The sequence below is a fragment of the Gopherus evgoodei genome, chromosome 17 (genome assembly GCF_007399415.2).
Source record: "Gopherus evgoodei ecotype Sinaloan lineage chromosome 17, rGopEvg1_v1.p, whole genome shotgun sequence".
Lineage (NCBI taxonomy): Eukaryota > Metazoa > Chordata > Testudines > Testudinidae > Gopherus > Gopherus evgoodei.
This window is the reverse complement of record NC_044338.1, coordinates 23,744,794-23,868,760: the sequence shown is the minus strand read 5'-3', so window position 1 is coordinate 23,868,760 and position 123,967 is coordinate 23,744,794. Positions and strand designations below refer to the sequence as shown.

Here is a 123,967-nt window from a genome sequence, read left to right as displayed (position 1 = left end):
TTTTGGACCTGAACACTCAGTCAAAAAGGGACCCTGTTGGCTCCAGGGTTAAAAGTCTGGTCGGTGGTGCTGCAGCGCTCAGGCAGGCTAGTCCCTGTTAGAAACCTTATTCCTTTACTCTCCCACTTCCCCGGTCCTTCTCGCACAAACAGAGAGCAACAATACCCGAAATCCGAAATGGGCAAACAATTCCATGTTCATTGGGGTGAACTTCCAGCAAGCTTCAGTCCAAGTTCCTTTTTCCTTATTGTCGAATCCCAATTTACTTCCTGTTTGCCCCTAATTTATATAGTAATAGTCTCAGCTATACCTTAACCAATCATTCTACTGAAATTTAACTAACCAGTCCTAACATTGTAACATAATTTTCTAAACAATTATATCCCACTACCCTAATTAACTTACACCTAGCAACATTAATTATACAGCAGACAGAAACAATTCGAGACTCAAACAGATTAACAATAGAAAAGTGGGGGCCATAAAGATAAAACATAGAGAAATGAGGGTTTCACAACCACAGCCATTGAGAAGTGATTTCTTGCCAGACAGGATGCTCTCAAACTAAGTTTTCTTTATCCATCTTAAGATCTGTTTGTTTCTCTGCTGGTGATGGGCACTATCAGGACAGGATTGTCTTCCTAACAGCCCAATAGCACCTTATTTCGGTGTGACTGGTTTGGGAAGTGAGGATGTGATCATACGCTTCCCAGTTTATGGCTGCCCCTGCTGCTTAGCCAAAGGCCTTAGCTTAAGAACAGGGCCTCAGATTGTCACAGGGAAAGAGGCCCTGACACAGATTCTTTCTTTTATACCCCTATAACTAGCTAACTGATAAGCAGACACCTACATTCTTACAGCAGAGGCCTTTACCGGCAGGCCTGCCTAGCTATACCCTAACCGTCCCGGCACTGTGCTGCGCCCTGGAACTGGCCAGCTGGTACAGCTCCAAGGTTGGGGAGGCCATGGGGCTCCATGTGCTGCTCCCGCCCCGAGCAACAGCTCCACACCCCCACTGGCCGGCAGCCACAGCCAGTGGGAGCTGCAGGGGCAGTGCCTGCGGGTGAGAGTAGCATGCAGAGGCTCCTGGTCCCCCTGCTGACCAGGAGCCACCTGAGGTAAGGCCATGCCCCAACCTCAAGAGCCAACCCTCTGCCCCAGCCCGGAGCCCCCCCAATCCGGAACCCCCTCCTGCACCCAAACCCTCTGCCCCAGCCCTGAGCCCCACCCAACCTGGAACCCCCTCCTGCACCCAAACCCTCTGCCCCAGCCCAGAGTCCCCTCCCCAACTGTGAACCCTTCTGCCAGCCTAGAGCCCCCTCCTGCACCCAAACCTCTCATTCCCAGCACCACCCCAGAGCCTGCATCCCCAGATGGAGTCCTCATCTCCCCTGCATCCGAACTCCCTGCCCCAGCCCAGAGCCCCTTCCCACAGCCTGGAGCCTCCTCCTGCACCCAAACCCCTCATCCCCAGCCTCACCCCAGATCCTGCACCCCCAGACGGAGCCCCAACACTCCCCTGAATCCCAACCCTCTGCCAAAGCCTAGAGCCCCCTCCTGCACCCCAAACCCTTCATCCCCAGCCACAGCCCAGAGCCTACACCCCCAGTCAGTGGCCTCATCCCCTCCCACACTCCAATCCCCTGCTGCAGCTCAGAGCCCTCTCCCACACCCTGACCCCTCATTTCTGGCCCCAGCTTGGAGCTCGCACCCCCAGTTAGAGCTCTAACCCCCCCTCCCCGCACCTCAAGACCCTGTCCCAGCCCAGTGAAATTGAGTGAAGGTGGGGGAGAGTGGATCACTGAGGGAGGGGGAATGTAGTGAGTGGGGGTGGGCAGAGCCTCGGGGAAGGGATGGGGCTAGGGTTTTCTGTTTTGTGAGATTAGAAAATTGGCAACCTACCTGCCCAGCCAGTCCAGTGACAGGAGAGGGAGCTGGTTTCCACCCAATTAGCCCTGCCCTGTGGGACAGTGACTGGATAAAGAGCTGGATTCTATCCCCATTAGCCCTGACCAATGATGGGAGAGGGAGCTGGATTTCCTTCCCATTAGCCCTGACCAACGATGGGAGAGAGAACTGGATTCTATCCCATTAGCCCTGCCTGGTCAGCCCAGCCCAGGAACAGGAGAGGGAACTGGATCTTACACATATGAGCCCCCGCCAACTGGCCCAGTGACAAGAGAGGGACTTGGGTCTTACATCCATGAGTTCTGCCCAGCCGGCCCAGTGACAGGAGAGGGGGCTGGATTCTTCCCCAGTAGCCCTCTCTGGCCAGCCCAGTGATGGGAGAGGGAACTGGATTCCACCCCCATTAGCCACACTTGGCTGGCCCAGTGACAAAGAGGTATGCAGGCTCTGTTCCTTCTTGTGTGTCATAAGAGAATTGCTTCCCGAACTCCAGTCAGTGAGAGTCCTGTGGAGGCAGAAGGGTGTGCACCATTGTTCCTGAGGGCACACTCTGCCTGCAGCACCTTTGTTACTGGGGCGCTAGCCAGCTCAGTGCTGTGAGCCCTGGGGAGTTGTGTGGCTGGCCATTGAAAAGCTCCCAGGATGCTGATGAAGGGAACAGGTCAGAGCCAGAGATGGCACATGGCACTCTCCTGAGTAGCACTGGGCTAGGGTCACCTGCCAAGAGCTCCTCCTAGTCACTCGCCCAGTCATTGTTTTCCCATACAGCAGTACAAGGGCCCTTGGCTTGGTCAGCAGGAATTGACCCAAGCCCCTCAAAGAGCAGCTGCTCGGAGACTCCGTTACTAAAGAATGAAAGGAGGGTGATGTAATTAATACCAACCAACATGGTTTTATGGAAAATCGCTCCTGTCATACTAACTTGATTTCTGTTTTGGATGAGATTGCAAGTATGGTTGGTAGAGACTAAGACGTCCATCGGCATTTGACTTGGCACCAGACGACATTTTGACTAAAAAACTAGCAAGATATAAAATTAATATGGTGCAAACTAAATGGATTAAAATCCTCACTGCTAAAGTTTGCAGATGACACAACTCTTGAGGGATGGTAAATAACGAGGAGGACAGGGCACTGATTCAGAGCAATCTGGATCACATGGGCACTAGCAAACAATTGGTTTTCATAGGACTAAACAAAGCCTGCAGGCCACCCTTACCGCCTGGGGGGCTCTAGCCTGGGAAGCAGGGACTCTGAAAAAGACTTGGGGGTCATGGTGGATACTCAGCTGACCATGAGCTTCCAATGCGATGTTGTGGCCAAAAGAGCTAATGGGATCCTGGGATGCATAGACAGGGGAATCTTGAGTAAGAGCAGAGAGATTATGTTACTTCTGTATTAGGCACTGTTACAACCAATGCTCAGATACCGTGTCCAGTTTGGTGCCCACAATTCAAGAAAGACATTGATAAATTGCAGAGGGTTCAGAGAAGAGCCAGAGAATGACTGAAGGATTAGAAAACCTGCCTTCTAGTGGGAGAATTAATGAGCTCAACCTTGTTTAGTTTAACAGAGAAGGTTAAGGGTTGACTTGATTATAATCTATAAACGTTTTCATGGGGAACAAATACTTAGCAGTGGGCTCTTCAGTCTAGCAGAGAAAGGTCTAACACAATCCAATGGCTAGGAGGTGGAACTAGACCAATGGTTCTCAAACTGTGGGTTGGGAGTCCATTTTAATGGGGTCACCAGGGCTGGTGTTAGACTTGCTGGAGCCCAGGGCCGAAGCCTGAGCTCCACCCCCACCACCTGGGGCCAAAGCCAAAGCCCAAGGGCTTCAGCCCTGAGTGGTGGGGCCCAGGTTACTGGCCCCTCCCATCTTGGGCTGAAGCCTTTGGGCGTTGGCTCCCCCGAGGGCTGGGCTTCGGCAGGGTCAAGCTTTGGTCTTCCCTCCTTGGGTCACATAGTAATTGTTGTTCTCAGAAGGGGGCCATGGTGCAATGACGTTTGAGACCCCCAGAACTAGACAGACTCAGACTGGAAATGAGATGTACGTTTTTACCAGTTAAGAGTAATTGACCATTGGAACAATTCACCAAGGACTGGGGTGGATTCTCCATCCCTAGCAATTTTCCACTCAAGATGGGCTGGTTTTCTAAAAGACCTGCTCTAGGGGTAGGGCTCTGGCCTGCACTGTACAGGAGGTCACACCAGGAGATCACCGTGGTCCCTTCTGGTTTTGGGATCGATGACTCCACCTGTGCTACTCAGACCTCAGTGGCTCAGGAGCCAAATTAGCACTCGGCATTACCCAGAAGAGCCACAGTCATGTGACTCCATTGGCTCAGTTACTATTATTTTCTATCTATTATTCTCACAGCAAAATGACGGCCTGTGAGGCAGTAGGAACTGTCGGTGTGGGGGGTGGGAGAGCAGGCTGACTTTAGGTGAGGGACAGGACCTGAGCCTGTAACCTGAGCCAGGCAGGGGGTGAGGGGAGTGGGAAGCTGGACAAAGGGAGAGGGGGAGAGAAGAAGGGAGAGAGATCCTGCTGGAGGGGTTTTTAGTTTCAGTTTGGGGCTGGCTGGGAAGAGGCTGGGAACCGAGTCTGGGGTCTAAGCTCCTTGCCCCCCTGAGGGACCTGGCTGGGGGATCCTGGTTGTACCTACAGGCCCTGCTTGGGACTGTGATCCTGTTGTCTAATAAACCTTCTGTGTTACTGGCTGGCTGAGAGTCCCGGTGAATCGCAGGAAGTGGGGGGTGCAGGGCCCGGACTCCCCCACACTCCGTGACACTGACCAAACGTTACTTATCAACTGCAATTGGTTAATTATGTAGGAAACACATCCCAACTGGTTACTACCTTAGACTGGTTACTAATGAAATCACCCAGCATTTTCAAGTCACGTGCTGCAAGGAGCATTGACCAGCTGTTTGCAGCCCGTGAGCCTCAGTCGGAGTCTCGCTGCTCTAGGGTCTGGCCAGGTTCTCCTGCGCTGGGGCCCCAGCACTATGCACGCCAGCTATGGGTCGGGCTTGCAGAAATCCTACCACCCTTGCCTGGTCCCTGCCCCTTCCCTTTCCTGAGGCCCCACTCTCCGCTCACTCTATCCCCCATCCCTCCTTGCTCGCTCTCCCCCCCCTCGCTCATTTTCACCAGGCTGGCCCCATGTGGAATGGGCACATTACATGGCAGGTACCGGCAGCAGGAGGCAGCAGGGGCTCAGCTGCTGCAGGCAGGCAGCGAAGCTGAAGAAATGGGATGCGTCCCAGGCAGGTGCAGTGAGGAACTGGGTGGGGCAGATCCCCAGGTGGGCAGAGAGGCAGTGAGGAACTCCGGGGGGTGGGAGGCCGTAAGGATCCTGGGAAGGCAGGGCAGAACCAGTGGGGGGGGGAGCTGGATTCCTGTGGGGGGCAGATCGCTGGGTTGGAGCCCCACCTCTGGGTCTGGAGAAGCAGTGTGGAAGGAGCAGGAGGCCGCAGTCGTTTAGAAGTCATTGTTTATTAGTCGTTTGGAAGCAGTTACTTTCCCTCTTTATAACATGTCCCACCCGAGCTATACCAAGTGAGTAACATGGAGAGGTGCAATTCCTTCTGGCCCACGGCTCTCAGGAACACACGGGCATCCAGGGCAAGAGGAAGGGCAGGTCCCAGCGGGGCCTCGGAGACACGGCAGGGCTGGGCTGGTGCCGGCTGCCCGTACAGTACTGCTGAGTGAGGGCGGGCGCATGGCTAATCCCATCAGTGTTAGTGACTTGGCTCTGCTGATAGTGCCAGCCCCTCCCCACGCACCGGGAGGGTCGTGTCCTCCAGCGCGAGGACAGGTCAGCCAATCAGATGGCCCTGTCGCAAAGAACTCGGGGGTGAATTTAACCCACTCACGAGCCCCTACTGGCCCCACTGGCATAAGTGTCTGAGCAGGAGGCATTCCCCTGCCCGCCTGCATGGAGCCCACGAACCCCATCCCGTGGCACCCTGCCCTGGGGCGGGCAGGCCCGGATGGGGCTGACAGACACAAAGGTGGGGGATCAAGGCTGGCTAGCTGCTAAGCAGTCCCTGGCACATGGCACCAATGCCAGCTGGACAGAGTCTTGGGAGCAGCTGGGATGTGCTGGAGCCAGGCGCTGCTGATGGGCCATTCGCCCATGTGCTGGCGGCAGGTGGAGCCCAGCCCCTCGCTGGTCTCTTGGAAACCAGCCCCCATCTCCTCCCCGCCAGGGCCCCTGGGGAGGGGCCCTGCCCAGAGAAGCCCCACCCTACGGAGGCCTGCCTGGCTCTCTCTGCAGGGAGCTTTAGCACCAGTGGGATCATTGTTTCCCGCAGTTTGTTCTGTGCTTCCCGCTGGAGAGAGGGCGGGGACCCCCAGGCTGGAGTGAAGGGGGCGGCCGTGGAGTTCCCTCCGGGGGGCCAGCGGGGGGAGCGGGGGAGGGGGGCGGGATCACTGCTTTACTCAGGGTTTACATTCTAGACCATGCAGTAGCACCAAAGTTCATGAGGTTAATGGTAGCAGCCTGGCTGGGTTACTTCCGCTTCCTGCCACAGTACTTCCCTTGCGCACAGCCCACGCCACCTGGCAGGGGACAAAGGAGGTGTCAGTCCCAGCACTCCGAGCCCCTGGGCTCCCCCCCAGACAGGGGCATGGCATGTGCTGCGCGAGGCTGCCACCAGTAGGCCCCCTGCTGCCAGCTGGGGCGCGCGGTGGGATGTGCCCCAGGCCAGGCACAATGCTGCGGGGGGCCCAGGCTGACGCATGTGCTGCTGTGTGAGGCAGCGAACATGAGGCCGGGGCAGGCAGCAACATGCCATGAATGAAGGGCTTGTCGCTGGGCCAATGCCGCCCTGTGGGCACAGCTGCAATGTGGGGAGACAAAGGCTGCTCCCAATGTGGGAGTGGCCTGGGGGCGCCCCTGGCAGTGGGGCAGGCTGAACCAAGCACCAAGGCTAGTGCCTGGTGGGCACAGCAGCCGAGCCTGAGCATGGGCAGCATGGGCACCTCGGCTGGCACCTGGAGCGGCCAGCGCAGCAGAACCAGGCTGCATGAAGGGACGAGGCTGGGGGAACCCCAGGAAGAGGAGTCACGAGGCTTCTTCCTTCCAAGCGCAAACGGGCAGTGGGGCTTTCCCATCCTGCTCCCCCGGTGTATGCCTTGCCCGTCTGGCACAGTCCCTGTGCAGGGCACCTACCTATGTATCCCAGGGCTCCCAGGGCCCCACCATAGGTCTTGAGAGGTTTTCCTGTGGAGAGGCAGAGAAAACAACCCATCAGCACAGGCCCAAGGAGTGCGCAGCCCGTCCGTGGGCAGCAGGGAGCATGGGCCACCAGTTCCCCGCTCTCCGAGCCAGTCACAGTCCCTGGGAGTCTGAGGAGGGGCGGTGGGCCTCATGGACCCCCTCTCCCCAGCACCTCTCACAAGGGGCACTTTGTGGGTGCAGCAGGGGCTGTTGGCAGCTCATCCAGGATGCCAGTTCCCAAAGGCAGCAGAGAGCGGCTCCCAGCCCCGAAGCCACCGACCCCTATCGACCAGCAGAGCAGTGACACGGCTCAGCAAAGCGATCGACTCCCTTTGCCCCAGGGCCTGGTTGCAGCTGCAATGCACAGAGAGGTGCCCGCCCCTGCTGTGTGCAGCAGGCTGGGTGCAGGGCCCGCCTCGCAGGCAAGCTAAGGCAGGGTTCCTAGCTGCAGAGGGCACCCTTGCTCAGGTGGGAGAAGGCGGTGGGTAGGGGTAGGGGTAGGGGAGCCCAGCACTGGAGCCTGGCTTGCCCACTGGAAGTGCTGTGTGCTAGTGATGGGCCCACTGCCTCCACAAAGCAGGGGAGTCTGGGCCTGCCGGAGCCACCCCACCTGACTGCTGTGGGGGTGCTGTTGAGGAGGGCGGATTTGGGAGCTAAGGCACTGCATGGGCACTCAGGAGATGAGGACTCTCTTCCCTGGCACTGTCACCCAGGGCAATTCACTCTGGGCCTGGGTTTCCAATGGGTGCACGCGGCCTGTGGGGAATCTGGCCCCACGGCTGCGGAGCGCTGGGGAATCCAGGCTTTGGGAAGGGGCTGCAGAGTCCCCATGTATAACGCGAGCAGAGGCCCAGCCTGTGTCTGCTGGTTTGGGCCGCATGCGCCTGGGGAAGGGCCAGGCTGATGCGGGTCCTGTCTCGGGTCCATGTCCCAGGGCCCAGGTACCGTACCTAAGGAATCGGGAATGGGCTGCTCTTACCCCATCCCTCGTTACCCTGGGGCAGCCCCGGAGAAGGTGAGACCTGAGCAGAAACCACTGTGCTACAATGAGCCCTCGGGGAGAGCGAATGGCTCTGCGCTCACAGGCCGTACGCCCATCCCAAGCACGGTGCCCACCCCCTCACACTGGCGGCTGCCTGGTATCGTCCTCAGGAGCTGGGAGAACTGCCCCAACTAAGGGCTGGAGATAGCAGGCTCTGGGTCCCCCCCAGCCACACTGGGCTTCCCCAGGGAGAAGGGCTGGTTCTCCGGGCATCAGTGAGTCCTGCCTAGCCCAGCCCTGGCTGGCACGGGCACCCACTCACCACCGTATCCCAGCTGGCCAGCGAGTCCACCTGGAAGAAAGCAGAGTCCTCAGTGCCAGCCCTGTCGGTCCCTCACCCCCTCCTTCAGACACCGCTGTGCTGAACTGGGGCCTCTCGCAGGGGACCTCGCACCATCCCCGAGGGTTGCCCCGGCCCCACGGGCTCAATAAGTCTCCCAGACAGACCGAATGTATATGGCATGGACCAGGGCCCAGCCAGCGGGCACAGCCCCCTGGGCATAGGCCCCAGTCCTAGGATCATCCCCCTGGGCACAGGCCCCCCTCCTGGGCCCCAGCCATTCGACACAGCACCCTGGGCACGGGACCTGCCCGGCGATGTTGGCCTGGCTGCAGCACAATGTGGTGGAGCTATGCTGGGACCCCAGGTGTGGCCAAGAGGCCCATGCAGGGGGATGGGGCCCTAGCCCGGGCTCAGGCCCGACTGCTAGGAGACAGGAACTGAGCTGACAAATATACCTGGGTAAATGGGAGACAAACCGAAGCCAGGAACTCCAGCCCCTAGAACAAAATGAGAGCGTGTGAAGCTGGGGCGAGCCACTGGCCTGGCTTGCGGAGGGTCGTGCCATGCACCCCACAGCATACTCTGGGCCTGCAGGTCACAGTAACACCCTTCCCCTGCTGGGGGCTGCCTGGCAGTGCCACAGGCTATGCCAGAGGAGACCCAGAGCATGGACTGGCACCACCTTGGGCCGCAGCTCTCCTGGCCCCACCCTGGGCAGGAAGATGAGCCCCCAGGCTCCAGTCCTTGTCTGATCACAGCAATGGCTGTGAATGCCTGGCCCCATCCCCCCAGGGCACCCAGGGCCAGGACATCTGGCTGCATGGGGCCCCGCTGGCTCCTGTGCTCTAGAAAGCCCTCCCAGGCCATGGCTGGCTACAGAGCAGTTTGGTTCCCTGGTGCCCAGGGCACATCGCCCATAGGTCCTGGCAGCTTGTCCGGGGCACTAGCCTGCCTGGTGTCACGGAGTCACTGGGCGATGCTCTGGAACTACTCCATAGGAAGCCAGCCAGGACTCTGGGGAGCCTCCTCTCTCTGAGCGCACTGTCTCCAGGGCAGGCAGCTTAAGCAGCTTCCACCTTCCTAGGTCTGACCTCAGAGCATTCAGCATCCCGTTCCACACTGCACTTCCCACAGCAAGTCCGCACAGGCGGGGCTCCTGGGGAAGCCAGTGGGCCTTGCGCCCCAACTCCGCAGTCAGACGTGACTCTCAGCCAGCCAGTAAACAGAAGGTTTATTAGATGACAGGAACACGGATTAAAACAGAGCTTGTAGGTACAGAGAACCGGACCCCTCAGTCAGGTCCATCTTGGGGCCAGGGAGGCCAGAGCCCCATCTGGCCCCCCTCCATTTCCCCAGCCAGCTCCAAACTGAAACTCTCCAGCCCCTCCTCTGGCCTTTGTCTCTTTCCCGGGTCAGGAGGCCACCTGTTCTCTTTGTTCTCCAACACCTTCAGCTGGCACCTTTGCAGGGGAGGGCCCAGGCCATCAGTTGCCAGGAGACAGGGTGTTGGCCATTCTCTGTGCAGATACCATCACGCTGGCCCTCTAAGGCTCTGCAACAATCACACGCCCTTATCCCACCACCTAGATACTTAAGAACTGCATAGGGGAAACTGAGGCACCCACACAATATGCAGAGAAAACATTACGGATATTCCCACTTCGTCACACCTGGGTTCACTCCTCCTGCCAGAGCAGCACAGTCCAGCTTCTCCAGCACCCTGCCTGGGGAGCAGCTAAAGAGCAGGGCCATGCCGAAGGCAGCACTGGCACCAGCATCCCAGCCCAGGGAGGCTAAGGCATTTCCTAGGCAATGCCCGGCATAGCCGCAGGCGGGCACAGCATGAGATCCCCCCAGCCCCATTCACTCACCTGGCTGCAGGCCCCCAACACCGAACCCTACAACAGCAAACACAGTCAGTCACTAACTGACAGCAGAGCCAGTGTCACAACATCCCTGCCACCTCCCCCCACAGCACCCCTGCTGGGAGCGGCTGGACTGACATAGCCAGGAGCCCCCTCCCCCCCAGCCAGCACTCTTGCCCCACTCCCCGCAGCACCTGTGCTGGGAAAGGCTGGGCTGGGGTAGCGGGGAGACCCCACCCCAGCCAGCGCTCCTGCCCCACTCCCCGTAGCACCCTGTGCTGGGAGAGGCTGGGCTGGGGTAGCGGGGAGACCCCCCCACAGCCAGCGCTCCTGCCCCACTCCCCGTAGCACCCTGTGCTGGGAGAGGCTGGGTTGGGGTAGCGGGGAGACCCCACCCCAGCCAGCGCTCCTGCCCCACTCCCCGTAGCACCCTGTGCTGGGAGAGGCTGGGTTGGGGTAGCGGGGAGACCCCACCCCAGCCAGCGCTCCTGCCCCACTCCCCGTAGCACCCTGTGCTGGGAGAGGCTGGGTTGGGGTAGCGGGGAGGCCCCCCCCAGCCAGTGCTCCTGCCCCACTCCCCGTAGCACCCTGTGCTGGGAGAGGCTGGGTTGGGGTAGCGGGGAGACCCCACCCCAGCCAGCGCTCCTGCCCCACTCCCCGTACCACCCTGTGCTGGGAGAGGCTGGGTTGGGGTAGCGGGGAGGCCCCCCCCAGCCAGTGCTCCTGCCCTGTTTCCTACACTGACGCCTGATGGGAGGCCCTAAGTCTAGAGATGCTGCTCCTGGTGTCCCCCCCGCTGCAAGCGGCAAGGCACAGCTGGCTGATCAGCTGAGGCCGAGGGCTTTGGGGACTGGGCACTGGTGATTGCTGCCAGTGTCATCTGGTGCCGCTCCAGTGAGGTTCATCTCACAGGCCCACATCCCTCTCCCCAGCACCCTCCCTCCCCAGGGCTGCTCTGCACCAAGAGATGCCAGCATCTGGAAACAGGCTCCTCACAGGACTGCACCACATTGAGATGGGGGGGAGGGGGTCAGCCTAAGCAGCCGGGGGCTCCCTGCAGTCCAGCCCCAGCTGGGCACAGAGAGAACAGTTTCCCTCATCTAATTACAGCTCCCCTGTGCTGGGCTGCCCCTCCTGTGTCCACGCTTCACAACCAGCTGCACAGGGGAGGGCGTGTGCTGGGGAGGCTCATACCTGGCTGCACCAGCCAGGCCACCATGCCCTGGTACTGAGGGGGTGAGCAGGGAGAGGTGGCTGCTCGGGGCACATGCCATCACCCTGCAGCCTCTGACAGGGAAAGCTGCCTGGACCAGCCAGGTGGGCAACCAGGGACTGGGACCCCCAGATCCATGGACAGAGCCAGAATACAAAGCAGCATGACAAGGCAGGGCTGGGTGAGGCAGGGCTGGGCTCACAGCCCCCAGACTGACATGGGGCCCAGTGACAATTCCCTGGGACCAGTCACAGCTCAGAGGGCCTTAAGCGCAGGCAGCCCAGATCAAGCTGCTCCCCATAGCCTGGTGAGAGGCGCTGGCCTGGTGTGAGCTGACAGCTGGGCCAGGGAGAACCCGGGTCCTGGTTTATTGCCGTGGCTGCAGACGTGGCATAGGCTGCCTACCTTTGTTGGATGGTAGTAAGGGGAAAGCACATGGGAAATACAGGACAAGGCTGTATTTCATGGGCCATTTTAACAGGGCCGTCCTTAGGCATAGGCAACATAGGCAGCTGCGTAGGGCACCTGAAAATTTGGGGCACCACTGGGTCTTAGTGTCCACCGCTTCTTTTCCTATCCCTGTTCTGACCCTTCCTGCAGGCTCCCACAGATGGCTGCTCTAGCCTGGTGAGTCTTCCTTGGGAGGGAATCTAGTAGTTAAAAGTGAAAAAACCTCCAGCCCGCCAGACCTATTAGCACAACATTGAAACTGTTAAAGAGACATTCAAGGGGTAATAAAGCCATTTAACAGGCATTTGCCAACCCCAAGGTATATACTGACAGGTTTCAGAGTGGTAGTCCTGTTAGTCTGTATCAGCAAAAACAAGGACGAGTCCTTGTGTCACCTCAAAGACTAACAAATTATTTGGGCATAAGCTTTTGTGGACTAGAACCCATTTCATCAGATGTCCACGAAAGCTTATGCCCAAATAAATTTTTATACTGTCAGTTTCTGACTTTACTGACAAAAACAGTTGTGCATTAATGTAATATTTACACTGAACATGTCTACAGGACCTTAGTTTAAAATTTGCTTTAAAATATTTCATTAATGAGCTGGTGAAGATTATAAAATCACATTTCTAAAAAATGCTTGCATAGAGTTTTAGATGCACAATCATCTTTAGCCTTAAGTGTGTGGATCTTCAGACATAGTTTTTTAAATAAATCCTTCAAAAGACCTCCCTTATCTAAAATACACATTTTAATTACTATAGTTAAAAAAAAGTGCTTCCAAGTCTTCCTGTCCTTTCTGTCCATCCCTTCACCACCTCTCCCCCCACTCCCCACTGAAGAGAGCCCTTAAAGGGACAACAGTCCTTCCCTTCCAGATAGCTGGACAAAGAGTTCCCTTTCTTTATTTCTGACTATCCGACAAACTAGTTTTAAAAGAACCCTCCAGAAAAATCAATACCTTAGTAAGACAAAATCCTTGTTATACCTAAAATCTTTGGAAACATATTTTTTTAAAGTTGGTGAAATTTCATAACCATGTCTCTTGTTATGGAGATCACACAAAGTAAATTACTGTTCCCTTTTTCTAAAAGCAATGAACATTGTTATGAACACACTAAACCTCTCTGATTAATTTAAAAGAATGTCTTTGTTTCAGTGAGTTAAATATGTAGTAATCTGGAATGCTGGTTTAAGATTTAAGTACATTTAAAATATAAATTCAACTTAGAAATACTGATGAAGAAAATGTAAAACAGAGAAGAGCTGCATCATGTATTCCATTATATGTAATGTTGTATTCAGCAGGAGAGCTGACTCACCCTTACTATGAAGTTTTTGCAAATAAATCTCTGACAAACTTCAGGGCATATCAAAAAACCTGTGACTGACATTTTTTATTCCCAAATTTTAGTGCTTTTAATTAGGTACTTTCTTCATGTCCATTCTGCATGAGGGAGAGTGCATGGAAGTCTCTGCGGGGAACTGTGACTCTCCGCCCCCATGAGGCAGGCTGGGCATCTCATTATCCTTTGCTGTCAAGTCCCCCCTCCCCCTCCCCCACCAGGCTGTGAGCTTGGGCTGCCATCCGGCATAGGGGCACCAGTTTAATAATACTGCCTAGGGCCCCAGAAATCCTAAGGACGGCCCTGCATTTTAGGGACACACCATTTTTCTGAGCACCACCTGGATTTCTCTCTCAAGTGAACATTTCTACTGCCCTGCCCTCAGGTGTCCAGTGGGATGGCCCTCAAACTACGGGACAGGTGCCTGGCCCATAGCCTGCAGGGCAAAGGCTCCCCGAGTAACTCCCTGGAGACACTAGCACTGCACTCTCCCCAGTGAGCCTGCCCCTGCAGCACCCCCTGCTCGGAGCCAGGCGCTCCCTACAGCCAGCGCTCCTGCCCTGCTCCCTGCAGTGTCCCCTGCTGGGAGAGGCTGGACCCAGTGGGGCAGGGCCAGTTACATGGCTTGAGAGGTTTGCCACTAGCCTCTGGATACAGAAACACTGTGGCACAGAACAGGTGGGAAATTCACACTCTCAGCATTCAGCAAACCTTAGCATCCCCCAGCTGGGTGATGGGAGTGGGGGAGGCCCCAAGTGGGCACAAGCCTTTGGCTCATGGCTCCATGACAGTGTGGGGGGGCCAAGGTGCTGAGAGCTCGATGGATGGGGACCCTCAGGGCAGCAGTGGAGTCTCCTGGCTCTGAGATGCTAAGAAAGGAACATCCCTTCATTGCCACGATTTGGGGGCTGCTTTGGATAGGACTGAGGGGCAGCGGGGCGGGGCCCCCTTCCCTTGGGACCAAGGCAGGCAACATTCCCCAAGACTGGCATCCTGCTCCGGCATTCCGTAGCCATGCACCCTGCCATCTGGGGGAGGCTATCCCTCACCACCCCCCATGCCTAGCAGGGGCCACCCAGTCCTGAGGCCAGGAGCTCTAGGAACTGGCCCAGCAACCTCCTCCCCACAGGGCCAGGCATGGAGCAGAACAGGTGCTCTGGGTAGTGCGCATGAGAAGGCCCTGGGACATTAATGTGAACCTGTGCACCATGCAGACACACACGTACGCATGCACCCCCCCAGGTATACACGCACATGTGTACAGTATGCACACGCTCAGCACACATGTGCGTGCAGGGCTGTCCATGTAACCGAAGCACTGCATCTGGCCCTGGAGAGATGTGTGCAGGTCTGGCTGCTCTGGGGGGAACATGGGCACACACTGCCATGTGGGAAGGAACCAGGCCCTACGAGCCTCTAGTGCTGGCTGACCCTCGGCAGCCCAGCTCCAGTACTGTGGCCTGCCAAGCAAAGGCTCCATCAGCCACCGGCCAGTCCAGATGCTTTGAATAGATGACAGGAGATGGATCACTCAGTAAATTGCCCTGTTCTGTTCACTCCCTTTGAAGCACCTGGCATTGGCTGCTGTCAGAAGACAGAATATTCAGCTAGATGGATCTTTAGTCTGACCCAGTATGGCCGTTCTTATGTTATGTCTGCCCTGTTCCCCTCAGTAGAAGAGGGGTGTGGAACAGCGCAGGAGCAGCGGCTATGGGGAAGCTGCCTTTGCTGGATCCAGCCTAGGCTCAGGAGGCCCTAGCTCCCTAGAGGGGCAGTGCAGGGCAGGAGAGGGGCAGAGTTTCCCAGCCAAGGCCGGTGGGTGGAGACAGGGTCCCCAGGATGGACGCTGGCGGCTCCGGCTGGAAGTTGCTGTCAGTCTGGAGAGACAGGTGGCTGGCTCTGGGTGTCTGCGCTGAGCGACAGGACAGCTCCTCAGCCCTCCCCCCAGAGGGCAGAGGGGAAGAGTGGGCAGGATGGGCCACAGTCAATGGAGGGCAGAGAAGAGCCACTGGCTGGGCCAAGGTGAGGAGGTGCCTACCGTACTTTGGAGGCTTGGCGCCTGGCTGCACGCCCAGCTGGGGAATCCCTGCAGGGTGAGAAGAGCATTGCAGTTAGAGTCAGGAGCCACATGGCGCCCCGGTGCCCGCCCATCGCCAACCCGCCTTACTTGGCTTCAGGGGACAGATGGCGCATGGGTGATTGTTCTGCCCTTCACATGCAGAGCCACCTGCTACTGCTCACAGCAGGGCCCAACCCTCCTCGTGCTTCGATGCCAGAGCTGCCCCAGTGCCCAGGAGATACCCTCCGAGGGGCATCCCATTGTGCTGTGGGAGGAGTCCGTGGGAACCAGCACCACCGAGTGACAGGATATGCACTTACCTGCTCCAGGTATAATGCCCGTGCCTGGCACTCTTCCTGCACCGGGCACAAAGACTGGCACTCCCCCAGTGCCCGGCGTTACAACTGGCAGCCTACCAGCCCCCGGCGTTGCGACTGGCAGCCTGCCGACCCCAGGCACTAAGCCTGGCACCCCGCCGACTCCAGGTGCGAGGCCAGCACCTGTGGAGAGGGACGGGGGTAAAGGCCAGAAGCGCAGGCTGCGGTGGAAGGGGACACGAGGTGCCCGTGTGGGCTCAGTGTGAGCATTTCTGGGCATAGTCCTTTGCACTCTTCGCACTCACTCCGCATGGGGGTGGGGGGTGGTGATGGGCAGCCAGGTGGAGGGCTGGAGGGAAGGGGGGAGGGTCAGGGCTGGAGGGGAAAGGCTGGAGGGAAGGGGGGAGGGTCAGGGCTGGAAGGGGAGGGCTGGAGAGAAGGGGGAGGGTCGGGGCTGGAGGGGGAGGGTTGGAGGGAAGTGAGGGCGGTCGGGGCTGGAGGGAGAGGGTTGGAGGGAAGTGAGGGCGGTCGGGGCTGGAGGGGGAGGGTTGGAGGGAAGTGGGGAGAGTCGGTGCTGGAAGGAGGGGGAGGGTTGGGGCTGGAAGGGGGAGGGTCGGGCTGGAGGGGGAGGGCTGAAGGAAAGGGGGCAGTGTCGGGGCTGGAGGGGGAGGGCTGGAGGGAACGGGAGGGTCGGGGCTGGAGGGGGAGGGTTGGAGGGAAGTGAGGGCGGTCGGGGCTGGAGGGGGAGGGTGGGAGGGAAGTCAGGATGGTCGGGGCTGGAGGGGGAGGGTTGGAGGGAACTGGGGAGAGTCGGTGCTGGAAGGAGGGGGAGGGTTGGGGCTGGAAGGGGGAGGGTCGGGGCTGGAGGGGGAGGGCTGAAGGAAAGGGGGCAGTGTCAGGGCTGGAGGGAACGGGAGGGTCGGGGCTGGAGGGGGAGGGTTGGAGGGAAGTGAGGATGGTCGGGGCTGGAGGGGGAGGGTTGGAGGGAAGTGGGGAGAGTCGGTGCTGGAAGGAGGGGGAGGGTTGGGGCTGGAAGGGGGAGGGTCGGGGCTGGAGGGGGAGGGCTGGAGGGAACGGGAGGGTCGGGGCTGGAGGGGGAGGGCTGAAGGAAAAAGGGCAGTGTCGGGGCTGGAGGGGGAGGGCTGGAGGGTACGGGAGGGTCGGGGCTGGAGGGGGAGGGCTGAAGGAAAGGGGGCAGTGTCGGGGCTGGAGGGGGAGGGCTGGAGGGTACGGGAGGGTCGGGGCTGGAGGGGGAGGGCTGGAGGGAACGGGAGGGTCGGGCCTGGAGTGGGAGGGCTGAAGGAAAGGGGGCAGTGTCGGGGCTGGAGGGGGAGGGCTGGAGGGAACGGGAGGGTCGGGGCTGGAGGAGGAGGGCTGGGGAAGCCCCACTCACCGTACTTGGCTGCTTTGGCAGCTGCTTTAGCTGCTGCGGGACTGAGTCCTGGGGAAAGAGCGAGAGGCAGGGATCAGAGTCCTGCCCTGGCGAACAGCCTGGCTCATCCACACTCTCTCCTCTGCCCAGCCAGGCCCACAGGCACCACTGCCCCAGCCCAGCTCTGCCTCTGCTGAACCCCTCCTGCTCTTCCCCTTACACCAGTGCAGCCTCCCTCTCCGGCCATGTCTGCACTGGCACGAGGGACCCAGCCTGCTCACAGGGGCACAGCAGCCTGTGTCTGTCTGATCCATCCTTGCGCAGGCTCAGCTCACATGTTGGCACCAGCGTGGCGCTGCCCGTGGAGCTGGGCCAGTGGGATCAATGGCTCTGAGCCTGGGGGGGGCTGGGAGGGCGCTGACTCTGGGCTGCTCAGACACCAGCACAGCCTGGCACTGCTGCCTGCCTGTGACACAGCCAACTCCACCAGCTCCCATTTGGTTACGGGCAGGTCCCAAGCCCGTGCCAGAACCGCAGTCAGCAATGAGCAGTTGGCAGAGCTGGGAGCTGTATCCAGATCCCGGTCTGAGAGTGGGAGAATGGCAGGACTCCACCCCAGACAGGCAGGGGCAGGAGGTTGTTCAGCGGAGGAGTCACTCAGAGAGACCAGCAAGGGGGCAGGGGTGCACTCAGCCACATCACTGTCCAACCCTATCGTATGGTACCAGGGAGTCCAACACACGGAACAGAATGAGATTGTCTCCAACTCTGCCAGCACCTGGGATGCCTCCGACTCCACCGGGCACCAGGCCTCCAACTCCACCGGGCACCAGGCCTCTGACTCCACCGGGCACCAGGCCTCCGACACCACCAGCTCCTGCAAAAAGTTAGATATGTGAAATGCAGCCGTGGTCTGGGAATGCAGAGTCTATAAAGGTATGGAAGATGGCACAGACTGAGGTAGGTAGAAAGTGTGGAGCTTTCAAATAGCATGCAGGTGGACTGTAACGGAGAGCGATTCTCAGATTGCAAAACACTGGGTGCAGTATAAGAACCGATTAAAAGAGAGAGAGATCTGTATGGAGGTGGATGGATAGTGGGTGGGTCTGTTTGGGGATGGCTGGATGGACAGTGGGCAGGTCTGTTTGGGGACGGGTGGATGGGTCTGTTGGGGATGGGTGGATGGATGGTGGATGGGTCTGTCTGGGATGGGTGGATGGATAGTGGATGGGTCTGTTTGGGGATTGGTGGATGGATAGTGGATGGGTCTGTTTGGGATGGGTGGATGGATAGTGGATGGGTCTGTTTGGGGATTGGTGGATGGATAGTGGATGGGTCTGTCTGGGATGGGTGGATGGATAGTGGATGGGTCTGTTTGGGGATTGGTGGATGGATAGTGGATGGGTCTGTCTGGGATGGGTGGATGGATAGTGGATGGGTCTGTCTGGGATGGGTGGAGGGATAGTGGATGGGTCCGTTTGAGATGGGTGGAGGGATAGTGGATGGGTCTGTTTGGGATGGGTGGATGGCTAGTGGGGGGTTTTGTTTAGGGACGCATGGATGGATAGTGGATGTGTGTTTGGGGACGGGTGGATGGAATTAGCTGCATTATTTCCTAAGGGGCTCTGCAGACTCCACCAATCCCTCAGTGCAGGGAAGAGGAGTTTCCCAGCTGACATCATGATGGGTCCTGGGCTAGTACTCATCTGAGGTGCTGAGTTGCCCATGTCTCATATATAACACCGATAGACCCTGTTTGCCGGTAAGCGGAATCAAATCTGTGGCCTCTGGAGCTTAGTCCCTGAGCCTCCACTGCCTGAGCTAAAGCCATGTGGCCCTTAGCTAAGGCTGCAGAACAGACTCATTAATCTCGCTCTAAGTGCTCCAGGAGGTGTGTGGGTTACATATACATTGTGGTCAATACATACCACCCCCTCACAAAGGAATCTCTGCCTCAACAGGGTTGGCAAGGTGATTGCCCTCAGCATGTACCATTACTTCTGGTCTGCTCACATGTGGCTCAGGCAGTGGTCTCAGCCCTTCTCAAGAGGGACCAGAATGCTCTGAGTGGGAGGGTGCTACATTCTGGAACCCCAAGCCCCAGCTCTGGCCATGACCCCCTCCTGCAGAGACTCGCAGGGAGCCAGCAGTCGCAGGGCACTGTGGATAGCCCGAGGAGGAAGAGCCAACTTACCGTACTTGGCTGCTTTAGCTGATGCTTTGGCTGCTGCTGCCGGACTGACGACTCCTGGGAACAGATATTTGTGGAGAATGAGACTCGGGTGGAGACGCATTCCCCAGGGATGGAATCCAACAGACCCCTGGGCATATCCAGTCACAGAAAAACACTGTTCCTGCAGCATGCTCTCGCACAGCAGGGACAAAGGAGATGCACCTGGGGATGCTCCAGATTGCAGTGGGGCATCATGGAACTCTTAGCCTTCCCCTGCAGTGGCCATTACAGATCACTGCAGCAGTGAGGATCCCAGACCAAGTGGCAAGTCATATCTCTCGGTTAAAGCAATAGTTACCTCCAACACCAGGCACCAGGACTCCACCAACACCAGGCACCAAGCCTCCAACTCCGGGTGCCACACCTGGTATGCGTCCAGCCCCTGTTGAGAGGTTCAGTGGTGAGGCCAGGGCAGGAATCAGGACTGTATCCCCCTGTACTCGAGGGCCCATGATGAGGCTGTAAAGGGTGCCCTGCCATTAGCTTTAGAGAGATATGAATGGAGATCCTGGTTTGCCATCTGCTCCCCCATTATCCTCTCAGCCCATGACCAGGCAGGCATCTTACTGCCTGCTCTGGGAGTCCGGCTCCGATAGGGGCCATCCAGCCATCCCAAAAGAGACCCACCCACTATCCTTTCCATGTCAGTCTATTCACCCATGTGATGCATAAGAAGCAGGGCCCCAGTGAAGTGCCCAGCCCCAATGCTCAATGTGCCCCACTCTGGCAGAGGCAGGTGTCACGCACTCCGTGGGCATGGTAGGGTGCAAGGCTGCTACTAGCAGGTCAGACTGTTGTACCAGATATGGACTGCCCACAGAGCTTCCTTCTTGGAGAGACACAGCAGAGATGTTTCTTCCCTGAGATCCTTTAATGCACTCTCTGGCTCTAGCTATGATCTGCTCAGATAAGGATGTTACACCTAGCGCTAACTCGTGGCTGATCAGTATAGGACAATTTAGCATTCATTACATCTCCCCCTTCAAATTCTACATTCCTACCAGTACAGATCAGATTGTTCAGTGTCTCTAACTCGTACTGGTTTTCTAATTACATGACCTGAATACATAACAACTAGGTCATCTGTCCGTCCATTGGCTGCAACAACTGTCTTTGGTCAGTTTGGAATCTTTGAGTCTTCTTATTCTGCATCTGCCATCTGTAGAATTTGCTCATTGATTTTTCTTTCTGAGGAACAAAATGTAGATGTTGATCGCTTCTAGATGTTGAATTCTCCACTATTGGTCTCAATCACATAAGATCGGGGGGCTGAATTCTCTTTTTTTATAACAGTTGGAGTTGTCCATCCTTTTTCTCCATCCTGTTTGACACAAACATGGTCTCCAGGTTCTAGACCCAGCAGGTGCCACAGTGATTTCTCTTGAAAAAGTTTTCCATAAGCTCTTTTTACCTTTGTATCCAATTTGGCTACCGTCTTCATGTCTGGCCACTTTGGCGATCAATTCTTTTCCAAAGTTGGAGCAGTAGTTCTGAGTTGTCTTCTCACCAGGAGTTGTGCTGGACTATATCCAGTAGCCAATATTGGTGTTGATCTGTAGCTCAGAAAACCAAGGAATGGATCTTCCTGCCTTAGGATTTTCTTGGGTGTCTGTACAGCTCTCACAGCCTCTCCATTTGCTTGTCTGTAATGTGGGCTACTAGTCAGGGGCGGCAAGCTGTGGGGGCGCTCTGCTGGTCGCCGCGAGGGCAGCAGGCAGGTTGCCTTCAGCGGCATGCCTGCGGAGGGTCCGCTGGTCCCGCAGCTTTGGTGGACCTCCCACAGGCTGAAGCCGAATTCGCGGGACCGGGGACCTCCCGCAGGCAAGCCGCTGAAGGCAGCCTGCCTGCTGTGCTTGAGGCAGCAAAATGCCTAGATTCGCCCCTGCTACTAGTAATACGATCAACATCATATTTAGTTCAGAATGACTTAAATTCTGCTGCAGGTAATTGTAGTCCATTGTCGTGCACTAGTTGTTCTGGAATATCAAAGTGACCAAAAGTGCATTTCTGTTTCTCCATAACACATGTTGTGTCTTTCAATTACATTACTTCTATATATCTGGAAAAATAGTCCACAATGACCTGGTAATGATATCCTCTGAATTTGCATAAATCTGCAGCTCATCTCTTCCAAGGTCTCTCTGGTAGGAGTGTCTGTGCACTGCATGATCTACCATTGTCTCAAGTTTATTTGTACTGAATCTCTTTCTAAAGTCCAATATCATCAAATCCTCTAGGCCCATGATGGCTGCCATGCTGTGGCTGAGAAGGTTGTTGGTCTTTGATCACACACACCCTGAGTACCCAGCTTTTGTCTTGTGTTACTGGTGAAGTGGCCCATGCAGTTCGGAATATCCCCAGGGCTAGTCAGAGCTGTGTCAGTGACTTCAGCTCTGGGAGGGGCAGAACGGGATTGTAAATCCCTTCTGAGATGATGGTCACATCTGCTCCTGAGTTAATATTAAAGTTAATAGTCTCCCCATGAATATTCCGTTTCAATCTCCAGGCTGTCATCACATGTGATAGATTGTTTTAACAATGGTACTTGATCGTCTGGAATGTTAGTCAACCCCCTGACTGCCTTGGTATGGCAAACAGTTACAAAATGTCCACATTACTTACAGGTGCATTTACTATACCTTGCATCTTTGACTAAATATACATCTGCAGGGCTATGAATTTTTCCATGTTCTGTACATTCTATCTGAAAGGCTTTGTAGTTTGCCTGGGACTCCCTCATAGCCTCAGGGTTTTTGAGGTAGTGCCTTTTTCAACTCATGCTGTGTCTGTTTACAGCTTCTAAGTTACTTTCAGATGTTTCAAGTTGCTCCTGCCTTTTGTACTACTTTTTGACAAGCTCAGCCTGCTTTGCTCTCTGTGTAGCTGTGAGTAGGTTTAAATCCGTCTTTAATTGCCATTCATGTAGCAGTAGTTGTCTGTTGACTCAATAACCAGCCTATCTCTGATATTTTCATGTTCTGCATTCCCAAAATCAATTGTCAGCCAATATATGCAGAGCTATTATAAAACATTCAACATTTTTTCCTGGTTCTTGAATTCTCTGGTGGAAACATGCTCTTTCGTAAACTACATTTTTCTGAGGTATATAGTATGCCTCAGAAATAGAGAGGGATAGCTCAGTGGCTGGAGCATTGGCCTACTAAACCCAGGGTTGTGAGTTCAATACATGAGGGGGCCACTTAGGAATCCAAGGCAAAAATCAGTACTTGGTTCTGCTAGTGAAGGCAGGGGGCTGGACTCAACGACTTTCCAAGGGCCCTTCCAGTTCTAGGAGATTGGTATGTCTCCTATTATTATAATAACTCTTTCCTAGTCATCTTTGTGACTGTCGGCAGTAAAGGTAAAAGATTTAAAGATATCCTCTGTCTGCTTCCCACAGCAACAATTAACATTGATACTACACTATCCCCCAGTTTCCTTATGCAGTCTTGTAGCAATGCAAAAGCTTGAAAAATGTGGCTTCCCGTCTGTCCATTCTGAAGGGCAGAGAAGAGTGGCACGTTGATGAGATCCCACAACCTTTGTTGCTTCTGTTTGCAACCTTTGCTGCTGTTTTCCTTTTGCTTCTGTTCTCCTCTGGCGCTAGTTCACTTTCAACACCATGTTGTAGACAGAAAATTGCAGGGTTTCTACTACCAGATATGGATTGGCTACAGCGCTTCCTTCAGAGAGAGGGACACTGGAGATGTGTTCATTACAAGAGCTCTCAGTGCTCTGTCTTACTTTAGCTATGACCTGCCCAGATAAGATAAGTGACACAGAGCTCCACCTAGTGGCCAAAGAGTAAAATATAGTTTAACATCCTGTTACAGCGGGGATAGGTCTGCAAAGGCCTGGGCTGTGCCTGGTGGCATCAGAGACATGTAAGGGGAGTGCAGGCTGAGCACTCCCCTGCAGGCGATCCCCTGTGCCATGGGACCCTCGTCTCCTGCTGCGCAGCACGGTCGGGTCTCCGTGTGCGCTCCATGCTAATGACCTTCCTGCACGATGGCCTGTCTGAATTAACAGATGCCAGTGATGCCAGAGGCTACAGATGCCAGCAAAAAGGACTCTGCCCTGCAACTGAGGAGCCCTGGGGGAAAGGGCATAGTTGCAGAGCAGTAAGAGATGAGGCGCTCACTCACCGTATGCTGCTGCTTTCGCTGCTGCCGCTGCTGCCGGGCTTACAGCTGTTTGGGACACAGTAGAGAGAGAGTCAGGGCTCTGAGGTGGGGAGAACACAACCCCACAGGCCCATCGACAGGGCCAATCATGCAACTTCACCTCCAACTCCTGGGACCCCGCCGACACCGGGCACCACGCCAGGGATCCCGCCGACGCCAGGCACCACACCAGGGACACCAGGCACCACACCAGGGACACCAGGCACCACACCAGGGACACCGGCAACACCGGGCACCAGGCCTCCAACACCAGCCGCGGCTGCAGAGTTAAAGGAGAGAAACCCAGTCCCACTCAATTCTGCTGCTGTGCGCTCCCATCATGTCAAACACACTGTAAACATCCTACGCTATCCTGCCCGTTCCTCTCAGCCCTATACAAGAGGGTCAGTCCGATGGGATAGGGATTCATTCTCCAGGGGGATGAAGACTAGAGAAATGCCAGTGTGCGCCAGTATTCAAATGGGCAAGTGGGACGACCTGGGTAGCTATAGGCCAGGTAGCCAGACATCGATCCTGGGTAAAGTCATGGAAGGCTGACACAGATTGCAGCTAAGACAGTATTAAGAATGGCAGCATAGTCTTACAGAGAAGAGATTATGTCAAACAAGCCTGGCATTGTTTGTGAGGAGAATACAAGTCTGGGTGACAAAGACAACAATGTGGATATTAACAGAGAGGTGTGGCTCCTTCACAGTGCCCAGCCAGAGTGAAGACAAAATGGGAGGCCAACAGGGGCCAGTTGTGACTCTCAGCTCCTCAGCACTTGGCCCCAGACTAACATAAGGTGCAGGGGGGAACTTTAATTTACGTTGTTGGTGATAGGTCCCTCTGGGACCAGGTGTCAGTGGGAAATTATCTGTAGCAGAACCTAGCTATGGGAGATGCCCTCCCTTCCCTTGCCCTGACTACCCCTCATCTCCCTACCTGACACCCCTTCCTCCACCCCAACATGCCCCTCCTCCTGACCATCCCTCCCCTCCTTCAGTTGACAGCCCTCCTCTCCTACACCTTGACACACGTCTCCTCTCCCTCATCCAGAGTGCTCCTCCCCTCCTTCACCTGGCACTCCCTTTCCTCTCCCCCAGCAGGCTCCCTGCCTCACCCAGCACCAGATGGCAGAGCTGGCTTGAGGTCAGCGGAGCCAACTCAGCCAGTGTTCCACCACTTGGATTCCCCCTACAGCAGGAATTCCCCATGGCCCTTCTCTCCTTTCTTGCATGCTGCAGCGTGCACTTGATGGACTGCGAACTGAGGCTGTTATGTATGAAGTGGATTCACACAGGCTGATGATGGAGCTTGTGAAAGTAGAATGAATTCTATTGTAAAAATAGAAAGGATTAAAGAAATGCTGTAGACTTGCAAGGGGGGGGGAGGGATAGCTGAGTGGTTTGAGCATTGGCCTGCTAAACCCAGGGTTGTGAGTTTAATCCTTGAGGGGGTGATTTGGGGATTGGTCCTGCTTTGAGCAGGGTATTGGACTAGATGATCCCTTCCAACCCTGATAATCTATGATTCTATACCTTAAAGTAAATAATGTTAAAATACAGGTGTCAGGAAAAGAAACATTAAGGCATAAACAATGAGTCCACATAAGCTAATGGTGAAACATTAGTAAGGAAATTAACTATGTATGTCTAGCCTCCAGTGAACTTGCCAAGTTTGCTCCCATTTTTCTATATAAATTGAGGTAGTGTGGGTCTTGCATGGTGCTCACATTATCTGGCTGTGCTAATAAAACAGTGTTCCAACAAATTGTGAGTCCTGAATCTGACTGACAAACTGAAACGATCATGCCCCAGGCCCTGGCAAGGGGATCTGGGAATTCACTGACCTGCACATCCCAAACAGCTTCGCCCGCAGCCCTCCAAACTGAGCCACGGGGCAGCAGCCTGCCCAGAGTGACAGGGGAACGCGCTTTGTGCCATCACACTGTCCTAGGCTTCCCCACGCTCTTTGCTGGCTGCAGGGAGCCTGGCTTGTAGCCAGAGCTGGGCTCCCAGATCACTCGCTGCCCATCCTGTCCCCCATGGCCAGTGGACATAAGGCAGGAGCTCTCTGCCACCTGCTGCAGGACAGGGAGAAGCTCCTGGGGGAACAGGGAGGGATGTGAGTACTTCCCAGACATGACAGTGGCTCTGCGGATCGCTCCCAAAGGGACAGACGGTCTCTGGGCTCGGACCCCAGGAGCGACATGGTTCCAGGAGTGACAGGTGGGCACCCCATCACTACGGGCTGCATGGAGGGAGAAGGTGGAGGGAGCCAGCTTACCGTACTTGGCGGCTTTTGCTGCTGCTGCTGCTGCCGCTCCCGCTGGTATTCCAGCTGTTTGGGACACAGTAGAGAGAGAGTCAGGGCTCTGAGATGGGGAGAACACAACCCCACAGCCCATCGACAGGGCCAATCATGCAACTTCACCTCCAACACCTGGGACACCGCCGACACCAGGCACCACGCCAGGGACACCAGGGACACCGGGCACCACACCAGGGACACCGGGCACCACACCAGGAACACCGGCAACACCGGGCACCAGGCCTCCAACACCAGCCGCGCCTGCAGAGTTAAGGGAGAGAAACCCAGTCCCAGTCAATGCAAACTCTAGTGCCAGTGCAGCCGGGCCAGTGCAATTCTGCTGCTGTGTGCTCCTGTCATGTCAGACACACTGTAAACATCCTGCGCCATCCTGCCCGTTCCTCTCAGCCCTATACGAGAGGGTCAGTCCGATGGGATAGGGATTCATTCTTCAGGGGGGTGAACAATCTTCTCCAGCAGGAACTACGGAGGGTGTTAAAAAGCAACTGCTAAAGTTATAAAACTCTGTCAGACTGGATAATTTACACCCAAGAGTTTAAAAGAGCTGGCTGAGGAGGTCCCAGAGCTGTTGATAATACATCTTCAAACCTGGGCAAGTCCCAGAAGACTAGGAAAATGCCAGTGTGCGCCAGTATTCAAATGGGCAAGTAGGATGACCTGGGTAGCTATAGGCCAGGTAGCCTGACATGGATCCTGGGCAAAGTCATGGAAGGCTGATTAGGAATGCAGTCAGGACAGTATTAAGAATGGCAGCATGGCATTCAGCATGGTCTTAACATGTGAGGAGAATACAGTTGGGGAGACAAAGGCAATTACGTAGCCATAACAAAGGAGGGACTGGCACCTTCATGGTGCCAGGTCAGAGAGCAGAAAAAGGAGGCGGCCAACGGGGGCCAGTCGTGACTCCCAGATCCTCAGAACTCGCCCCCAGACTAAGATAAGGTGTGTGTGTGTGTGTGTGATTTTAATTTACATTGCTGGCGATAGGTGCCTCTGGGACCAGGTGCCAGTGGGAAATTATCTGTAGCAGAACCTAGGTCTGGGAGATGCCCTCCCTTTCCCCACTTTGACCCCCTCTCTCCTTCCCCATCTGACATCCCCTCCTCCAGGCCAACATGCCCTTCCCTTCCCCTGGTTGCCTTTCCCCTCCCTTGCTGATACTCCCTCCTCCACTCCAACACTCCCCTCTCCCTGACAACCCTTCCCCTCCTTCACCTGAGACCCACATTGCAGCCTGACACACCTCTCCTCTCCCTCACCCGAAGTGCCCTTCCCTTCCTTCACTGACATCCTCTTTCTTCTCCCCCTACACGCCCCCTGCCTCGCCCAGAACTAGATGGCAGAGCCGGTTGGGGGCAGCAGAGTCAACTCAGCCAACCTTGCACCCCACGGATTCCCTCTATACCAGGAATTCCCCATAGACATTCTCTCCCTGCTTTCACGGTGCAGAGTGCTTTTGATGGGCTGGGAACTAAGATCCTTATGTATGAACTCAGGCAGCTGGAGGCTGACAAAGAAAACACAGCCCACCAGCAAACCCTGGACTTAAAAGACAAAGAAATTGATGCCCAGAGGCAAACAGGGATTTTACATGTTCTGCCTCTGCCATGGAGTGTCCAAGGAGGTGGGTGTGATGTTGCACTCCATAAGCTTTATGGAAATATGCTTATGAATATGACATAACTGGAATATGCTTTACACTAAATACTCCCTGTATGGTGTCATTAGAAAGCTAATAATCTACTAAATGAGTTCATCCTATTTGCTTGCATGTCTTATTTCTATATCTAGAGTTAGGAGAATAAGATATAGACTTGTATCACTGATGTTTACAGATTAAGTGGAGGCCATCATGGGTGCTCCAGAAAGAATCAGTTGTAAATGGCCTTAGTTACTTGAAAGCCTTCCTGTGTGGGTGTGGGTCAGCCCATGGGGAATGGAGACAAAGGGTCTTACAGTGACATGTGACCATGTCACCTGGTACTGGAATCCATGTTAAATCTGGTGCTTTTCCATTTAGAAGGAGGGGTGGGAACCAGAGAGACAAAAGATTCCTGCCTTGTGCCAAAGCTATAAGAGGGGGTGGAACAGGACAAAGGGGACTGACAGTCATGAGAAAACCCCTGCTTACCACCTGAGATGGCTGCTGAAACTAACAAGGACTGTACCAGGAGAAGGACTGGGCCCAGACTAGGAAGGATTCTAGCCTGTGAAAGAGGCTTATTGGACCATCTCGGAGGGTGAGCTAATACCTGTAATCCGTTTCTTAATGTATTAGGCTTAGACTTGCGTGTTTTTGTTTTATTTTGCTTGGTGACTAAATTTGTTCTGGGGGAGCAAACAGCTGTGCATATCTCTCTATCAGCGTTATAGAGGGCTAACAATTTATGGCTTTACCCTGTATAAGCTTTATACAGAGTAAAACGGGGTTCAGGCTCCCAAAAAGGCTGGACACTGGGTGCTGGGAAAGTCCCTGTTAACTAAGAAGCCCCTGGGCTGAGTGAATCTCAGTTTTAGTGAACTGCAGACAGGTGTGGCCCAACCTCTGGGTCTATGCTGGAGCTGACTAGAGTGTGCAACTCAGCAAGACAGGAGTGGAGGGGGGCCTGTTCTGGCAGCAGGCATGTTCCCGGTGTATCCCAGCTAACTGAGTGACAGTCTTGAGGAGAGTCTCTGTGACCAAACCCGTCACAGGCTCATTAAGGGGAATCCACGCTACCAAGGGCTATCACAGGATCTGTGTACAACGAAGATTCTCAGATGGAGCACGTAAACAGTGGACAAATTTTGACTCGGGTCATAGCAAAAGATTTTTCCAGCAAGCTGGAAGAACCTATAAAGGAGGGGAAGTGACATCATCACTTGGCCTCACTCCCCTCACAACTCAACACCTGGAAACCAGTCTGGAGAACAAAGCCTTTGAACAGGGGAGGGGGTCTCAGGCTGAAAAGAGGAATCCCAGGCTGTGTATGAAGGAACCATATCACTAGGGTGAGACAATGCTTGATTCAAATCCTATCTAGTTTATAGAACTCAGATTGCACTTTTATTTTCATTTCTTAGGTAACCAACTTTGAGCGCTACGCTTACTACTTATAATCACTTGAAATATCTCTGTCTGGGGTTAATAAATCTGTTTGATATTTTACCTAAAACAGTGTGTTTTGGTTGAAGTGCTTGGGAAATCTCAGCTCAGTTTACAAAAGCTGGTGTGTGTCCTCTCTGCATTGAGGGATGAGTGGACTGGGTAATGAACTTACACTGGTCAGGCTTCTGACCAGGGCAGAACAGTACAGCCCCGGGGTCCTAGGCAGGGGAGCTGCAGGAATTGGCTGGAGCCCTTCTTGTTGGTTAGTGAGTGGCTGGCAAAAGCATTCAAGTAACTCAGCTGGGTGTGTCCCTGCCCGTGGATGTCTGTGGAAGTGTAGTACCTGGAAAGATTTACAGCTTGTCACAGGGTCACAGTGTGAGAGGGAGTCCAGGTTGGTGAGACAGAGGGCTCAGCTGTATCCCAGGTCCGGGAATCCATCACACCCGGGTCCTGGCAAGGGGCTCTGGGAATTCACTGACCTGCACATCCCAAACAGCTTTGCCCGCAACCCTCCAAACTGAGCCACAAGGCAGCAGCCTGCCCAGAGTGACAGGGGAACGCGCTTTGTGCCGTCACACTGTCCTAGGCTTCCCCACGCTCTCTGCTGGCTGCAGGGAGCCTGGCTTGTAGCCAGAGCTGAGCTCCCAGATCACTCGCTGCCCACCCTGTCCCCCATCGCCAGTGGACCTAAGGCAGGAGCTTTCTGCCACATGCTGCAGGACAGGGTGAAGCTCCTAGGGGAACGGGGAGGGATGTGAGTACTTCCCAGACATGCCAGTGGCTCTGCTGATCGCTCCCAAAGGGACAGACGGTCCCTGGGCTCGGACCCCAGGGGCGACATGGTTTCCGGAGTGACAGGTGGGCACCCCATGACTATGGGCTGCATGGAGGGAGAAGGCGGAGGGAGCCAGCTTACCGTACTTGGCGGCTTTTGCTGCTGCTGCTGCTGCCGCTCCCGCTGGTATTCCAGCTGTTTGGGACACAGTAGAGAGAGGGTCAGGGCTCTGAGATGGGGAGAACACAACCCCACAGCCCATCGACAGGGGCAATCATGCAACTTCACCTCCAACTCCTGGGACACCGCCGACACCAGGCACCACGCCAGGGACACCAGGGACACCGGGCACCACACCAGGGACACCGGGCACCACGCCAGGGACACCGGCAACACCGGGCACCAGGCCTCCAACACCAGCCGCGCCTGCAGAGTTAAGGGAGAGAAACCCAGTCCCAGTCAATGCAAAATCTAGTGCCAGCGCAGCCGGGCCAGTGTGATTCTGCTGCTGTGCGCTCCCGTCATGTCAGACACATTGTAAACATCCTGCGCCATCCTGCCCGTTCCTCTCACCCCTATACGAGAGGGTCAGTCCGATGGGATAGGGATTCATTCTCCAGGGGGGTGAACAATCTTCTCCAGCAGGAACTACGGAGGGTGTTAAAAAGCAACTGCTAAAGTTATACAAATCTGTCAGATTTGATGACATACACCCAAGAGTTTAAAAGAGCTGGCCGAGGAGGTCCCAGAGCTGTTGATAATACATCTTCAAACCTGGGCAAGTCCCAGAAGACTAGAAAAATGCCAGAGTGCGCCAGTATTCAAATGGGCAAGTGGGACGACCCTGGTAGTAGGCCAGGTAGCCTGACATGGATCCTGGGCAAAGTCATGGAAGGCTGATTAGGAATGCAGTCAGGACAGTATTAAGAATGGCAGCATGACATTCAGCATGGTCTTAGCATGTGAGGAGAATACAGTTGGGGAGACAAAGGCAATTATGTAGCCATAACAAAGGGGGGACTGGCACCTTCATGGTGCCAGGTCAGAGTGCAGAAAAAGGAGGCAGCCAACGGGGACCAGTCGTGACTCCCAGATCCTCAGAACTCGCCCCCAGACTAAGATAAGGTGTGTGTGTGTGGGGGGGGGATTTTAATTTACATTGCTGGCGATAGGTCCCTCTGGGACCAGGTGCCAGTGGGAAATTATCTGTAGCAGAACCTAGCTCTGGGAGATGCTCTCCCTTCCCCCACTTTGACCCCCTCTCTCCTTCCCCATCTGACATCCCCTCCTCCAGCCCAGCATGCCCTTCCTTTCCCCTGGCTGCCTTTCCCCTCCCTTGCTGATACTCCCTCTTTCACTCCAACACCCCCCTCTCCCTGACAACCCTTCCCCTCCTTCACCTGAGACCCCCATTGCAGCCTGACACACCTCTTCTCTCCCTCACCCGAAATGCCCTTCCCCTCCTTCACTAACACCCCCTTTCTTCTCCCCCAACACGCCCCCTGCCTCGCCCAGCACTAGATGGCAGAGCCGGTTGGGGGCAGCAACCTTGCACCCCACGGATTCCCTCTATACCAGGAATTCCCCATAGACATTCTCTCCCTGCTTTCACGGTGCAGAGTGCTTTTGATGGGCTGGGAACTAAGATCCTTATGTATGAATTCAGGCAGCTGGAGGCTGACAAAGAAAACACAGCCCACCAGCAAACCCTGGACTTAAAAGACAAAGAAATTGATGCCCAGAGGCAAACAGGGATTTTACATGTTCTGCCTCTGCCATGGAGTGTCCAAGGAGGAGGGTGTGATGTTGCACTCCATATGCTTTATGGAAATATGCTTATGAATATGACATAACTGGAATATGCTTTACACTAAATACTCCCTGTATGGTGTCATTAGAAAGCTAATAATCTACTAAATGAGTTCATCCTATTTGCTTGCATGTCTTTTTTCTATATCTAGAGTTAGGAGAATAAGATATAGACTTGTATCACTGATGTTTACATATTAAGTGGAGGCCATCATGGGTGCTCCAGAAAGAATCAGTTGTAAATGGCCTTAGTTACTTGAAAGCCTTCCTGTGTGGGTGTGGGTCAGCCCATGGGGAATGGAGACAAAGGGTCTTACAGTGACATGTGACCATGTCACCTGGTACTGGAATCCATCTTAAATCTGGTGCTTTTCCATTTAGAAGGAGAGGTGGGAACCAAAGAGACAAAAGATTCCTGCCTTGTGCCAAAGCTATAAGAGGGGGTGGAACAGGACAAAGGGGACTGACAGTCATGAGAAAACCCCTGCTTACCACCTGAGATGGCTGCTGAAACTAACAAGGACTGTACCAGGAGAAGGACTGGGCCCAGAATAGGAAGGATTCTAGCCTGTGAAAGAGGCTTATTGGACCATCTCGGAGGGTGAGCTACTACCTGCAATCCGTTTCTTAATGTATTAGGCTTAGACTTGCGTGTTTTTGTTTTATTTTGCTTGGTGACTAAATTTGTTCTGTCTGTTATTACTTGAAAGCACTTAAATCCTACTTTTTATACTTCATAAAATCACTTTTGTTTATTGATAAATCCAGAGTAAGTGATTAATATCTGGGGGAGCAAACAGCTGTGCATATCTCTCTATCAGCGTTATAGAGGGCTAACAATTTATGGCTTTACCCTGTATAAGCTTTATACAGAGTAAAACGGGGTTCAGGCTCCCAAAAAGGCTGGACACTGGGTGCTGGGAAAGTCCCTGTTAACTAAGAAGCCCCTGGGCTGAGTGAATCTCAGTTTTAGTGAACTGCAGACAGGTGTGGCCCAACCTCTGGGTCTATGCTGGAGCTGACTAGAGTGTCCAACTCAGCAAGACAGGAGTGGAGGGGGGCCTGTTCTGGCAGCAGGCATGTTCCCGGTGTATCCCAGCTAACTGAGTGACAGTCTTGAGGAGAGTCTCTGTGACCAAACCCGTCACAGGCTCATTAAGGGGAATCCACGCTACCAAGGGCTATCACAGGATCTGTGTACAACGAAGATTCTCAGATGGAGCACGTAAACAGTGGACAAATTTTGACTTGGGTCATAGCAAAAGATTTTTCCAGCAAGCTGGAAGAACCTATAAAGGAGGGGAAGTGACATCATCACTTGGCCTCACTCCCCTCACAACTCAACACCTGGAAACCAGTCTGGAGAACAAAGCCTTTGAACAGGGGAGGGGGTCTCAGGCTGAAAAGAGGAATCCCAGGCTGTGTATGAAGGAACCATATCACTAGGGTGAGACAATGCTTGATTCAAATCCTATCTAGTTTATAGAACTCAGATTGCACTTTTATTTTCATTTCTTAGGTAACCAACTTTGAGCGCTACGCCTACTACTTATAATCACTTGAAATATCTCTGTCTGGGGTTAATAAATCTGTTTGATATTTTACCTAAAACAGTGTGTTTTGGTTGAAGTGCTTGGGAAATCTCAGCTCAGTTTACAAAAGCTGGTGTGTGTCCTCTCTGCATTGAGGGATGAGTGGACTGGGTAATGAACTTACACTGGTCAGGCTTCTGACCAGGGCAGAACAGTACAGCCCTGGGGTCCTAGGCAGGGGAGCTGCAGGAATTGGCTGGAGCCCTTCTTGTTGGTTAGTGAGTGGCTGGCAAAAGCATTCAAGTAACTCAGCTGGGTGTGTCCCTGCCCGTGGATGTCTGTGGAAGTGTAGTACCTGGAAAGATTTACAGCTTGTCACAGGGTCACAGTGTGAGAGGGAGTCCAGGTTGGTGAGACAGAGGGCTCAGCAGTATCCCAGGTCCAGGAATCCGTCACACCCGGGCCCTGGCAAGGGGCTCTGGGAATTCACTGACCTGCACATCCCAAACAGCTTCGCCCGCAACCCTCCAAACTGAGCCACGAGGCAGCAGCCTGCCCAGAGTGACAGGGGTACGTGCTCTGTGCCATCACACTGTCCTAGGCTTCCCCACGCTCTCTGCTGGCTGCAGGGAGCCTGGCTTGTAGCCAGAGCTGAGCTCCCAGATCGCTCGCTGCCCACCCTGTCCCCCATGGCCAGTGGACCTAAGGCAGGAGCTCTCTGCCACGTGCTGCAGGACAGGGTGAAGCTCCTAGGGGAACGGGGAGGGATGTGAGTACTTCCCAGATATGCCAGTGGCTCTGCTGATCACTCCCAAAGGGACAGACGGTCCCTGGGCTCGGACCCCAGGAGTGACATGGTTTCCGGAGTGACAGGTGGGCACCCCATGACTATGGGCTGCATGGAGGGAGAAGGCGGAGGGAGCCAGCTTACCGTACTTGGCGGCTTTTGCTGCTGCTGCTGCTGCCGCTCCCGCTGGTATTCCAGCTGTTTGGGACACAGTAGAGAGAGAGTCAGGGCTCTGAGATGGGGAGAACACAACCACACAGCCCATCGATAGGGCCAATCATGCAACTTCACCTCCAACTCCTGGGACAACGCCGACACCGGGCACCACGCCAGGGACACCAGGGACACCGGGCACCACACCAGGGACACCGGGCACTACGCCAGGGACACCGGCAACACCGGGCACCAGGCCTCCAACACCAGCCGCGCCTGCAGAGTTAAAGGAGAGAAACCCAGTCCCAGTCAATGCAAACTCTAGTGCCAGCGCAGCCGGGCCAGTGCGATTCTGCTGCTGTGCGCTCCCGTCATGTCAGACACACTGTAAACATCCTGCGCCATCCTGCCGATTCCTCTCAGCCCTATACGAGAGGGTCAGTCCGATGGGATAGGGATTCATTCTCCAGGGGGGTGAACAATCTTCTCCAGCAGGAACTACGGAGGGTGTTAAAAAGCAACTGGTAAAGTTATACAAATTTATCAGACTGGATAATTTACACCCAAGAGTTTAAAAGAGCTGGCTGAGGAGGTCCCAGAGCTGTTGATAATACATCTTCAAACCTGGACAAGTCCCAGAAGACTTGGAAAATGCCAGTGTGCGCCAGTATTCAAATGGGCAAGTAGACGACCTGGGTAGCTATAGGCCAGGTAGCCTGACATGGATCCTGGGCAAAGTCATGGAAGGCTCATTCGGAATGCAGTCAGGACAGTATTAAGAATGGCAGCATGGCATTCAGCATGGTCTTAGCATGTGAAGAGAATACAGATGGGGAGACAAAGGCAACTATGTGGCCATAACATAGGAGGGACTGGCACCTTCATGGTGCCAGGTCAGAGTGCAGAAAAAGGAGGCAGCCAACGGGGGCCAGTCGTGACTCCCGGATCCTCAGAACTCGGCCTCAGACTAAAATAAGGTGCCGGGGGGGGGGACGACTTTATTTTACATTGCTGGCGATAGGTCCCTGTGGGACCAGGTGACCCTTCTCTCCCTTCTTGCATGCTGCAGCATGCATCTGATGGACTGGGAACTGAGGCCGTTATGTATGAAGTGGATTCATACAGGCTGCTGATGGAGCTGAAAAGATCGTGCCCCACAGTGAGGAAGTGGGACTGGTTTTAATGTTCCATCTGAATACTGCGTGGGGGCCTCAGTTCCTGGCTGACCCTCTGTCTCCTGGCAACTAATGGCCCGGCCCTTCCCCCCTGCAAGGGGATGCTAAAGGTGTTGGAGACAGAGAGATCAGGTGACCTTCTGGCCCAGGAAAGAGACACAGCCCGGAGAGGAGGGGCTGGAGGGGTTTTGGGAGTTTTTGGAAGCTGGCTGGAAAATGGAGGGGAGCCCCGAGGAGGCTTTGGCCTCCCAGGGGGTGGAGGCCTCCCTGGGGCCCCAGATGGACCTAACTAAGGGGGGTCCTGTTATCTGTACTGGCAAGACCTGTTTTGGACTGTGTTCCTGTCATCTGAATAAACCTCTGTCTTACTATCTGGCTGAGGGTCACGACTGACTGCAAGGTGGGGGTGCAGGACCCTTTGGCTTCCCCAGAACCCCGCCTGGGCGATCTCGCTGTGGGAAGCGCACGGAGGGGCACATACTGAATGCTCCAAAGTCAGACCCAGGAGGTGAAGCTGTGTGAGCTTCTTGCCCTAAAGACAGTCTGCTCCAAGGGAGAGGAGGCTCCCCCAAGTCCTGACTGACTTTGTGGGGAGCAGTTCCGGAGCATCGCCCGGGGACTCCGTGACACCCAGGGCCTGGCAAGGGGCTCTGGGAATTCACTTACCTGCACATCCCAAACAGCTTTGCCTGCAGCCCTCCAAACTGAGCCACGGGGCAACAGCCTGCCCAGAGTGACAGGGGAACATGCTCTGTGCCATCACACTGTCCTAGGCTTCCCCATGCTCTCTGCTGGCTGCGGGGAGCCTGGCTTGTAGCTGGAGCTGGGCTCGCAGCTCGCTCGCTGCCCACCCTGGCCCCCCATGGCCAGTGAACCTAAGGCAGGAGCTCTCTGCCACGTGCTGCAGGACAGGGTGAAGCTCCTGGGGGAACGGGGAGGGATGTGAGTACTTCCCAGATATGCCAGTGGCTCTGCGGATCGCTCCCAAAGGGACAGACGGTCTCTGGGCTCGGACCCCAGGGGCGACATGGTTCCAGGAGTGACAGGTGGGCACCCCATCACTACGGGCTGCATAGAAGGAGAAGGGGGAGGGAGCCAGCTTACCGTACTTGGCGGCTTTTGCTGCTGCTGCTGCTGCAGCCGCTCCTGCTGGTATTCCAGCTGTTTGGGACACAGTAGAGAGAGAGTCAGGGCTCTGAGATGGGGAGAACACAACCCTACAGGCCCATCGACAGGGGCAATCATGCAACTTCACCTCCAACTCCTGGGACACCGCCGACACCAGGCACCACGCCAGGGACACCAGGGACACCGGGCACCACACCAGGGACACCGGGCACCACACCAGGAACACCGGCAACACCGGGCATCAGGCCTCCAACACCAGCCGCGCCTGCAGAGTTAAGGGAGAGAAACCCAGTCCCAGTCAATGCAAACTCTAGTGCCAGCGCAGCCAGGCCAGTGCAATTCTGCTGCTGTGCACTGCCCTCATGTCAGACACACTGTAAACATCCTGCGCCATCCTGCCTGTTCCTCTCAGCCCTATACGAGAGGGTCAGTCCGATGGGATAGGGATTCATTCTCCAGGGGGGTGAACAATCTTCTCCAGCAGGAACTACGGAGGGTGTTAAAAAGCAACTGCTAAAGTTATACAAATCTGTCAGATTGGATGACATACACCCAAGAGTTTAAAAGAGCTGGCCGAGGAGCTCCCAGAGCTGTTGATAATACATCTTCAAACCTGGGCAAGTCCCAGAGGACTAGGAAAATGCCACTGTGCGCCAGTATTCAAATGGGCAAGTGGGACGACCTGGGTAGCTATAGGCCAGGTAGCCTGACATGGATCCTGGGCAAAGTCATGGAAGGCTGATTCGGAATGCAGTCAGGACAGTATTAAGATTGGCAGCATGGCATTCAGCATGGTCTTACAGAGAAGAGACTCTGTCAAACAAGCCTGGCATTGTTTGGGATGAGAATACAAGTCTGGGTGATAAGGGCAACTATGTGGCCATAAGAAAGGGAGGACTGGACCCTTCACGGTGCCGCACACACTGAAGGAGTAGACGGCCATCTTACCGTACTTGGCTGCTTTTGCTGCTGCTGCTGCTGCCGCTGCTGCCGCTGGGCTTTCAGCCCCTGGGGATAAAGGAAGGAGAGGAAATCTCAGAAACCTGACAATACATATACACAGAACACAGCAGGCACATCGGCAGAGCCCGGTAAGCATATTCACTTGGCACCCTTGCAGCCCCTGGGATTTCCCCGATTCCGGGCACCAAACCAGGAACTCCACTGACACCAGGCCTGGAGCACCACCAGACCCCGGCAGGGCTCCCGCACCTGCAGAGATCAACAGGAGTGAGACACAGCACGAGATAGGAGCACAGGGAGGAGAACCAGTCCTCCAAGGGGAGAGGAGGGAAGTCCAGGAAAACGGAGACCTGCTCTGTCCTGCTCTGTCCTGGGCAGGCGTGAAGAGCAGACTGGCCTCTTGCTCCAGAAACATCCTGCTTCACCAGTGCAGCTGGAGCCCAGCTTCGACTGGCAGCTGTTTCGGGAGTGAGAAGGAAGCCCCACTTCCAGGATGCCCCCTCCCAGGCCTCCGCCCAGGAACTGGTCCTGGAGTGCCAGCACCACCACAAAGGGATGATGGAGCAAGACAGGAGTTTTGCCTCCATCCAAATCCACCCTGGACACTCATGACTGAAAAGGGCTGACTAAACGGGGTGCCCTTTGCAGGAGAAAGCTGGGAGCAGCTGTCCAAGCCTTCTCGTTGCTCCCAGTGCAGAGCCCGCCCCGTCTCTGCAAGGCCGGCCTCTCCCAGCCCAGGACGGGACACACCCCTGTGTGCGCTCTGGGCTAAAGCCCTGGGAGCCAGGACGCACTCTGATCCTGCACCATGGACCTGATTGTCCTGCTTACACTTTGCACAGTGGGTCACTCCAGGGCAGTGACACTGGTGATACGGTAGGAGAACCTGCGCTCGCCTTTGCATTTATAAGGCGAGACAGCAATGTTGGGACGGGAGGGGACACAGCTGGCACCCTGTGCTGTGGTGCAACAGGCATTGCCTGCACTGAGGTGGTGTACTCAGAGCTGCCACTAGAGGGCACTCAAACCCTTATGTGCCTGCCTGTCCTGTGGCTGATAGTCTGACTGAACATCAATGGAGCTGGTTGGGGAGTGAGGAGCAGGGGCCCTTTGTGCACACACGCACTAGTGCACTGCACTGATGCCACAGCTTGCAGGTGCTCCGTGTGAAGGACCCTACTGAACCCAGTCACAACCGGGGCCCAGCGTTGCTGTGGAAATGAATCTGATGTGCATACCCCCCACTGAAATCAGGGGGTGCCTCTTAGCTGAGTGTTGGAGGGGAAACAGAGCCGTGTCGCACGCACATTCACCATTGCTCGCACACTCACACATGACACTGTCTGGGAGCAGCGTTTTCGAAAGCAAAGATTGCACACACACCCCAGCTTCCAAGAGAATGCAACTGCTTTCGTGGAGCTGAGAGCTCCTGGGGAAACACGTTACAACACACAGCTAGCAGAACGGAATCTACCCGGACAAGCTGCCCTCCTGCCCATCAATGCTCCGCTAGTGCAGATCTGCTTGGAGGGACACTAGTGTGAATGCACAGATCTCCCCAGACCCCAGAGAGCTTCTCCCGCTGACGTAGCTACCGCCGCTCGCAGGAGCTGGGGTAATTAAGGTGACGGGAGCGCTCTCCCACAGCACTAGCAGCCCTGCAGTGGCACAGCAGCAATGCTGTAAGCTGTCTAGTGTAGCCATAGCCTGGGTTCCCATGAGGTCAGCTGTGCAGGTCTCAGAGGGAGCCATAAAACCCTTCTGACAGGAAGAAAAGAGCTGTGAAACATCATGGCTTTAAAGTCTGATATCGGAGGCCATTCTAGTGCAGGAAACAAGTGCAGAATATCCCATCAGGCCGCTGAAATCCCCCTCTGCAGGCAAGGGATAACATTCCCCCTCTTGCCCTGTAGGGCTGGGTAAGCCAGCTTTAAATCAGGACACAGAAGAACTGTCCCTGGGGCATGGCTGAGTCCTGCCTGCCCTGGACCGTAGCATCCTTTATCCTCTGAAACTGATCCAGGTGGGTCCATCCCGGGGAGATGGATTGTGGGCTCAGGACAGGTGAAAAGGTCAAAGGTGCACCATCAATCTGTTTATCTCACAGCTCAGCTGTTTGCCCTATGGTGCTGATTCATCAGAGACTCTGTGCCAGGCATGCCACAAGGGAGACCCAGCACCTCCCAGACAGCGACTGCCCGAGTCAGCCCTTAGGAGCTGCTCGTTCCAGTGGGCCTGCAGGGAACAATCAGAGCCCACGCACCATACGCAGCTCCTGGGTCACAAGGGAAGAGTCATGGTTCTGAGATGGGGAATGCAGCCCCACAGGCCCATTGGCTGGGCTAGTCAAGCACATTTACCTGCAACCCCAGGGACACCTGCAACTCCAGGGAGACCCCCAACTCCGGGCACCAGGCCTCCGAGACCTCCGACTCCGGGGATGCCAGCAGCACCAGGCACGACGCCAGCACCTGCAGAGAGCACAGGAGCCAGACAAGCATTGGCACTCTGGTGCAGAGAATGCAGAATGGCCCAAACCCCAGGAGAATCAGCGGTCAGGGTTACAAGTCAGGGCCCACTCCGGAGTGAACAGAGCAGCAAGCTCCCTGCAGCATCCCGGAGGGGCCCCGCTCACCAGGCAGCCCTGCCGGTGCCCCTGCCTGCTGTGGAATGGCACAGTGAGGCCAGACCTCCCAGCTAGGCAGGGCTCGCAGGAAACGTCGTTCTCACTGGCTTCGTCGTGTCGCCCCATGCACCAGTCGTTATGTAATTCGTGGGGCACTGGCTGCAACACGCTTTCCCAGCCAGAGGCGAGGCCTGGCCTGGCAGGTGGAGTATGCCCAGACTGAGGTGCTGACTCCTCTGCTGGGCCCGTTAGTCCCTGTTGCCCTGTATCGTTGCTGATTCTAACCCCGCAATGGCGTGCTACTGCCCGAGAGGCCTGGGAGAGAGCAGTCCACACGCCCCCACCCTGGCCAGAGCGGTGCAGGACATGTGAACACACACATGATGCCCATCCCCTCCAGGTGGCAGGGGAAGTCGCTCCCATGCTCTGCTCCTGGGCGTCCCCCAATGGGACACCAGTGCCTGGTCTTCAGGGGATCCCTCTCCTGGGTCTCCATCTTGGTTCACTGGTCTCCCTGCCCTGGGGCACCCCAGCTTCACATCCCTAGGTTTTCCCCACTGCCCCGCACTCTGAGCTGCAGGCCCCACCTGGTCTGCACTTCCATGGCTCACAACAATGCTCTACCAGGCTTTACTGAGTGGTGCAGGGACAGTCTGAGGGGCTCACCCAAGAGCTGTGCTAGCAGGTCAGTGTGGGGGTCTCAGGCTTTTGCCTCAGCTCTCCGGAAACCCCCCAGGTGGGCTGGGCCCGATGCCCCATCGCTCCCTGCCTCCTGCTCACGTGCGCTCTAGCCCACAACGGCACCCCAGGGCTGGGGTTTGCAGCAGCTGTGGCTCCTTCGCAGGCTGAACGGGAACAGGGGTCCCAGGTGCTGCTGCCCAGGGATGGAGCCAGGGTCTGCAAGGAGCAGGTTTATCCATCCGTCTCCATCCTGCCTTCCTGAGGGAGCCCGTTACCCACCTGGCTTCTGCCAAACACACCACTTTGGTGGTGCAGGCCCTGCAGTGCCACTCTCTAGCATCTTGGCTCATGCCCATCACCATGGCATCTAGGCTCAGGCTACTCACCATATTTTGCTGCTGCTTTAGCTGCTGCTACCTGAGCTCCAACTCCTGGAGACACAAACAAGGAGACGTTCAGGGATCTGGACTTCATCACATGCCAGCAGAACAGCTGCTCCCAGACCTCCTCGGCCACCCCCGGCCACCCCATACTGAGCTAGAGAGACCCTCTTGGGTCCCCCTGTGATGCGAGGGGAACTTGCCCTTGGTGTCTGTGCAGGCGCTGGCTCTGCAGCAACCTGGCCTCTCCCTGATGAAGAGGCTCAGAGTCAACCATTGCCCGGACGCCTGGCCCCAGGATGATTCTTCTCTCCACCGAGAGGAACTCCACCGCCATGCACCTCCACCGCCCCTGGAGCCAGCCCCATGCACCTTCCCCCCAGTCAGCCCTTCTTCCCTGCCCCAACAACTCCCCCTCCCCTAGAGTTAGCCCCCCACTTCCTCAGAGCCAGCCCCTCTCCCACTGTCCCTGGAGCCAGCCTCATGCCCCTTCCACCCCTCCCCCAGAGCCGGCCCCATGCCTGTCCCCACAGAGCAGCTGCAGCCTGAGCAGACTGGGAGGGAGGCTGGCTGGGCAGTGGCAGGGCCTGGCTCAAGGCCCCATTCCTGTGCCAAGGAGCGTGGGAGGCTCTAGGCAGCTGCCCCCTCGGCTCCCTGGGAAGAGGCCAAGCAGCGCACCTGTCCCTGTGGGGTATCCTGCCTTTCCCGCAGCACCAGCACCTAGCCCGCCTGGTCCGTACCCTGCAACCACAAAAAGCAGAGGACTCTGTTAGTCCCTCCCATCAACGCAAGTAGCTGTGACAGGAGCTGGGCAGCCCAGAGGGCTGGGCCTGCCGCAGCCTGGGGATGTGGCAGAGTCCTGCTAGGTGGGAACCAGATTTCCGAGGTGCCAATCCAAACATCTCTGAGTGAGGCTGGCTGCGGCGTGAGGCATGTCCTCAGGAAGGGCCAGCACTCAGCTCTCCGAGCCGCCAGAGGGAGCGAGGCTGGGGCCTCAGCACATCTGGCTTACAGCCCTGCACTGCCGGGATGCCAGGAATCCAGGGAGACGGCTCCAGTTCGGGCCAGCCTCCAACTGGGAGATGTTCACAGTTGTCAGCATTCTTCCTCCCTGGCTAGTCGGCCCAGGGAGGCCGCTGCTCCACGGGGGAAGCAGGAGGGTGTGTGGGCCTCCAGGCCGGGAGACTTACACTCAGGTCTCAGGTAACAAAGTACAGCAATAAACAAAACCTGCCCTCCTCGTAGAGCCCTTGGGCTGGCTCATTGCAGGCCCACAGCAGGGCAGAGAAAAGGCAGCTCTGAGCCATCTTCACCCTCCCCAGTGCTGCCCTGGTCCCAGCTGCTCACAGCCCCAGGTGTCACTCGGGCAGCCAGGAGGATGGGAAGCGGGTGCCCGAGGGTTAAAAGCTGCCTTGTGCTGGGAGAGCAGTGCTCAGCACCCCCGTCTCCAGGCTAGGAGCTTGTGAGCATGACCGTGAGCAGCCCCAGTGCTCTCTGCTCGGCGTGTCTGGTGCTGTGCATCAGGGTGGGAGGCCAGGTCGTGTGAGCAGGCAGCTGGCACTCGAAAGGCAGAGCTTTCTCTGAGCTGGGGGAAGAGCAGGACTCACACAGGATGTCTGAGTAGCCCCCGAACCGCCTGCAGCCCCGTGCAAACCTCTCTATGAGCTCGCCAGGCCTCTCTCGACACCAGCTGCTTAAGGATTTGGTGCCAGCTCACAGCCTGACTGGCTACAGGTCTCAGCTCCTAGGAGATTCCAACCATCAGCCATCCCGGATGGGTGTTGGCATGGACCCCTCTTTGGTTTGGAATGGCTATGGAGTCATCCAACGCTATGGACTCATCCCTCGTCTCTGCTGGGAAGCCGCATTTAGGGTTAGAAGGGGGAAGTCACTGAACCCTTGTGACCAGATGGCCCTGACCTCATCCCGGGAGGGCTGAGAATGAAAGAGCTCTCACCGTAAGGCAGCTTTCCAGTGCTGTAGGGCAGCCCATAGCCACCTAGCAAGAGAAAACACATGGAGACGGGAGTGAGTGCAGCAGCCTGTGGGTGTGAGCTCCATCCCACCTGCCCTGCAGGCCCTGGGGCATCGGGCCCCTGCCACAGCCAGGCAAGCCCGGCATATCGGCCATGCCTTTCCAAGCCCTGCTCTGCTCCACTTCAGAAGTGCCCCATTTGCCAGCAATCTGCGAAACATGAGCTGTCTAAGCTTAACTCCAAGGGAGACTGTCTCAGAGCCACCCCTTCCTGTGGAAAGCCCATGCAGACTCCACTTCCTGCCAGCCACTGGGCCAGGGTAGTGCCAGGCAGTGAGACCCCCGGCCCCGCATTCCTGGTAGTGGCAGCAGAACCCTCCCAGCTGGTGAGGTGGCCATTTCTTTGATGCTCTGAGGAGCTTCTGCCCCAGGCCGAGGGCCACACTGCCCACAGCCCACCTCCAAGCAGAGCATGTTTCCGAGCATGTCCCCCAGTGCAGGCTTAGCAAGGGACCCCTGGAAGCCCTGCAATGAGAGTTGCTCCCACCTGGCCTCGTGCTGGCCACAGCCAAATGAAAGGCTTTGGGAGCTCCTGCTGAGGTCAGCAAGGGGGCTGGGGCAGCGTGTGGAGAGGAATGTTGCCGCTGAGGAGCAGGGGGAACGTCCTAGAGAAGGGCTGGGAGCCTTATTGGGTGGGACATCTGAACCAAGGCTGGACAAACCACACGTCAATACGGAACCCCAGCAGCCTGGCTGCAGGGAGTGGGGCAGCCTGCTCCATCTCCAGAGTGAGCCCGGCAGGGCCTGGGGAGCCTAGTATCTGGGGCGGGGACCAGCACCTCAGGTTCTGACAGGAGCAGATTGAGAAGGAGGAAGATTTAGACCCAAAGACTGAAGAGAGGCTGCTGATTTCAGGCACCTCCATTTTTGATGCCCAGCCTGAGACAACTTGAGTTGAGCCCACGTTAGAAACTGCGGGCCTGATTGTCCTCACAGCACTCCTGGGGAGGGGGGGGCTGGCTTCTCCCCTGGCACCAGAGCTGTCTCCAGCCAGAGAAGGCCAGGGTGCAGGGATCAAAGTGAGTCAGAGCTTTATTGCTCATGTCTCTGCGGGTGGAGAGTGCTCTCGCCCCTCCTGCAAGCCAACATGTGGAGACCAGATTTCCCTGCGCCCGTTCCAGGCGTTCCCACATCAACACGGCCCTGACAGAAAGCAGAGCTCTCTGGCCAGATGCTGCTGTGGGCTCTGTGCTGGGGAGGCTCAATTTCACAGGATTTTAGCAACCCACCAGTCCCTAGGGCCAGCTGTCTCCGCACGCCCCACGGTACCTTCGAAGCCTAGACATGCCTGCCGGGCTCTTACTGGTGATTAGATAGGCAGGCTGGGCTGCGAGGCCTTGTTAGTGCCCTGATCTCTGCCTCCCTGCATGCTGCACAGACAGGGAAATTAAGGCACAGCACAGCCTGCTGAGAGACCACAGATTTAGCCTGGACTATAACGCAGCTCTCCCAAGCTCAGGCCTGCACGTGTCGGCCACGAGAGCTTTCTGATAATTGGCTTGGCAGTGGCAACAGTGGGGCTTTGTTTCCTCAGCAATCTAAACAGAAGCAAAAGGCATTGATGGCTGCATTACTAGTCGGCTGTGTGCTGGGAACTGACCCAGCCGGGAGGTATAAACAGCCTGGGTGGTGCACAGCCTGGCTTCACTGGGAGCATGCCCACTGGGTTGTGGGATTCCAGTCCGTTATCCCCACGGACCGCATGTGGGGACACTGGCTGAATACTGGGCTAGCCAGCAGCCCAAGGAGCAGGAGTCTATGAGCCTCAGACCACATGGCCTTGGCCAGTGCCCAGTGTGCATCAGATCAGAGCTGCTGCTCACAGAGAAGATGTATGTAACTCGAAATGCAGCTCCGGGTCGGCCACCACTGACCGCAGCCTGTGAAGGAACGGGCTTTTCTCAACCATGCAGGGCAAAAGTCACCTCTGTGTGCCAGGCTGCAGGGCGCCTTCTCCTTGCAAAATGGCCACCGGCCACTGACTCCAGTGAGGCCAGGGGTTCACCCACAGGTTCAGAGATGTGAAGGCTGGAGGGAGCACTGTGATCATCTAGGCCAGTGGCTTTCAAACTTTTTTTCTGGCGACCCAGTTGAAGAAAATTGTTGATGCCTACGACCCAACGGAGCTGGGGATGAGGGGTTCAGGGTGTAGGAGGGGGCTCAGGGCTGGGGCAGGGGATTAGGGTTCGGGGGGTGAGGGCTCTGGGATTAGGGTGTGGGCTCTGGGATGGGGCTGGGGATGAGGGGTTTGGGGTGCAGGAGGGGGCTCTGGGTTTCTGGGATCTCAGGGCTGGGGCAGGGGATTAGGGTTCGGGGGTGAGGGCTCTGGGATTAGGGTGTGGGCTCTGGGATGGGGCTGGGAATGAGGGGTTTGGGGTGCAGGAGGGGGCTCTGGGTGTCTGGCATCTCAGGGCTGGGGCAGGGGATTGGGGCGCACGGTTGGGGTGTGGGCTTACCTCAGGTGGCTCCCGGTCAGTGGTGCAGCCGGGGTGCAGAGGCAGGCTTCCTGCATGTCCTAGCGCCACGAACTGCGCTGCGCCCCGGAAGTGGCCAGCAGCAGGTCTGGACCTAGGCAGAAGTGCGCAAGCGGCTCCGCGTGGCTCTTACTTGCAGGAACCGCCCCCCAGCTCCTATTGGCCAGGAACTGGCCAATGGGAATGCGGAGCAGGTGCTCGAGTCAGGGGCAGCGCGTGGAGCCTGTGGCCCCCCGCCTAGGAGCCAGAGCTGCTACTGGCTGCTTCCGGGGCACAGCACGATGTCAGAACAGGTAGCGACCAGCCTACCTTAGCCAGGCAGCACCGCCGACGGGACTTTTAACAGCCCGGGTGGCAGTGCTGACCAGAGCTGCCACGACCCAGTGCCTGACATTCCCCAACCCAGTTCTGGGTCACGACCCGCAGTTTGAAAACCACTGATCTAGTCTGACCCCTGCATAGACCAGGACAGACACATGCCCTGAATTAATTCCTAGTTGAACTAGAGCAGAGCTTTTCAGAAAACCAGCCAGTCTTGATTTAAAACTGGGCAGTGATGGAGAATCCACCACGACCCATAGTAAGTTGTTCCAATGGGTAATTCCCCTCACTGTTAACATTTTACACCATATCTCCAGACTGAATTTGTCTAGTTTCAACTTCCAGCCATTGGATTATGTTAGACCTCTCTCTGCTATCAGTAAGGGCTCGATCCTGTGAGGGGCTAAACTCTCCAGCTCCCATTGTCTTTCTTGGTCCTTAGGGAACAGTCCTATAAATGGTGTAGAGATGAAGCCTAGAGAGTTCTACAGAATCTTAATGGGGTGCTTCATACCTATGGAATGTAATAGGGAAGTGCTATTACTCCTCTGTATGGCGTGTCTTAAACAGCCTACAGAATCCCTGAGCAGGGACAGAATTCCCTCCTCGACTGGGTGAGGCAGAGCAAAGCATTGCAGCTGGGTGGAATTTTTTTGTCTGAAAATGTTTCTCATCAAAAATGGGATGAAGCTGAAAATGGTGTAAAATGTTATTTTCAGGGATAGTTTTTGATTTTTCAGTGGAAAACTTAGAAACAATATGTTTTTTTTGTCTAATTTCTGTTTTCCAAAACCAAATACCCTGGGGATAATTTTTCCTAAGTTTCTCCCCGCTCCCCCGTATTCTTTTCTCTTTTTTCATTTTTCTTTTCTCACTGTGTAATGTATCGAAATGTTGAGAAAATTACAGTGAAAAAAGGTGGGAGAGGGAAGAGAAAGAAGAAAGTAGAAAAACCATTTTATTGCACTCAGTGGCAAAAACTAAAAATTCAAAATGTCAAAGAAATATGTTGTGAACAAAATTTTAATTTTTTCCCCCAGTTTGAAACCCCATAAACAGGGAACAACTTCACAATTTCAAAAATTTGCAAGAAAATGTTGATTGCTGTCTCTTGAAATAACCCACCGACAGGGCAAACAGATCTGTTACGGCCTGGGGTGTCCTACACCCCGCCACTCAGGTAGTTGCCACCATTACTAAGCTTTGCACTTGGAAATTTTAACTCAGCTCCCTTATTCCAAGGGCTCTGTCCTCTGGTATGTAAAGTAGGTGCTCTTCGAAGGCCACTGCGGGAAAACCCAGTCACCACAGTTCCACTGCAGACTTCTCAAACTCTGACTGTGATCATTACAAGTCAGCCCAGGAGTGAGCTAATTTAGAGTCCCTTCCTGTCACCTTCAGCCAGGTCGCAGGACAACCTGCCTCCAGCCGGGAAGCTCAACTGTCTCTCCCAAAGCTCCTCGCCTGGCGTTCCAACCAATACTCTCTGGTGGCTCCTCTTCAATACTGCCTGGTCAGAAAACTCATGGAAAGGGAGAGTGCTGCTATTCCCCCAAGAGACACAGGGTGATCGCTGCCTTGTCCACCAGCCTACAGAAAGGGTGATAGCTCCTTAGTCAAATAACTCACAGAAAGGGTGAGGTCAGCCTACTCTAAGATTAAATGGCTGTTTGCTTCCTATTCTGGTCACCAATAAAACGGCAATGTCTGCCTAGAGCGATCACTATGAAAATAATCCACACAAAGAGCTAGCACTGCCTAGTCAAATAACCCACCATAGAAAGGATAATCACGGCCTAGTCTAATAATCTCAAAGGGCCATTGCTTCCAATTCTAATCAATAGAAAGGTAATGTCTTCCTAGAACGGCAACAAATACTTGTTTAAATTTCCCATGGAAAGGGTACACAATGCCTAGCTAAATAACCAATAGAAAGGAGGATTTCTAGCTATGTAAGTAACCCTTGGAAAGGGCTACGGCTGCCTTGTCAAACAACCCCTGGAAAGGCCTATCCCTGCCTACTCCAATGGCACGTGGAAGGGGCAATCCCTTCCTCTTCTAATAAACAAGAGCAAAGGGAATTGCTGCCTATTCAAATAACCAGTATGAAGGGTGATTGCTGATTATGGAAATACCCCACAGGAAGGATGCTCAAGACCTAATCACTTACATGGCAGAAAGGGTGATCCCAGCTGATTCAAACAGCTGAGAAAGGGTGACCACTGCCTGGTCAAATAACCCAGAGTAAAGGCAACGGCTTCCTTGTCAAATAACCCATAGAAAGAGCAATCATTGCCTATTGAAATAGCACATAGTAAGGCTGAGCCCTTCCTATTAAATTAACAGACCCATCCTATCTCCTAGAGCTGGAAGGGACCTTGAAAGGTCATCAAGTCCAGCCCCCTCACAACCCTGGGTTTAGCAGGCCAATGCTCAAACCACTGAGCTTTTCTCACTATCAAGAAAAAAGACAGCCGCTGCCTAGAGAAATAAGCCACATAAAGGGAGCTTACTGCTTGAGAGAGATGGATGCTTAGTCTAATAATCCATATACATGGGGAAAGCTGCCTAGTCAAACAACCCACAGAGAGGGCCATCTAGGTGATCTTGGCCTAGTCAAATAAGCCATAGACAGGATGAAATCTGCTGAGTCAAATTACCCACAGAAAGGGCAAACTCTGCCTGGTCAAATAACCCATAGAAAGGACAATCACAGCTTAGCCAATGCCCAGTACAAAGGGGGCTCACTGCTTGGTTTAATAACCCATAGAAAGGGCAAGCACCACCTAGTCAAATCAGCACAGGAGAGGCACTCCCTGCCTGGTCAAGTAATGTATAGGGTACGTCTACACAGCCGCTGGGAGCAAGGCTCCTGGCTTAGGCAGACAGACTCATGCTAGCAGGGCTCGAGCTAGTCCATTAAAACTAGCAGTGTGGACGCTGCAGCTCTGGTGAAGACTCAGGCTAGCCACCCAAGCTCAAGCCTAGGTGGCTGAGTAGGCGTGAGCTCAGGTGGCTAACCTGAGTCTCTGCCCGAGCTGCAACATCCACACAACTGTTTTCCGTGCCCAGCTTGAGTGCCGCTAGCACATGTCTCTCTGCCCGGGCTGGGAGGCTTGCTTCCAGCTGCACTGTAGACACACCCTAGAAAAGACAGTCATTTCCTGTTCAAACAGCCAATGGGAAGGGCGGACGCTGCCTAGGCTGGAAACGGAGATAGTCAAATAGCTGATATATGTGGCTGCAGCAGGGTGGTTTCTACCTCTTCAGGAAAGCCATAGAAAAGGCTATAGCTATCTAGTTCAATTAACCCAGAGAAATAGCTGGCAAGGCGCAGGCAAATAACCCACCGAAAGAGCAATCTCTTTGGAATCAAACAGCTGATAGTAAGGCCAAACAATGCCTAGTCAAAACACCAATCAAGTCATTGCTGCCCATTCAAATAACCATGCAAACGGCGATCGCTGCCCAGCCAAATAACTCACAGAAAGGGCCAGAGCATCATATTCAAATAACCCACAGAAAGGGAGATAGCATCAGGGCCGGCTTTAGGCTGATTCCCCCGATTCCTCAGAATCGGATCCCGCACCTAGGCGTCTTTTTAATTTAAAAATTTTTTTTTACTCACCCGGCGGTGGGGTGTGTGTGTCTGCTCCGGATCTTCGGCTGCATTTCAGCGGCGGGGGGGTCCTTCAGTGCCGCGGAAGACCCGGAGCAGACCCCCCACCTCCGAAGTGCCGCCAAAGCCCCTGACTGCCACCAGGTATTCGAATCGGGCCCCACTGTTCAGAAAGCCAACCCTGGATAGCATCCAAGTCAAATGACCAAATGGGCTATTGACACCTAGTCAAATATCCTTCTGAAAAGCTGAGTGTATCATATTCAAATATCCTGTAGAAAGGGTGATTGCTGATTATTGAAATAACTCACTGAAAGGACGATCAAAGTGTGGTCAAATAAACAGCAGAAAGGGTGATCCCTTTCGAATAACTGATAGAAACCATGATCGCTGCCTATTCAAATAACCATAGGAAGAGCAATCACTGCCTAGTCAAATACCTCACATAAAGGGCTTTCATCACTTAGGCAAATAACGATGGGAATAATTTATAAAAAGGCAATCACATAATATTCAAATAGCTTTAACAGGACGATTGCTGACTAGTCAAATAACTTAGAGAGGGTGATCGCTGCCTGTTGAAATAATGCATAGAAATGGAAATTGATGCCTAGTCAACAAAACCATTGAAAGGGCAGACTCTGCTTATTCAGATTACTGATGGCAATGGCAATCGAGGTCTAAGCTAATAACAAACAGAAAGAGCTATCGACACCTGGTCAAATAACCCACAGAAAGGGTGAAAGCTACCCATTCAAACAGCTTGTAGGGAGGTCAATGGCTGCCTAGTCAAACAGCTAATATACAGAGCGATTGCTACTTACACATAGAAAGGGTGATCACTGCTTAGGGCACTGCGTACACTCCAGCGCTTACCGCTACACCGATCCAGCTGTAGTACTGCTAGTGCCGAGGGGAGAGAGCTTGCCCATCGATGTAATTAATCCACCCCAATGAGCAGCGGTAGCTATACTGGCGTGAGAAACTCTCCTGCCGACATAGCGTTGTCCACGCTAGCACTTAGGTCGGAGTAACTTACATCGCTCGGGAGGCTGGCTAATTCACACCCGTGAGCAACACAAGTTGTACCGACCGAAGCTGTGGCATGTACGTAGCCTTAGCCAAAGAATTGATGGAAAGGGTGATTTCTGCCTACTCAAATAACCATAAAAAGGGTGATCCTGGCCTACTCAAATGACACACGGAAAGGGCAAACACATCTCATTCCGTTATTGCTGCCTATGGAAACAATCCATAAAAAGGGTGATGATGAGGACAACCTATTGAAATAACCAATACAAAGAGCGATTGCTGTTCTTCAAAAGGCCATTGCTACCTAGTCGTTGGCTGATCGCTGTCTACTCAAAGAGTGGACAGGAAGGTCAATCAGTGTGTAGTCAAATAAACAATAGGAAAAGACAATGGTTTCTGATTCAAATAACCAAAAGAAGGGAGATTGTTTCCTCTTCAAATAACCATAGAAAGGGGGACTGACACCTAGTCAAATAAGTGACGGAAATGTCAATCAACATCAACTGAAATAACTGTTAAAAAGGTGACTTCATTCTATTTTAAAATAACCCATAGAAAGGGCAATAAGTGCCTATTCTACTAACCACAGAACAGGTGAGGCATCCTGGTCAAATAACCAACAGAAAGAGCACCTGAGGCCTCGTCAAATACCCATAGAAAGGGGGATTGAGGCCTCATCAAATACCCATAGAAAGGGGGATTGAGGCCTCGTCAAATACCCATAGAAAGGGGAACTGAGGCCTAGACAAATAACCATAAAAAGGGAGATTGAGGCCTCATCAAATACCCATAGAAAGGGGGATTGAGGCCTAGACAAATAACCATAGAAAGGCGGATTGAGGCCTAGACAAAGAACCCACAGAAAGGGGGATCATATCCTATTCAAATAAGCCTATGAGAAAGGCAATTGATACCTAGTCAAGGTAGAACCCTTGCTGCCTATTCCACTAATCATAGACGAGGTGAGTGCTACTGTCACAGAGCTGTACCCCAAGGAGGAATCCCTTCAGTGTGCCAGAACTCGAAGGGGTCCCACTCATCCTTAAGGGTAGACCATGTGGCCTCAACACCTTTGAGACTGAGCCTCTGGGCTCTAGCACTCCTGTTTCACACCATAGCTCTAAGATAGACTCCAGTTCTGAGACTTTCTGTCCTCTTCAGGGATCAATGAACCTCAGCAGCTATTTGCGGTGACACCAGGCAGCCTTTTCAGAACAAAGACGTATTTATTAGTCAACTGGCATGCGACCTTGGGAAGTCTTTAGGATACAATAAAGAAGCAAAGGTTAAGGCATAGTCTATATTGGCTAAAGCAGAGGTAGGGAACCTTTTTTCTATCAGGGGTCATTGACCCACAGAAAAAATCAATAGTGGGTTCAGGATGTGGGAGGGGGCTCCGGGCTGGGGCAGGGGATTAGGGTGTGGGAGGGGTGAGGGCTCTGGCTGGGGGTGCGGGCTCTGGGATGGGCTGGGGATGAAGGTTTGGGGTGCAGGAGGGGGCTCCGGGCTGTGGCTAAGGGGTTTGGAGGAGATTCAGGATGGAGGCTCCAGGAGGAAGTTTGGCTGTGGGAGGGTGCTAAGGACTGGGGCAGGGGGTTGGGGTGTGGGATCTGAGAGGGAATTAGGGTGTGGGAGGGAGTTCCAATCTGGGCCAGGGGGTTCGGGGTGTGGACTCCGGCCAGACGGCGCTTACCTCTGTTGGTTCCCAGTTGGCAGCGCAGCGCAGCAGGGCTAAGGCAGGCTCCCTGCCTTCCCTGGCTCCTTATTGCTCCCAGAAATGGCTGCCATATCCAGCCCCCAGGCAGAGGGGCCAGGGGGCTCTGCACAGTGCACACTGCCCATGCTCACAGGTGCTGCGCCCACAGCTCCTATTAGCCGTGGTTCCCAGCCAATGGGAGCTGTGGAGCCGGCATTGGGGGCAGGGACAGTGCACGGACTTTCTCTGATTATCCCTGCTCCTTGGGGCCGCAGGGTCATGTTGGCACTTCCGGGAACTGGAGCCGACCTCATCTTCTCCCCACAGCAGGGCGAGCCAGCGCTCGTGGCTCCAGCCCTGCTGGGGGTGCCAAGGCTCCAGGCTTATGGCTCCAGTGCGGAGACTTGCTGCGGGCCATATAAAATGAAGCAGCGGGCTGGACCCAGCCCATGAGCTGTAGGTTCCCCACCCCTGGGCTAAAGCCAAGGGCCCCTTGACCATCCTGCTCCAGGAACCATCTTGGTTTCTTTTCAGTCAATTTCTGCCCCTTGTCTGTCAGTCCCAGGTCAGACCTATATCTAGAGCCCTGCTTGGATACAAAATTTGTATTCACATCAGATCTGTGATCCACAAAAATCGTCAGTGGATTTGCAGGGCTTTACCTGTGTTTCTCAAAAGGCCAGTTCTTATCCTAGCCTCTGGTCACCTCTTGGTCCATTGTCCTCCTGTAGGACACTTACTGAGTTCACATGTTCTGCCTGCTCGAGTTTCCCATTGTTACGCATCAATTGTTCAGTCCTTGGGCTTCCCATTGTCTTTCTGGATCCTCTATTGATAGGGGTCAGTTTCAGCCACAACAACACATTCATATCACCCCAGGCAGTTACATGACCCAAACACCTCATGGATCCTGCTTTGCCCTGAGAGCAGCAATTGAACCCTTCTGCAGTTGCAATCCCTAGTCGAGTAAGTCCTGTCATGCATATCATCCATCAGAAAACTCCCATTGCTCACAGCTACCTAGTCAAATGACCCATAAAACAGGTTAAAATAACTGCCTGTTCAAACCACCACAGAAAGAGTGCTTGCCGCCTACTCAAATACTGACAGAAAGAGTGACTGGGACCTATTCAATTAACCCACCAAAATTGCTGCCTATGGAAACATCCTCTAGAAAGTGTCATCGCTATCTGGTCTAATAACCCATAGCAAGAGCAATTGCTGTTTATTCAAAAAACCCACAGAAGGGGTGATCGAGGCCTAGCCACAGTAACCGACCAAGGCCTATTCAATTCGACTGGAGTTTATGTACAGGGAGTTTCACAAGAGTAATAGCTAGAGTCAAACCTTCATTTGTAGGCCTGGAGCTTGCAGGTGGAGACTCAGAATCCTTGTTCTCATGGCAGTGGCCCTTTATAAGTGGGACAGTCTATATTCCGGCCTATGTTAGACAGAGGTCCAATCAGATGATCCCAATGGCCAAGCTACGAAGTCTATGAATAACCACCAGGACACAAGATGATGCCTCCTGCCACAAGGAAGCTGACAACTTCGAAAATATCAGCTGGTGTTAAACGTGCTTGATGGGGCAGCTAGCCCCACCCAGTTCCACTCCAACCCCCCACACAGAGGCACATTTTGTGAAAAAATGTCTTACTGTATCAAGCCTGGGGACTTTTGCCCCTCAACCCCTATTTAGGCACCCAGAAAAGTTTCCTGATTCAGTCTGGCCAACTGCAAGTATTCAGAAACCACAGGTCAGGTCCAAACCCCATAAAATCAGGAGACTGGTTTAAAAATAAGCCATGCGGGGGGTTCACAGACAAGGGAAAGCTGGCGAAGCTGAGCTCAGAGCCTGTGCGATCATGGGAGACTTTGAACAACACTCAATAGGGTGAGACTCATGCTGAAATGGCAGCAGTTTATATTCAGGAGTAGCACTCACCAAACTAGAGTGCCTGGGAGAAAAAGCCCTTCTCCTTGCCCAGCCTGGGTGTGGGGAGCGACCCCAGCACTCCGACAAGGGCTTCTGCATTTCTGTAGAGGGCTGAGCAGAGAGGCAGAGGGACAGCACTTGGTGGGGAGCCCTGCAGCATCGGGGAGGGATAGGGGAGTGCTGCCTGGAGCAGGGAGATGCTGAGAGCATGGCTCCCTGGTGGTGCTATCTCCTGCGATTTATTAATGGTGGCTCCCCAGTAAGTGGGTCAGCTGGCGGCAGGGCCACGTCTGGGCTCTGGGCCACCGGTGGGGCTGTGCTGCTGAAGAAGCCAGGTGCTGCCTCAGCCATACATGGCTGGCTTGCTCGTTAGCACCAGGCACCCCATCAAAGACAGTCTGGGGCAGCGGCTAGGCGGCGGAAGCCGTGCTGTGGGGGAGACGCCAGACAGCTCTGGGAGAGATCTCACTGAGCGGTTCTTTGGCTTCCCAGGAATCAGCAGCCTGGCCTGCTCAGGAAGAGAAGGGCCCTAATGAGTGTAACTCTGCCTCTGCGGGAGGAAGTCGGCCTGGTTCAAGTATTTCTGCCTCTCACTGCGATGGGCCCCAGTGGGGGAATCTGGCTGGTCTGGCGAGGAGTTTCACATTGCACTGCCTTGTCTGTCTGGGACCCTGCCCAGCACCAGGGGCTCTTGAGGCCAGGGTCACCTCTCTCCAGGGAGGCTGCTATCAAAGAAGCAGTTTGTGACCATGGAAACCAGTTATCCTCAGAGACAGGGCTTAAGAACTACCCCTTGCTAACAGCCCTGGGGAGCAGTTCCCTGGCCTGGCTTTGACCCCCTTCCTCCTGTCCCCCGGCGGCGTCTGCTGCAGAGTCCTGGATCAGCATGTTGCACAATAAACCTTGGCAACAGCGTTTCCCCAGCCTGCCAGTAAAGACGTTGCAGCGCTCCCAGGGCCTACGGGTCCAGGCTGCTGGGGCTGGGACCCACGCTACCTGCAGCAGCTCCCAGCCCGCCTGCGTGTCTTTGGACAGCCCAGACAAGGCTCACACCCGACATGTCCCCGGCCCTGCACTCGCATTCTCCCACTCATCTCCTGTGGAGCAGGGGTAAAGCAAGACGGGTCTCACCTCCATATTACCCTCGCCTACACTACTGTTCCCCTCCACCCCCGGCAGATGCAAGGAGCCAGCCTTGCTCCCCACAGGGAGACAGAGCGAGGCACGGACTGGTGTCCTCACACATGGGAGGCTAAAGCTAGGACCCTGGCCAGGTGATGCCTGAGCCCAGCAGCTCTCACGGACCTCCAGGCAGGCCACTTTCTAGGTGCTACTATGGATTCGGGGCTAATGTTGGAACTATCACCCGCGGATCAGCCAGCAGCAGCCCTGGAGTAAACACTGCACCAAATATGAACATGATTGTACAGCACCGAGCGCAGCATGGCCCTGGGCTAAGCGCTGCAGTAATATAAATAATAAAGAAGAAGTCTATAGGATCCAAAGGAAAGGAAGAGATGGTAACATGTATTGCCAGCCTCTCTGTGCCTCCCCCTTCCCCTGCCCCCTCCCTGCTCTGGCAGAGAGTTCGGTACTGTCCATTCCTTCCTGGGCTCACCCTGAGCACAGGCTTTCCCGCTTCCACATGCCGGCGCTCAGGGTCAGGGCGGGGTGGCTGCCCCGGGGATGGCAGGAAGGGCTGGGGCTCAGGCTCAGGTCTAAGTGCTGCGGGAAAGACAGGGCTCAGCTAGCGGAAATCCCCCAGTCGAGCAGCAGCAACTCCAGCTTTCCCCAAAGGCAAAGCTAGAGAAGGCTTGCCCACTTCTGCCCAGTCCGGCTACTTACCTGGGAGCTTGGGGGGTTTGATGGGATATCCCAGAGGGACGCCGGGCTGCTGGCCCCCGAAGCCTCCAAATCCTGAAAGACAACAGCAGAAACTCTCAGGGGAATGCCCAGTGCTCCGTGAGCCCACCACCAGCCGAAGGGCACCAGGGCAGTATCTGTGGGGTGTCCAGAATCCCAGAGCAAGAACAGAGCAGAGCAGGAAGCAACATGGGTATAAACTGGACACTAGGAAGTTTAGACTTGAAATTAGACGAAGGTTTCTAACCATTAGAGGAGTGAAGTTCTGGAACAGCCTTCCAAGGGGAGTAGTGGGGGCAAAAGACATATCTGGCTTTAAGATTAAGCTTGATAAGTTTATGGAAGGGATGGTATGATGGGATAGCCTAATTTTGGCAACTGATCTTTGATTATCACCAGATAAGTATGCCCAGTGGTTGGTGATGGGATGTTGGATGGGATGGGATCTGAGTTACTGCAGAGAATTCTTTTCTGAGTGCTGGCTGGTGAGCCTTGACCACATGCTCAGGGTTTAGCTGATCACCATATTTGGGGTCGGGATGGAATTTTCCTCCAGGGCAGATTGGCAGAGGCCCTGGAGGTTTTTCGCCTTCCCCTGCAGTGTGGGGCATGGGTCACTTGCTGGTGGATTCTCTGCAGCTTGAGGTCTTCAAACCACAATTTGAAGACTTCAATAACTCAGGCATAGTTAGGGGTTTGTTACAGAAGTGGATGGGTAGGGTTCTGTGGCCTGCTTTGTGCAGGGGGTCAGACTAGATGATCACATTGGTCCCTTCTGACCCTAGCATCTATGAATCTATGAATCTATAACATGAGGGCAGAGCTGGGGGCTCTGAGACTCTGACTGCAGCATGGGCAGGCCCTGAGGCTGTACAGACATCACTTGGGTATATGGATCATGCAAATGAAAGCTGCAGCAGGCTGGGAAACCAAGCAACTCACCGGGAATTCCTGCAAGGGCTCCTGCTGCTCCTGTTAAAGAGAGAAACCGGTATATGAGCCTCACAGACAGCCAATATGGGACTGAGCTAGTCCATTCAGGCCTGAGTTGGTCCATGTGGGTCTTGGCTGGTCCATGTGGGTTCATGCAGGTCCATACAGGCCTGAGTGGGTCTATATGGACCTGAGACAATCAATGTAGGCCTTCACCTCACCCAAATCCCCCCTACGCCCTGTGACAACTCCAGGAAAATGTGCCCTCTCCCACCCCGTGCACTCTTGGCATGATGAAGAATTCAGCCTCCTAAAATCTTTGCCCAGCCCTAGCCGCCCACCCCAGCCCACACAGGAGCCATGGCAGCCCCCACCCCACTGGTACCTGATACTCTCTGGGGGAAGGGCAGCATACCTGGGGCTTTTGCCTTGACTCCAGTCCCAATGGGCACACCAGGCAGGACGCCTATGCCAGGGTAACGGACCCCTACAACACAGTGCAGAGGGAGCCAACTGAATGCAGGGCAGGGACACTCCCAGAGACAGCCCCACCAGCCCCCCTGCATCGCATTGTGGGGCCGACTGCAGGATGCACCCACCCCTGTCCCAACGCAGACTGTGGAACTGAGAGCCAGGCACCTGTCTGTGTCCCAATCCCTGCTCTGTCCCAACTCCCATTGAGTGGCTGCTCTGTTCCCTGGCTCAGATCCTGTCACTTCCTGTCTCCTGCAGTCTTGCTCCCCTTCCCCATTCCCATCCGTCTCCTCTTGATCCACGTGACCTTCAGTGCCCAAAGGGGTCATTGTCTGTAGCTACAGTTGTTTCCGGGGCTGGCAAACTTACTACGCAGAACACACTGTTGTCATAATATTTATCCAAAAAGGATCTTGCAAGGTATCATATGGACCGGTGACACTGGTCACTGACGTTGCATGATGCCCGTATGTTTAGTGTATAATGTTATGGAGCTGTGCTGGAAATACGGTACTATACTCTGTTTAGACCAAGCAATCCAAGCAGAGTGGGTAACGTCTGTCCTAGCCAAAGGAATGCTGGTTTGCCTGTCTGCCTGTGTCTCCAGTGTCACTGAGCAAGGCCATGCCAGAGACAGTGGAGATACACTTGCAACTGACTAACAGGACAAGCCCATTGAGAAAGAATCACAGAATCACAGAATATCAGGGTTGGAAGGGACCTCAGGAGGTCATCTAGTCCAACCCCCTGCTCAAAGCAGGACCAACCCCAACTAAATCATCCCAGCCAGGGCTTTGTCAAGCCCAACCTTAAAAACCTCTAAGGAAGGAGATTCCACCGCCTCCCTAGGGAACCCATTCCAGTGCTTCACCACCCTCCTAGTGAAATAGTGTTTCCTAATATCCAACCTAGACATCCCCCACTGCAACTTGAGACCATTGCTCCTTGTTCTGTCATCTGAGAACTGAGAACAGTCTAGATCCATCCTCTTTGGAACCCCCTTTCAGGTAGTTGAAAGCAGCTATCAAATCCCCCCTCATTCTTCTCTTCTGCAGACTAAACAATCCCAGTTCCTTCAGTCTCTTCACATAAGTCACGTGCTCCAGCCCCTTAATCATTTTTGTTGTCCTCCGCTGGACTCTTTCCACATCCTTCTTGTAGCGTTGTGCCCAAAACTGGACACAGTACTCCAGATGAGGCCTCACCAATGTTGAATAGAGGGGAATGATCACGTCCCTCGATCTGCTGGCAATGCCCCTACTTATACAGCCCAAAATGTCATTAGTCTTCTTGGCAGCAAGGGCACACTGTTGACTCATATCCAGCTTCTCATCCACTGTAACCCCTAGGTCCTTTTCTGCAGAACTGCTGCCTAACCACTCAGTCCCTAGTCTGTAACAGTGAATGGGATTCTTCCGTCCTAAGTGCAGGACTCTGCACTTGTCCTTGTGGAACCTCATCAGGTTTCTTTTGGCCCAATCCTCTAATTTGTCTAGGTCCCTCTGTATCCTATCCCTACCCTCCAGCGTATCTAACACTCCTCCCAGTTAAGTGTCATCTGCAAACTTGCTGAGGGTGCAGTCCACGCCATCCTCCAGATCATTAATGAGAGGACAGCAGGGCACCAGCTTCCTGGAGCATAAGCACAAGGGAAGGAAGTTTCATCTGGGGCAGAGGTAAGCAAACTACGGTCCACAGGCCAGATCCATCCTGCGGGATTGCCCCCCGTGGTGCTGCAGGCCCCATGCCGCTTTCAGCAAAGACCGGCCCGACGTCCCTGCGGCCCCCAGGCCCTTGCCTCCAGGTACCTCCCACAAAGCTCCCATTGACTGGGAACGGGGAACTGCAGTGGCAGCCAATGGGAGCTTTGGAGGAGGTACCTGGAGGCAAGGCAAGGGCAGAGCAGGGGGAGCCCTCCACCCCTCCTCCTCCAGGGGCTGCAGCATTTCCGGGAGCAGCACGGGGCTGGGGACAGGACAGGCAGGCAGGGAGCCTGCCCTGGCCCTGGTGCATGCCACTGGCACCCCGGAGCCCAAACCCCTTCTGCACCCTGCCCCCCAATGCCCTGCCCTAAGCCCCCTGCCTGCACCTCACACACCTTCTGCACCCCAACTCCCTGCCCTGAGCCCCCTCATACACCCTGCACTCCAACCCCCTGCCCTGAGCCCCCTGCTGCACTCCACACCCCTCCTGCACCTCCACCCCTTCCCTGAGCCCCCTCATACACTCTGCACTCCAACCCCCTGCCCTGAGCCCCCTGCTGCACCCTGCTCCCCTGTGAACTCCAACTCCCTGCCCTGAGCCCCCTCGTATACCCTGCACTCCAACCCCCTGCCCTGAGTCCCCTGCTGCACTCCGCACCCCTCCTGTACCCCAACTCCCTGCCCTGAGCCCCCTGCTGCACTCCGCACCCCTCCTGTACCCCAACTCCCTGCCCTGAGCCCCTTTGTACACCCTGCACTCCAACCCCTTGCCCTGAGCCCCCTGCTGCACCCTGCTCCCCTGTGCACTCCAACCCCCTGCCCTGAGCCCCCTGCTGCACTCCGCACCCCTCCTTTACCCCAACTCCCTGCCCTGAGCCCCCTCGTACATGCTGCACTCCAACCCCCTGCCCTGAGCCCTCTGCTGCACCCTGCTCCCCTGTGCACTCCAACCCCCTGCCCTGATCCCCCTTCTGCACGCCACACCCCTCCTGCACCCCCACCCCTTCCCTGAGCCCCCTCATACACTCTGCACTCCAACCCCCTGCCCTGAGCCCCATGCTGCACTCCACACCCCTCCTGCACCCCCACCCCTTCCCTGAGCCCCCTCATACACTCTGCACTCCAACCCCCTGCCCTGAGCCCCCTGCTGCACCCTGCTCCCCTGTGAACTCCAACTCCCTGCCCTGAGCCCCCTCGTATTCCCTGCACTCCAACCCCCTGCCCTGAGTCCCCTGCTGCACTCCGCACCCCACCTGTACCCCAACTCCCTGCCCTGAGCCCCCTGCTTCACTCTGCACCCCTCCTGTACCCCAGCTCCCTGCCCTGAGCCCCTTCATACACCCTGAACTCCAACCCCTTGCCCTGAGCCCCCTGCTGCACCCTGCTCCCCTGTGCACTCCAACCCCCTGCCCTGAGCCCCCTGTTGCACTCCGCACCCCTCCTTTACCCCAACTCCCTGCCCTGAGCCCCCTCGTACATGCTGCACTCCAACCCCCTGCCCTGAGCCCCCTGCTGCACTCCGCACCCCTCCTTTACCCTAACTCCCTGCCCTGAGCCCCCTTGTACATGCTGCTCTCCAACCCCCTGCCCTGAGCCCTCTGCTGCACCCTGCTCCCCTGTGCACTCCAACCCCCTGCCCTGAGCCCCTTGCTGCACTCCGCACCCCTCCTGCACCCCACCCCCTTCCCTGAGCCCCCTCATACACTCTGCACTCCAACTCCCTGCCCTGAGCCCCCTGCTGCACCCTGCTCCCCTGTGCACTCCAACCCCCTGCCCTGAGCCCCCTGCTGCACTCCACACCCCTCCTGCACCCTCACCCCCTTCCCTGAGCCCCCTCATACACCCTGCACCCTTCCTTTGCCCCAATCCCTTGCCCTGAGCCCCTTCCTGCACACCGCACCCCCCCACACCCCACACTGCCTCCCACACCCCAATCCCCTGCCCCAGCCCTGCATACAATTTCCCCACCCAGATGTGGCCCTCAGCCCAAAAATTTGCCCACCCCTGATCTGCGGAAACACTTCCCAAGAACACATTGCTGAGGTTTGCTGGATTATTAAAGGGAAGAAACGGGACTTGGTTACCCATCACTTAGGGGACAAAATTCTGTGCATGGTGGGTCCTCCTGCCTGAGGGGCTGGAGATGCTGGTAGCTGGAAGTAAGTAAGAAAGCTACTCAGGCAAAGACTGTAGCTTGCCGGAGTGAAGATTTGCTCACTAGAAAGCAAATTATTCTTGTTTTGTTTGTAACCAGACCTGTTCCTTTTCCTCTCACTCAGTATCATATAAACACCTATTCCTTATTAGCAGGGATAGCTCAATGGTTTGAGCATGGGCCTACTCAGCCTTGGGTTGTGAGCTCAATCCTTGAAGGGGCCACTTGGGAATCTGGGGCAAAATCAGTACTTGGTCCTGCTAGTGAAGGCAGGGGGCTGGACTCGGTGACCTGTCAGGATCCCTTCTAGATCTGTGAGATAGGTGTATCTCCATATATTTATTTAGATAGGTATAACCCGTCTCTGTGCTGGGTGCTGAAGGCAGATGGAGAATTTCAGCTGAGCCTCTTTGGAGGCAACTGCCTTGGTAATTTCTGTGCATGGCCAGTGATGGGGCTGGATGCTGCAGAGATGTCTCTGGGGATCTTGGGCCCTGGGGTTCCCTCAGTGTCACCTGGAAGGCTCATTTAAGGCTGGCGGTCTGGAGGAGTTTGCTGGGGAGGTGGGCGGACTGGCATGGAAGGGAGCTGACACACCCTAAGCTCCAGCAGGGCTCTCCTCCTCTAAGGCAGAGGGGTAACACAGAGGGTTGTGGTTCTGGGCACCCTGAGGAAAGTGTCACACCCTTCCCCTCTCATTTCCTCATCTCTCTCCCTGCCCCAGTGCTCCTGGGATGGATGGACCAATTCCTACCATCCCAGGAGCACAGGGGCAGGGAGAGAGATGTGTCCCATCTGCACGCCAGGGCTGCGCTCACTGTCTGGGATGCATGATATGCCCCTATCCACTGGGACTTGCCTTCTTACAAGCCACACCACGCTGGGCCATGCTAAAGCAGAGAGCGTATCTAGCTGCCTGGGGCCACATCTACAACCAGTGGACAGGGAGGGGCTTGGGAGATGGGGCCCAGGTTCAAAGACTCTTGTTCTGATCCAATCCAGGTGAGGGAGATTGGATGGCTTAGGGGGTGGAGAATGGGACTCTGGGCCTTTTAGGAGGCACCAGCTCCCATCTGGTCCCTGCGGGGCTGAGGGGGGGCAGTGGCTGGCTCCAGGGAATCGGGGATGGGAGGTGGGGTTTTTCTCCTCGAGGGTGGGAATCTAACCCCCAGTGGCAGTAACCAGAGACTGTTCAGGGTCTCCCATGGCCCTGGGGACGGGAGGGAGTTGGACTTCTGGTGCAAGGCACTGAACAGCCCAAGCAGCCATACTCTGAGGTGGTTGTGGGGGAAGCTTGCAGCCAATGTCTCTCTCATGGGCAGCATTGGCACACAGGTCTCCCGGCAGGTGGGCAGGCCCAGGGACTCCTCCCCTGTGAATGTGGAATAGGAGCCCAGCACACCCCACAGTGGAAATGGCCCAGCAGGCCCCTGCTCCCACACCTGCAGGCTTGTGCAGGGCATGGGGGTGCTGCATTTTCTCACACACACTCCCTCCCCATTAGAGCTGTGGTTCCCAGGGCCTGGAGCCCTGTCCCCAGGAATTCCACCCCCCTCTTTGCCAGGTCTGTGGCAATGCCAGTTGCCGTCTCTCACCCCGCGTCTCTCCTGCATCCCCTTCACAGCGGCCACTGAGCGATCTGGGGTTCACAGCCCCAGGCAGAGGTGGAGGCTTCCAGGGCCCTGATCTCCCCCGCCCCACAGCTCGGGGACGGGGGGAACTGCACCGGGTATCCCTAGGGATATAAGCCACTGAACTAGACAAGGGCACTGCCGTGATTTCCATACGACCCCCCGCCCTGACATTTTCTGAGCTTTGCTGCCAGCGGTTGCCCCATGCCAGGGCTTTGCCTCTAGCCCCACCACTGCTTGGTCTCCATAGCAGCCGCCTGGGGGATCCTGGGCCGTCTCCACACAGAACAGTGGCACCAATTCCAGCAAGCGATTTCAAACCCACCTGTGGCCTCTTTGCATTTGGGAGGAGCTGAATCCAAACAGCCCCTGTCCCCCGCCATGCTCCAAACCCAGACAGCCCCTCTTCCTCCCATTCCCCAAACAGCCCGTCCCCCCTCATGCCCCAGACCCAAACAGCCCCTCTTCCTCCCATTCCCCAAACAGCCCCTGTCCCCCCTCGTGCCCCAAACCCAAACAGCCCCTCTTCCTCCCATTCCCCAAACAGCCCCTGTCCCCCCCATGCTCCAAACCCAAACAGCCCCTCTTCCCCTCATTCCCCAAACAGCCCCTGTCCCCCCCATGCCCCAAACCCAAACAGCCCCTGCCCTCCCAAGCTCTAAACCCAAACAGCCCCTGTTCCACCCCACGCCCCCAACCCAAACAGCCCCTCTTCCTTTCATTCCCCAAACAGCCCCTCTTCCCCCCCACACCCCCAACCCAAACAGCCCCTCTCCCCCTATTCCCCAAACAGCCCCTCTTCCCCCCCATGCCCCAAACCCAAACAGCCCCTGTTCCACCCCACGCCCCCAATCCAAACAGCCCCTCTTCCCCCCATTCCCCAAACAGCCCCTCTCCCCCCCATGCCCCAAACCCAAACAGCCCCTGTTCCACCCCATGCTCCAAACCCAAACAGCCCCTGTTCCCCCCCATTTCCCAAACCCAAACAGGCCCTCTTCCCTCCCATGCCCAAACCCAAACAGCCCCTCTCCACCCCATGCCCCAAACCCAAACAGCCCCTGTTCCACCCCATGCTCCAAACCCAAACAGCCCCTGTTCCCCTGCATTCCGCAAACCCAAACAGCCCCTCTTCTCCCCCACGCCCCAAACCCAAACAACCCCTGTCCCCCCCAAGCTCCAAACCCAAACAGCCCCTCTCCACCCCACGCCCCCAACCCAAACAGCCCCTCTCCACCCCCATGCCCTAAACCCAAACAGCCTCTCTCCATCCCACGCCCCCAACCCAAACAGCCCCTCTCCACCCCACTCCCCAAATCCAAACAGCCCTTCTCAGTCCCATGCCAGGGCTTGCCCCCGTGTCCAAAGTGCACAGTTTCTGGGCTAGATTCAGTCTAGACTGAGCGAGATCCTTCCCAGAGCGAGCTGGTGTTCGTCAGGCTGGCTGGGCCGTGTCCTGACGGACAGGGGACATTGCCACTGGTGGGTCCCTTGGCCACAAACTTCATCAGCAGAGCCCAGTACCAGGGTCTGGCTACTGCTCACCTGTTCCTGGAAGCACGCCGCCCGGGTACACACCTGGAATGCCAACACCTGCCAGCCAAGAAAGGAGGAGCAGTGACTGTCTGTCCAGCTGCATGGTCCCACCCTTCCCAGCCTTCTCCGTCACCTACCTGGTACCTTGGCAGGTTTCCCTCCAGCGCCTACTCCTGGCTGCACCCCAACCTGGGGCACTACAGCACCTGCAGGAGAGCCAGAGGCCATGAGCACTGGACCAGTGGACAGCATGGCAGGCCTCTGCTCCTCTCAGGGCATGGCACAGAGTAGTCAGAGTTGTGCCCAGGGGTGGGCAAGCCCTGGACTGCAACACACCTTACCTGTGGAGACCCCAACACCGCCGGGTCCACCCACACCGCTGACTCCGCCCACACCAGCACCTGGTCATGAAAAGGAAGTTCTGAGCCACAGTGCACAGCGGGCTCCCAGCAGGAGACTGGATCCCTGGGTATTTCAGGCCCAGCCATGGGCCCTGTGCCCAGCTTCGATGGACCATATGCTCCAGCGGTGCGGGGGAAGTTCAACCTCAGTGGGCACTCTGATGCAGGCTTCCCCATGCTGCCCTCCCGCCGATGGGTGGCATCCAATGTGGGCTTCCTGTCACTGTCCCACAGGCCGCAGGAGTGACAGCCTCTGTTGCATCAGATAGGGAGAGGCCTCCCTGAGCCTGGCCAGCAGGATCCCAGCCTGTCCAGTGCCAGGCGCTGCACACCCAGCTCTGCGCTCCCTATGCACCGACTCCTAACTCCAGCCAGTGCACTCGGCTCAGCATGTAGCCCACGGGCACAGTCTCCACCGGGCCCACTCCTACCCCTTTGCCTCCAGTTCCCTACCCCACCCCCAGGTCCAGCTCTAGCCCAAGAGACCAGCGCCTCTCATGTGCTGCTTCACACCTGGCTGGAGACCAGGCCCTACCCCAGAGAAGGCAGGAACCCCAGGGCTCATGGCAAGAGAGCCAGGCAAGAGGGCAAGATGAGGGGGGCAGCAGGCACCAGAGAGAGGCAGGGGCATGCAGGCATCCTGGATAATCCCCTGCACTAGAAAGTCATGTGCACTCACCAGCTTTTGCAGCAGCTTTATAGGCTCCCAGCCCAGCCCCCGGGTAGAGGCCGCCCGGGTAGAAACCTGGCTGGACTACACCACCTGCCAGGGAGAAGGAGAGTTAGCTGTGACCCGGGGATTCACCCCTGCCCTGGGCCCCCCTCTGCCAGCTGTGCTGTTCCAGGGCTGAGGGGAGAGTGGAAGGCAGGATCCCCCACTGCCACAAGACTCATGGCAGGGGGAGGGCAACCTGGCCTCAGGGATGCTCCAGGGACTGAACTGGACCCTGCCAGCTCTGCAGAGCAGAGGCACAAGCAGCCTCCTCTCATCCCCACCCTGGGGACTTGGCCACGTCTCTGCCCTGCTGCTTGGGTCAGAGATGGGCGCCCCTGTAAATCAGGGCCGTGTGCTTGGAGTCATACAGCAGCAGTATTTTGAGATCCATCAAGCAAATGGTTGCCAGGGCCCACAGGGGCTCAACTCCATCCCCAGTGGGTCTCCAGGGCACCCATCAGCAGGCGTCGGGTTGAGCCCATGTGGAGGGAGCGAGACCGCCTCCTTGGAGGACTCATGCTGGTGTGGCTGCGAGTTTCCTAGTGAGTCCCTGCTCCCGGCAGACTGGAGTGAAAGCAAGGTCTACAGCTGAACTGTGTAGGGGAGCCCAGGGCTGGGACTGCAGGGCAGGAAGAGGATGGGCACTGGCAGAGCTGTTGGGGGAGCCCCAGACTGGGACAGCTGGGGGCTGTGGTCAGGATTAAGGCGTATCAGTAGATCTATGGGGGGAGCCCTGGGATGGGATAGCAGGGGGGCTGCTGGAGTGAGCAGACTGTTCCTCCTTGCTCTTATACGATCATTTTCTCCCCTTTTCAATGTTTGCCCAGAATCTTTAACTCCCACCACATCCCCTGCCCAGCTCTGCCCCTCTGTACCTGTCGGCCCGTGTCTCTGACCACGTTTCTTCTCATGCCAGCCTTGACACCCTGCACCACAAATATCTTTGTGCTCTCCTCCATGCTTTCTGCCTTATCCCTTGGCACCCTCACTCTCTGCTCCATGCAGCCCCTGGTAGGGACTGGCTGGCCAACCACAGCCAAGCTGGGCTGCAGACAGTTAAAAGATCCCGAGATGGTGTGGAGCATCCAGCTGTCCTGTGGCTCCCCAAAAGGTGGGCTCCATCCCTGCTCCCTGCCCCATGTGTTCGTGCCTGTGCAGTGGAAGCCAGACCTGGAGTGCCTGGCACAATGGGGCTCTGACCCTGATGTGGGGGCTGAGGCTGAATCCCCATTGCTCAAGGCTGGGAACAGCCCTAGCTCCCTGGACCCCACAGCTGTGAGGGAGCCTGGCTCCCCAACCCCCATGCACTGAAAGGTTGTCCAACCCCCTTGGCAGCCTTGGCACATCTCAGCGCCTGTCTCTGTGGCTTGGGCAAACGGGAATCAGGAAAAGCGCACAAGGATTTGCAGTGTGCGCTGTATGCAAGGGAGTGCCTTGGGTGAGGGGTCCCATGCCAGTCCCTCCGGGGCAGGGCTCAGCCTCCCCAGAGATCCCCTAAGAGTCAACGTACTCACCTGGCTGCAGGCCAAGTGCGCCAAGTCCCCCGAGGCCTGGAAAGAGAAGATTGGTGAGAAGGGGCACAGGGGGACCGCTGCTGGATAAGGAGGGAAGGCTGGCGGCAGGCACAGGAGATGGGAGCAGTTAAGCTCGGCCCAGTTAATTCAGCCAGGCTCTGAGTAGACACAATAGTAGTGGTCAGATCCACTGTTTCCAGCTGCCACCTCTGGGACTTGCTCTTTCCCAGAAAGCAGTGAAGGAAGGCCTGGGAAGGACACGGGCTTTATCACTCCTACTCTCCTCCCACGGCCCAGTTCTCAGAGGGGCTGGCTGCTTGCACAAGGCAGAGGAGGGCACTGGTGCTCAGCCTGAGCTCTGCACCCCTTCTGCAGCACACTCACTGGCTGGTGTCTATGCTGCCGCACTGGGTAAAGGATTTAAAGTGCCGGATGTGTCACCTGGGAGAGGCTGGAGCACTATAATCTCACCCAGCACCATGCCAGGGGAAGGCCAGAGAAACCCTCCACTAACACAATTCCCAGGCGGTGTTGTCTGTGTGGGTGTGAATGGTTCTAGCCCATTCAGCCACACTCTGCTGGAGCCAGTTGGCATGAGGGTCCAGTGGCCAGCAGCCCACTGGCTCTTGGAACTAGAGCCATGGTGACTGCTGGAGCCTAGAGGCTGCCTTGTGCCCTGGGATTTCTCTGCCTCCTAGGCTGGGGGAGTGACTGGGGCCAGTTCCAGTCTGTCTGGGAGGCTGCCCCCCGGCTCCCAGAATTCCAGCCTTCATTTAGATAACAAGGGAGTCTCTCTCCTGCATGGCTGCCGGGGTAACTAGAACCATGCTCCCTGAGTGTAACCAGTGCAGGGACTCACAGGCTCATGGATCTGCAGGCCAGAAGGGACCAGCTAGTCTGACTGTCATGGAGTGTGGGGGATACCAGGCCCTGCACCTCCGGCTTCCTTTGATTCACCGTGACTCTCAGCCAGCCAGTAAAACAGAAGGTTTATTTAGACAACAGAAGCAATGGGCTTAAACTGCAGCAAGGGAGATTTAGGTTGGACATTAGGAAAAAGTTCCTAACTGTCAGGGTAGTTAAACACTGGAATAAATTGCCTAGGGAGGTTGTGGAATCTCCATCTCTGGAGATATTTAAGAGTAGGTTAGATAAATGTCTATCTGGGATGGTCTAGACAGTATTTGGATCCCATGAGAGCAGGGGACTGGACTTGATGACCTCTTGAGGTCCCTTCCAGTCCTAGAGTCTATGAGGATCACAGTCCAAGACAGGTCTTGCCAGTACAGACAGCAGGACCCCCTTTAGTTAGGCCCATCTGGGGGCCCCAGGGAGGCCACAGCCCTTTTGGTCGGGGCACCCCTCTTTATTTCCCAGCCAGCTCGAAACTGAAACTCCCTTCAGCCATCTCCTTTCTGGCCTTCCCCCAACTCCTTCCCTAGCCTTTGGGTACTTTGTCCAGTTTCCCAGGCAGAGGTCTTACCTGGCCTCCAACCCCCCTCCTGGGTTCTTAGGTTACATGTTCAGGTATCCTCCCTTCCCCAATGCAGCCAGTCCCAGCAAAACTCCCCAGCAACCTTCCCAGGTCAATACTCCCTACTCAGCATTCAAATAACACATCAAGAACCTTCCCACTTCATCACCTCTCTCCCCACTTCGAGACTGAACTGAGAAGGATCACTTCAGCCAGTGACCTGGGGAAGTTCAAACCTACCCACGTTCCCATGGATGCCCCAGCGTACCCCCACTTCCTGGGGGAGAATTACACCAGGCCCTTCCAGTTTCCTGCCCCCCTTTAGGTCAGGTCTGCTTGATGGCACTAGTAGTCTGCATGTGGGAAGATTTATGCGTCCCGTGCCCTTTTTCCACCCCAATACCCCTGGGGTTCAAGCTGGGCTGGGGTCTTCTCCCCACGTTCCAGTCTGGGGGGCTATGATTCGGGCTCTCTTGGTTCAGAGCCCCTCTTTTGACCTTGGCCACCCTCTGGAAAGGCTCCTCTATGCTGGGCAAGGTTCCTAAAGTCATTTTCCCCTTGTCCCGGGCCTTCCTTACCCTTTGGCAGGGGTCACAGGATCAGCAGTACTGTCAGACAGTAATAAAGACCCCAGGCTAGTAAAAGTTCTGTAGCAGCCTCTGCTGGGTACGCCAGGTTCTCTGGTGCCCTGAGAGGGGGATGTCATGGGCCCAGCACAGCAGCTGGCGGCGATACTTCCGGGGTACCACCAGCTGCCTCCTGATCCCCCCTGACTCCATTTCCCCTGGGGGAGCCCATTCTCAGTACAGGAATTGCTTCTTCCACAGGGACCTTTTCCGGCAACCTCTCCCCATGATCTATACCGCACTGAGGTCGGCCAGGTCCCTTATCTTCCGCAAGGAGAGATCTTTCTGCAACTCGGCCTGGAGCTCAGCAGCTGGGACAGGGATGGGGACCTGCTCTTTCTTGCCAGCTGAGTCTGAAGCCGCAGCCTCCTTGAGCTGTGTTCCTGGGTGTTCCTTCCCCACCGTGTTAGGGTCCTGCACCTCGGCCAAGGTACCTTCCCCGAGGTCAGAGCAGTGTCCCTTGCAGGCTCGGGCTACGGGTCATGACCAGGGCACCTGGGGGTTGCTTGGCCAGTTCTCCACGTCTCCCCCCATTAACACCTCAGTGGGCAAATGGTGGTGCACTCCCACTTCTTTGTGGCCCTCCTTGGCCACCCATTTCAAGTGTACCCTCACCACAGGCACCTTGTATGGGGTCCCAGCCACCCCCGTCAGGGTCAGATAGGTGTTGGGCATTACCTGATCTGGAGCTACCACCTCGGGCCAGGCCAGCATCACCTCAGCGCCTGTGTCCCAGCATCCATAGATTTTCCTCCTATCCACCTCCATGGGAACAAGACACTGGGACAGCCCCGCACCCACCCTGTAAACGGAGAACCTTGAGTCCAGGGTATCCAGCCCCCCAGAGAAGCTGGCCTGGGGCCCTCCTCTCTCCTGAGCAGTTGATAAGCTGCCAGTCACCATTGCCTGGGAAGCCTGCCCCTTGTCCAGCTGGGTCTCCATCTCATCAACCCTCTGCAGGTTCGGTCTGCTCAGTCTGTCCCTGAACCTGCGGCACTGGGCCCATATGTGGCCTCTCTGGCCACGGTAATAGCAGCCCATGTCCCTTTCGTTCCCTCGAGCCGGTCGGCTGGCCCTGATTCTGGATGTTCCCCTTGGGAAGGTGTTCTCCATGTTTCCCTTATGGGACGTCCCAGAGTCTCTTTTTGCATCGTGGCAGGCCTGTTCCTTTGGGACTCCTCCCTGCCACCCCCTGTCCGATGCTTCACAAACTCATCAGCCAGCCGCCCTGCATGTCGTGGGTTCTCTGGCTTTTGGTCCCTCAACCACAGCGTCAGATCAGATGGGTACAGTTCATAGAGTTGCTCTAGGACGATCAGTTTAACCAGGTCCCCCTTAGTCTGGGTCCCATCTGCCCACTTGCCGGCATATCTCTCCATGCAGATGGCTAGTTGCAGATATGAGACCTCACCTTTTACGTTGGCTCTGGAACCTTTCTTGGTACATCTTCGGAATCAGCCCAAACTCATATAGCAGGGCCTGTTTGAATATTTCGTAGTCCCCTTTCTCCGCCCCTTCCAGTTGGCAGTACAATGCCACGGCTTTGGGGTCCAGTAAGGGGGTGAGAACTTGGAGCCTGTCCGCAGGATCTACCTGGTGCAGCTCGCAGGCCATCTCAAAGGCATCCAGGAAGTCATCCGTGTCCTCCCCCTCTTTACGCTGGGCCAGGATGCACTTATCAAAGCTCTGCGCAGTCCCGGGCCCCCGCTCACTCATCGCAGCTGGGGGCCTGCTGCCCCTCAGCCTTGCCAGTTCCAGCTCATGATGACACCGTTGCGCTTTCTCCTCCAGTTCATGCTGCCTCTGTCTCTCTTCACGCTGCTTCTGTCTCTCTTTCTCCTCCAGTTCGTGCTGTCTCTGTTTCTTACGATCCTCCATCTCTCTCATTTTTAGCTCTCTCTCCCATTCCAGCCACTTCCGCTCCACAGATGCTGATCATCACCGGCAGGATCCCCTGCTGGGGGCTGAGCTTCGCCAGGAGGATCCCCTGCTGGCCAGGGGTGTCATAGTGCCCTTGGTATTTGCTGGGCTCCTCCCCACCCTTCCCCTAGGCATAGGCAGGAGGGGTCTCAGGAAGACCTCAGCCGCCGGCTGACCACTCCCACCTGGAACAGACACTGGTGCCTGCGCTGCATCTGCCAGGCTGCTTCCCTCAGAGACAGGGATCAGTTCATTCATGCAATCTCCCTCCTCCAGCTGGGCAATCAGCTGGTCTTTGGTGAGCCTCCCACTGTGCAGCCCCCTCTACTTGCACAGCTCCACCAGGTCACTCTTAAGCCGCTTGGCATACATCTTCCTGCTGGCCACTCGCAGGCCTGGGTGCTCGCTGCTCCCCAGTTTCCAGGGAGACCCCTAGTGTGCCAGCCCTTCTCGAGGTCACCATCTCTCTGCCAGGGTCGAGCCTCAGACTCGTCCACCCCTGGGACCGCTTGCTGCAAACCCCTGGGAGACCCTGTTACTGCAAAAGTCCTTCTTGCAGGTTGCACACTCCCGGGGTTTAATCGCCCCCTGAAACCGTCCCTCGCTGACTCTTCAGCACGCCTGGTCCCTGTCAAACCCCCTTCGTTTTACTGCTCCCCAGTCACTTACTGCAGGCAGCGCCATCCACGGGGTGCAATAGATCCCAACCCTGCCACCAGTTGTCACGGAGTGTGGGGGAGTCAATGCCCTGCACCCCCGGCTTCCTGTGATTCACCGTGACTCTCAGTCAGCCAGTAACACAGAAGGTTTATTTAGACGACAGGAACACAGTCCAAGACAGGTCTTGCAGGTACAGACAACAGGACCCCGTTTAGTTAGGTCCATCTGGGTGCCCCAGGGAGTCCACAGCCCTGTTGGTCGGGGCACCCCTCTTTATTTCCCAGCCAGCTCCAAACTGAAACTCCCTTCAGCTATCTCCTTTCTGGCCTTCCCCCGGCTCCTTCCCCAGCCTTTGGGTCCTTTGTCCAGTGTCCAGGGCAGAGGCATTACCTGGCCTCCAACCCTCCTCCTGAGTTCTCATGTTACATGCTCAGGTATCCTCCCTTCCCCAATGCAGCCAGTCCCAGCAAAACTCCCCAGCAACCTTCCCGGGTCAATACTCCCCCTCAGCATTCAAATAACACATCAAGAACGTGTGCACTCCATCATACTGACCTCCTGCATAACGCAGGCTGGAGACCTGTCCCTAAATCATTCCTAGGGCAGAGCTTTTGGAAAAACACCCACTCCTGAGCTACACTTCCCCAGTGCTGGAGAATCCTCCATGCTAGGGTGACCATATTTCCCTAAGGGAAAACAGGACACCCCCAGCTGCTTGTCTGAGCCCCACCCTTTCCCCTGCAAGGCTGCTGCTGGTCTCTGAAACCCTGCTGCCCCACCCCCCTGCATGCTGGAATGCTGCCTCCCCCCAGCAAGCCCTCCCTCCTTCTGCACAGGGCTGGCATCTCCACTCGCCCCCCACGTGTTCTTTTGCACTGCACCCCTGAGCAAGTCGGCAAGAGCGAGTGGGACAAATGCCCACTTCCACAAAAACAGTCAGGATGGCCAGGACAGGGCTTAAGAAAGGGACTGCCCCACACAAAACGGGATGTACGGTCACCCTACCCCATGCCCTTGGTAAATTGTTCCAGTGGCTAGTTATTCTCAGGATTAAACATTTATGCCTGATTTCCATTCTGAATTTGTCTAGCTCCAAATTCCAGGCCCAGGAGTATGTTGGACCTTTCTCTGCTACACTGAAAAGCCCATTGCTAAGTATGTTTTCTCCGTGGAGACACTTAGACTGTGATCTAGTCACCGCTGAACCATCTCTGTGCTCAGACACTGCGTGGGTCTGCAGAGAGCCTGAGCAAGAGCATTGTGTGGGCCACCTGCCTCTCTTCCTTTCCAGCCGCTGCTGACCTGGAGCCTCAGGAGGAGCAGCATTGGTAACTATTTCCTTGCTGGCCGCAGCACACAGGAATGGAGAGGGGCTGGATCCTTGCTTCTGGCTCCTCAGCTGAGTGGTGCTTGCGGTGTGAGAGGAGCTTTGGAGAGTCACTTCCCTCCCCACGTGTGCCCTGGAGTGAGGAGCTGGTGCAATGAGATGGGAAGCGCCCTAGGAGCAGGGCAGGGATAACGAGAAGAGCTGCACGCTGGGGCAGGTGGAGTGGCTCCCTGCCCTGCCCTGCTGTGCCCATCTGTCTCTCCTCCATCACTGTGTCCCATCCCTGCCACTCGCTGGGCTCTGTCCCCCCATGCCACAGGAGGCAGCAATGGGACTGGATCTGAAATGTTTACGAGTGTGGAGCAAGTTGCTCTGGCTCAGGACTTTGATGCCTTCCAACATCTGTGCCTAATCATCTGCTCCCTCCCTCCAGGCACAAATTCCTCTGCCCTTGGCTGAGGGCGGCTGCCAGCACTCAGTTTGGGCCTGCACAGCTCCGTACCGTTTGGGTTTCATTACCCACAAACACAGGCCTTGTTTTTCTTTCCACACACTGAAATCAGAGACATGCCTTGCCAGGGACACTCGCGGAGACACAGACGGACAGGCCCAGGGGCCAATCGCATTGCTGCTCACTTAGGCTCTGGGCAGGGCCAAGGTTGGACGGGCAGTCTGACCTGAGTACCCCAAAGGGGTTGGAGCCTCCTGGCCCCACTCAGACGGGCACCTGGCAGCACGGGTGATCTCCAGCCCCAGTCCCCGGGCCTGACGCAGCATCTCTCACCTGCCTCCCAACATGCCAGGGGCCCAGCCCCCTTCCTTCCTGCCCCCTCTCCAGCAACCAGAGGAGCTAGGACCAAGCTGCATGCCCCTGATCTGGTGATGACACACTCACTGGCCCAGCCATCCCACAGGACAACACAGTGATGACACATGCGCTGGCCCAGCTCAGGGGCCAGCGCAGTGATGACCAAACACACTGGCCCAGCCTGGCATAGCAGAGGGCCCCATGATGAGACATGCGCTGGCTCAGCTGTCTCACCGGATGGCGGGGTGATGACACGTGCACTGCAGCGTCATGCCTCTTGAAGTAAGTGTGGGTCCATCCTACAACAACCAGATGATTCCTCAGCAACTCCATCCACAGCTAGAGGATGTCTCCAGGCACCATCGCAGCCTTGGGGCAGCCTCTTATCCCACAGGGCTGAAGCCATGTCTAGCCATGCCAGAGAGGTTTCTGGGAAGCACCCTGCCCAGCTGACCCCACTGCAGGCATTGCAGGGGAAAGGCTGGGCTGGGCAGGCTGGGCACTGCCATCTATGGGACCTGAGCAGGCTTCTGGTGGCCCTATGCTGAGCCTCCTGCAGGCTGCATGTCTCTCACTGTAAATGGGACCCTCTGCCTCACAGATGCCTCCTGCTCCAGGGTGGGGTTTGCCTGAGCAAAGGCACCTGGCTGGTCATTTGGCCTGGCACTGAATTCTGCAAGGCGGAGAGAGGCTCTGCCAGCTTTCCAGGGCACAATCTCCTGGCAGCTGCTGGATTTGGCATGGGGCTGACATTACTGCAGCTTTACGTCTGCCCTGAGATGGGCACAACTGACTTGGATCTCCTGAGCTCTATCCCTAGCGCCAGGATGGCTGACTTACAGACAGACAGGGACAGACAGGAGCCAGGATCCTCTCCCGGCACTAGGTATCTGCATGCTGCAGTTCCCCCAGCAGTTCTGGGCACCAGGGAGTGCTGGGATCTGGCTCAGTCTCCTGGAGTTGGCATTTAACTTCAGGCTAGCTGAGGCCTGACATGCCTTCACCAGGCCTCGCTGGCAGCGGAAGAGGCTGCCTGGAACCAGTGCCCAAGGGCTGCCAGGCCCTGAACCAGCTCTGTTGTGGCCTGGGCCTTCCTCTCATCAAGGCATTGGCTGCCACTCTGCCCCCTGCGGAGCGGGGACAGTGCCAGCCGGGGCAGCAGCACCACACCTCGTGCCAGTGCTGCAAGGGGTCATGGGCTGCCAGCCCCAGGGTATGAAGAAGGCCAAGGCCGCCCAGCCTTTCCTTTCCCACACGAGAACCTGGTGAGTTCTCTGCTCCCAAGGTACCCGCCGGCCTGAAGTCCTGCATTGGACACCAGGTATGGACAGCAGTGGTCTCAAGGCACTGGGGGAGGAGGCGGAGACAGCTGGCAAAGCAGGGAACTACCGACTGTGGGAGGGGGTCTGAGCTGGGGCAGTGTGATGTGCTGGCATGGGCACCATCAGGGCACAGCGAGCAGGGCTGAGGCAGGGAGGCGAAAGGCAGCTGCAGAGAAGTCGTGTTTGCCAATGCAGCGTCCTGAGTGGTGACCCCCCACTCAGCCCCATGCAAGAGACGCAACGGCAGCAGCTGATGGGAAACCCCTACATGTCCATGCCTGGCTTCTGCCGAGCCCTGCCCCTAGCAAATGGAGCCCTGCACTGTCCAGCCGAGAACCCACAAACAGGGAGATGTCCCTTACCTGGCTTGGCAGGTTTCGCGCCAACACCGAGCCCTAGAGAGAAGCAAGAGCCCAATGGATGCGGTGAGTCTGGTGGTTTGGAGCGAGATGCGTAAGGCGCCACCCAGCCCCTGGCCTCGGGAGATTGTGTCGCACAGGTGGCTGGCCTGGCGCCCCAGGGATGAACCTGGCACACTGGCCATGCACCTCTGGGCAGAGAACTGCCCCTGTACTGCCCCACCTGAGAGCCAGACGCATGGGTTCGAAGGCCCCACGAGGCTGGTCCCCTGGACGGCATGGGTATGAGAATTTCCCTGACTCGATCCCTAAGTGGCTGGAGCAGAAGCTTCCAGACATTAGTCTGCGAGACCGAAGGGCCCTCCCCCTGGAGAGTCCAACAGCCCTGCAGAAGAGGGCATGGGCCACCCTCTTTGGTCATGGGGGGACGCTGTAGCTCAGGAAGCAGATGCCTCCACACCAAGGTGAAGGACCCACTACAGGTGCTTCTGCACAGGGGCCGGGGGCGGGGGAGCCGCTGTCTTGTGCCCCCATACTCAGGAGAAGTGCTTGCTCCCAGGGACTCAGCCAGCAGCAAGCTTGCTTGTCAGCCACTGCTGCCTCGGGCCAGGGAGGTGGGGACTGGGGTTGTGTATCTCAGGGCAGCACTTACCTGCACCTCCGAGTCCAGCTCCAACCCCTAGGCCTCCAACCCCAACAGCTCCTGCAAACAGCAGCACATGCTCAGCACCCTGCCCTCCAGCCCTGCCCGCATCACGGCTCTGGAGTAATCAGTACCCTCGTGTGTAGCCCTGAGAGCTGCCATCCCTGGGCTTCCACTCCACCATGCTCCAGCCCAGAGCCACAGGAACAAGAGCCAGGAAGACGTGGGCAGCTGGTTCCCTGCCAGCGTGGGGTAGGACTGCCCGAGAGAGACCCCTCTTTCCTGTGAAAGGTTGCTGCAAGCACCTTGCTGAAGGTCACTGCCTCTGTTGGCCGCACCCCCTCCCGTCAGGGCTGCAGGCTGTGGTTCTAGCTACGCAGTGAGACGGCTCCTTTCCAGTGCGCTCTGCAGCAGGGACAGCCCGTGCTGCACTGCAGCAATCCTGCACTCTCAGTAGATGGTGCTGCAGAGCACAGAGTCCCGCGGCCAGAGCTGGGCTCTCGGGCCAGTGATCTGCCAGGTTCCCTGGCTCCCAGAAGGACTTGAGGGGCTGGCTCTGTGCCTGGAATGCAGGCTCTGAACTCTGTTAGGGCCCGGGACAGGGGCTGAGCCCTGATCTACATAGGGACAGCAGTGCCTAGTCCAGGATTTAGGCGCCCAAGTCCCAGGTCTAGGTCCCTCTGCAATCCACAAAGTTCCCACTCATGCCTGGAGGTGCCTAAACTCTCAGCACCTAAGTTTTAAGGGTTAAAGTTCCCTCAGTGCCTAAGTTTCTGCATCTGGGTACATGCCCTGCTGCCTTCTCTAGGCACCTGACGCCCACCTCCTGCCTAAGCCCCAGTGCAAAGGGGGGGAACACAGGCATTCCTCCACCCAAGTCATGGGCTAAGCCCCATCCAGGGGGTGGGCTCAGAGGCCACCTGCCAGATTAGGTCCCATTCAAAATCCAGCTGGAGGAGCAGTGATGCTTATCTTATAACCCGTAGCCAGGGGCTAGTGTGCTCACCTGGGATGTAGGTGACCCAGGTTCAATTCTAATCCCCTGCAGGATCTGAACAGGAGTCTCCCATTGCTCACCAAGGTGCTCTAATGATGGAGCTATGGGATATTCTGATTAGGGGAGGCTCCCTCTGGCTCTCCTGCTGAAGCTGTTCTATGGTAGGATGATCAGATATCCTGATTTTGGAGGCTTTTTCTTATATAGTATATGTGATGAAGTGGGAATGTTCTTTAAATGCTGAGTGGGGAGTGTTGGCCTGGGAAGGTTGCAGGGGAGTTTTGTTGGGACTGTCTGCATTGGGGAAGGGAGGATACCTGAGCATGTAACATGAAAACCCAGGATGGGGATTGGAGCCAGGTAACACCTCTGCCCAGGCCACTGAACAAAGGCTGGGGGAGGAGCTGGGGGGGAGGCTGAGTGAGAGGCTGGAGGGAGTTTCAGTTTGGAGCTGGTTGGGAAATGGAGATGGGCCCCGACGGGGTTTGGGCTTCCCAACAGGACTGAGGCCTCCCTGGGGCCCCCAGATGGACCTAACTAAAGTGGGTCCTGCTGTCTGTACCGGCAAGACCAGTCTTGGACTGTGTTCCTGGTGTCTAAATAAACCTTCTGTTTTACTGGCTGGCTGAGAGTCACGGTGAATTGCAGGAAGCCGGGTGTGCAGGGCCTGGTCTCCCTCACATTCTGTAACAGGCACCTATTACCCTCCACCCCAGTGATTTTTTATACTTGCTGTCTGGTCACCCTATTCTATGGGGCTAAATAATCTGAGCTTAGAGGAGAGGGTGGGCCTAGCAGCTTCCACCTCCAAAGCGTGTGCCCTAACCACAGAGAGTCTCGCTCTCTCTGGCCAGCATTAATCCCCAGAGGCTCAACCACTGGGGCAGAAAGGGACAGCAAGAGAATGGCCCTATAGTCCAGTGCTTTGGGGCCCCCTGGTTCACTGAGAGGGCCCCACAGCAGAATAACCCTGTGCTCTCACCCCTGCAGTAATAGTCACAAGGTGGGCTGTTCCTCCTCCAGCTGTTGTGTGTGGAGTGAGGCACATACCTACTTCACACCCATGAGAAACCAGCAGGTGCCTGTGCCCTGCAGACTCCATAGAATATCAGGGTTGGAAGGGGCCTCAGGAGGTATCAAGTCCAACCCCTGCTCAAAGCAAGACCAATCCCCAGACAGATTTTTTTCCCCCAGATCTGTAAGTGGCCCCCTCAAGGATTGAACTCACAACTCTGGGTTTAAGCCGGCCACTGCTCAAACCACTGAGCTATCTCTTCCCCCAACGCTGTCTGCGTGCGGCTGCTCTCACTGCTGGGGACCCTTCCTGGGTTGCTAGCAGAGCCAGGTGCTTGTCTGAGGACACGTCCCTGCCATTGGCTGTGCCCACTGACTAGCTTAGGTGGCTCCTTGCCCCACGTGCTGACTTCTGTGCCCAGCAGTCCAGGCACTGTGCAGGGAGCCTGGGCACCTACGCAGGCTTTGTGGATTGCAGTGTGTTCCGGTGAATTTCGAGGCCCCTTCACGTTAGCCACTGCAGTGCCTATGTCCCTTGTGGATCCGGGCCTGAGCCCATGCAGCGACTCAGGCCTGGATGGGACCCCCAGGTGTCATCAACCAGGGGCAAGACAAAGAAACCGTGCTACAACATGACTCATGTGCCAGGGCTGGGCTACAGCATGCCTGGCTGATGGGCATCCTTCCACTGTGTTACCAGGTGTCACCCTGCTGCCACCACCCCAGCTGCCTGGATTGTCCCTCAGGCACCGGTTGGGGCAGCCTGCGCACTAAGGTTCTGTGTCTCCTCGTCCCCATGCAATGCCTCAGCCAGGGCCACGTTGCAAGTGAGCGCCAGAGCTGGGACAGGAACCAGGCTCTCCTTACTCTCAGCTCAGGCCCAGCCACACCGAGCAGCTCTGCCTCTGCCCAGAGGGACCATGGCCAGCCCTGCTGGAGGGGGCTTTGTGGAGGGGTGACACAGGCAGCTCTGCTAGCCTGGATCCACACCTGACTGTCCCTTGCGGGGTTCCCACCCCTGCACATGGCTCCTGCTGGCCAGATTCATCCAAACACACTCCTGTTGGGGCGAGGGAGACATTCCCTGAGCTCCCAGCCCTGGATACCCCTCTCCCCTGGGGCCAGCACCCGCTTCTGGGACAGGCTGATATTTCCATCCACTAGCCTGGGGACCCCGCTCCCACCGTGCTCTCACTTCCCTTCCCATGCAGGGGAAAGCATGCCCTGCTGGCTGGGGAGACAGTCCCATTCCCTGCCGCTTCCCGTGTCCCGCTGGGGAGCATGGGTTCTTACCTGGGTAATATCCAGGAACCGGAACTCCCGCTCCAGCACCAGGCACCCCTGCAAAAGGAACAGGTAGCATCACACACAGCCAGCCAGGGGACACACCCGCCAGGTCACGTCCACCCAGTAGTTGGCTCACAGGGAGCCCAGAAACCTTCCCAGGACAAACAGAGAAAGCAGGACTACCACTTGAGTGCACGAGCTCCAGGGCAGTGCCAGGTCCCAGCTTTGCTGTGGGATTCCCTGCACCTCCCTGTGCCACAGGTTGCCCATCATTACCATAGGGAAAATGACACTGACCCTCCTTGGGGAAGTGCTTTGAGATGTACAATTGGCAAGTGCGATGTAGGTAGCAGCATGGGGTCAGTGCACTCAGAAGCCCTGTCATTTTGCTAACAGGACTCAGAAAAGCCACAGGTGGAGGGCCGTGACACCCTGTACATCACTGAGGGCCCTGGCGGAGGGCCGTACTCCGCTGAGGACACCGGTGAGGGCCGTACTCCGCTGAGGGTCCTGGTGGTGGGCTGTTCACCCCTGAGGGCCCTGGTGAGGACCGAACACCTCTGAGAGCCCTGGTGGTGGGGTGTTCACCCCTGAGGCAAGGGAGTACCTGGCTCTCCTCCCTGGGGCAGGAGTCTGGCCTGGCTCTAGCTCCTATCCAGCTGGTGTAAGACTCTGGGGAGTGTCTCCTCATGGTGGGGGACAGTGTCCCCAGGCCCTGTCTGGGGCTAACAGGCCCGTCTCCAGGGCCCTGATCTCTGGGCAGCTGAGCATGCTGCGGGGGGAAGGGCTCGGCTCTGGGATGTCAGCTTTTCCTGTACCATCCCACACAGCTGTGCTCTGGGACAGCCCCAGAAAGGGGGAGACCCACGGTTCTGTCAGTAGAGGCAGCCCTGCTGCCGTGTCTGTGCCAGTCCAGCGCTGCCTGGGATTCAAGCCAGCATCATTTCTCAGGCTGGGGAGGGGAGCTGAGCTACAATGAACCTGACTGCTGCCATGAGGCTAGGAGAGCCCCAGCTGATGTCCTCAGGCAGGATCCCACCGACAGCTGTCCTCATGCAGAGCGGGGACAGGGCCCACCTTTGCCTGCCATCGCCCTGCTCCTAACTAGTTTTGGACAGCCCCGGGTTGCTGCTGCGTGAACCTCCATCCCTTTGTATAGAGCCATGTGCTTCTGTTGACAAGCTCTGTTGTGTGGACTCAGTGCTAGGAGGGCTGTTGTATTTAGAGTGAACCCTCCATCCGGCAGTTCTTGGTCTCTGCTGAGTCTCCCAGACAGTACAAATTGGGCCGTGGTGTTTGGGATGTGCGAGCTGGAGTTCCAGGGAGTATCCCAGGCCCAGATCACTAAGCGCCTCGAAGGCAGGACCAGGACCTCCTTGCAGAGGAGCCAGCAGAGGATGGGTTTTCTGTGCTGAGCAGGGAGCCCAGGGCTGCCATGCTGGGCAGGGAGTTCTGCCCGGGGTGTCCTAGTGCGACCTCTGTGTAAAACAGGGCACAAGGCTTGCCTGCCTGCCCTGGGCAGGGCCTGCATCTGGAAGGGCTCAGATGTCCTACCCGCTGCCTGCAGGAGCTGGCCCGGTCCCAGTGTGCACAGCTACCCCAGGCAAAAGCTGGTCTGAGGGGGCATTGCTCCCACATTGGAGAGGGCTGACGAGTAGCAGCCCTGCTCCCATATCCGCCCAGCCCATGCATCAGTCTCTACCTAGCCAGGTCCTTCTGGGCCAGCTTGCCCAGCTGGGTTATGGTCTTTGGGGGCGGACGGTGAGGGAGTCACTAGCAGCTGCCCAAACAAACATGCCCAGCAGATGGCGTCGAGGGGCTGAGACAGCGCCTGCCTGGCTGGCTGCCTGGCTGCTCTCACGGCTGGGCAGTTTTATCAGGCTTTGGAGAAGTTCTCGTTTCCTCTCCAGCGCCCAGCCCGGCGCCCTACAGCTGCCTTCTCACCCGCCCCAGCCAGGGACACGGACACGTGTCCAGCTGGGACAAGCCTTCCAAGCGCTCCACGCTCCAGCTGCTTCTGCCCGGGAGAGGTCACAACGTCCTGCCTGAGCCATAGACAGCCCCACGACATAGATATAGACCCCCAGCCCCCAGGCACGCACAGGGCACTAGTGCCAGGGTTCACGCTCACAGCCTCCTCCCCCACAGAGGGCACTAGTGCCAGAGTTCACACTCAGCCCCCAAGCACACACAGGGCACTAGTGTCAGGGTTCACACTTCCAGACCCAGACACACAGGGCACTAGTGCCAGGGTTCACACTTCCAGACCCAGACACACAAGGCACTAGTGCCAGGGTTCACACTCACAGCCTCCTCCCCCACAGAGGGCACTAGTGCCAGAGTTCACACTCAGCCCCTAAGTGTACACAGTACACTAGTGCCAGGATTCACACACACAGCCTCTAAGTGTACATTTAACTCACTCACCTCCTGGGTGTGGTGCTCTGTCTCATCTAGTGGCACCAAGACCACGTAGAGAGACATTAATGAGTCTGTTCTACAGCCTTAGCTAAGAGTAATATGGCTTTTAGCTCAGGCAGTGGAGGCTCAGGGACTAAGCTCCAGAGGCCCCAGATTCAATTCCACCTGCCAACGACTGCGCTCTGTTGGCGTTACACACAAAGGGCACTAGGGCCAGAGTTCACACTCCCAGCCCCCAGGTACAGACAGGGCACTAGAGCCAAGGTTCACACTCCCAGGCCCAGACACACACACACAGGGCACTAGAGCCAGGGTTCACACTCCCAGGCCCAGACACATATACAGGACACTAGTGCCAGGGTTCACACTCCCAGACACACACAGGGCATTGGTGCCAGGGTTCACACTCCCATACCCCAGGTATACACAGGACACTAATGCCAGGGTTCACACTCCCATACCCCAGGTACACACAGGGCACTGGTGCCAGGGTTCACACTCACAGCCCCCAGGCACATACAGGGCATTAGTGTCAGGATTCACACTCTCAGATCCCGGGTGTACACAGGGCACTAGTGCCAAGATTCACACTCAGACCCAGATACACAGAGGGCACTAGTGTCAGGGGTCACACTCATAGCTCCAGACACAGAAAGGGGACTAGTGCCAGGGTACAAGAATGGGATCCATGAGTTATAGGTGCCATCCCCACCTGTGCCAATGAATTGCCAGGCAGCCTAGGGGTTTCCCCTCCTGCCTTGGGGAAGCTGCCCCACATGTAATGTGAGGTAGCTTTAGGTGCCCCTGATGGGGTGGGAAGGTCACAGGACAGCAAAGTGTTTTGAGACCCTTGGGTGTCAGGCCCTGGAGAAGGCAAAGACCAGTGGATCTCTGCTGCACTGCCAGGCGCTTGCATGCACAGGTCCGCAGCCCTCGGCCCGCACAGCTAGCACAGAGCCTGCCTAATGTGGAGCACATTTCACTGATCCTCCGCAGGCTTTGGAATTGGTTCCAGATTCCAGACCAGCTGATCTCACTTTGCGTGGAATTCAGAGCCTGATAACACGTTCCCCCAGCCAAAGGCACTCATTCCAGTCCTCGCTCTCCTGTCTCCCCATCCGTCTGTCTGTCTGTCTGTCCCTCTCACTCCCCTGGCCTGGCCCTGCCCCACTTTCCCTTCGCGGAGGCTGCGCTATTGGCTGGGATGAATGACAGGGCTCTGACCTTTTCAAACAGGGATTAGAGCCCTGGCTCCCACCCCACTCGCCTCCCGCTGGCTCGGAAAAACAAATCCCAGATAATTCCTTGTTTAAAAACAAAAGCAAAGTGTCTGTGCGGCTCCTCCCTGTCCTGCGCTGCAGGCCAACGCCAGCCTCAGCTGCTGCAAACATCTACCAGGGGAGCTCCCCAGACTGGGGTGCAGCTGGCATGCCAGTGCTGTGAGGTTCCCCACAGCAGTGCCTTGTCCAGGCCACAGACTCACTCTGAGGGCCAACTGCAGCCCTGCCGTAAATGGCAGAACTGCACTGATGTTTGCACCAGGCTGCAGCTTGGCCCTGTGAGCCATGTGCTGCGATGTGCTCCCGAGGACCCAAGGCTACAGGAAGGGACAGCATGGCAAGGGGAACTTGCCTCCTGCCCACCCTTTGCCTGGCTGCTGGGAGGAGTGGGGGAGCTGAGGTGGGAGCAGCTTGTATCTGGCTGGGGGCCTCAAGGGGCTTCAGGACTCCCCATCAGTAAGCCGTGCAGCCCTGGTCCTGGAGAGCTGTCCCAGTCTGCTGCCTCTGCCCGCTGGGAGAGAGAGGGGAAGGGAATGGGGACAGACTCATTCTAGGGGAAAGGGAGACACCCCCAGCCAGAATCCTGGGAGAACCAATGGCTCCTCAGGTCCCTCTCCCCTCCTGGCTCCCTCTCTGGGCTGGTCACCGACAGGGCTCCACATATTGTCTGCCTGGTGCTGGCCCTGCCCAGGGACATGGGCCCTTTTGGGTCTGAAGATTCCCTCTTCCCGGCACTGTGTCACCACATGATGACAGGTGCGCTCCCTCTCCCCAGCGGATTCTGGGCTAACTGACCCGTGGGGGGCAGCGTGAGGAGAGTGCAGTTGGGGCTCTCGGGGTAGCCCCTGTCCCCTGCCTGCAGGGCTCAGAGCCCAAGGCTCATAGCTGCCAAGCTGGTTATTGTGTCGGCGGGAGCTCTGCGCACTAGGCAATGGTTATCTGGCACAGCTGCCAGCGTGACATGGGGCTGAGGGCATGTGGCTGCCCCAGAGCTCAGGGGAGCGGCAGGACTGCTGCTGGGAGCAATGGTCTTACACGGCGGCTAATGTGGCTGGCTGCCCAGTGCCAGCTGGGCTGGGAAGAGGACATTCCTCAGCAGGACTGGAGCCAGACGCTCCATTTGCCCTTCCAGAGAGGTCAGAGGGGGTAAAAGTCTGAGCCTTTGGCCCCCAGTAAGTTCTTTGGTGCTGAGTCATCCCAGCCCAGCCTCCCTGCAGAGTTTGGGTTCCCAGGAAGAGCAGTCTGAGAGGCCAGGTGTGAGGAGAGGAGCTGGCAGTCAGCGGGGGCATGACCCATCGGCAGGAGCTGGCCCTGTGCTGGTGCTGCTTGGTGCAGCACCTGGCACCACCACACATGTGACAGGAGCCTTCCTGGAGCTATGGCTGATGCATGTCTCTGCCCAACCTGGGTAGGCTGGGGTAGGAGGCTGGAAGCAGGGCATCCTTCCTCCCAGGCCTAGTTCGCCTTTGCCCCAGTGCCCACTCCTAATTGGCATCACTCCCCAGCACCAAGGGAAGGTCCCCTGTTAACTCAGGATTCGTCACCGGGACAGGCATGTTCTGTGCAAACCTTCTTGTGTCCGGCGCCTCAGCCACGCTTCTCAGCTGCTGGGCAAAGGGCTCCATCCATCAGGCTTATACGTCTCTCCTGGGGCCCTGCCACCTTCAGCGTTATCTCCCACTCAGGCCTCCTCACCAGCTGTTCACTGACTGGCTGTCGCAGAGGTTTCCTTTTCTCCTAGGCTCTGATCCCACCTTCTCCCGAGTCTGCCCTTCCCAGACCGGGCTGAGAGTGGAGCTGAGCTGCGTGAGGAGTGTGCCAACCTCCCCTGGATCTTGGCAAAGCTCACCGGGGCCTTTTGTGCTGCTGGCCAGGGGGCCATTGCCTGGCTCGCAGGAGGGTATTGGAATCCTACAGTCCAGAGAATATCAGGAGGTGACATCTACTAATGGCAGACTCCCCTGTTCTGAGCTCGGTTAGCTTGGCCCACGGCTGGACAAGATGCATCAAGCTGGCTAGTTCATACCCCAGCCCTTGATACTGACGGCAGTGAGTCCCAGGCCCCAGCTGTCAGCCGGCTTTTCACTGCGCGCTCTGAAGAGCCCACAGGTCAGATCTCTGAGGCGAAAGTGTGGCAACTTCCCTGGCTCAGCATGGCCATCGCTGGTGCCAGCTGTTGGCCGTCCTGCCCTTTTGTTGGAGCGGGAGGGTAGCTTGGCCTCCCAGCCCGGGCAGACAGATGTGCTAGCGGGGCTCGAGCTAGCTTGCTGGAAATAGCTGTGTGGGCATTGCAGCTCGGCTCTCAGGCCCACCCAAGCCCTGGGCCTCAGCTGGGTGGCTACCTGCATGTTGGCCACAGCCACACAGCTAGCTAGCACACTAGTTTGGGCCCTGCCAGAGCCCTGCCTTGACTGGGTGCTGGCTGCCAACTGCAGAGCAGAGCAGATGGCCCCTAGTGGCTCCTTCACAGGCTCTCAGAAGGTGAGTTTGTTCGGGCCCCTCCCATCTGGCTTCAGGGGCTGCTGCTCACACGCCAGGCAGGTCTCTAGGGTCTTGTGCTAAGGAGACTGCTGAGCCCCAGACATCCGGATGTGCAAGGCTGGCCCTCTGGGGTCCTAACCTGTTGAGCTATAAAGCCAACAACCAGACAGGAGGAACCAAATTCAGCCCCGGTGCAAGAGATAGCATTGAAACCAACAGAGCTGCACCCACTTACTTACTTCCCAGTTTGTCCCAGAGAGAGCATAAGCAACGGTCGCCCATTGGCATCTCTGACCCAGGGGGGCTCATCAGATAGGTCTGCTCAATGGTCTGTGGGGAGATGTTGGATGGAATGGGAACTGAGTTACTGCAGAGAATTCCTTCTTGGGTGCTGGCTGGTGACTCTTGCCCACATGCTCAGGGTTTAGCTGATCGCCATATTTGGGGTCGGGAAGGAATTTTCCTCCAGGGCGGATTGGCAGGGGCCCTGGAGGTTTTTCGCCTTCCCCTGCAGCGTGGGGCACGGGTCGCTTGCTGGTGGTTTCTCTGCAGCTTGAGGTCTTCAAACCAATTTTGAGGATTTCAATAACTCGGTCCTGGGATAGGATTTGTTATAGAAGTGGATGGGTGGGGTTCTGTGGCCTGCCTTGTGCAGGAGGTCAGACTAGATGATCAGATTGGTCCCTTCTGACCTATGAGTCTATGAGTCTATGAGCTCCACATGGTGCAATCCCAGGCTCCTGCAGACCTCTCGCCTTCCAGCCAGCACAGAGGCATTTGTGCTCTTGCCCACTGGCGTGAGGCTGAGATCACAATGCCCCTCTTGGACCCGCCCCCTCAGCAAAGACCAGGCTACAAGGCTCTGAAAACCATCTGGCAGGAATCAGAGGCCGATCACTCACTGCCATATGGCTAACGCTCCATTCAGGGCCCTTGTCCTGGCTTCCAGGAGGCCTCTGCCATGCTGCTTGCTGCTGCCAGCTGTGGAGCAGGGCTCACCTGTGCTGGGCGTCGCTGCTTGCAGGGCCAGCTTCAGCTGTTTTGCCACTCTAAGTGGTGAAGAAAAAAAAGACAAAACCGATTGAGCTACCGCCGACGTGCTGCGGAAGAGGAACAGAGGGACTGAAGGACCTGGACGTGCCGCCCCAACAACGGACAGAGTGCCGCCCCTTTCTATTGGCCGCCCCAGGCATCTGCTTCTTTTGCTGGTGCCTGGAGCCTGCCCTGGCTGCTTGCCCTGTGAGGTGAGTGACTGCTTGGCAACCAGAGGTCTTCCTTCACCTCTCTGTCTCTCTGCACCTAGGGCAGGAGGGAACTGGCCACAGACCTTCTGAGGAATTGAAGAGCTTTCAGTAATGTGCCTGCCCTGGCTTCTCTTCACAATCATCTCAGGGCAAATGTGAGTCAGCAGCTCTGAGGGCCTGCACGTGCAGAAGCTTCTGGATGCTCACCAGCGGCGTTGAGACACAAGACCCTGCCCCATATGCAGCATTTTGAGGCTTAGCACAGCTCACTCCTGGGCCATGTGACGTCCTGGGCCTGGTGCATGTGAATTGAACATGGGGCCGCGTCCCAGCCCAAAGCTCTCCATCTGCCCCGGGCCAGCAGCAAAGCCACACTCAGCCACATGTCCACCTGCCATCATTTACTGCAATGGTGGTGGAGCTAGGGGAACAATGCCCAGTGTCTTCAATACACAGCCTTGCGGGTTTCACCCCCTTTTCTTTGCTGGTGCTCATGCTTGAGCTGCCTTCCGGGGAGCTGGCTTCAGACCCAGCAGCTGTGGAGTTGGGTGGTGTCATGAAGGGTTAATGGGATGAACACTGGTGAGAATTTGCACTCAAAACTGCGACTCCAGATGCTTCCCAATCAGGAAACAGAAACATACCATGTGACCAACAGCCCACAGTTCAAACATGGCTGCCTACGTGCGTCCCAAACCACTGAGCACCACAGCTCCCAGTGAAAGCTCTGCTGAAAAAGGCCCCTTCTTAGGAACCTAAATGCAGATTAGGAGCCCTCATGTTGGGCCGCAGGCCCAGAATGGAAGATTCTGTTTCATGTGTCCACTCCAAAGAGCTTGAATCCTGATTTCCAAACTCTGACAACTTCCTCTGAGCAGTTCATGAATGAACAGCAGATGGCAAATTATTCACTGAAATCACTGGGTGAAAGTCAAGTTCTTGGTGAACAATTCACGAGCAGGAAAAGAGGCAAAATCAGAGCTGAAAGCCTGGCCATCTGTGAGAACCTGCCAGCCATCATCAGGTGTGCAGCAGAAGGGGAGACACATGGGCTGAAAATGGGGCCATGCCTGCTGCACAGGTACAGGCAATAGGGCAGCTCCCATCCCCACACCCAGCTGCTGCGCACTGTACTGGGGCAAGCTCACAGCAGCATTGTGGCCTCTGCCAGCAGGAGGCGCTGTAGAGAATAAAGGAGCACTAGTTCCCTGCCTGTCCCAGCAGGAGGTGCTGGAGGGACCAAGGGAGGAGTGCTGGCCATGAGGCAGCTCCCAGCTAGTCCATCCCAGCGATGGAGCGCTCGTACTTTGAGCAGTGTGGGCGCCATTTCTGTAGGGTCCTGAGTGAGGAGGGCATTGCCCAGATGGGGCAGAGCGCGTTGCACAGAACAAAGGCCTCTCTGTCCATGTCGCTGTGGGCTCAGAGACACGGAGCTTAGAGCACGGTGTCAGGCGCTGCAAGTCCCCCAGAAGCCCCCCACGGGCGGCGTTGGCTTTTCACAGCCTGACACTCGCCTCTGAGGTGCTCAGTGAGCATGTGACCGTCACAGGTTGAGTTTGCTCAAAGAGCAGCCTGTGCTAATCGCCTTACAGCGGAGCTGGGCCGGGGCAGGCGAAGTCACTGGCTTCTCAGAGGCTTTGGGCCTGACTCAGGCATGCTCACGTTATCCCGCGTGATGCAGCAGGCAGGCAGAAGGATGGGCCTGGGCACTAAAAGCCACAGATGCGATGCCCTGCGCTCCAGGCCTATGTGATCCAGGCCTGGGTTGCACATCTGGCCCCAGCCTGGGCTGGGAGTCACTCTCCATGGTCCCTGCTCCCTGGCCTGTGGGACTCTTGCCCTTTGAGCCCCAGGATCTGTCAGGGCACAGCTGGGAGACTGAAGCTTGATGCTGTAGCTAGTGCAGCCTGGGCTCTTCCAGCTCAAGCCTGTGGAGGGAGTGCAGTGTACGACTGCCAACGGGCAGCGGGGTGCCACATGGAGCCGGGAAGAAAGTCCTGGCCTTCCCCACTTCCCCAGCACCCCTTGCCCCACCGCCCTCACCTGGCAGGGGAGAGGCACACTCAGGGTCTCCAGGCATGTTTCGGGGCGGGGGGTGAGCCCTGTGGGCGCAGAGACCCCAAGGGCATGGGGGGAGGGGAGGGGAGGGGAGTCTGGACAAACAGCAGTTCCCTGGCAGGGTCAGGCCCACTGAAGGGAGATCCCTTGCACCTCCCCCATAGGCAGGCCCAGTCCTACCGCTGAGCCAGTGTGGGCACTACCTGGGTTACCGGCTGCAAAGCGGGCAGGATCTGAGCCCACTGCAGCCGGCTGGACAGTCTCATGGCTGGGCAGAAAGCTCTGCCCTGTCTGGGAAAGTCAGACATGCCACAGGCCCCAAGGAGACGGTCCGTGTGCTGGCACCAGCCCCTCCACTTCCAGGCAGCAAAGAATGTTCTGCCTGCAGCCAGCCCAGTCTGCGGCACGGCCCCCGACACACGAGCGCACTGTGCTCCTGCCCACCTTCCCCGCTGTGCTGGGACCCGTCCTCCCCGCTGCCCCCTTCCCACGGGCATGCTGGCCTCTCCCGCAGGCGGGCACAGCGCAGCTGCAGAGCAGGGCCCTCGAGAGCCTGCTGCAAAGCACAATCCTGCCACACCCCGCCAGAGGGGGGCAGGGACCCTAGCTGCTCCCCTCCTCCGGCCTGCCCAGGGTGCATAGGCCGGGAGCCACCCAGCACGGGCCGTCCTGGGAGATCTCGCTCCCCCCAGCCGAGTGACTCACAGAGAGCGTCGGACCCCCCAACAGGCCCACCTGAGGAGTGCTGGTATCAGAGCCACCCCACAGCCATGCTCGTTCTTCCCCTCCAGACAGCCACCCTCGGCCCTACCCCACAGCCACTCCCAGCCCTGCCCCACCCTGCAGCTACACTCACTCTTCCCCACCCCACAGCCACTCCCAGCCCTGCTCCACCCCACCTCTATGCTTGCCCCGCCCCACCCACTCCCGCCACACTCGGTCTGCCCCCACCCCACGACATGCTCACTCTGCCCCATCACCACACTCTCTCTGCTCCCACCCCTGCCAGGGTAGCTCTGCCCCACCCTCACTCCCCTGCCATGCTTGCTCTGCCCTCACCCCACAGCCCCTCCCATCGTGCCCAGCAGAGTGCTGGGGGTGCTCATGGCTGGCTTTGCAGGGGTGCTGCAGCTCAGGGTGGATCACTCTCTGCCATGCTGCAAGGAGTAAAGCCTCACACTTGTTCTCACAAACCCGCAGGTGCAAACTCCCCTCGCCTGCACGGCTGCCCAGCCGCACTGGCTCCCTCCAGGGCCCCGCCTGGCTCGCAGGGCCGGCTGAGAACTGGAGCTGGGTCAAAGGGCCCAGATGTCTCAGAGCAGGGTTTCAGACCCCAGGCTCCTGTCCCAGCGAGACTGTCTCCAGGGCGAGTTTAGACACGGGTCTGAGACTCCCTGCCAGGGGCGCTGCCGTGTAGATGCCCCTGAAATGCCACTGAGCTCTGCCCTGGAGCTTCCTGCTTCCTTGGCTGGCCTGAGCCATGGCCGAGGAGGCTGTGAGCAGCCAAGTCTGCCCTAGCGATTGCCAGCGTTCTCCCCAGAAAGGGCACCTCTCCCTCCCGCCTGCGATCTAGGTACCCATCCAAGCCGCAGTGGGGCCCAACCCTGCACAGCTGTGAGGAGCTGCCTGCCCCGGGTCCTGGGGATCAGTGCAGAGAATCGTGGCCTGTCTGCGGACGGCTCTCTCACCAGAGGAATGGCTGGCCCGGCTCCAATAGCATCTGTCCTCTCTACAGGGGGCCCAGGAGTCCTGGCACCTGCACTGAGCATTCCAGGGGTCGCTGACCCCCAAGAGTGGGCCTGAAGGGCTCTCCTCTGGGGAGGGGGCAGCACAGCCAATGGCGGCCCCCTCCCACCCACTGCCCTGCCAGTGCCCCTTCCCCCTCTCCAGCTTTGCCAAAGCATCCAGCCTGCAAATGTGCATTGAGAATTATAGGCTGCACTTTCATCCCCTTTGCCTTCAAGAGTGCTCCACACGGCTGTGTCAGAACTTCACACACACAGAGTGATCCACATGGGGTGTATCAGAACTACACACACACACAGAATGATCCATACGGCTGTATCAGAACTACACACACACACAGAGTGCTCCACACGGCTGTGTCAGAACTTCACACACACAGAGTGATCCACATGGGGTGTATCAGAACTACACACACGCACAGAATGATCCATACGGCTGTATCAGAACACACACACACAGAGTGCTCCACATGGCTGTGTCAGAACTTCACACACACAGAGTGATCCACATGGGGTGTATCAGAACTACACACACACACAGAATGATCCATACGGCTGTATCAGAACTACACACACACACAGAGTGCTCCACACGGCTGTGTCAGAACTACACACACAAACAGAGTGATCCACATGGGCTGTATCAGAACTACACACACACACACACACACACACACACACACACACACACACACACACACACTGAGTGCTCCACACGGCTGTGTCAGAACTACACACACACAGAGTGCTCCACACGGCTGTGTCAGAACTACACACACACAGAGTGATCCACATGGGCTGTATCAGAACTACACACACACACACACACACACACACACACACACACACACACACACACACACACACTCTGAGTGCTCCACACGGCTGTGTCAGAACTACACACACACAGAGTGCTCCACACGGCTGTGTCAGAACTACACACACACTCTGAGTGCTCCACACGGCTGTGTCAGAACTACACACACACACACACACACACACACACACACACACACACACACACACACACACACACACACACACAGTGACCCACACAGGCTGTGTCAGAACTACACACACACATACACACACACACAGAGTGCTCCACACGGCTGTGTCAGAACTACACACGCACACAGTGCTCCACACGGGCTGTGTCTGAACTACACACACACACACACACAGAGTTGTCCACACAGACTGTGTCACACCGACACACACACATGCACACAGTGATCCACATGGGTTGTGTGTGTGTGTGTGTGTCTCTCTCTCTCTCACACACACACACAGAGTGATCTGCATGGGCTGTGTCATGCCTACACACAAACACAGAGTGTTCCATATGGACTGTGTCACACATCTACATACACTGATACACACAGGCTTTGTCACACACACACACATGGAGTAATGCACTTGGGTGTTGTCTCACACACAAAGTGATACACAAAGGCTGTGTCACACACACTGCAATTTATACACAGGGGCTTTGTTCCTCTCTCTCTCTTTCATACACTTGCTCACTGAGGGTGCTACACATGGGCTGTGCCATACATACACACGCATACAAACACACACATAGAGGGCTCCAAACAGGTTGTGTCTCTCATATCCACACATCAAGGGGGCTATGAACGGGTTCTGTCACACCCACACCCGCAGTGAGAGTGCTACACAGGCACCGTGTCACACACACTCACTGACAGTAATCCACACAAGCTGTGTCTCTGTCACACAAAGCAAAACACACAGGCTGTTTCAGACACACACAGAACGAGACACGTGTTTTGTGCCTCTCACATACACACTGAGGTGGCTACACAAGCTGTGTCACATGCGGGGAGGGTAACACACACAGACACAGTGACACGAGACACTGAGAATGTGATACACATGGGTTGTGTCTCACACACACACACAGTGAGAGTGAACCCCGGACTCTCACACACATCCCATGCCTGCTCTCTGTGCCCCAGTCCCTCACACTGGCAGCCCGGCAGGCCCTGGCACCCCCAGCTGGGGCTGGGATCTTGCCTTTGGGATGCACTAGGGAGGACGTTGCATGACCCGGTAGGAGCCCCTCACCAAGCACTTCGCCCCCAGGGAGAGCTGCTGTCCAGTGTCTGTCAAGCAGGGATCCCCAGGGGCAGCCCCTAGCCGTGCTCCCAGCTCTACCTGCCCCAGGAAGAGCCCTGGTGTGGTGTCATGTCACGCTTGGGCATGGATAGCTGGGAGCATGCCTGTCCCAGCGGGGTGGTGGGGGGGAGCAGAAGGGACGAGCCAGGCTCTGCGAGGGGCTCTGGATGGGACCCAGGGACGGCTGGGGCAAGGAGAGCCCAGGAGCAGCGCGGGCACGGCGAAGTCTCCGTTTGGCTCGGGGGCTTCATTGAGCTGCTCCGTTCCCAAAGGGGGTGTGTGGCATTAGCAACCTGCCCGCTGGGCAGTCCCCTTCCCTTGGGGACACACGCCCCAGAACCAGCCCCCTGGCAGCCTCGTCCCCGCCAGCGAGTGCCTGAGGTCAGGTGCCCCAAGAGAGGTGGCCCGGCTGGCTCAGGCTGGGGAGGAGCAGCCGTTGCTTTCCTTACCTCCTTGCCGAGAAGTCGGGAGGATGGCGAGGAGGAGGAGGAGGACTCCGGGAAGGAGGGATGCAGCCAGCTGCCTTGCCATCTCTTGAAGCAATGCCCCAGTCCTCCTGCAGCCAGTGTGTTTTATCCCAGAGCCGCTTAACTGTGGCTTCCAAGGCTGTGAGGGGCGAGGGGTGGGGGCTGGCCGAAGGGAGGGGAAGGGAATGAGGGGAGAGGCACAGGACACTACGTCATTACAAAGGGCAAACATACAAGTCTCTCCAGGCTATTGGGCTTTTTTCCCTTTTTAATTTCTCTCTCTTGCTGCTTTCTCCAATTCTGGCGGGTCTCTGCCAAGAGAGCGGGGCAGCTGCCAAGAGAGCCTTCAGCGAGAGGAAGCGGGAGGGATGGGCTGCCGAGTGCTCCCTCCCCCTGCACCATAATGGCCAGGCCATACGTCGCGCCTCTGGGGGCAGGTGGGCATGGCAGGCCCCAGACCCAGCACCTGGAGCCTTTCCAACCTGCTTGCCCCTTGCAGCCGAGGCAGGGCCATCGGCGAGCCCTGTGCAGCCTCATCACCCTTGCTAGGCCCGGGCCGGAGCCCCTTCGGGGGGTGCCAAGCTTGTCAGGAGCACAAGCGTGGGATATCCCTCCCCCCGGAGGTGGGGAAGGCTGGGGCAGCCAGGCAGCGAGGGGGGGATGGGGTGGCAGAAAGAGACCAAGCTCTCAGCCCCACCAGACTGGAGCAAGGGGGGCAGGGGAAAGGAGGGGAAATGAGAGGCCGGGGATCTTGGTGGGTCTGCTTTGGGTTTCTGCTCCCAGCCCCTGCAGCTGAGGCCTTGGGCGGCTGCCAGCTGGGCCCCTGCGTCCTGCTCTCAATTGCTAATGCTGTATGTGCTGGACCCCTAACCTGAACCTGTGTTGCCACTGCAGGGTACAGGGGAGGCTAGTGACTCCCGGAGAGCCCAGGGGTTAACCCTGCCACTCCATGGGACGCAGCAGGGCTCTGGTGGGAGGAGGGGAAGTCAGCTGTCTGGTCCTGGGGCCAGCCCATGGGATACCAGCAGTGCCATGTGGGAGGGGCTGGGGGAAGGGGACTGGCAGGTTATGGGGCAGGGAGCGGGACCCCAGCAGCTCTATGTGGGGTGGAGGTGAATGCGGATGAGGACAGTTGTGATGTTATGAGAGTGCAGTGATGGGGGGGGGGTCACAGCCAGCTCATGGGGCACAGGGGGGATTCAGACCAAGGGGGTGAGAGTACAGTGATGGGGGGGTCATAGTCGGCCCATGGGGCGCAGGGGGGATGCAGATCTGGGGTAGTAAGAGTAGAGTGGTGGGGGGGTCATGGCAGGACCATGGGGTGCAGGGGGGATGCAGATCTGGGGGGGTCAGAGTACAGTGTTGGGGGTCACAGCTGGCCCATGGGGTGCAGGGGGGATGCAGATCTGGGGGGGGTCAGAGTACAGTGTTGGGGGTCACAGCTGGCCCATGGGGTGCAGGGGGGATGTAGATCTGGGGGCAAGAGAGTACAGTGTTGGGGGGGTCACAGCCGGCCCATGGGGTGCAGGGGGGATGCAGATCTGGTGGGGATCAGAGTACAGTGATGGGGCTCACAGCCGGCCCATAGGGTGCAGGGGGCATGCAGATCTGGTGGGGATCAGAGTACAGTAATGGGGGTGCTCACAGCCAGCCCATGGGGCGCAGGGGGGATGCAGATCGGGTGGGGGTGAGAATACAGTGATGGGGGACTCACAGCCGGCCCATGGGGCGCAGGGGGGATGCAGATCTGGGGTAGTAAGAGTACAGTGGTGGGGGGTCATGGCAGGCCCATGGGGTGCAGGGGGGATGCAGATCTGGGGGGGTCAGAGTACAGTGTTGGGGGTCACAGCCGGCCCATGGGGCGCAGGGGGCATGCAGATCTGGTGGGGATCAGAGTACAGTGATGGGGGGGCTCACAGCCAGCCCATGGGGCGCAGGGGGGATGCAGATCGGGTGGGGGTGAGAATACAGTGATGGGGGGCTCACAGCCGGCCCATGGGGGATGCAGACAGGGTTGGGGGGTGGTGAATTTGAGGCAGGGGAGGGGCTGGCTGAGGAGTGACAGGGCCATGTGGGGTGTGGGGGTGAGCAGTGTCCTGATGCTCCTTCGGTTTCTGTGCCAAGAGCAGATAACGGGGCAGACTGTGGATGAGCTGAGCTGGTGCCAGGCTGCCATCTACCCGGCGGCCATTAGGGGGCATCCGTGAGGTGTTCAAAAGCCCAAGAAGCAGCATTTCCCAACAGAGGCTTCCAAAGGAGAAAGCAGAGTTTTATGATGGACATGAGCGGAGAGCAGCTGCAGTGCCCTGCCTCCTCATGCCAGAGCACCAGGCTCTGGGGAGCAGCCGGGAACACGCTTCCCCAGCCCCCCTCCCCAGTGCAAGCTGTCCTGGGACACGGGGTGCTGCCCTGCAGGAGATCTCCAGGAGGCCCAAAGGGTGTGAGAGCCAGCTTCACTTTCCGCCTCCGTCCAGGAAGGAACAGCCCCTGGAGAGGGCATTTCAGGACCTGGGGCTGGGTGGAGCAGCTGGGGGGAGGGGGCAGACCATACCCCGAAGCGAAGGCCCAATGGGCAGCTTTTGTAACTGCACAGAAGTTTGAAAAGGCTAAAGCAAGGGAGGGTGGCCCCTGGCACACATGCCCCTGCCTCTGCAGAGAGCCCAGGACTGTGATCTCCAGCCAGTATGTTTCTCAGGGACCCTGAGCCACAGAGCATTCGATGCCACATGGGTGCAGTGGGGAAACCAGCTCCAGATGGGAGATGGAGAAAACATCCCAGCTCTATGCCGTTCAGGAATGGAGCAGGGAACATGCCACCTCGCTGGGGGGTGTCAATGAGAGCTGCACATTCCGCAGCTGGTAGCACAGTCAGGCAGCCTGATCGCCAGGTGCTGAGCAGCTGGGCCTCTTGCTAAACTGGAGCAAGAACATTGGAAACCCACCGCCTTGGAACATCTTCTCCCCTACAGGTGGAGCCAAGAACATGAAACATTTGGGGAGGGCTTCCGAACCTCGGACACCACTTAAAGAAGTGCTGCTCACATCCTTGCTCAAGACAGTATCGCTGGGTGTCTGGGTTGTTTCGCCTCCTCACGCTTTTTAGGGAAGCTGCTGTTAGCTACGGCCACAGGAAATCTGGGGGACAGTTTGCAGTACTGGGCACGGTGGGGATGTCTGTTAGAACTTGCCAAGCCAATGAATGCAAACAGCATGCAAACACAAAAAGCAGGCAGTGTCTCCACTCTGGCTGGAAGGGTTTTCAGTCAAATTAATTTTATTTCACCTGCTCTTGCTTTCCCTTTGCAAATCCTTAGCCACTGTGTGCAGAACCCCTGCTAGGGGGTGTAAGGATGTGGGGTGTGGCCACAGAAAGAAAAGGGCATCTTCCATGTTGGACAGCGGGTAATGGCAGAGCACGTTGTGGCTGGCTGGAGCACGCGGCAGGCTGTCCGTGCTGTGCTATGGAATGTTTGAACAAATGAATGGAGCTGTTAAACACAAGCTGTCCTTGCCTTTGTGAGAAGAACAACACATGGGGCAAGGAGTGGATGGATTTGAGCGCAATCAAGAAGAATTTTCATAGCAATTCCAGACGCCTGAATTGCACATACCCAGCCAGCAAGGATGGATGGTCTGAAACCACCATGAGAATGAAGGTTTGGGAGCAATGTGGAAGGGGTCTGGAAGCATTTCAGACAGAGGTTCGTAGTGTTTATGTCTGCAGTGTATGCAGACTCTCTGAGCGTGCCAGGAAAGTGGCTTTACTATTAACCATAGCTGGTACAGCCAGAGATTTATAATAGCTTCCAGCTCTCACCTGTGGACAGCACAGATTGTGACAAAGTCCTAGCACAGTTCAAAGCATATTGTGTACTTAGGAAAAGGGAAACCTATGAAAGATTCCTGCTCTGCACAGAGTACCAAAGGCACAAGGCATGGAGGAGTGAGGTACAGACGTGAAGCTAAGATGCCAGTGTTGCAGTTTGGGCCTTAAGTGATTCCCTGCTCAGGAACAGCCTGGTGGGGTCCTGCAGTGAGCAGTCGCTCAGAGCCTGTGAGTGGCTGATTGTACAAACCTGTATAGCAGTGCAGCTGGCAGAACAGCAGGGGAAGCGGGGTGGGAGGGGGAGAGCTAGAAAACCACACGTGAGGGCTTCAGGCAGGCAGGAGGATGGGAAGGATGAGCATGGGATGAACACATAGGCGCACATCAGGCAGGGCAGAGAAAGAGCCCCCAAATCTGCCACAGGCAGACAGCCCAGATTCCTGTGTGAGAGGTGTGGACATGAACATGGGTACAAAGATTGTCCAGTGTTGGGCAAAAGTGCAGAGTCTGCCTGAAGGACAACCATTCCGTACAGCAATGCAGGCAAACAAGACCTGTACATGCAATGAAGGACTTCAGTGATAGCTCTAGTGATGAGGCATTTAGCATTAATTCCATGCAGCAACTGATACTGGCAGACAAAAGTTGGCCCATTTCACTTAGTGGCATGCACATTACATACAGTTTGGACACAGGTGCTGAAATGGATGGTACTCCCACAATTGTGGTGCAATCTGCCAAACAGACTTTCACCGATGTAGCAAACCCATGTCCTGAAAACACACAGTGAGCTGCCTGGGTCAGCAGTGGGAAGATATTGCCATATAACAACAGAGAAGTAGACAACACATTTACCCAGGTTACAGGGGACAGAACACTTATCTTTGGTTGGGGGTCAAGCAATTGACGGGGTGAGACACAAGTTGTTTACTGTAGAACAATTCTTGACTCAGAATGTCACAACATTAGTGAAGAAATGTGAAGGTGTGGTTCCAAAGATTTGGAATGATAACTGGTTATAAAAAGTCACCATAAGGGAAGATGCACCGCAGCCTCTCCTACATGCAGCCAGGAATGTGCCGTGGTCCTGAGAAACACATTACAGAAAGGACTTCAATGCGTCATCTCAGTGGACACAACGGAAGAAGTGGAGTAGCCAAGAAGATGGGTGCACTCCCTGGTGATGGTGGAGAAGGAATCGGGTGCTCTGTGCTCATGTTTCGACCCCAGAGAATTGAAAGCCAGCATGAGGAAGGAGCATTATCACTCCCTTACCAGACATGAAATGCTAGAGAACATTGAAGGAGATGTATTTTTCACCATTTTCAATGCATGCAGTAGGTCTTGGCAAAATCTTCTGACCCAAGAGTTAATGATTTTGCCCATTTCACACACTTTTGGGCAGGCACTGTTTCCGACATCACCTGTTTGGAATTTGCTGTATACCAGTGGACTGTTCAGCAGCTCCTGGATGGTGCTGATGGAGGCAGGGTGTCACTAGATGATATCTCATATGGGCACTGTAGCAGGGTGTCACCCCACTCCTGCCCTGAGGGGGTTAAAGCAGCCCTGGAGAGGGCTGTGGTGGAGAAAAGCCAGGCTGACCGGGGGAAGCAGCCACAGGTGGGGCCACGCCCCAATCAGGCCACAGCTGGCCCTATAAGAGGGCTGAGGGCCAGAGGCTAAGAGACACTCTCTCTAGCTTCTCTGAGAGAGAAGGACCTGGCTGCCTGGGAAGCAGAGAAGGGTACCTAGGGTGGAGCAGTGCTGGGGAAGGGCAGAGGGAACTGGGGAGCTCCAGCCTAGCTAAGCCCCAGGCTGCAGGCCGAGTTAAGGTCCCACAAGGGTACTGGGGCTGCAGAGGGGCAACCCAGGAATAGGCAGATGCAGCTGGTCCAACCCCCCTTGCTGATGATGAGTGGTTTATAGACTGCAGTCTGCCCCAGGGAGCAGGGGCTAGATGGGGACTGGCAGTAGTCTCTGAGGCAAGGTGGAGATTGGGGGTTGTGGCCTCCCCTGGGAGGGGAGACCCAGAGATGGAGGGGTTACTGCTAAGGCAGACCCCTGGTATACAAGGGCGTGGGTCTGGGAAGGACACGGAGGCCAACAGCAGGTGAGGCATCAGCCAGCAGAGGGTGCTCCGGAGCTGAAAAACAGCTAATTCCCTGGACAACCAGCAGGAGGCACTGTGCTGCTGAGTCATCGCCCCGCCACAAGCACCACGAAACATAGACACGGTGATAGGCTTGCACAAGTCCTGCAGGTTGCTGGGGACAATGGCCTGAAAGTGAATAAAGTAAAACGCCAATTCCAAAAAAAAGGAACTCTTGTGTTTGGAGGAAACTCAAGAAGAAAATGGTGTCAGGCCAGATCCTACAAAGAATACAAGTTGCCCTATGAATGCCAGGCCCAGACAAAAGAAGGGTCTACAGAGGATCCAGGGTGTGGTGAATCTATTGGGAAATTCATCGACCATCTGACTGCTAAAGTGTACAAGAAGGATACTGCTCCAGGGTGTGGCATGGAAGTGGACTGAGGAACATGAGTCTAAATGCAAAAGACTGAAAAGATTACTCACCAGTGACCTACAGAGTGAAAGGTTGATGTGTCCTGGCTTACAAGAAGTTCTACAGATGTCTCTGAAGATGGACTAGGAGCTGTGTTATTGCAAAGAAAAGACTGTGCCAGGAGACCTGTGCATACTCACCCAGAGCCTTTCCAAACCCAGATATCTCAATGTCATTGGCTTTATAAAACAAGCTGGATGAGTAGAGCAGCTGCTGCAGCGGTGTGAGAATAGGAGGACGGCTGCATTGGCCACAGGACAGTAGTGGCAGGGCAGACTTCCATCCTTGGATTATATTATATTTACACAGACTTGGAAGGATTCAATTTTGATCAGTAAATGTCAGTTTCACTGTATACAAACAAACCCAACACAATGGATTTCCATCACTGATAATCACCATTTACAGAGAGGCAATGTATGAAACACGCTGCATAAGACCTTCTTAGAGTTTGACTTCAGGATATCTACTTTGGATAGTTGACATGTGATGTTGACAATTTGTGGTTTAGCTGTTTTGAATCTCAGTGTGTCTACAATCATTAAATAATTACTGTCTCACTCCCTTCATTTCTGATGCCTCAGAATTTGCTGCAACTGTGAAAATGGAAATAGGTAAAAACTGGGGAAAAATGCTTAAAACCCATAATTCTTCTTCGAGTGATTGTTCATATCCATTCCAGTTAGGTGTACGCGCCGCGCGTGCACATTCGTCGGAAAACTTTTACCCTAGCAACTCAGTGGGCCGGCAGGTCGCCCCCTAGAGTGGCGCCACCATGGCGCTCCATATATACTCCTGCCGGCCCACCCGCTCCTCAGTTCCTTCTTACCGCCCGTGTCGGTCGTTGGAACAGTGGAGCGCGGCTTAGCTGACCTCCACTTCCCTAGCTACTCGTTTTCTCGTATATAATTATGCAGTTATAACACTTTTATATATACATTTGTATGGTTAGTTTAGTTAGCGGGGTTCAGGAAGTAGCCCCTTCCATGAGCCCAGTGCCGGAGCCATGCATGGCTCACCGGGTTTTAAAAAGGGGCCCGGCTTGCCAGAAGCCGCGGCCGAAGAGAGATCTACATGACTCCTGTTGAAGTGCCTCAGGGAATCACACTTGACAGATAAGTGCCCCATTTGCAAGGCTTTTAAGCCGAGAACAAAAAGGTGCGGGACTTTCACTTGCCCCTCCACCTTGGGCGCGGAGCGATGTTCAAGCGGCGGGCAGAAGCGCCTCCTCGGCACCGGACCCCGCCGGTACCACCAAGGCCTTTCGGCACCGACCGTCGCCGGCACCGATGTCGACTCGGCACCGCTCCCTTCTTCCGAGGTCGAGAGAGTCTACGATTCCTGCTGGTGCCTGGCGGCTCCCCGGCACGCGCCGTGGTTGAGCCCCCTGCTCCCGCTACTTCCGTGCCACCTGCATCGCAGCCAGAGAGCTCGCCTCAGTTGCGTTATCCGGCACCGTCACCTGCAGAGGCACCGATGACTTCGGCTCCGTCGATTCCAGTCCCCCAGGACCAGGGAATCCGCTGCCTGGCAGCTCCCCGGCTCGCGCCGTGGTAGAGCTTACTGCTCCTGCTGCTTCTGTGCCAGCTGCACCACAGCTAGACAGCTCGTCTAAGATGGCTCGCCCGGCACCGACGACATCGGCACCGTCGATCCCGGTCCCACGAGGGCCGTAGAATCCGGTGCCTGACGGCTCCCCGGCACGCGCCGTGGTTGAGCGTATTGCTCCTGCTGCTTCCGTGCCAGCGGCACCGCAGCCAGAGAGCTCGTCTACTCGGATCGCCCGGCGCTGACACCTGCTACGACACCGATGACGTCGTCACCGTCGATCCCGGTCCCATAAGGGCCGTAGAATCCGGTGCCTGACGGCTCCCCGGCACGCGCCGTGGTTGAGCGTATTGCTCCTGCTGCTTCCGTGCCAGCGGCACCGCAGCCAGAGAGCTCGTCTAGTCGGATCGCCCGGCGCTGACACCTGCTACGGCACCGATGACGTCGTCACCGTCGATCCCGGTCCCACAAGGGCCGTAGAATCCGGTGCCTGATGGCTCCCCGGCACGCGCCGTGGTTGAGCGTATTGCTCCTGCTGCTTCCGTGCCAGCGGCACCGCAGCCAGAGGGCTCGTCTACGTCGGATCGCCCAGCACCGACACCTGCTGCGGCACCGATGGCGTCGGCACCGTCGATCCCGGTCCCACACGGGCCGTAGAATCCGGTGCCTGACGGCTCCCCGGCACGCGCCGTGGTTGAGTGTATTGCTCCTGCTGCTTCCGTGCCAGCGGCACCGCAGCCAGGGGGCTCGTCTACGTCGGATCGCCCGGCACCGACACCTGCTGCGGCACCGATGGCGTCGGCACCGTCGATCCCGGTCCCACACGGGCCGTAGAATCCGGTGCCTGACGGCTCCCCGGCACGCGCCGTGGTTGAGCGTATTGCTCCTGCTGCTTCCGTGCCAACGGCACCGCAGCCAGAGAGCTCGTCTACGTCGGATCGCCCGGCACCGACACCTGCTGCGGCACCGATGACGTCGGCACCGTCGATCCCGGTCCCGCAAGGGCCGTAGTATCCGGTGCCTGACGGCTCCCCGGCACGCGCCGTGGTCGAGCTAATGCTCCGGCTGCTTCCGTGCCAACGGCACCGCGGTCAGAGAGCTAGTCTAAGTCGGATCGCCCGGCACCGACACCTGCTGCGGCACCGATGACGTCGGCACCGTCGATCCCGGTCCCGCAAGGGCCGTAGAATCCGGTGCCTGACGGCTCCCAGGCACGCGCCGTGGTTGAGCTCCTGTTCCGGCTGCTTCTATCGGCACCGTCGATTCCAGTCCCACAAGGGCTATCGAATCCGGTGCCCGACGGCTCCCCGGCACGCGCCGTGGTTGAGCGTATTACTCCCGCTGCTTCAGTGCTGACGGCACCGCAGCCAGACAGCTTATCTAACTCGGTTCGCCCGGCACCGGCACCTACCGAAGCTCTAATGACCTCGGTACCGTGGATCCCGGCCCCACGAGGGCCGTCGAATCCGGTGCCTGACAGCTCCCCAGTACGCTCTGTGGTTGAGCCTGCTGTTCCCTGCACGCCGGAGATGTTACCAACGGCGAGGGCTCTCAGTGCCATGACAGAGTCAGTGCTGCCTGACCCGGGCACCGCCGGTACGGGTAATACAGTCTCTTCAAGGGACTGTCCCCTGTCAGTACAGCAGAGCGGCACCGTCCATGATCACGGTCCCGCAGACACTCCAAGTCCTGTCGGCACGCCGGACACCACTGGCAGTCCCGGTACTGTTTTCCTCGGTACTGGTCACACTCGCTGCACCGGTCGGTATCCCGTTCGCCGACCCGCTATCGGCACCGTTCCGACATCTGGCACCGGGGCAGGTACCTTGACTCCTGTAGCTCTTCTCCGAGCCTCGAGATCTCGGTCGACCTCCCGACACCGTTCTGGTTGCGGGTCTGGATCTCGTTCCAGGTACCGATACGCCTCCCGATGCCGGTCCCCGGTGCCGAGTTGGGCAAGGTCCGAGTGAGTCAGAGACTCGGCCCGTGCCTTCTTTTAGTACCTCCATGGCCATCTGGACACGCATCCGTGTCATCCCATATGCGCAGATTTTATGCTCAGGACCACGATCCTGATATCTTGGCCAGCGGGCGCCAGCCCCGAAGCAGAAAGAGCCTTGGCGAATGCAAGGTGTACTCTGCAGGGGCCCTGCGCCTCTGGGTAGCAAAGCAACAAGCCTTGCTTAGCTGCGATAATTATAGCACCTGGGTGGAGGAGTTTCTCCCTCGAACCTCCCACCTAGAGTTCGCTGCCGTCTTGGAGGACGGAGGAAAGAATTTACCCTTTGTTGGTAAAGGCATCTTCGCGGCAGAGACAGCCCCAGACTGCGAAGCCTGCTGGACAATAGGGTCCTAATGCGTCTCAGCGTGTATACGCTTGCGACCAAACGCAGGCCTTTATGGCCCCAGCCGCCATACTCTGTGCCTAGCCAGAGGCAGAACTCTGGAAAACGGCAAGGCCAAGGTGGTCGCAGACAAACGTCAGGCCCCCTAAAAAGCCAGAGTCGAGGTCCCTCGCAATTACCACTGGGACCAAAGACGGACCTTCCAAGGTTCGTCGGAGGGCGGTGTACCAGTCGCAGGACGGGGTCCTGATCCCGCTTTCTCCTGGCATGGCCCCAGTTACTTTTAGATCGCTGGGTCCTGCGCACGATGGAGCATAGGTACCACCTTTAAATTGCTCCAGCCCTGTCCCCCTTCAGCGGACGAAAGGGGCTAGGGGTTTTACTCCCGTTATGCCCTAGTTCCCCACTCGAACACAGGTCTCAGACCTCCCTGGTCCTGCATGGACTCAACCGGTTTGGGATAAGGTTAAAGTTCTGCATGGTATCCCTGGGAACCATTATTCCATCCTTGCCTCCTGGGGGCTACTATGCCGCCCTGGATAGGAAGGACGCGTACTTTCGCAATGCCATCTTCCCTCCGCACGGGAGATGCCTCCGCTTTATAGCCAGCGGTGAATACTCCCGGTTTACGGCCATAGTCGCCGCCTACCGTAGCTATGTCGGATATGCGTTTTTCCGTATTGGGACGATTCGCTTATCCGAGGAGACTCTGACGCACAACCCACTCAGCCGTGGGCATCGTCACGGTCTTATTCACAGATCAAGGCCTGATGATTACTATAGAGCAATCCACTCTGGTTCCCACGCAGAGGTTGGGCTTCCTAGGGGCTATCTTGGTCTCCTACCTAGCCGGAGCCTGCTTATCGCAACTGCGGTTTTAGGCGATGGCATCAATCATCTGAGGTCTGAAGGCTTTCCCAACGACCTCAGCTCGTTCTTGTCTCAGTCTCCTGGGTCCATGGTTGCCCGCAAGTTTGTAACCAAGCACGCCAAGCTCCGCCTCCGTCCTCTCCAAGTCCGGCCCACCTCGGCGTACCGCTTGGACAGGGAGCCAATGGTCATGGTAGTCACCGTTCCCTCGAACGCCTTAGGCTCCCTAGAGTGGTGGCTAACCCCCTCCTTGGTGTGGACAGGATGCGGTTTCATCCGCCCCAGCCCTCACTGCCCCTGACGGCGGACGCATCATCTCTCTGCTCGAGTGCTCATGGTCACCTCCGAGCTTAAGGCCTTCGGTCTTCTAGGGAGCTGGCATTCCTCATTAATGCCCCAAAAATCAGAGTAGTCCGCCTGGCATGCCAGGGGTTCCAGCGGCAGCTGCGAGGCCGTTGTATCTCGGTGTTTACAGCCAACACAATGGCCAGGTGCTTCATAAGCATTCAGGGGGGACATAGTCCTCCCCCCTTTTTTGTCAGGAGGCCATCCATTTCCGGGTCTTTTGCATGGCCCGCTCGATGGAGCTGGCGACGTCCTTTCTCCCAGGCGTTCGGAACGTCTTATCTCTTTGACTCAGCAGGTCTTTCCTGTCTTACGAGTCATCACTCTGCCCCATGTGAGGCGTCCCGCTTTCCGGAGGTGGAAATGGTTCCTCACACAGACCTGTTCGCTCACCGCGAGTGCAGGAAATGCCAGGTGTTCTGCTCCTTCCAAGGTCTCTCCTCGGAATCGATCTTGGACGCATTCCTGATACCGTGGAACGGCCAACTGCATTATGCCTTCCCGCTGTTCCCACTGGTTCGTTACGTCCTGCTCAAATTCCGCAGGGGCGGAGCGTGCGTCATCATGATCACTCCAGAGTGGTCCAGGCAGCACTGACATACCACGTTGCTCGGCCTGTCAGCCCAGACCTCATCACTCAGGGCAATGACAGGCTTCGTCACTCGGACCTGCAGCCTCTTCGCCTCACGGTGGCTCCTGCGTACCTGAGTTGGGGTGACAGGCAGCCTTCCACCTGGTCAGCGTACCGAGCCAGGTGGAAGCGTTTCCTTTACAGCTGCAGTACGCTCGATCTTGCTCCTGCTGAGGTCTCGATCCCCTCTATTTGGCCTGCCTCTGGCCTTCAGCGGCAGGATCTGGCGGTATCATCGCTGAGGATACTCTCAGCAGCCGTCCCTACCTTCCAGCAGGCTAAGATGGACGTTCAGTGTCCCACGCTCTATGGGTTCGAGGTCCCTCAAGGGCTTGGAGCGCTTGCACCCTCGGGTGCGCCGCCCAGCCCCGCCCTGGGGCCTCAACCTAGTCTTGGCCAGACGGGTCTCTGAGATCAGAGCTCTTACGAAGGTTCCACAAAGACAAGGTGCAGTTGTGACCGCACCCGGCTTTCCTCCCTAAGGTGTTTTGGCCTTTCATGTTACCCACAGCTCAACGCAATGGGCATAACCGTTGCACTCCTTGGACATCTGTGGAGTGCTCGCATTATGTTGTGCTGACAGAATCATTTCCTAAGGTGCCCCAGCTCTGCCCCGGTAGCGGGCCAAAGGGAGGGCTTGCTTGTTTTCCTCTCAGAGGATCTCATCTTGGGTGATGGCGGACATCCCCACTTGTTCTGATTTGGCTCATATTTCCCCAAGCCACATCACCGTGCATTCTACCAGGGCTCAGGCTTCATCTGCCGCCTTGCTGGCTCGTGTTTCTACCCACGAGACCTGTCACGAAGCTCCATTGGTCCTCGGTCCTTACCTTTGCTTCGCAGTATGCCCTGGTTCAGCAGTCAAGAGAGGCTGTAGCCTCTGGCTCGGCAGTTTTATTCTGCCACATTTCACTCCGACCCCACCGCCTTTGTAAGGCTTGGGATTCACCTAACTGGAATGGATATGAGCAATCACTCGAAGAAGAAAAGACGGTTACTCACCTTTGTAACTGTTATTCTTCGAGATGTGTTGCTCATATCCATTCCGCACCCGCCCTCCTTCCCCACTGTCGGAGTAGCCGGCAAGAAGGAACTGAGGAGCGGGTGGGCCGGCAGGAGTATATATGGAGCGCCATGGTGGCGCCACTCTAGGGGGTGACCTGCCGGCCCACTGAGTTGCTAGGGTAAAAGTTTTCCGACGAATGTGCACGCGCGGCGCGTACACCTAACTGGAATGGATATGAGCAACACATCTCGAAGAACAACAGTTACAAAGGTGAGTAACCGTCTTTTTTGCATACCTGTGAAAATTTTAATGACTAAAAATAGAAAAAAAATGCTTAAAAATACATATTGATATTATCCATTGAAATTATAAAATAAGAAAAAATGGAATTCTGCTGAGCCTATATTTAAATACAAACAATGCAGCATTCAAAACAAAAGGGATCATTAAATCATCCAGTCTTATCTCCTGGATACACAGGCCAGAAAAATTCATCCACTTACCTCTGTATTGAGTCCAATAGCTTGTGTTTGGCCGAAACATCTCTTCCAGAAAGGCGCCCAGTCTAGATTAGCAGACACCAAGAAACAGAAAATCCAGCACTTCCTTTGGTAGTTTGTGCTGGGGTTAATCATGCTCACTCTTAACGTGCACCTTATTTCTTCTTGTAATTTGACTGGGTTCAACTTCCAGCCATCGGTTCTTGATCTGCCTTTCTTCACTAGATGAAAGAGCCCATTAATACCCACTGTTTTCTCCCTTTGAAGATGCTGATACACGGTGATCAAATGACCTCTCTGTGTTGGAACTAGATTGAGTGGTTTACGGGTACTGTGATTGGCCAGTGGGGATGGACCAATCTCTGTGGCCCAGGAGGCCATTCCCCGTTTCCCCTGCTGTGGATGCTCCAGGTGGAAGAGCCAGATAAAAGGAGGCAGCCCAGCTCAGTCGGGGCAGGCTACGGAGGAGGAAGGACATGTACTGCAGGTTCCTGCAGAGGTGCCTGTGACACTCCAGGCGGTAGAGCCCCTGGACCCAGACTGTGCTGCAGGCGACTCTCTGACTGCCAGGGAAGCCAAGCTGCCACCAGCTGAGGAGGTGCCCAGGATACAATTTGTGGTAGGAAGTGACCCAGGAAAGCTGATACCTGAACTCCTAATTCGGAGTTCCCTGGGTTCGTAGGGCCCTGGGCTGGAACCCAGTGGAGAGGGTGGGGCCAAGTCCCCCTACTCAGTACCGACTCTAAATTTTTTGCCACCCCAAGCAAAAAAGAACAGTGCCGCCCTGCCTTACCCCCACCGCAAGCGCCATGCTGCTGAAACCCCCACGCCTCCAAGCACCATGCTTCCCGAAGCCCCGCCCCCGAGCGCCGTGCCGCCCAAGCTCCATGCCCCCGAAGCTCCCGCCCCTCTCCGAGCACCATGCCGCCGAAACAAAAAAAAACCCTCCAGCACTGTCCCGAAGAACCAAAAAAACCAAAAAAACACCCCCCGAGCATGGCCCCACCCTGCCCCAAGGTGCCGCCCCAAGCACGTGCTTGGTCGGTTGGTGCCTGGAGCCGGCCCTGCCCCTCCCACACCCCACAGGCCACCAGGCATGGCCGCTGTCTGCTCTACATCCAGTGCCATTGGAGAGGATAGGCATGGACCTTTGACTCCAGTGTAGACGTACTTTAAGCCCATCAGTGTAAGGCATTTTCTGCAGTCCTTGAATCATTTTTGTCGCTTTTTTTCTGCACCATCTCCAATTTTTGGAAATTCTTTTTACAATGTGGACCCCAGAGCTGGCTGCAGCTGTGGGGGGAAGTGGGGTGCTCAGGAGGAATTTATGAATGCTGGGTTGTTGACCTGGTTATTGAGATATTTTCTGTACGACTGTGGCAGGAGGTTTGCTGCATTAATGTTGGTTGCGTTTAACAGCAGGCTGCAGGGAAACACACAGGAAGCCAGGAGATAACCACCTATCTGCCAACAATCACAGGACAAGGCAAGAAGCCAGCAATTGGATGGACAACATGCCACCCTCAGAGAGTTCACCAACACTGGGTTGGGGCAGCAGGCCTGAGGCTGGGAAACTGAGAGGTGAAGGACATCTGGGGAGATAAACAGAGCCAGAGCCTCAAGCAGGGGAGAGACAGAGTTCTGGGGAACAGACAATCACCCAGATTCCGGGGTCTGGGTATCAAGGAAAGGAGACCTTTTTAGGGTCTGTGCTGGGGTCAGCCAGCCAGGCAGCTATACCTTTTGTTGTTTTAAAATCCTTTTCTCTTAAATAGTGCTTTGCTCTTACTGTTAAGATTGAACAAGGCTTGGTTTCAGAAGGCTGTCCGGTCACAGCGCCCAGCGGGAAGACCCACAGGTACCAAACCCAGCTGGATCTGCATGTGGATACACCAGCTGCTGTAGCCCAGGGCCTGGGCTAGGAGTTGGAGAATCACATGATTCCATCCGAGGAGAGGAAAAAGGCTCAAAGCCTGAGAGCTGACGGGGTGCATTCAGAGAGACCCCAGAGGGGTCAGAGGTGCAGCTAGCCCTGTAGCTGGGACAGCAGTATCTAGTTCCAGTCTCACCGGTGCTTTAGCCATAGATGAAATCGTCTCCCTACTCCCCTGTTTATACACCAAGGTTACCATTAGCCCATTTTGCCACAGCATCGCGCTGGGAGCTGGTGTTCAGTTGCTTGTCCACCACGACCCCTAAGTCCTTTCCAGAGTCCCTGCTTTCCAGGGTACAGTCCCCATTTGTAGGTATGGGCTGCGGGCCTTGTGCCTAGATGTGTCACTCTGCATCTGGCTGTGTTAAAGCACATTTTGTTGGAATGGGCCCAGCTTACCAAGTGACCCAGCTCACGCTGTGTGACTGTCAGTCGTTGCCATTAACCACTCCGCCAATCTTGGTGCATTCCTCCAATTTCAGCAGCAGTGATTTTTTCTTTGTGACTTAACAAGAACAGTAACCCAACTCCCTGAGTCTTTGCATCCCCTTGGAGATCTCCTTGCAGGCATCATCCACATTCCCTCTCCCCTGAGACTGTACAGTCCTGACTGCTCTTAAGAACATAAGAATGGCCAGACTGGGTCAGACAAAAGATCCATCTAGTCCAGTACCCTGTCTTCCGACAGTGACCAGCGCCAGGTGCCCAGGGAGAATGAACAGAACAGGGAATCATCCAGTGACCCATCCCCTGTCGCCCATTCCCAGGCGAACAGAGGCTAGGGACACTCAGAGCATGGTTTTGCATCACTGCCCATCCTGGCTAATAGCCACTGATGGACTGATCCTCCAGGAACTTGTCTTTCTCTTTTTGGAACCCTGTTATAGTTTTGGCCTTCACAACATCCTCTGGCAAAGAGTTCCACAGGTTGACTGTGCGTTGTGTGAAGAAATACTTCCTTTTGTTTGTTTTAAACCTGTTGCCTGTTAATTTCATGTGGTGACTTGGTGTTACGGGAAGGAGTAAATAACACTTCCCTGTTCACTTTCTCTGCACCAGTCATGATTTTATAGACCTGTATCATATCCCCCCTTAGTCGTCTCTTCTCCAAGCTGAAAAGTCCTTCTCTTACTGAGTGTTCTTGCTGCTCCAGCATCTATGCCTGGGGCTTGGGCATTCCTTAAACCACTTTACTGCATTGCCAGCATTGAAAGGGCTGTTCAGGAACCGCTTAGGCTTGCCAGCCTATCCCTGCCAATCTGTTCACTTGCTGGAAGATCCTATTGCCTGTGTACTTGTTGGGTCTGTTTGGGTTTGATTGAGCAGCTGAGGAAACCTGATCCGTACCCCACCCTGGCTCCCTTTCCATCAGCTCTTTTCTCTTTGGCAATACCCTCTTGGTGTTTGCTGGAGAGAAGGATTCCACCAACACAAGGTTATACTTGGTAGGTCTAGATCTGTAGCCGAAACAGTACATGTGTAATTGGAATCTCACTATCTGTGGTGACAGGTCCTTTAGAGATTGCCCCACCAGCAAGGCTTGTCTTCACACCACAGCCACCAGGAAAGCACTTCAGTGTATGCAGGCCCAGGTCTCGTCCAAGCACGGGGGGCTGGACTAGATGACCTCACATGGTCCCTTCCTGCTCTACATTTCAGTTTGATTCTATGCCTATACCTTTGCATCAAACCTCAGCAGAGAGAGGGTCTTATAGCCAGCAGCCCACATAGTGGATATGCTACCCAGACACCACACATCTTATTTCTGTTCTCCTTCTCCTCCGTTTTACTGGTATCTCTGTGGTGAGAGCTGCTCATGGGGTTTCCTTTCTCTTTCTCCATAGCACAGGTTGTGTGGGATATTCTGTGAGAGTTTTCATGTTGCTATTTTCGTACTTCTGCATGCTGGCCATGTACTTTCCAAATGGTGATTAAAAGGTGCCATCACTTAAAAATGCACTGGGCCTGTGTGGAGTATAATTTTCAATAAGTCAAATACAATGTTTACTGGAACACTCAAAAGTTCTTTTCAATCAGCACTGATTCTCTGCCAAGTTTTAGCTTTCTGCCCCCAGCAATTTCTGCAGCAGAGCTGCTTAAAAAAGTGTGGAAAGTTGTTTTATGTTAGGAAGAAAGTGAATTTTTATTATGGGGAAGAGTGGATTGTTTTTCACTCTTCACACTCAGAAATGACTGCATTGTAATCAGAATCCAAACAAATTGCTTTTGGGCAGCAACTAAGCCTGGAAAGTATCAAGCCAAAGGTGAAAGTTTTGGAAAGTTGTAACAAGCCTGGTGGAGGGCTATTCTGCATGAGAGCACTAAAGAGTGGCGGGGCAAGCTGGAGGCCAAGTTATGTTTTATCTCACTCAGGTGGAGGTAAAATAGAAATCAATTAAGGGCGGAATAATCACAAGTAAATCAGAGTTAGTTGTTTTAGCAGGAACTGCTACATAGGCTTACATTGTAAAGAACTATAAATGAGTACGGTTATCTGCTGTATATTACCTACTAGTATCGTAATTAAACTCCCTCTGTAGGTAACAGTTTCCATTGATAAAATAACAGAATTTTGAATTACAAACTCTGCATTAAAGCATAAACCCCGACATCGTACGTTCTGTTGTCAGTTTCTCAGTTTTCAGCCTCTAAGCCCAGACTTTGGAGGGAGAGTTCTTCGGATGTTTAGTTATATCTTGAGCAATCCTCTTGTGCAATCGTTGTTTACGGTTTTAAATTCCATCTCAAAGACAGACGTGTTCCTTGATACGCTGTGGTGGCTTCTTGCTGGAACTTCCCTCCACTCCTTTCTGGCTTCCAGTCCCTCTGCTCTCTGACAATTGCTCTGTTCCCGTATGCCTTAAGATGCTGTCCGGATGTTTTCTTTTACAGTCCTTACTATCTACTTACTTTCACTGCAGCTCATTTTCTCCATATTTCTTAAGTCTATTTCTCTTCGTTACGGATTCTGTTTTATTACATTTAGCCTTCACATTTCCTTCTGCCCTGGTTTTCCTTTAACTTTTCCTCTTTCCCCCTTCGCTGGCTCTTTCCTCTTGCTAGGTGCCGTCCCTTTGTGGCTGTCCCCACTGTTCCTACTGCAGCATCTCTGTTTTTTCTCTCCCTCCGGGGCTGGACTCTGTCCCTTTCAGATCTGTTCCTGGCACCTCTCCGACAATGCCACGTGGCCACTGGCTCCCCACTTCTGCATCCCTTCTCCTCTGGTACCAGTTGCTGCCTTGCTGGCTACAGGCCTCTCTCCCTTGACCTCAGCATGGGGCAGCCTCTCTTCAGCCTTCACCAGCTGTTTCCATCGATGCCAGTTTGGCCTGCTTGAAGCGGTTCCAGGGGGTGCTGCTGCCTGCTTCCCCCCACTGTGTTTTTCCTTTTACATCCCCACCCCCTTAAAAACCATCCCAGGCTCAAGTTCCCCCCACTTCAACTGCCGAGGAATCCTGGGAGTTCTTCCGAGCATCACAGAGCTGCGGTTTTGGGTTTTCTCCCATTTTTAAAAACAAATAAAACAAAACAAACAAACAAACACCCCCATGAGGCTGCTTCTGAGCAGCCAACTTGCACTGCTCCCATTTCTCTTTTGACCCAACAGTCTCCAATACAGGTGGGGCATTCATTGTGAGCAAATGAGTAAGGGGGATTAGAATGGAAATGCTCAGACAACCTTACCTCCAGGTGTTTTGCTCATGCTTTAGCTTATATCTGCAGAACACGGGATCGCTATAGAAAAGGCAATAGTGCTTGTATTGCCTTTCCAGCAGATTCCTTCTGGGGGTGGGGGAAAAAGGCAAATCACACACTGGGTCCTGCTGTCACCCACCCCTTATGAGCAGAACTCCCACTCTGCCAGGGCCACTCCGTGGACACAGCATCGAAGAATTCAAAAGTCATGAATTTAGCTTAAAATCATGGGATTTTTTAAAAGATAACGGATGTTGGGTCCATTCATCAGCCTGTTGGTTTCTGAGCCCTCGGGGGTTATGTTTCCCAACTTCCCTCTGCAACCATGAGGGGAAAAAAGTCACTTTTTAAAAATTAAATCTAAGATTCTCCCACAGTCCCAGGACTCCAGGAGTTGGTGCTTTAAGAAAAGCTCCAAATATCACAAGATTAGTGATAAAATTGCTAGAGTTGACAACACTGTACATCAGGGACAGTTCCATGGAGATGCCTTTCTTTGTGCACGGCAGGTGGGGGACATGGGGGTAAGAAGGGTGACTATACTCTGCTCTAGAGAGAAAAGCATATAACGAGACAGTAGTCACAGAGGCTCAATTTGAAACAGGCCATTACAGAGCCAATTGTAACCCAGTCTGAAAAGACAGGCGATTAACAGAGATGTGGCGCCCCGGGCAGAGGCCTGCCCTGCGGTGAGATGACCCAGTGTCAGAGCAGGAGCCAGAAGCAGGGTTGGGTCAGATACCAGGAGGTGAGAGTCTGAGACAGCCCAAGAGTCAGGGGAAGCAGTCCTAGGCAGGGAAACCCAGTTGCATGGACCTTTCCTGTGCCTGTGCTTGGTTTTAATAGAAGCTGGGAACCAATCAGGACTCTCTACATTCTGCCAATCAGATCCCAAGACTCCAGGAGGCAACATGTGATAATGTTATCAAACTGTGAGACAAATAAGGCCCATTGAAGCTGCCATTGGTTTGCGGCTTTTGGCTTACGTAGATATTCCAATGTCATGAGATCCACTCACCGCTGGGGCACCTCCATGTTGCTGCATCTAGGGATTAGCTTCGCTCTGGCCCAGTGCCCCTTTCTGCTGCTTGCTGCACACCCTGCCGCTGTTCTTTCTGTCACTATCTGTAACTCAGGGTGCTCTGTCTGCATGGTTTGACCCTCCGGCCAGGTTGCCAGCTGGTGAGGTGGCCAGGTTCTCTGGAGGTATTCTCAGAGTGCTGACAGCTCAGGTTCTGATATGGTGTAAATTTGTCCAAATGGTATTTTGGCTCCTGGCTGCTGCACTATTGGGCTGTCATAGTCCTGGTGCGGCGGTTGGGTTTCTGCATTCTTCTTTTCAAACAAATTGGTGTAGTTGTGATAGTTTGGGGGAGTTCAGATGCAGCTCCATTGGAAGATTCTGCCTGGATAATTGCCCTCGCCTGAGCCTCTCGAGGTTCGAATTCTGGGAAAGTATGTACCAGTGCTGCCGACAAAACTGCAAAGGAAAACAGAGTCCCTGTTCTTGCCACCACATAAGCAGGTTGTGGAGGGCCAGCCAGGAAGTCCCGAGGATCAGGGGAAAGTGTGGAGAATGGATCAAGCCAAATCGCAATATTCACAGTGCCCCCAATTCGTCTTTAATTGCTCCTTGCAGGCCGCACCGGACTGGTACAGCTGTGCCACCTCACTCAAGTCTGTATCAACTGTGAGCTGGCAGAATCGGGCATCAGAGGAGGTTACGGTGCCCTGCCCTGTCTTAGGGCGGCCTCCCCAGTTCAAGCTCAGTGTGGATTGTCAAATAGCACCGAGATGGCTTGGAGGAAGGCGTCCCAGTTCAACAGTACTGGCCTGTCACGTGCCAAGAAGGAGGATGCCTAGTCTCATGCTTCCCCGCACAGCAGCTGACAACCAGACTCCCCTTTGCAGGATCAGTAGTACAGGACTGAACATGCCTCATAAACAGGAAGCACCACTGGTTTATAAAATCCCAGAATCATTGGCGATCACCCTCAAACTATTCCTTTGGGGGGAAACAGGGCTGCATGAGCCGTGTCTGGAGTACAGCATTTTCACCACGCAACTGTGTGACTTGCTCCTACAATAGATGGTTCTCCGAGGTCATCTGGATGACCCAGGCCTGCAGAGCTTGGATGTCTGCCTGAAGGCAGGCAGCCGCCTCGAGCATGTCTGGTGCTCCCGAAGGGTTAGCCAGGTCCATTCTGCTGGCACCTGGCCACTTCTGTGGCTTACGTGGGTCCTACAAACTGTCATGACTGTGGTCTGACCTAGTGGTCTGAGCAGGGGTCGGGAGTCAGCTTGGGTCAGATACCACTTCAGAACCTGAGACAGGCCAGGGGGCAAAACCAAGAGTCAGGTGACAGGCAGGGTCAGGTTACCAGGAGAGCAGCAGCTATTGCAGGGGAAGCAGTCCTAAGCAGGGGGAACCCAGTCGTATGGACAACTTCCAGTTCCTGTGCTTGGTTGTGATGTTATTGATATAATCTGGGACCATATAGAACATGGTTGCAACCAAGGTCCTGTAGTGGCACCAAATCTTATGTAAAGGGGGTCATATAAGGTGTGTAAGACCAGGTTATGGGTTGCTGGTTATGATTATGCTGTCTGTATGTATGTATCATTTTGTAGTTGAAGGTGTGAACATTGGCTTTGTATTGTCTGTATTTCAAATTTGTGCTGTGTTTCTGAGAAACATCCCAGACAAGTTGGTATTAGTTCTGCCTAGCCTGCTTGATGGCCCATTAAGGACCATCAACTATACAACTGACCCATTGAGAGAAGGCAGATATGCCTTTTAACTCAGCAAACTATGCAGGGACTTGCCCATGTGACCCCAGATTTCATTTTGCTGTAATTTTCCACAGTAAGAACAAAGAAGTGTTCTTACACCTGGAAAAGACTGTAAAAGGCTGATGCCTCATCTCCATCTTGTCTTCAATCCTGCTTTTTACCTCTGGAGGGACTTTGCTACAAACTGAAGCTCTGAACAAAGGACTGAATGACCCATCCCAGTGTGGGATGTACTCTAGAGACTTGATTTGAACCTGCAGCTAATTCTATCACTACTACAAGCCTGAACCAAGAACTTTGCCATTACTGTATGTAATTGATTCCATTTAACCAATTCTCGCTCTCATCTATACCTTTTTCCTTTTACGAATAAACTTTTAGATTTTTAGATTCTAAAGGATTGGCAACAGCATGATTTGTGGGTAAGATATGATGTGTATATTGACCTGGGTCTGGGGCTTGATTCTTTGGGATCGAGAGAACCTTTTTCCTTTATTGGGATGTTGGTTTTCATAACCATTCATCCCCAGGATGAGTGGCACTGGTGGTGATACTGGGAAACTAAAGTGTCTAAGGGAATTGCTTGTGTGACTTGTGGTTAGCCAGTGGAATGAGACCAAAATCCTCTTTGGCTGGTTTGGTTTGCTTTAGAGGTGGAAAAACCCCAGCCTTGGGCTGTAACTGCCGTGTTTTAAGCGATTTGTCCTGAATTGGCACTCTCAGTTGAGTCCCGCCAGAACCGCATCGTCACAGTGGCGTAGTCGTGCTAGGATCCACAGAACCGGGTCAATTAAGCTTTGGATCAGAACCCCAGGCTATCCAAATTTGAAATTTTGCTATTGAAAGTTGGTTGGTTAAAGATCAGTGACCATGAGCCAGAAAACATCAGCAGAAGCAATAAAACCGCAAGCCCCGATGGACAGCCTGCGGTTTGAACATGAGCAAAAACTGGCAGAAATTCGAATGAAAGAGAAGCAAGCCTTGGGCCAGCTGGAGAAAGAGGCTGCCGAGAGAGAGAAAGAGGCTGCTAAGAGAAAGAAAGAAAGAAGCTGATAAAAGAAAGAAGGAGCTTCTGGCTGCTGAGAAGAAGACGGTTAGACTCCTGTTCCAAGTCAAAAAAGCAATGGAAGAACAGCAGAAACTGTGTCCTCTTGAAAATCCGGTTTATAACTATGTTGATATGTGGTATTACTCTGGGCTGTTTTCTGTGTTTAACCAGTTTTGCTATGGCTGGGGAGAGGGGGATTCTAACCTGGTGGGTAATAGCTGTTTGTCTGTGTCACGGAGTCACCGGGCGATGCTCTGGAACTGCTCCCCACCAAGCCAGTCAGGACTTTGGGGAGCCTCCTCTCCCTTGGAGCAGACTTGTTCAGGGCAAGAAGCTCACACAGCTTCACCTCCTGGGTCTCTCCTTGGAGCGTTCAGCATTCTCTGCCCCTCTGTGCGCTTCCCACAGCGAGTCCACCCCAGCGGGGTCCTGGGGAAGCTACCGGGTTCTGCACCCCCACTTTGCAGTAAGACGTGACTCTCAGCCAGCCAGTAAAACAGAGGTTTATTCAATGACAGGAACAGGGTCTAAAACAGAGCTTGTACGTACAGAGAACCGGACCCCTTGGCCGGGTCCATTCTGGGGGGCAGTGAACCAGACCCCCAGGTCTGCACTTCACTCCTTGTCCCCAGCCAGCTCCAGACTAACAACCCCTCCCAGCCCCTCCTCTCCCCTCAGCTCCTTTCCCGGGCCAGGAGGTCACCTGATCCCTTTGTCTCCAACACCTTCAGCTGGCACCTTTGCAGAGGAGGGGCCCAGGCCATCAGTTGCTAGGAGACAGAGTGTCAGGCATTTAGGTGCACTGGCCATTGCTCTGCCAGATACTTAAGAACTGCCATGGGGACACTGAAGCACCAACACAGTATTCAGAGAAAACATTAAGAACATTCCCAGTTCCTCACAGTCTGTGCAAGAAAGCAGTGTGTTTCTGAATGGAGTTTCTGAATGTCTGTCTAATGTCTCAAAAGTGAATCTGGAGTTAGATCAAGAGCAGAAAGATCTCATAGGTGAGGAAAATGTTTCTCAGGAGCAGATTCAAGTAAATGGTCAGGTGGAAGCCCTAACTGAGGAAGGAAAGGGGAGATTTGTGATGGGTGATGGATCGGTGGCTAGTGCAGTTTGTAAAAGTGAACCTGAAATGTGTAACTGTGATTTGCTGAAAGTAGCTCAGTGTAGTGAAAAGAGCAGCAGCTTATCTGTGGGGAGTGGCAATGCGCCTGGTGAGAAAAGTTTGGAGAAGCCTTGTGAGCAGATGACTTTGTCTAGTCAGCAATTTGGGAAGACAAGGATAGTGGAAGATGAGTGTCCCTATCCCTTACCTGTGTGGAGAATTGTGACAGTGAAGGAAATGTGCCTGTGTCTTGTCAGGGGTATTGACTTGCCTACAGAGGAAGCTACCTCCATCTCCAAGCAGTTGTCTGTGAACAGCCCTGTGTGCTGGGACAAGGGAAATGAGATCCTAAGTTGTGTGTCTGGTAAAGGAGAATGTGTCTCTGGCTTTTCTTTGTCCGTGGAGCAGACAGAAGGGGCCTTTCAGCCCGTGGTGGTTGAGAATAGTGCAGTTGTCTCAGAGTTGGTTGTGGATTCAACTGAAGCCCAGGAAGGGAATGGTCCTAAGTTTATGTCTGCTGGGGAGAATGGCACTGTAACTAGGTTGGATCCAGTTAGTGTCATAGCAAAATCCCAGAAACCAAACAATTCTGGTGCTTGTAATTTGCCAGTTGCTAATGTATGGTTGGAAAAGGGTGTAGCAACTCTGTCTGCTCAGGGTGATTCTCTAGCCAGGGCACAAGGAGAGCAGAAAGGTGATTTGATTGTGTTACCTACTGATGGTATGGAAACTGGTAGCAAGAAGGAAGAGATTCCTGAACTTGTGTGTGGCAAAGGGAAGGAGAATGCTTCTAACCTTTTATCTAGTGAGTCTATGGGTTTGCCTGAAAGAGGATTGTGTAGAAATCTGCCTGATGGGCCAAAGGTAATCCTGGATGTAAGTAAGACCCAGAAAGAGTCTGTTGTTGCTCTGGGAAGTGTTCCTTTAGAGCAAGCCCTAGGTGAAGAGGGAAAGGTCAAAGTTTCTGTAACAGGTGAATTGCTGCTTAGAAAAGTGCCTAGGGAAAGGAATCTTCATGGTAATCTGGGCAAGCAATTTACTGCAACTGAGGGGTGTAAAAGTGATTTAATCAAGGAAGTTTCAGTTTCTAACAGCTGGAAATTTTCTGTTGTAAATGGATCCACTGACTTTCCTTTTGAAAGATGCAGTGTGGATAGCTTTGAAAAGGTCTCAGATGGAGTAGAAGCTGTTAAGAAAGTTGAGCAGCCATATAACCAAGTGGCTGTGTGTGGCCAGATTGTTGGGAAGACAAGGTTGTTAAAAAAGGAATGTCTCTGTTCTGATTCTTTAAGTGAGCAGTCTGTGCTTCAGGATCTGAGAACAGATTGGGTTACTGGTGTTTAAAGAGCAGGACAGTTTTATGGCCAAATGCTTGAGGATGCAGGGGAGAATAAACAGACTAACCCTCAGACTCTTCGGATTTGTGTTGTATCTTTGTAAGACAGAGTCCAGCATTGGAATTGATAGCAGCTAAGAAGTTAAAAGCTGGTGTTTGTGTTAATGCAAATTACCTGAGTGGCAGGGAGAAGAAAGACTTGCTAATAGCCATTAGCACAGAGAGCCCACCCCATCAGCCCCTGAATTCTGTTAAGCAAGAGAAATCAGGGTTTGATCCTGCAGGACAAGGAGGAAAGAGGAAACTGAATGTTGCAAAGGGAAGCCGCAGGTTAGCCCTAAAATGCCCAAACTCCAATGGTACTGATCCAAAGGTGTGGCATGACAAACATGATTGTAGATGGACACTTGCAGTGAATTTGTTGTTATTGCTAATGGTGATTTTTGTAACTAATGTGTTGCTATTACCAAGAACTGTAAGAATGTACAATGTGCCTAATCTTGTGGAAAATCCCTTGAACATGTTGAAAGCAATACATGAGAACACATTTTATGTTAAAAGGCCTTGCTATATTGATGCCTGTAAACAGTATTGGAACTTTTCATGGGGTAAAGACATTCCAGACCTAATGTGCTGTATGAAAAGGGAAACTAAGGCACAGTACCATGTGGCTTGCATGGCTAAATGCTAAGATTCCTGTACTATAAACAATATTAATATCTACATTGTTTTGATGTTAATTGGGTTCCAAACATTTGCCAGAGCTGGTATGGATAAAGTAGCTGTTTTCTTTAGCTCTTGGCAAGATCACATGAAACATACAATAACCATGCTGCAAAAGCAGATCCAATCCCCTGTTGTTCTAACCAAGTTTTACCTTAAGTTGGTAAAGAAATTCAATCATGTTATTGAACATGACTTTGATAAACCATTTCTGTTATACACTGGTATGGCTTCTAGCCCGACACTAACTGTAGTGAGACAGACCCAAGGATAGGGAGCTCTTGGGATGCAGTCAGTGATGTTTTGTCATCTCTTCCTGCATCAATTTGCATTGGGGGTGTGACGTTATTGATATCTGGGACCATATAGAACGTGGTTGCAACCAAGGTCCTGTAGTAGCACCAAATCTTATAAAAAGGGGGTCATATAAGGTGTCTAAGACCAGGTTATGGGTTGCTGGTTATGATTATGCCGTCTGTATGCATGTGTCATTTTGTAGTTGAAGTTATGAGTATTGGCCCTATACTGTCTGTATTTCAAATTTGTGCTGTGCTTCTGGATGACTGTGATAGACCCAGGCCAGTTGGGTATAGCAGAAGGCAGATATACTGGCCACTGGGTTAACAGTTTTCTGTTCCCTGACTGACCAGACCAGGGCTGCTCCAGGTTAATGAGAACACCTGACTCCAATTAACCTGCTAAGAGTCAGGTGAGGCCATTAAGCTAATGTGACCACCTGACTCTAGTTAAGGCCCCACTGATACTATAAAAAGGGCTCACCCCAGTCAGGCATGGGAGAGCAAGTGGGATTGAAGGGCTGGTTAATGAAGACACCCTCAAACCATTGGTAAGGGAGCTCTAAGGTAAGAGAAGAAGGGAGAAGCAGGAGAGCTACGTGAAAGTGGTCCAGGGAAATGTAGCAACTCTGGCAGTGAAAGGTTGGCTGCCAACAGCTGCTACCATTAGGGTCCCTGGGCTGGAACCTGGAGTAGAGGGTGGGCCTGGGTTCCCCCCAACCCACCACTACAGCAACATCTCCTGGGAGGGGAAGTCAGGCCCCTGTCAGGACAGGAGGCTAAATTGTTCTGAAATAAGCTCCCAGGGACAACAGAGACTGTGGGAGTTGTTGCACCAAGCACCTTGCTGGCCTATGATGAAAAGGGCTCAGTAGACTGTAACCCTGGCCCTAGAGAGATAAGGGTTACGTGGAGGGTCACAGTGAGCCACTGGGGCAAGCATAAACCACCTAAAAGCACAGGACTCACAGGAGCAAGGTCAGAGCTCTGCCACAGTGATGTCCCAGACAAGCTGGTGTTAGCTCTGCCTAGCCTGCGTGATGGCCCACTGAGGACCATCAGCTACACAATTGACCCATTGAGAGAAGGCAGATACGCCTCATAACTCATGCAGGGACTTGCCCATGTGACTCCAGACTCCATTTTGCTGTAATTTTCCACAGTAAGAACAGAGAAGTGTTCTTACACCTGGAAAAGACTTTTAAAAGGCTGATGCCTCATCTCCATCTTGTCTTCAGTCCTGCTTCTTATCTCTGGAGGGACTTTGCTACAAACTGAAGCTCTAAACAAAGGAGTGAATGACCCATCCCAGTGTGGGATGTACTCCAGACTTGATTTGAACCTGCAGCTAATTCTGTCACTGCTACAAGCCGGAACTAGAACTTTGCCATTACTGTATGTAATTGATTCCATTTAACCAATTCTCGCTCTCATCTATACCCTTTTCCTTTTATGAATAAACTTTTAGATTTTAGATTCTAAAGGAGCAGTGGAGAGGTTCTCCAGACTGCAGGCCCGGCTGCCTGAAAGAGCAGCAGGGCCACAGACAGCTCAGTGTGGGCAGGGACCAGGGGAGCGAGATGCTCCTGGCTGGCTGCTAGGACGGAGCCTAAGACAATTTGATAGCAGGGACAGTGGAGCATTGAGGGAGCTCCTGGCTGGCTGCAGGGACTGAGCCTGGGCAGGGCCGCAGGAAGATAGTGTCTCCTTGGGGCTTTGGCCCCATACTGGGGCTGGATTGGTTTAAAGACCATGGACACCCAACCAGAGGGGGTGCTTGCAAGAGATAGGTGCCAACACCATTACATATGGTATCAAAGTGGGGATTTTTGGACTGACCCCTGATTAACAAGGGGCATGATTATGGAGGAGGTGATCCGTATGTTGGTGGCAGGCCAACAGCACCAGGTAAACGTGGTGCAGCAGCAGCAGTGCATCCAGACCCTGTTGATGCAATACATGGAGATCCTGCAGAGGCAACAGGAGGCCCAGTTTGTGGCCCAGCAACAGTGGCAGGAGATCCAGTCCAACAATCAGGAGTAGATATAGAGGTGTTTGGGTCACACCATGCTCGAGAACCCAGTTGGTGATGGAACTGGTGGTCGGTTGGCTCCAGGCCTGGCAAAGCTCAGATCAGATGATTTCTCCAGACTTTTGAGCAGGTAGCCAAGACTGGAAAGAGTCAACTTGGGCAGCCCGCATAGCACCATTCCTGACGAGTTAGGCCCAGGAGTCTTAGTGGGCAGTAAGTGATGAGCAGGCGAGTTCCTACCCTGTGGTGAAGGTAGCCATTTTGGTTCAGCTAGGGCTGACTCCAGAGGCATACGAGCACAAGTTCCAAACCGTACCATTCCCGCAGCTACCAAATTCCCCCTCATTCTTCTCTTCTGCAGACTAAACAATCCCAGTTCCCTCAGCCTCTCCTCATAAGTCATGTGCCCCAGCCCTCTAATCATTTTTGCTGCCCCCTGCTGGACTCTTTCCAATTTTTCCACATCCTTCTTGTAGTGTGGGGCCCAAAACTGGAGACACTACTCCAGATGAGGCCTCACCAGTGCCGAATAGAGGGGAATGATCACGTCCCTCGATCTGCTGGCAATGCCCCTATTTATACAGCCCCAAAATGCCGCTAGCCTTCTTGGCAACAAGGGCACACTGCTGACTCATAGCCAGCTTCTCATCCACTGTAATCCCCAGGTCCTTTTCTGCAGAACTGCCGCTTAGCCAGTCGGTCCCCAGTCTGTAGCAGTGCATGGGATTCTTCCTTCCTAAGTGCAGGACTCTGCACTTTTCCTTGTGGAACCTCATCAGGTTTCTTTTGACCCAGTCCTCTATTGTGTCTAGGTCCCTCTGTATCCTATCCCTACCCTCCAGCGTATCTACCACTCCTCCCAGTTTGGTGTCTTCTGCAAACTTGCTGAGAGTGCAGTCCACTCCATTATCCAGACCATGAATGAAGATATTGAACAAAACCAGCCCCAGAACCGACTCTGGGGGCTCTCCACTTGAAACCAGCTGCCAACTAGACATGGAGCGATTGAACACTACCCATTGAGCCCGACAATCTAGCCAGCTTTCTATCCACCTTATAGTCCATTCATCCAGCCCATACTTCAACTTGCCGGCAAGAATACTGTGGGAGACCGTATCAAAAGCTTTGCTAAAGTCAAGGAATAACACATCCACTGTTTTCCCCTCATCCACAGACCCAGTTATCTCCTCATAGAAGGCAATCAGGTTAGCCAGGCATGACTTGCCCTTGGTGAATCCATGCTGACTGTTTCTGATCACTTTCCTCTCCTCTAAGTGCTTCAGAATTGATTCCTTGAGGACCTGCTCCATGACTTTTCCAGGGACTGAGGTGAGGCTGACTGACCTGTAGATCCAGCCCCATGGACTTGTGCTTGTCCAGCTTTTCTAAATAGTCACGAACCACTTCTTTCTCCACAGAGGGCTGGTCACCTCCTCCCCATGCTGTGCTGCCCAGTGCAGCAGTCTGGGAGCTGACCTTGTCTGTGAAGACTGAGGCAAAAAAAAGCATTGAGTATTTCAGCTCTTTCCACATCATCTGTCACTAGGTTGCCTCCCTCATTCAGTAAGGGGCCCACACTTTCCGTGACCACCTTGTTGCTAACATACCTGAAGAAACTCTTCTTGTTACTCTTAACATCTCTTGCTAGCTGCATCTCCAAGTATGATTTGGCCTTCCTGATTTCGCTCCTGCATGCCTGCGCAATATTTTTATACTCCTCCCTGGTCATTTGTCCAATCTTCCACTTCTTGTAAGCTTCTTTTTTGCGTTTAAGATCAGCAAGGATTTCACTGTTAAGCCCAGGTGGTCACCTGCCATATTTACTGTTCGTTCTACACATTGGGATGGTTTGTTCCTGCAACCTCAATAAGGATTCTTTAAAATACAGCCAGCTCTCCTGGACTCCTTTCCCGCTCATGCTGTTCTCCCAGGGGATCCTGCCCCATCAGTTCCTGAGGGAGTCAAAGTCTGCTTTTCTGAAATCCAGGGTCCGTATTCTCCTGCTCTTTTCTTCCTTGTGTCAGGATCCTGAACTCAACCATCTCATGGTCACTGCCTCCCAAGTTCCCATCCATTTTTGCTTCCCCTACTAATTCTTCCCTGTTTTCGAGCAGCAGGTCGAAGAGCTCTGTCCC

The 123,967-nt window shown here is 55.4% G+C and overlaps 1 protein-coding gene across 8 annotated transcripts; it reads right to left on the bottom strand.

The window, feature by feature from the left end:
• Nucleotides 1–5,391: 5,391 nt before the first annotated feature.
• On the bottom strand, nucleotides 5,392–93,519 carry ELN (elastin). 8 transcript variants are annotated; one of them, XM_030536861.1, is made up of 38 exons: nucleotides 93,209–93,518; nucleotides 79,398–79,445; nucleotides 76,103–76,153; nucleotides 75,454–75,486; nucleotides 66,955–66,990; nucleotides 65,405–65,488; nucleotides 64,666–64,725; nucleotides 64,462–64,530; nucleotides 64,334–64,381; nucleotides 57,244–57,315; nucleotides 56,838–56,867; nucleotides 55,878–55,949; nucleotides 42,877–42,918; nucleotides 41,598–41,660; nucleotides 40,926–40,970; nucleotides 39,593–39,703; nucleotides 37,218–37,277; nucleotides 36,397–36,534; nucleotides 36,246–36,302; nucleotides 34,105–34,242; nucleotides 33,958–34,011; nucleotides 29,974–30,111; nucleotides 29,827–29,880; nucleotides 25,922–26,059; nucleotides 25,775–25,828; nucleotides 23,607–23,765; nucleotides 23,468–23,512; nucleotides 19,621–19,704; nucleotides 19,284–19,337; nucleotides 17,868–17,966; nucleotides 17,111–17,158; nucleotides 15,721–15,900; nucleotides 15,380–15,427; nucleotides 10,336–10,362; nucleotides 8,920–8,961; nucleotides 8,444–8,473; nucleotides 7,092–7,142; nucleotides 5,392–6,478 (listed from the first exon to the last, which is right to left on the bottom strand). In XM_030536861.1, exons 1-38 carry the CDS (start codon nucleotides 93,456–93,458, stop codon nucleotides 6,429–6,431), a joined length of 2,862 nt encoding a protein of 953 aa, XP_030392721.1. In that variant the 5' UTR covers nucleotides 93,459–93,518; the 3' UTR covers nucleotides 5,392–6,428. The 8 variants fall into 8 exon arrangements, with proteins under 8 accessions (XP_030392721.1, XP_030392724.1, XP_030392722.1 ...); XM_030536864.1 differs by lacking the exon at nucleotides 57,244–57,315 and having other exon boundaries at nucleotides 93,209–93,519; XM_030536862.1 differs by lacking the exon at nucleotides 42,877–42,918.
• Nucleotides 93,520–123,967: the final 30,448 nt, after the last annotated feature.

What these genes read in the sequence shown, in the direction of transcription:
- ELN (XM_030536861.1), bottom strand. Translation starts at nt 93,458, where the DNA reads ATGTTTGCCCTTTGTAATGACGTAGTGTCCTGTGCCTCTCCCCTCATT. An exon ending in AGCCCTTGCAGGAATTCCCG is followed by an intron (nt 55,950 to 56,837) that starts GTGAGTTGCTTG and finishes GTTGTCTTTCAG; the next exon opens with GATTTGGAGGCTTCGGGGGC. An exon ending in CGGTGTCCCAGGTGTTGGAG is followed by an intron (nt 25,829 to 25,921) that starts GTGAAGTTGCAT and finishes TGTCCCAAACAG; the next exon opens with CTGGAATACCAGCGGGAGCG.